This window comes from Marmota flaviventris, chromosome 10, assembly GCF_047511675.1.
Source record: "Marmota flaviventris isolate mMarFla1 chromosome 10, mMarFla1.hap1, whole genome shotgun sequence".
Lineage (NCBI taxonomy): Eukaryota > Metazoa > Chordata > Mammalia > Rodentia > Sciuridae > Marmota > Marmota flaviventris.
The window spans coordinates 2565282-2705936 of record NC_092507.1 but is presented as its reverse complement, the minus strand read 5'-3'; the positions used below and the strand labels follow the sequence as shown (position 1 = coordinate 2705936).

Below are 140655 nucleotides of genomic sequence, written 5' to 3'. Positions count from 1 at the left end.
ACTTTCAGGTTGTGGAATGTAACGTGCCACAAAGAAAGGGCATGACGCACAACTGCTTATACTGATGGACAGCTCCAGCGCACAGCCGGCGACCATCGCCTACGTGGAGATGAGCACGTCGCCCGCCCCGCAGAAGGACCTGGGAGCACTGGCCACTCGTGGTCTTTGTGGTGACTGTGTCCTTGCTTTGGATGCTCTTGCTGTAGATGTCCTACTTCAGCGGGCGTCCCCAGCCACCACACGCTAGCCGTGCCTGCTGGGGGCATAACACACACAGAATCGTGCCCGAGTCTGATTCCGAGTCTGGCTTTCTCCGTGCAGCGTCCCCTCTGTGACCCGTCAGCTGGTTCTGTGGGGTCCTCTTCCCATGGTGCCTCCTGGTGCTCCACAGGCTGCAGGTGCCCCGCAGGCTTCAGAGCCCTGTCATTCATTATTTTGCAGGGGAGTTTGGGGGATTGAACTCAGGGGCACTCAGTCACTGAGCCACATCCCCAGCCCTATTTTGTATTTTACTTAGACACAGGGTCTCACTGAGTTGCTCAGTGCCTCACCCTTACTGAGGCTGTTTTTGAACTCACGATCCTCCTGCCTCAGCCTCCCGAGCTGCTGGGATTATGGGCGTGGGCCACCACACCCGGCCTTGTCATTCATTTTTGATGCTTGTCCCTGGAACACTCTATGCACTTTGAAAAATCAACTTTGTTAAGGTATAATTTAGAAAGAATAAAAATCATCCATTTTAAGTACAGACTTTGATGCGTTTTGACAAAGGCGTAGACACGTGTCGCCGTCACCACAGAATGGAGAATGCTGCCGTCACCCAGGAGCCCCCCACCTGCTGCTGCACCGCCCACCCTGCGGGGGTTGGCAGGTCTGATAGGCTCTGTCCTTAGGGGCCACCTGAGCCTGCAGACCCCGGGGGTGAAGGGCTGGGCTCTGTGTGGCCAGCTCCCCAGGAGACGCCCAGGGCGTGTTCCAGGGTGATGGGCTGGGACCAGCAATGTGGGAATGGGCCAGACTCGCCCCACCCGGGCCTCCTGCCCCATGGCCACCCAGCGCCAGCGCCAGCGCCAGCCCGGTGCTTCCTGAGCTCACCCCAGAGCACCTTCCACGGCAGGAAGCCTCGACCTCTGTGAGTCAGTGGGAAGGGTTTTTTGGTTTTTTTAATTGAGTCATCTCCTAATTTTAAATGGTTAAAAACCGAGTTGGTCATAATGTGATTTCACAAATCACAGAGTTTATTGCCATATAAAAAATGTGTTGATCTTTTTGTTTTAAAAAACGGGATCTTCCATGTCAAATGCAGGCCCACGGAGAATGCTTGCTTTGTCTTCGGTTCTCGTAACCCAGGACTCCGGGCTTACCTGAGGCTGTGACGACCTCCACAGAGGTCAACTCGGTCTGTGGAGCGTTGGCTCCAGGACCCCTGGGCCCAGGGCTGCAGATGCTCTAGCCCCTTGTGTGGGCCGCCTCGGGGTTGACTTCATCCTGTTCACAGCCACCTCTGGATTGCTTATCCATGCTAACTGGTGGTCACAGAACCACGTTGCTTAAGGGATACAACAGGAAAAGAACCCTACGTGCTCAGCATGGACACTGCCACGTTGATTTGGGAACCTGTGGGTGTGGAGGGCCTGCCGCAGTTTATCCCAAGGCTCATACATATGAAGTCTGGGATCCCTCAAAAGTTAATTTTTTTTTTTTTTTTGTATCAGGGATGATTGAACCCAGCAGTGCTTAACCTCTGAGCCACATCCCCAGCCATTTTTTACATTTTATTTTGAGACAGGGTCTCGCTGAGTTGCTGAGGGCCTGACTGAGTTTCTGAGGCTGGCTGTGAATTTCTGATCCTCCTGCCTCAGCCTCCCGAGCCCCTGGGATTACAGGTGTGCTCCAGGGCACCCGGAGCTTACAAGTTAATTTTGATCTGTGGTGTCAGAGAAGAATAGGGGCTGGTTTTTGTATGTGATGCTCCTTGGTTCCAACACCATTTTTATTTTATTTTTAAAAATGTATTTATTGGAACTGAGGACTGAACCCAGGGGTACTCACTGAATTGCTGAGGCTGGCCCTGAACTTATGGTCCTCCTGCCTCAGCCTCTGGAGCCACGGGGACCACAGGCGTGCACCACCACACCGGGCCACCATTGCTATTTTTCAAAAGATTACCTCTCCCATTAAGTTGCTCCGGCATTATTAATGAAAATCAGTTACCGTGTGCATCTCTGCTGTGTTCCACCGACTTGGACATGTGTCCCTGTAACTGGGCCACGCTGTCCTGCCTTCCGTGGTTTTATGTAAAGTCTTGAAACCCCGAAGTGGTGAGTCTCCCACATTCTGCCCTTTCCCCGAATCCTTTTGTCTGGGACTTTTTGCTTTGTCTTGTTTTGCGTTCCCGGGCACATTTTAACATCACGTTGTCTTCCAAAGGAAAAGCCTCTGGGATCGTTATTCGGATCCCACTGAATCTAGAGACCCATTTGGAAAGAATTAATATCCTAAAACTGAGACTCTCAGCCTTCCAATGAAGATGTTTCTCTTCACTTACAGAGGTCTCTGGTTTCCTTTAGCAAGGTTTGGTACTTGTTCAGTGCCTGGTTCTCCTATGTATACACATGGCCCAACTGTGTGCACGCGCGCATACACACACACACACACACACACACACACACGATGCATACACAACTGTGCTGAGCAGACCCATTTCCATAGGTGCCACTGCTGAGATGCTTTCGTACACAATATTCTTCAAGTTCCGTTTTCTATTTGTTTCGTCGCTGGTACGAGGAGATGAACTGATCCTGGTCTTGGCTTTGTTGACCTGCCCTGGTCTGGAGGGTTTCTCTGGTCCTGCTGCACACATAGCAGGTCCCCTGTCCACGCAGCCCGCCTTGCCGCCTCCTGTCTGTGCCGCGTCCTTCCTGTGACCCTTGCCTTTTCCCCTCGAGGACCTCGTAGTCTGTGGGAAAGGAGGAATAAGGATGACCAGGATCCCGTCCCTGCTCTGTTCCTGAACAGGTTTTCATGGTTAAGAATGACTTCAGGGGCTGGGGCAGGGCTCAGTTGGTGGAGGGCTTCCCTCACATGCACAAGGCCGTGGGTTCAACCCTCAGCACCACCAAGAAAAAAATAAAAATACAGAGTGATTTCAGCAGTAGGCTTTGAGCTAGGGCCTCCTGTTTCTACTTTGCCAGGAGTTTTTAACATCATGGGGGTGAATTTTGTCAAATGCTCTTTCTGAATACATGAGTAGGACAGTATGGATTTCCCCTGCTGAAGACATGGAATATATTAAGAGGTTGTTTGAGCGTTAAACCTGCTTCCCTCCTGGATAAGACCCCTTTGGTGTGATCATCTTCCTGCATACCTGTTTTAAAGACTTGTATTAATGAGGATATCAGTCTATGGAGCATTTTCTTTCAAAAAGCCTGTTTCCTGTGTTCCCTGTCTTTCCGTTATTGTAAAAAAAAAAATATCTGAGATCATCAACTTAAGAGAAGGTCCATTCAGCTCACAGTTTGGGAGGTTTGCATGCATTTTCCTGTTGCTTTGGGCCTGTGGCGGGGCAGCTTGTTGAGGTGGGGACATGTGGGGGAGGAAGCTGTCGCCTCATGGCAGCCAGGATGTGGGAGGGAGGAAGAGACCAGCGTCCCCTTCAGGGGCACGGCCCTGTGACCTCACTGCCTCCCGCTAGGCCCCCCTCTGAATGTCCCACCACCTCCGTTAGCACCAGGCTGAGGACCAGCCGAGCCGCACCTGCTTATGCCCCTGCTGGGTGAGAAGGCTGCCCGGGACTGGCGTTGGGTCTTTAGAGCCAGTGCTGCCCACCGGCACGGTCGCCGGGTCTGCAGTGTGTGCTCCCAGGTTTCCCCTGCAAATCCCGGTGCTTTGACAGGCGCAGCGTCCTCCAAGGCCTTTATTTCTTCCTGGGCTCTTCTTGCAACACATCGGCTCCTTTCGTGTGGATTTCCGACCTCATCGGCCTGAGGTCACGTCGCACTGTTTTACCTCGGGGTGTGCCTTGACTCTGACCCGGTGCCAGACGGAGCAGGTGGCAGGAGCTGAGGTGAGTGGGCCTGCGGTGGGTGGTGGGCTCCTCTGCAGTGCTTGCTGTGGATTTCCCACGCCTGCTGCTCAGTCCCGCCCTCCCGGAACGGGGCGTTTTCCCTTGTGGGGTCATCCCTCCACTGGGCAGGGCAGTCTGGTCAGCTGGCTTCCCCTGTTGGCAGAGCCCTGAGGAGACGGAGTGCTCTGGACCTTTCCTCCTCCCTCTCCAGAGCACAAAGGGACTCTTCTCCAGTGTCCACTGTGAGAATGGGGTGGAGCTCCAGCAGCAAAGCCCACAGGACTGTCCCCGTGTCCCCTGGTGGGAGCGTGGCTTCCATCTCCCAGACTGGTCCGCGCTGAGCCCCCGGCAGTTCCCGGGAGATCCGGTTCTCCTGCCCGGCCCTGGTTCCTGGGCGGCCTCTGTCCGGCTGCTCTGAGTCCTGCGGGAGCAGCTGGCCGTGACCTCGCCTCTCCTGGGCCTCAGCAGAGCTGCATCTTCGGTCCTCAGCCTCCCGCTGTCCTCGGGACGCAGCAGGACTCCCAGGCTGGCCGCATGCTGGCCTGGGAGTCCCTGTCCTCTTTTCTGAATTCGGTTCCCTCCCTCCCTGTCCTACTTTGGGTTAATTTAGTATTTTTTTAGTATTCCACTTTATTTCCATCTTGGCCATCCCTCTTGAGTTTTCCGTTGTTTATTTAGGGCCTGCCATATGCATTTCAGCCCGGCCTGCTCTGACTTGGACTAATAGGATCCCGTCTTGTGGAGAATTTAGCAACTTCACAAAACGAGCTTTGCATCCCCCCTCCGTACTTTGTGTTAGCATTGTCGTAGGTTTTACTTCTATATTTACTGAAACTCCCCAGAAAATGACTTTTTTCTTCTTCTAAACGACGCATTATCATCTTTTAAAACGTGACGGCAGAAATACCCTCCTATTTACTGCTCGTCACCGTCTCTGGTGTTCGTCTCCGTTGTCCTTTGGCATCGCTCTCTTTCAGCCAGAAAAGTTTGAACATTTCTTTGCGGCTTATCGGCCAAACTCTCTAGGCTTCTGTTGTCTTTCAAAATATCTCCTACCCCTTTGGGTTATTTTTTTAAGTCTTTTTTGAGTACAGAATTTCAGAGGTGGCGTCCACGGTCCTGCGTCTCGCATGGCTCTGTGCCGAGCCTTCTCCTTACCCTGTGTGCAGGGGCTTCTCCTCCCTTAGGGGGCTGGATGGTGACAAGCCTCTGTGTGGCCTTGTGTGTGTTCATCCTGGAGGATATGTTAAGCTTCTTGGATTCATGTGAGACCCCTTTTATCAAATTGGGAAACCTCCCCCTTCATCTGTTCAAATCTATTTCAACACCTGTCCATCCGCGTTGGGGGTATCCAATCACAGATATGTTACATGGCCCCATTTTCCCCACAGATGACCCAGGGTGTATTTTTTTTTTCAGTCTTTTTTTCTGTGTTTCAGTTGGATAATTCGTATCTATCTTCAAATTTCCTGCCATTTTCTTCTGGGGCACTCCATTAAGCTGATCCAGGGAATGTGTATTTCAGACTCTCCTACTTCTCAGGTCTAGAAGTGCCATTTAGCACTTTTCAATGTATTCTATGTCTGTCATCATTTTCAATTTCCCTGTGAGTCCTGCACTGCAATCATTGTTCCTCTTTCCAAGAACCTTATTTGTTAGTTCCACCATCTCTGTAATTTCTGGTGTGCTTCTAGTAAATGAGTTTTCTCCATGAAGTTGACCACATCCTCCTTCTCCTTGTGTCTAGTGATTTTTTGTTCAATGCTGAACATCATCCTGCATATTGCACGGTTGACGTCCTGCATATTGCACGGTTGAGTCTCTGTGTTTTGTTGTCCATTACAGACACTGAGCTTCCTTCTGGGTGCAGCTAATGACTCACGGATCAGGTTGCTTATTGGGAGACCTGTTTTTCATATTTCTTGGGATAAGTCTAGAGTGGACTATAATCTATGAAAACTTAGCTCTATTAATAAGGTGTAGCCTCGTGGCATTGAACTGAACCGTGTGTCTACTCCGTATGATCAGAGCTCAGGATTCCAGGGGTCCCTCTTGGACTCCAGGAATGGCTCAGCCCCTGGCTCCCTGGAAGTTCTCTAACAACTGTCCTGGAGTTTTGCTCCCTGAGCTTGTGCTCAGCGTTTGGCTGTAGCGTTCAGAGAAACTTTAAGCAGGTTTCTAGAGCCCCTTGACAACACAGCCCTCTGCACCCCGGTCCTTGGCCCAGGACTTCCAGCGTCAGTCCCAACTCCATCTTCTCTCTCTCTGAGACACCGTGTTCCACGTGGCCTGCTCTCTGGTGCTCCGTGTTTCACCCAGGCTCCAGGTGACTGCGATGAAGCAGAAGCCGGGTGCCTTTTGCTCTGTCATGGAGGAAGCAGAGATCTGTCTGCCCAATGGCTCTCGAGTCGGGGAGCACAGCCAGCCTTTCACTCACTGTCTGGCCTCTCGTCTGCAATTACCTGGAGGACATTTCCTGCCCTGTTATTATCTCTGAGTCACCGTGTTCCCAGGCTCAGTCCTATCTTCCCTGCCATCAGCTCTTCCTTCCAGTCACCCTGCATCTGACAAGCTCAGAATCCTGGTCATCTTTAAACATGAACTTAATTGCCCGTCTCCTATTTTTAATCAATTCCAGTTTCAAGGCACACCAATTTTTCTTGAAGGTTTTTTAAAATCAGCTGCTGTCTCCCTATTTCTACTGGAACTTTGTGGGGATGAGTCTTCATCAACTCAATAACAGCTTTCAAAATGGGAGACCGAGGTGGAGGCTGGCGGATGGCACAGGCACAGAGGCAGGAGGGCACCTCTCATGACCAGGCTCCTCACGCTGCCAGTCTGCTCTACATCCTGTGTCCTGGGCACTGAGAGGGCTGCATTCATCCGCTCACCAACCCCTCTCCCTCTGACTCTCCCTAGGGGCCCTTCCTCTTCTGAGCTCTCTTCCCCACCCCCTGCCACTTCCCCTTCCCACCCATGGGGCTGGACGCTAGGGTCCACCAAGTTCTGACCAAGGTTCCTGCCCACATGCATCCCCGGGGGGGCCGCCAGCCTGTCACCCTGTCACCAGCGCCTCAGCCTGGGTGATGACAAGAGGTGGTGTGGCCTTGCATGTCTGTGGTCCTCTCAGTGGACGCCAAGCAGAATCAGAGGCTTACGGGAAGTCAGAGTCAGAGAAGACCCTCAGGGAGCTTGGACTGGTCTTCCCTGCCCTTTGCCGATCCCTGGTCAGCGGACAGCGGGACTGCGTTGGGTCCCCTCAGTAATCGGGGCCCCACTCCTTGCCTCGGCAGCCTGTCCCGCTCTGAGCTGTGCTGTGATCAGAGACTGTGCCAGAATCTTCCTCTTCACAGCCTGGACACCTGTGCAGACAGTGCTGCTGCGATCCCACCAGCAGCTCTGCAGGTCTGGAGTCTGTCTGCAGCAGAGGGTCTTTCTGTCCTGACAGTGGCTGTCACCACATGAGCCAGCGTGTGTCCGGCTATCTGAGCACGGGACTTCTACAGCAGTCCTGCGAGAGTGAGCTTGGGTTCCCATCACCCTCCTGGGCACCAGGAGGCTGAAAATCACAGGGCAACACGGGAACTGAGGGAGAGGCCCAAGGAGCCCCTGGTGGGCATGTCCCCAGCCCAAGGGTCCTGGCCACCTGCTGACTGCCAGCGCCCTGCTGAGGCCAGCCAACTCCTGGAGAGCTGGAGATGCACGTAAGATGACCAGTGGCCTGTAAGTCGCAGTTTACATCAAGGGGTAACGGGACCACCAACTCCTCTCTCTCTGACCGTTTAGGCTGAAGCTCGGGAAGCCGAGGGCTGGGCACGTGGGAGGGAGTTCCTCACCAGGTGCTGGCCCTGGTACCACCAGCCCTGGTGCAGCGGTCACCGTGACGGTGCTGTCACAGAGGTAACCACACACAGGGCAAGGCGAGAGGAACCCGAATGTCAGGACCCATGAGGAGCTGGAGGTGAGCGTGTTCTGGGAGGAGGGGAAGGAGAGCGTTGGGAGCACGTGCCTAGGGCAGGGCTGAGCAGGCTGAGCAGGCAGCTCAAGTGTGGGCCACAGAGCAAGTGGCGAGGGACCCAGGCCTTGGCCCCACCTTGAAGCATGGGACGTGTGGGGACGAGGGCCAGAGAGGGCGGGAAGGTGGGCAGAGCCCATCCCAGAGGGTGCCTCTGGGGGAGACGGTGGCTTCCCCGGTGGAAGACTCCTGGGCCCTGGAGGCTCCAGTCTTGCGACAGCCCAGCCCCTGTGGGCTATCTTGCCCAGGCGTCGAAAGCAAGAGTAATGGGCCCCCCTTATCTCAAGAGAGGACGGGGATTGATTAGATCTAACAGAAGGTCTACGGCCGCAGGAGATATGATCCCGACTGGGCCATTCGTTTTTCCAGAAGTCCAGGTCACGAGCTGTCCCTGGGCCGAAGCTCTCCAGCTCTGTGCCTTGCCAGCCCCCTGGCCGCGGTCGGATGCGTGAGCGGGTGTCCGGGAAGGGGCAGGGAGAGGCAGGCGGCCTTCCTGGGTGACCGCAGGGCCTCACACGGCCTCTGTTCAGCGTTCTGACACCGTCACCAGGCAGAGCCACGCCTCAGCAGAACAGGAAGGAGGACCCCTGTGGGTGGGCTTCCCCGAGTTTCCCAACTGCAGAGACAACAGGAGACACCCAGGGTACAGAGTCGGGAGATGGCCACTGGCCTGACCATCCCGGAGTGGCCCACAAGCCCCACGGCACTGCGGAGGAGGAGTCTCCCCGAGGGGAGGTGGGGACAGTCCTGTGGCGACTCTGCTCCCTCTGTCACTGGTGGTCCACTGTCCCTGCTGCTACCCAGGAGGCCGCTCTTTCCTTGGCAAAGTGACCAAAAGATCCATCCCTGTGCGCTGATGGCACTTGGCCAGCGCTCCCCAGCTTGTCAGCAGGACAGAAAGCAGAGGGTGGGGGCTCCATCACGCCCTCGGGCCAGAAGGGCCACTGAGTGGAAGTGGAGTTGTGTTGGGCGTGGGGAGACGAGGAGGGTGAGGAGGAACGCCAGTGGGCCAGGCGAGGGTCACAGGGGGGAGCGTGTCCTCGTCCACTGGTGCTGCCAGCACTAAAGGCCACGAGCTTGGCAGGCCTGATCTGCAGGCTGGAGCCCGCCATCAGGCGCCCACCTCGGGCCTCCGCTGAGGGTCTGCCTGCTGCGTGCCCACGTGGTGCGTGGTGGAGGGGCAAGCGGGGCGGACTGCGTCCCCACAGAAGAAGACCTCGCTCCCAGGGCCCTGTCCCCAGCTGCGTCAACCCCACAGGAGCGAGGTGCCCTGGGCCCGAGGAGCTCCTGAGGGCCACACCTGCTGCCACACTGGACACGGAGTTCCGAGGTGACGTTCGGGACAAGGCCCAGCTTTAAACCGAGGGATGAAGGGGTGGGTTTGGGGTGTGGGAGGACTGGCCCCACCGTGGCACCTCGATGCTGGTGGCCTCCCTTGGCCTGGGCTGCCCCCACCAGGGCCTCTGGCTCCTCGGTCTCCAGACACCAGAATCTCCCTCACTCATGGTCCCTTCTTCTCCTCTGGCCACCTTCCTGTCAGTGTGACAGGAGGACTGTGGGGTGCAGTCCAGGGCTGAGGGTGAGAGCTAAGCTGCCCTGGGAGCATCTGGGAGACCCACCCTCTTGGGCCTGGTGCTGGCTCCTGGGGTCTTGCCCCCAGCTCAGCCCCGACACCGTCCAGCGCAGACCTCGGCATCCTGGTGAGCTCCGCAGACACTTGGTGCTTGGTTCCTCCCGAGGGCCCAGCCTGATGCAGCTCTGCCTCCAGGGGTTTCTTCCCCTGGTAGCCCTTAGCCTGCTCTCTGGCCAGCTGCTCTGCCCATCCCTCCACTGCCCACTCTGCTTTGCTGGATTCTGCCCTCTCAATGACATCTCTGGGCTCCAAAGCATAAGGGCTCCTTAGCACCTAGTGGTGTGGTTCTGCCCCTGGGGGACACAGAGTGGTCACCTGGGAGTCCAGCAGCTTGTGGCATGCTCCCCTCTTATGACATGGGGCAGTGGCAGTGAGGGGCAGCTCCTGGGCAGCCTGACACTACAGTGTGCTGGGGCTGACTGGGTGTTAGGTCAGCTAGGTGCATGCACTTCTGACTTCCAACTTGCAATGGGTTTCTAAGGACAAGTCCCTTGGTAAGTGGAGCAGCACCTGTCCACAGCAAAGCCTGGCCTGGGTGCTCAAGAGGCAGCTCACCCTTGCCACAGGGGACCCAGCCTCCTCTGAGCCACGTGGCCAGGGCTGGAGCTGGGTGTCCTCTCTGGAATCGCAGCTCCGAGTGTCCTGGAGAGGCAGGCAGCCGGTGCAGCCCCTCAGTCCCCTGGGGACAGCTTGCTCCTGCCTCGGGCCTCCCAGGCTGCTCCCCTGTAGCTTTCCTGATGCTGCGTTGCTGAGCACCTGACTCAGTTTCCCTCCCTTCCCAACGGTGAGTCTTCTCACTCTCCAAGGACTGTTGGTTGAAAAAGGCTCTCCTCCAGGGGCTATACCAGAGTCCCCTCAGCTACCACTGGCACACAGCAGGCAGCAGGGCCTGCAGCCAGGTGGCTCGGCACAGTGGGGAGGCACACAGTTGCTGGAGTTGAGCCTTCTTGGTCCCAACAGGCTGTGTGACCTGGGGCATGTTACTCAGGCTCTCTGCCTCAGTTTCCTCATCTGTAAAGCAAAGAAGACACGAGCACCTGCTTGCACTCCCTGGAGGGCTTCAGGACATTTCTTCTCCCCTCCAGAAGGTGGCCCCAGGGGACATTTTGCCTTCTTCAGCTGGCAAAGGCAGACCCTTTATAACCAGGCAGGTGACACTCTAGCCACAAGGGCCATGGGAGAATGAGGAGGCGGGCATGGAGGACACCCAGCCCTGGGTTCGGATGCAAAAACGCATGGAGGAAACAGCCACGTGCCCGCGCAGGCTCCTGGTCCTGGCTGAGAGGAGCCGGCAGCTGTCCTTGGCCCCTCCGTCGGCCCTATCTGCAAGACAGGAGCTGAGCTGCTATCCCAGAGAATTAGCTGTGCTTCCAATCAACGTGAGTGTCCAGGAAAGTCATGATGATCACAGGACTGGGCTAGAGCAAAGCTCCTAGCCACCTTTCCAGAGAGTTCTGCGCTGAAGCCGTGCAGGCAGATGAGATGCGGCTGGTGTGTGAGCATCCGTCAGCAAGCAGGGAATTAGCCTGCACGGTGTGAGGATGCCGTCACGTCGGGAGCAGCCCCGGGTGGGGGCACTGGAGCACACCTGACTGAACCTGTCAGAAAAGCCCCCAGTAGACAGGACCCAGCACCGTCTCCTTCACAGAGCAAGCAGAGGATTCTGATTAGTAGATTATAGCATCTGGCACCTGGGATTGGACAGGCAGGAAGAGGGGTGGGTGAGAGGTGATGTCACCAAGGAGGGCCTGGGGGCACTGGGCCCCATCAGGGAAGGGTAAGGCTGAGTTGGGCTGGTGCCTCTCCTACCACCCTGTGCTTCACCTTCACCTCTGTCCCTGGCCACAGGCCCCACCCCGTGCCCATCGTGGGCAGTGATCATAGGAATTCACATTGACCACCCCACCAAGACCGAGGGTCCCCCTCCCCCACACACCCCTCCAGCCCTCCTTGAAGTGGAGTTTAAATATAGAGACAGCAGAACTCCTTGTAGCTTCCTGCCTGTCCCCAGTACCAGATCCTTCCAAGTTGGTTTCCTGTGTCATTGATTCCAGAATGAGATGTTCATTTTCTCTTTGAAAATAACATTCAGAACCATTGGAACAAGACTCTTCAGCTCAGATAAATCACAGAGGGTGCAACGGGCGCACAGGCTTCATTTCACTTAGAGGAGCCCTGCTCTCCTGGAAAGCACCCAGGGCTTCCCAATTGAAATACAGCTTCCTCCTTAATTTCATTCCGCAACCCCCTGCCCACTGTCAGTTTGATTTAAGTGGTAATTCAATCCCAAACTGAGCCACATCTTTCAATGGTTCTCATTATTTTTCTGCATAATGTTATCGGGCATAAGGACTTGGGCCAGGGGACACTCACGTCACGACCATTACTCAGCCACAGTGCATGGTCTCTGAGCCCGGCGAGGGTCTGGGTGAGGGAATCAGATGACTGCCTTGTTCTTGGAGTGGTTGGGAAATGATCTCTTTTCCAAGAGAAGAACAAAGCTCAGCCAGATGCCTACAAATAAAGTGTTGTCATTGTTTCTCCTCCTTGATCCAAAGAAACCCATCGTGAGGAGAGGTCCCCTGCTGAGCCGCCTTGGATACAAGAGAATTCTGAACGAGCTCAATGCAGGCCTCCAGTGTCCTTGTCACCTGGTGCTCTCACCACCCCTGTTACAAGTCCCCAGGAGCCTGTGGCTTCTAATGGGACTAGAGATCCCAAGTGGTTTGCGGTCCCAGGAAGGTAGAGCCTGTGCCATGGTCCATCCCAGGCCATCTAAACCCTCTTGCCTTGAGTTTCATGGGAGCTCGCGTTGGTGAGGAAGGGTCCTGGTCACTGTGCCCTGGGTGACCATTGTGGGACTATCAGAAGACATCTGTTCTTGGGTTCCCAGGACAGCGTGGGAACCGAGTCTCCCTTTTCAGCACCACGGACAGCTCCAGGCCTGCAGCCTTCGGGGCTGTCTTTGGGCAGGAGAGCAAGCAGCCAGGCAGAGGCTAGAGTTGCACACTGCAGCCTGCCTCCCCTCGCCCCCACCTGCAGCCCCTGCACCTCCTGCCTCACTCCCAGAAATGCGGAGAGTCCAGAGAACAGTGGCTCAGAGGCCAGAGATTCTGCTGCATCATTCCAGCCAAGTGCAAGTTCAAAGAGGCAGGAAACTTGGAGAGCTTTGGAGAGGAAGGAGCCTCAGGACCTGGTCAGGACAGAGGCCATGTGCAGGACGAGGTCGGGCCCTCAGGAGGCAGAGGAGCCTGGGTGGAGAAGCCCAGCAGACCCTTGGCAGGCTGCCCTGCGTCTCGCCTGCTGTGGGGCCTCCTTCCCCAAGTGCGGCAGCAGGGACTAGAGACAGCAGAACGGACAGCAGACAGAGAGCCCTGCACCTCTCCACGCTGCAGGAGCGGTGTGCAGGGGCCAGACAGGAAGTTCAGGAATTCAGGGAGGAAGGGCAACAGGAACGAGAAACCACCGATGTAAATAAAGAGAACAAATCAGAGCGAATGTGGCCTCACAGCTGCTGCCTGCGGGAGCCTGTGCTCGGCACCCCTCCCCCAGGCGGGGGCTCATCCCGGCTCTCAACCTCAGCTGCGTTCCCTGAATGTGACAACCAGAAGCCACACAGGGTGCTATGCCGGAGACGGTTTCTGTAAAGGAAGCTGCTTCCCCTTCCGAGGCCCAGCTGGGTCTCCACCTAGAAAGCCAGCTGCCTTGGGACGAAGGTGAGGCCGTCACTGCCCCCAGCTCTTCCTGGGATGGCCTCCAGCTTCGGGGAGTGGATAAAACTTGAACCTCTTTTCTGTCCCCCCCCACCAGTGACCTCACTTTTTCTTAGCATATAGAGGGAACAAAGAAAACTCAGCTGACTCCAGGACCATGTGACCTCTCACCCTGGCCCCAGTGTTAAGGACTGACTCCCCCGACCCCTATCTATGAAGAAGCCCTGAGCCCCAGTGCTCCGGAGCATGACCACCTTTGGAAGCTGGGTCGCTGCAGACACAAGTTGAGATGGGGTCATACTGGACCAGGTATGAGTGGTCCCTAATCCAGTAGGACGGTGTCCTTACAAAGAGGGGAAGTTCAGACACAGAGGCACCCAGGGAGAATGCCGTGTGCAGATTGGGGGGATGTTACCACGAGCCAAGGAACTTCCAGAAGGTGGGAGAGAGGCCAGGAACAGGCCCGAGCCTTCGGAGGGAGCACGGACACCCACTCCCTGACCCGATTTCCAGTCTCCCGAACTGTGAGCCTTACGTTAGTGTGGCTTTAAGCCACCTTATTTCTGACTCTTCGTTACATCGACCCTAGCAAATGAATAAACTCAGGCTAAAAAGATAAAGCGAATCTAGGAAAGGCGCTCTTTAAACACCTCATTCCCCAGAAGGGCTACTGGCTGGGGTCACTCGACGGTCCATCCCAAGAGTTGCAGCAGATGCAGTGTCTTTGACAGTGAGTGACCAGTCCATCCCCAGCTCCCTCTGGAGAAGGTGGACCAGCTGCTGGAGCAGGTTCCTGGTCCTCACTGCTGCAGCGTTTGTGGCCAGGGCGGTTCTGGGGTGCGCTGTCCTGCGCACTGTAGGAGGCCTAGCAGCACCTTGACCTTCTAGATGCGGAATTTACTCCCACAGCTGTGACAACAAAAAAGTCCCCAGACAGTGCCAAGTGTCCCTGTGGGAGGAGGGGGCTAGGGTGGAGTCCTCCTCAGGGGGCGACTGTCATAAGGGACCCTGCCGTTGTGTCACGGTGCATCTTAGAACCCAGAATCTCGGCTCCCAGGTTAATCCTGCAGGTGAAGCCCAGGCGACGCGTGGCCCTGGAAGGACCGAGGAATGCTGGGCACCAGCAGAACGGCAGACCACCTCCCCAGGTGGCTCCGGCTGGACCACAGGTCTTTACAGCAGACCCAACTTGCACCTCTTCAGCCCATTGAATCAGTTTTCTATCGAGGGAAGGGAAGTGGGAGTCCCTCTGGGCTTCCCCGCCTTCTTGGCCCTCCCTGGGGCAGGTAGGGACCCCAGCAGTGAAGACCTTCAACACACCCCACCCACGCTCAGCCCTCTTCCTGCTCTGTGGACCTCCCGGGGCCATGCTGTACGTTGTGTTTGGAAACCCATCGTGGTCATCTCTGCCTAATTTATTCAGCTGTATTGGGGCCCCCTGTTTATTTTTTTGGCTTCAATTCAAAGGCAAGAGCTGTATGCTCTAGAAAATGGATACTAGAAACCCAATTTCCCTCTCACTGCTGAGCAAATTGAGTTTATTTTAATGGCATCCAGACTGTCGATATGTTTAACTCAGTAAATGACCAAGTGGTGCTGTTCTTTCTGCTTGTTAAAGACAGTTCTGCACCCATGCAGCAGCGTGTCCAGAGTGCTAGCCCCTCACTGACTCAGGGGAGGTTTCCCTGGGGGCCCGGGGTCATCTCACCCATCTGCCAGCCCACAGCCTCACCAATAAGGCGCTCCTGGGCGTGTATGTCAAGACGGAGGCGCCCGGGGGGCTGGGGCAGCAGGGAGGGAAGTGGGGTTGTGGGGGCTTGTGAGGGGTACCAGATGAGGTACCTGGCCCGGCTCCATCTGTCCTGGGCCCGGAGGAGTGGCCCGGAGAGCTGCCTGGGAGCCAACGCCCTCCCCGTGTTGTGTCTGAGCTGCTTCCTTTGAAGAGAAGCGGGCGAGGCCTTGGTGCCCAGCGCAGCAGACCTTGGCTCTGGGGCGTCCTGAGGTGTGGCCCTGTCTGTTCTGCTTCTGACCTCCTTCTTCCCACTGTGCTGCTGCTGGTCCTCGGCCTCAGTGGTGGCTTTGCTAGGAAGGAAGAGCCAGCCGAGCAGCGACGGTTCTCGGGGTGCACAAGCACTCAGCGAGGTGCTGGTCCAGCTTGGTGCCCCTTCCTGGCTTACTGGGCCTTCGGAAGCTGGGTGCCCTCTTTGGGTCTTTTTCTATCCCATGTAGCAAATGGGACAATGGACACGTCTGTCTGGCCGTGGTGACGTGTTACATCAGCCACCTCGGAAGGCACTTAGTAGGCGTGGGGACACCTGGGCCAAGTGGAGGCTTCCCTGGATCAAGGCCTCCTTGTCCTCCTGCCCTTGTAGACTAGCCTCGATCCAGCTGGCCTGGGGGCAGGAAACCCTCCGCATCTCAGAAAAGTGCTTCCCTTCCACCCCTCTGGGGGTAAGAGCCCCCTCCCCACAGAGCAGGAGAAGTCTGCCGTCCCTCTAGGGTCCCGAGCAGTGTGTCTCAGCCTTGGCACCACTGACCTCTGGGACCAGAGAAGTCTTTGATGGGAGCTGTGCAGGAAGGGTCAAGCAGTATCCCTGGCCCCTCCACGCCCAGTCGTGACAACCAGAATCATCTCTGAAGATGCCGGATGCTCCCAGGGCGGGAGAAGCATCTCAGCCCCCCTGGGAACCCTGGGCTGGAGGGAACCTGAGCAGAGATGCTCACACCCCAGCCAACCAGAGGTGGCCTGTCTGGTGTGGTCAGAGCTCGCCCTGGCCTGTATAAGTGCTGCGTGTGTCCCCTGGTCCCTGACTCTGACAGCCCAGGCCCCAGGGCGCTTCTGGCCTGGGTGCAGATGCCCAGCCTGGACTCGGCCCGTCATTCTGGCATGGAGTGTCCCCTCAGCAGGACGCTGCAGATGCTACCTGGCTTCTCACTACCTGTCCAGGAGGCCTGGGCACTCCCTGACCTGGGGGATCTCCAGCACCACCTGAGGGACCTTGGGGTCAGCCTGGACTCCTAGAGCCAACACAGGGCCTGGACAGCATGTGGCGATGCTTCCTCGTGGTTTACCTGGCAGAGCACCGGCTCGGAAACCGTGGAGCCCCAGGGAGGACATCGCGGACTGTGACCCAGGGCCAGGAGCCCGGATGCCGTGGTCTCAGAGGAGGCCTCAGAGAGCAGCAGCAAAGAGTGAGTAAATAAATCCACTTAAGAAAAACCCTCTTGAGGCCATAGCCTGAACTCACGGAGATGCTTTTGTCTTTTTTTATATTATTTTTTAATAGCAATATCAGAGTACTAAATATACACAGGAAAGTTAATATATATGTGTCGCATTTACAATGTTTTCCAAATACATAGCTTTGAAATACAGAAACAACTTTTAAAAATCTGGAATAAATGCCCGCCCCCCCAATCCCGTAAGGAAATGACACCCACCCGAGCCCCCTCCCCCCACCTGAATATTTGCGTTGCTCCTGTTTATTGACATGATCATGGTTTGCATTAAAGGAAAAACACAGCATTAACACAATAATTGAACCCTTCCAAGAAGGAGGCGAAGACGTGTCCAGAGACAGCCACGGGGACGTGTGGTGAACATGTAAACTGGGACTTCTGTTTCCCTCCCAAAAAGAACACGTGATTCGTGTCCAAGTACAAATAGACAGCCAACGGTTCATTGTATCAGAAAATAATTCAGTAAAATCAAAATAAGCTCGGTTCTGCTGTCCAGGAGCGGAGGGAGGAGGGAAGGTCCACACATTCGGCTCAAGGCCTGGGGAGGCAGACCCTGGGCCCTGCTGCCCGGTGGTTCTGGCCCTGGTCTGTGTTTCCAGCTCCCTGGGTGAGCTGGGAGGGGCGGGGGACAACGGGCTTTGGCTGAGTTCACGTGACAAGACCTGGTGAGCTCAAGCCGGACTCCAACGCCCCGGGAGTGTGGCAGTGGGAAACGGAAGTGGCCCTCTGCTCCTCAGGTGTGTCTGTCCGCCATCTGGGTGTCCCCACCATCCTGTGTACCCACCCCCACGCCCAGATGGGCCCCGTGTCCACGGCTTGATGATGTGAAAGCCCAGCCCAGCGTCCCCTGGCTGGCTGCCCTCTCCACCTACTCACAGAGACGCCCTCAGGGTCGTGGCCAGTGCAGTCTGAGGCTAGTTCACCTGGCCAGCACGCACGGAGCGCTCCCTGGGCTTCCTCCTCACACAGTGAGTCTGGGGCCAGATCCAACTTGCACCCCTCCGTGTTAACCCAGCAGGGAGCGCGGAGCTCTCCCCACCAGGCAGCATTGAGGGAATGGTTTCCAGAAAATTAAACAATGAGTGAAGGATTTCAGATGTTCCCTTCTGTTTGGCTATTGGCATTTTCTAAGTGTTCTGCAGTAAACATGTATTCCTTTTTTGGGGAAAAAAATCATGAAAGACTTAAAAATGAATTATCAATGCACTGCCTTAAGCTTCCTCCAGCACCCAGTTTAACCCTTTCTGGGTCTCGCTTGGAGACTCCCCAGCAGTGAGTGGCACAGGGATGGAGTGACGTGTTTACAGACCCCTTCATCTTCATCCATCCATGGACTAACGGTGAATCAAATAAACGTAATCACTGAGGCCACTCAAGTTCCTTTTCAACTGGAGGGCAACCCTGCCCTGGACCCAATACCCGCCATCGTGTTTGTTGAGGAAAGTTAGAGAAATAAACGGTCCTAAGGGGACCACCAGAAAATGAGGAAAATCAAAAAGCAAAACTCTCTAGTTTTTTAAGAAAACAACTTTCAGATTTTCACCAAAACATAGTATTTTCTATCAAAATGTGTAAAATCTCCACCTTTCCCTTTCACGCCCCTCTTCCATGTGCCGCAGACTGAGTCCTCTGTCTTCACACTGACCACTGGGACATGTGACACTGAACCTATGTGTCACCCAGGTTGGAAGTTCAACTTTAAGGCTCAAAGTCATCAACACTCGGTAGAACTTTTCCAGAGCCTCTTACTCCCTGGCTTCACGGGAGGTCACCCAACTGTGACACCACAAATCCCAGAAAACACGTCTGCAGGTCCTGGGAGCCCAGCCCAAGGAGGGCGGGCCAAATGCCTGACCTGTCCTGCACGCCGGTGTCCAACCCAGCAGCCCTTCTTGTCTTCCAGGCTCCTGACTGGGAGGATCGTGCTTGCAGGTGGATGTGACACCACATCCAGGAGCACCACAGGGAGCCCACTCCCAGAACTTTCCAGGGTCATGTGGACTTGCACACCCAAGATAAAGCACCCCTGTTGCTTTGTGACCATACGTCGTAGGTGGCCCCATAACCTGATATTAGGCATCCACAGCACCCAAGAGAAATGACGCAGGGGAATCCCACCCAGCAGAGACTTTGGGGACAGAGGAAATGGGTTCCTTCTGGACGTGGTGGCTGCCAGGATCTAGAAACCCTGTCAAGCAATGCTCTTGGCTTGCCACTGTGTCGCACATGGCTTTCCAAAGACCAGAACGTCACCCCTTCTCCTTCCATCCCCAAATCATCCTCCAAAGGTTGGAGGTGGGGATGGCGAGCCACAGTGGGTTTGAGATCGCCCCTGTTGGTTTAGGATGAAGAATGGAGAAGGTGGGAGGATTCCATCAGGAGTGGGACTGTGGCCTCGGGATGGTGGAACGTGTTGGTGCCTTCAGTTCCCCACACGATGATTGGGGCCAATTATACACAGATCTCTCAAAATGCCACCTATTCTAGATTTCTAGTGGCTACAAGTCTTCACGGGACATAATGGTACCCAAACAGAACTCAGGACTGCAGAGTGTTCTTGCTTCTTTCGTGGCTAAAGCTATCCCTGAGTCTCTGGAAGCGATAATTTTCCCATTATCTGACATCTGCCAACTCAAAGCTATAAGCATCGCCACTACAGATTTTTATTGCAGAATTTCAAAAATCTGGCAAAAGCTAAGCAGCCAGGTGACCGGCTGGGTTTCACCTGCATCAGGACCGAGCTTCCAGGGAGTTGTCTTGGGTGTTCAGTTCAACACAGGAACGCTAGTCTCCAGGACATTCCATGTAAGAGAAAACCCACCGGAGACAAAACTCATTTACTTATAAAGGAGAATGTCCTACACCCCGATGCTGTTTGCATGCACGCCTGCTACGGAGCCGACGTTGGGCTGTGTGATTCAAGAGACTGGCTGACAAGAGCCACTGCAGCCCTCGGGGAGGCTCAGCCACTCCCCGGGCTCAGCACAGGAGCCCAGCTGATGGAATACAGTTCGTGGCCCGTGTGCCTTCTGATTCCAACCTACAGAGGAGACGCCACAGCTGCTGCCCCTGTGTCCCCTGCCCCACGTCTCGCTCTCTCCACCCCAAATGGCCTAGATGCACAAGCTGGCCGCACTTATACTGTGCCTTACGCCAGGGTGGCCCAGTAGGACTCAGTTATGGGTTCAGTCGAGAGGACTCTTGTCAGGAGGACAGGGCAGTGGAACTGCTGGGAGGATTGACGTCACACTCCCAGCACCAACACGGGCTGCATTAACATGAGCTGACCACTCTCCTGGGTTGTCTTCACAACTGGCTGCGGCCGTGTGCTCACAGCCAGACTGTGGATCTATCTCAGGTGCGTAGGGCAACCCATGGAGAGAAGCCCAGCCCTGTGTCCACCCGCCATTGCTCCGAAGAGCCCGGGGAGGCTCCCGGCTGGTTCCACACCTGGCTGCCAAGGTGCACCCAGCTTCCTCAGTTGGCTGTAGCCACCAGGTCTACACCCTGTGACAGACCGCAGCACTTTGGCCTGGCTGTTCTGGTCTCCGGGTAGGCAGAGGCTGCCCAGCCCCTGACAAAGTGACAATCACGACTTCCGTGAGCTGTGCAGAGATTCCTGGCTCGGGACCACCTGGCCACACAGTGACCGCCCTGAACTCTGCAGCCTGGCCCCTGCGTGCTGGCTGACTGGGATCAGGAAACGGCTGGAGGGCAGAAGCCTGCACTTCTGCTGGATGGCCAGGGACGGGGAACAGGGCCACACTCCCCCTAAACCTCTCTACTCGCTCCTTACACCCAAACCCGAGCTCTAAACCAGAAATCAGGAGAAACCGAGCACGACCAACTTCACACTCCTTGGAAGGAAAGGCTGGTGGTGTATTCTAAGTGCCAAACAATCACTCAAGGCCTCTCGGGGAGCCCCACAGATGATGTGGAGAGTAACTGACGCACTAACTTGGCTCAGAGTGAAGGAGCCTGTCTTCCTCACAGAGCATCAACGTGGAGATAGTGGGAAGAGTGCACAGAGAGTCTCCGACAACGAGAGCCTGGCTCATTTATGTGGGCTGTGCTGTTTACATTGGAAAACAAACAAACAATCAGAAAGCAGGAGGGCAGAACAAATTGACAAACTGCACCGAAGTAACCATTCCAAAATTACATGAATCACGGCCTGTTTTGGAATAACTGCTTACTTAAAAGCAGATGTTGTTTAAGAAGGATGAAGGGAGTGTGCTCTGTGTTGGGAGGAATTTTTGAAAAGGCAGCTGCTTTCCGGTACCAGAAAAGATGGCTGCCTCTGACTGGCCCAAAACCCCGTCCTCCTTGAGACCCGCTGACCTGACTTGGCAGGTGGAATGAGCATGAGGAGGGTCCAGGCAGACAGCACTCAGACGGGGCAAGTTCATCACCTGGACAGCCTCAGGGTCTGGCCCTGCCTGTTTCCCCTGGAGGACCACCTGGCTGCCTGGCTGCAAGGCGCGAGGGCCTTGGTGCAAAGCCAGGCAGAGCCGTGGTGATGATGGACGTCCTACCCTCAGCCGTGCACTATATTCTTATCCAAGAGGTAAGCATGGGCTCTCTTCTTGCCCCTCCAACCCCACACTGTCCTTCAGTGAGCTAGTGATGATTCCCCAGGGGACGGATGGCAGGAGGACGTACAGACACCTGCTCCCCTCTGGCTGCTCTGCTGTCCCTCTGCCTCTTTTCTTTCTCTCAAAACTATTTTGTGTGCTTCTTTGCTAAGTATCTGCTCCTCCCATGGTAGAATGCACCTCCAAGGGCAGGACTTTGCTCCTCTTGCTCCCAGCCATATGGCCACCATGGCGAACAAGGAGTTCTTGTGAATAAGCGGATGGACGCACCATGGGCCAATTATGGTGAGTGTGGAAGAGCCGCCTCCCTTCCATCTGCTGGTGTGAGCGGCGTCTTGTTAAAGAACTCACCAACTAAGCAAGAATGGCTCCAGGAGTCAGGAGTCTGGGCGCTTTTTCCATCATACTGGAGGGATGTGTTTGCGGAAAACGGGAGGAGAATAACCCAGTGGAGCATCAGGCTCCATGATGCTGAGATCTCCCCGATGAAAGAGGGGGATGATGGCGACCGAGGGAGAAGGGAAAGGTAGGTCCTGGCGCCATTTTGGAATGAACCACTGGGAAGATGCAGCCTGACTGATGCTACTGGGATCCCAGACTCAGGGCTGTTTCCCTACTTTGTCTTCCAAGACACTGGAGTCAGCTCAGCTTTCTCAGCTTTGGAAGATTCTGGACCATCTGGAAGAAGCTGAAAGGATGGAATCTCTCTCCATGGGCAAGAGAGTCAAAGCAGAGACAGTCCACAGTGATGTGCTCATTTTATGACCCTGCTGCCAGATCGGACATCTACGCACAAAATGCCTAAATATCAAAACCCGTAAGGAAGGTTCTGCCTGATGTCAGAACATGGCTGTGAGGAGAGAAGAAAGATGAACGCAAGATGGAGAAAGCACAGTGGCGATGGCTGGTTTCCTGATGGTGCAATTCAGAGTGGGAGAGGTTCTGGTGAGTCTCAGTTTGAGTGTGAAATGCTTCAGGAAGGACAGAGGTGCCTGGGCACTGAAGGCCGCAGGAGGAATCTGCTCAGACCCAAGCCTGGGGAGGGCCAGAAGCAGGAATCCGAGGGTGTGTCCTTTCTGTGCAACGCCACCCTGAGTGGGAACCCTTACAGCCCCTACCCCGGTCTCCACAAGTCCACACAGAGCCAGAGGGCTGAGTTGGAAGGGCGTGGGCAGGCACACAGCTTGGCCTTACCTTGGACTTTGCTGGAGCCAGGCCCAGTGAGGAAGGCTCAGGACGCTCCCCTTTCACACCCAAAGCTCAGAAACAAAAGCCATTACACTCATATCCCAGCCAGATAAAAGTGACATCAGGCGTGTAAAGTGACCAAGCCTTCAGGAAAGAGCAGATATCTCTCAAGAGCCAAACCGACTGTTTCAAAAACTTAAAGGGTCAACAGGTGGCCAATGGACACTGGCCAGCATGCTGTCTCGGGGACTTGTGACAGGGAAGCCAAAGGTACACAGGGGAATAGACAAAAATCTGGGGACCTCACCAAACTGTGTCACCCTCTCTTGGACACTTCTTATGAGGAAAAAAGTCACAGAAAAGGCAAGGCCTGGGGCTTGGGGTGTCCACTGGTGGACGAGTGCTGAGCCTGCGCCTGGCCTGATGCAGCGCACCCTGAGCTGCAGCTGAGCATCCCTCTCTGCGGTGGGCTGAGCCCTTTCCTGTGCCACCCCCAAGGCCACAGATGTTCCCGGCGTCAGAGGGGTGTGGCAAGCACCTAACAGTGGACATCTCTGCATTCCCCCCGTCCTGCACCGGGACACGGTGCCCAGGGAGTGTTGCTGGAGTAGCATGGACTCTCTAGACTGGTGTGCACTGGGCCACCTTTGCTTCCCTGGGCTCATCCCTGGGGGGAGCCCGCAGCCCTGCCCTGAGCCCACGCCAAGAGGCTGCTGCAGGGTGTGGGGAGGGTCAGCCTCCTGACTGGGCTCCCTGGCACTCAGAACACCCAAGTCCAGCTGGGCCGCCTCTGGCCAGCCGCCAGCCCCTGTGGTGTGCTCACACAGAGCTGCGTTCGCCTAGAGCAAGGGAGGCCCGGCGCCCACCTGCAGGGAGAGAGGGGCTCGAGGGTACAGGTGACACTACACAGATGCCATGCAGGCGAGTCTGAGTCTCAGGAACCCAGGACAGCCAAGGACCAGGGGCAGATGCTGGCCATGTCTTGGCAAGTGCCAAATCTTCAAGGAAAAGGACAAAACAAAGACCCAAAACCAAAAGAACCACTTCCCTGGTTCTGAGCCGTGCGTGGGTGCGGCCTGCGGGAGGACGTGGTGCAGGAGCCCTTTCCCTTTCCCTCCAGGGACAGCTTCCATATCCACATGCTTCAGGGTGTCTCAGAGGGAGACTGAGTCCCCTACTAGCTGGGGACGGGGTGGGGCACAAGCACTGCCGTCTCTCTGGCCTTTAAAGGTCCCTCAGTCTGGTCACACGGTCCCTCAGTCTGGTCACACATTCTACTAGTGAGATGGAGGTCACGCTGGCCACACAGGAAACTCATCCTTTGGAGAATGACCCTCAAATCTGATCTGGGCTTCTGCCTTTAAGGCAGGACGTGGGGCCAGGAGATGGATCCCCAGGTCCCTCACCAAGTGCCTACGAACAGCACGTGGGGCTCAGGGAGCCGTATTTCTAGGAGGGGGGCTTCTCTGTCACCAGGCCCCAGCCTGGACCCGTGTCCCTGGGAAGGGGCCTGCTGGGGTTGTTGACCAGGAAACTCAACACTGGCTGCGGCGACTTGCCCTAGTTCCCACTGACCTTCACAGTCACCCCGGGCCCAAGTAAAAGCGGCAGCGCCTGCCCACCAAGGCGTGGGGGGACACTCAGAACGTGCTGGGCACCCTCTGTCCACGCTGCTTTTCATCCCCAGACTGGGGCCCGAGCACTTGCGTGTGGCCCCGACGTGCGCGCGCACACCTGGAAGGATGTATGCTTCTGATGTTTGGAACTGGAAAATTTCTTTAATTCAGTCTATGCTGTATAACACAAATGTCCAGGAACCCACCGCCCACCCAGCCTGGGGCCAGGCCCCTTCTCGGGAGCCAGCCACGCATATGTGCGCGCAGCCGTTAGATCGCATCTTCCAACAACTGAATGCAGAGGGGAACATGGGTGCACAGGTGTGTACATATGTATAGAAAACCGTGGTGTTCTTAATTCTGGCCCAAGATGACAAATCACACGTTGGTGGCACTCAGCAAGTATCTATGTCACTAAGGGCCTCGTCGCCTGGGCCGAGGCTGTCCCCCAGGATGCATGAAATACCAGGTCACCAGGAAGAATGAAGACTATGCTCACCTGTGGAACTGTATTTCCAATATAGGCGTATATATGCGTGTGTGAGTGTGTGTGCAGGGGTGTGTGTGTGTGTGTGTGTGTGTGTACGCACTATGCCTGTGAGGTTGCCAGAGTAGAAAATACCAGTTTATTCTGTTCGTACTAAGCATGTTAAATAAATTGGATTTTGTAACCTATAACACAAATTTTTTTAAAAAGGAACATTGAAGGTCTTCAAAAATTGCTACAGTACAAAAAAAGTGTGTGTGTGTTTGTGCGTGTGTGTGTGTGTGTGTGTCTGTTGGTATTTATATATTTATATATGTATATTAACCAGAAATAGTGACTCTATCGGAAGAGAACCCCACCCCTGTTTTCTGTAAGATTTCGACACGTGATCTGCTCGGCTCCGGCTCTGGGCCGAGGCTCTCGGTCAGTACATGGCACATAATGGTATTATTGGCACAGGTTCAGAATCGTGGTACAAATCCCAGGCTTTGGTGGCCTCCTGTCCTTTCCTCTTGGCCTCCCTCTGTCTCCGGTCCCCCTTCTTGCATTTCTTCTTTCTGTTCTCCAAAGAAAACTCTGGAAGAAGGCAGTCACCCATAGGCGTGAGCAATTTTTACAAAAATAGATTTGGCCTAGAGCGTCCTGCTGCGGCTATTCCCACCGGCAAACAGAAGTGGGAGGTGCGGGGACCTCCCCCTCGGAGAGTTTAGTTTTAGGTTTTGTGTTTTTGTTTGTTTTGTTTTTACAGGTTCACCAACGGAATCCTGGGTGGGAAGAACACAGAAGAGGTTAAATGGCAGCAGGCCCAGGCACAGGAGGCCCAGGGGACCCCGCCACACACCCAGCCCAGGGGCTCTGGTCCGTCCACAGACACTCGGTGGCCACAGAACACCAAGGTTCTCTTGAAGTCAGCCACCAGGAATGGGAGCAAGTGCTGGGAGCCCCGGAGCTGTGACACGTGCCCAACGCTTGTGTTCGCTGCTGCCGTCCACACAGGCCTGCTTCCTAAGAGGGGCTGGGCCCACCTCCTCCACTGACCCACGGGCACTGCACCCAGGCGTGCCGTTAGTGGGCCTGGGTGCACCCACCCCGCGGTCACTCCCCGTCCAGCCCTGACCAGGGAGCCGAGGTGAATGGTGGCCCTTACCCAGCCTGCTACCTCCCAACCACATATGGGCAGCTCCATGCGGCCTACAGTGCAGAGGCCACTCAGCCCTGCGGACTGTCCCCCTGCAGTGGTCTGGTATCCCCTTTAGTCTAGCACTGGAGCCCTCTTGGAGGCTTGCTGTGCCTACCCTCTCCTTCGTATTTCCAAGATTTGGGAGAGGGAAGGGTTTCAAAAAAATGAAGTAATTTAACAGAGAGAGATATTCCTCTGGCAGGCCTACCTTCAACTGAATTTTTTTTGAAAGTTTAAAAAAAATATATATATTGCATGATTCCAGCTCATGTGAGGGACCTGGAATTGTCATATTCATAGAAGGTCAGCAGACCGGGTACCCAGGGCTGGGGAGGGGCCTGGGGAGATGGACATTGGTGATAGCCGCTCGGCAGCATCTCTCTCCACCCCAGTGTCTCCAGGTAAATTTAGAGAGAAGAGAGAGGCGGCTTCAACCCTGCATCTATAATGGCCATTTGAAGTCCAGTGTTGGCTCCTTGCAGATGTGGGGGGTCCCCTGCAAGGGCGGGCAGGTACTAGCATCAGGCCAAGGAAGGGGCGCCCAGGCTGCCAGGGCACCTGCAGGCATGCACTCAGTTCCTGACCAATCCTGCTGCTTCAACTTTGGCCCAGGGGGAGGGCTTTGATTTTTCTGTTCCAAAGTCTCAGTACAAAAGCCTCAGGGGCACTAAGCCTGGAGAAGGAGGCGGAGCCCAGGTTGGTGGAAAAGATGCAGGAGGTGGCCCTGGACCCCCAGGCTGGAAAAAGTTAGGCGAAGGCAGAGAAGCTGGTGCGTCACCATCCCCGGGATCAAGATCTGGGATGCCTTCTGCCCTCTGCTGCCTGGGAGGAGACTTGGGCTGTGAATGTCCCCGGGGGCTCCTGGGTTTGATGCTTAGCATCTGCTTTTGTAAAACAAAGAGAACAAGCTGTCTGCAGCCAGGTCCCCTCTGGGCCCAGTAGCCACTAGTCAGTTTCTTCCCCACCCCACAGGGTGTTCTTGGTGCCGGATTTCAGAAAGCACAGTGTCCAGAAGGCCCCGGTTCTTGCTTTAAAAGAAAGTGTTCCTTGGAATTACAAAAGCTAGATACTCTATCAATGCATTTAAAAAAAAGAAAAAGTAATAATGTGGGAAGGCTCAGGTGCATTTCTTACTTTTTTATTTGCAACGCCTTCAATGTATTTTTGAAAATAATAAAACAGTGATTTATTTCTCACTTGCTCCGGATTCAAGAGCCCTTATGGCTTTTGAGGCTACATTTAAGATGAAGTGGCTTTGGCAAATGGGAAGAGATGGAGGAACTCTAATGAGGTGTTGTCAAGTTTACCTGGTCTAGGAAAAATGGCAGGATAGAGCCCACGGGCCAATGACAGGTGTGGGTCTAAGGTCCCTTCCCTGGAACAAGGAAGACCAGGCACATTCCTCTGTGTCCAGAACTATCTGCCCCACTGCAGAAGAGGTATGAGGCAAGAGTCATCTAGAGCCTACCAGGGGATAAGCCCAGGGAAGTGGGCCACATCTGCCCACGAGCCTCGGTGCTGCAGACAACCTGCCTGGAGGGCACAGCTGGGTCCCCTGTGTGTGCGGGTGGGCGTGAGAAGGTGAGGACTGGGAAGGAGGATTGCAAACGGCCACCTCTCCACTAGAGATGCATTCGGAGTGTCTTAATGGCTACGCAAGAGGTGAATACCTCCACATTAAATTAAACCTAATTTAATGCTCTAGTATTAATTGCTACTTGTTTAAGGGACAGTAAGTAGCCCAGCAAATCTGAGAGGCCTCTCTGGCTGTTCTCTGCTCCATGCTCATGCCCAGGTACTCGTGGGTTTTTAGAATCTCAACACATTCATCCCAGCAAGAGATGAATGGTTCGTCACCAAATAGAGATGGGATCTGTCACCATGCAGAGATGGGACCTTTAGGCATTCATCGAGGACTAACAAGGTTGCCTGCCCAGCCCTCCCTGTCCACGTCCACAGAACGTCACCAGGAGCGAACGAGGCCTTTGTGTGGCTGACGTGGAGGCTGAGCTCAGCCAACTCGGATTGCGTCTCCAGGGCGCCTGGCTCTCCTCAACTCAATGATGTCCCCTCCAAGACCCACAGGGAGGGGCTCAAGATGCTTGTACAGGGACATCTTTCATGTCAGCGGGGGTGGTCCTGAAACAGCTCCTGGGGCAGAGTGGGGAAGCGGGTGCCCAGGGGCCCGTCTGGGGCACCCCATCTCATGCCCTCTGTGCCAAGAGAGCTCACCAGTGCTGTTGGTGGTGCTGGGAGGGGACAGCCAGGTTGGGGAGACAGCGGATCCCTGTGGAGGGGTTTCTAGAGTAGAGGAGTAAGTACAAGTCCGCTCCATCCCCTCAATTTCGTGTTTTTGTAAAAGTGGTGTGCTGTGGCTGCAGGCTCCTGGACCCAGGAAGTGCCCCAGGTCAGGCCTCTGGATGCTCAGGAGCTGGCCTCCGCCTGCAGAGCTGGGCCTATGGAGCCCCAGTCCCTGATCTAGCCAGCTGGGGCTGGCTGGGGAGAGCAGGCACAGAGGCCCATGCCAGTGGGAGGGCTTGGTCACCCTGCAGGGGCTTGGGAAGCAGGGCCTTTGGATGGGTGGGCAGGGTGCAGCCCTGGAACAGGCAGCTAGGGGTGATCCTGTCCCTGCACTGACAACCTGACTGACCCTGGCCAAGGCACTTAGCCTCCCTCTGCCTTGAGAGTGGGACTCCTGGGAGGAGCGAGGGAGTCCTTGTGCCCAGTAGTGGGCCGCCATCAGAGCACACAGATTAGGGAGCCTCCCCTGAGGAGGCCACCTGGAGCAGAGGTGTGCGGCCTGCAGTCTGAGGGCCACGGCTCCTGGGAGAGGGGAGCAGAGCATGTCCATCCAAGCCGCCTTCAAGCTGCGAGGGACGCTGGTGCCCATCTGGCCCTGGGACCTGCTGATACCTCACCAGGGTGCTGGGGCCTCCACTGCCAACAAGCAGCGCCCTGTTGCTAGCTCGGTCAGGTCACCAAAGGTGGCTGACTGCAGCCCCAACAAAGGGAGGCACGTTGAGCAGACAAAGGCCCACTGTTGCTTCAGAGGACGCGCGTGCCCGCGCTGCTGCCTGACGTGGGGCTGGGCGGCCGCCCGCCCCACGCAGGAGGCTTGTTTCAGTCTGATCTAATTACTCTGCTGGCCTGTGGGCAGAGCAGCCTGGCTTCAGGACAGGGAGTGAGGGCTGGAGATTTGATTTGGGCTTCATTAGCACTGGGATTAGGAACCCACCACTTCATTCCTGCTCTGCCTGCAGCCCGCCCCTCGGCCCCAGCCAAGTGCTGAAAGCCGAAGCCTGGGGGCCTGGTGGCTCTTGGCCTCACTCTGGCCACTGCCTTTCCCACTGGCTGTCTCATGGGAAAGGAGAGGGACAAGCACAGAGATTGCTGTCAAATGCGGGGCAGCGGCTCCTGGGAACAGGCTCCTCCTCTTGGAAGGCACTGAGGCCTGGTCTGGAGGAGCGTGTGCCGAGGGCGGGTGAGGGTCCCCAGCAAGCCTGACACCGCAGAGAACACAGTAGAACAAAGCAGACCCCCTGGCTGGGTGCACGCCTGCAGCCTGTGCTTGTGGACACTCTCTCCCCGGCAGCCGCACGCTCAGAGATCCAGACAGAAGAAAGCAATTTAACGTCAGCATCCACGTTAATATCGCTGAAAGCCAACGAAATGTCCCTACCCAGCAGAGCGTGGAAGACTCATCCTGGTTTGGTGCTGTCCCTGGCTTCAAATTAGTAGAGGCCTCAACTCTTCACTGTCTTGCTTTATCATGCTCTTTCTTATCTCTTATTTTTATATTTCGAAATTGTATTTTCATTCCGCCTCCCGCCCTCTCCCAGGTGAAGTCGTGTGCCGGGGGTGCCATGCCTGGCCACGCAGCGGTGGCCCTAATCTCTTCCTGTTGGGGAAAGCGAGAACCGGCAGAGCGGGTTTCCCTGCCACGCAGGCCTGCTTGGGTGGCCCTCTTAGGACGGCTGGAGGGACACAAGCCACCTTGCTCCTGGAGCCTGCCCGGGTCTGGGCTGCTCCTGGGGACCCAGGACCTACCTAACCAAGCACTTAGAGACCATCCTGTGGATTGCATTCAGGGAACCTGACAGCAGGTGGGTTTGCATTCATGGGAAAGCCACTCCGGGGAAAAGGACCCCCAATTATCCCAAAGTACAGACAGGGAGAGGGCAGGCGGTAGTGGGGAGCGGAGAGAGGAACAAACCTGAAACAGACACGTGGCGTCCGCCCTGCCCCCAGGAGGTAAAAAAGCCTTCCGCCAGTCAGCAGGAGATTTCAAACCATTTCTCAGACACAAAGGCCACAGGGATGAGATGCCGGTCAGCAGAGGAGGACCTGTGAGAGCAGAGGGATGGGTGTGAATGTCCTCTACAGGATTCTGTGTCCCCAGGTGGATCCTGAGAAGCCATGTGTAAGGGGCCTCTGGCCTTGCTCAGGAAGGGACGCCCCCGTCTCGGGGCAGGGAGAGTTCTACACTCACCGACGCTTCCTTCCGGCCTGGAGGGCTGCCGCACACAGGCCCCGGCGCGCAGACTCTGGCGTGGGCCTGGAAGGCTGGCGCCCTACACTCAGGCTCTCCCCAGATTTCAGTTCTGGAATTGCCAGGGTGAGCCTAGAGCTCGGGCCTGTGTCTCTGAGGCAGGGATTTGATGTGCTGCACTGACCAGGAGGGGGCCTGTGCAGTGGCTCCTTATTTCATCACCTTGGAGTCCAGGCCGCTGTGTCCCAAGGCCAGTGACATCCAGCAGAGAGCACCTTGGGCCAAACGCCAGAACCCATTCCAGCCAGGCCTCTACGCAGGGCGTGAGCGTGCCGCTGTGCTGACCCCGCCCTTGGACTCAAGCATGCTGGGGAACAGCAGGAAAAACAAGCTCCTGCCCAAAGTCCCCTCCCCAGAGGCCGGAGCATGGGTGCTGGGCCAGGACTCAGCCAAGCCAGTGGCTTGCGCTTTCGGTGGGACGTCCTGAAAACCCCTCTGCTGGTTCTTTGTGAGCACAGCCCCCTGGAAGGCCAGGGCGTCCCCAGCGAACTCCCCCGACGTCCACGGGTGAGAGCAAAGTGTTTCAGAGCAGCGGCTCTGAGTCCTCTGTGCAGGGCTGGGCTCCCTGGGTGGGAAGGAGGGAGCCTCAGGAGAGACGACCCGGGCGCCTCAGAGCTACTTCAGCAAGTCCCCACTGCAGCATCGGGAGCCCACGGAACCGCGGACACTAGAAATGGCCACAGTACCGCGGACACCAGAGGTGGCCCTGGCAGCCCTTGATTGCCAAGGCCCTGCCTCCCTGTGCCCAAGCAAATCAGAGACAGGGCAGGTGGCTTCTCCACCTTTCCCCAAGGCCACCCCAGGTGAGGCTCCTGGGTGAACTCTCAGGAGTGCTGGGGGCGGGTCCTGGCTGCCCTCCCTGTGGGGAGGGGACCCTCAGGGCAGCCTGGAGCCTGCCCCCTTCTCCCTGAAGTCTGTAAGTTGCTGGGTACTTTTCTTTTTGAATTTACAAAACGATGCACGAGGGCTGCTCACTTTAAAAAAATAGCTGATTGATATTTTAATTTAATTCTGGACAAACCTTGAGAAGCTGACTCAGGGTTTCTCCAACACCCCAGGGGTGGCCGGAGGAGGGTGTCTTCTCTGAGGGATTGCACGGGAATGATCAAAAGAGCATTTAATAAGCCGCGTCTGGACTCTGATTGGCCTCTGGTCTTTCTGCCCCACGTGCTGCTGATGTTTACTGCCGGGTGGCAGAGACCCTGACTCTGGGCAGGGCCAAGTCTAACGTGTCCATCCTCGGGAGGGACAGCTGCATGGCTGGCTGTGAACCCCGGGGTTACGGGCACTGCCTGCCCCATGTAGCAGAGAACGCAGGGGAGCCCGCGGCACCTTTCCCTGCCCACACCTGGGGATTCCCGCCACGCTGCCGTTCCCTGGGGGAGGCGACGTGCCCATGGGTACCTACCACCTTCCTCTTGTTTGGCCAAAGTGGCTGTCTGCGTTGCTGGCCCCTCAGTGGTCTGTAGGGCCACCTGACCTGTCCAGGGGCTGCAGCGGGGCCACAGCCAGCGCCAGGGTCCGACCCAGGAGCAGCGAGCATGTGGGACCTGCCCACACTGAGCTTACCGGTTCCCATTGAACGTGGACTTGTACTCCCCCGAGGGGTGCAGCGTCTCGTCGGTGTACACGGGCACGGACGCCCTGACACACTCGTGGGAGCACTGCAGCGTCTCGTTGTAGGCCGTGAAGATGTCCATGCTGCTGGGCACCCGGGCCGGGGTGAAGTCCGTCAGGTTCTGGCAGCTCTCCTCCTGCTGGTTGATCTTGCGCTGGTGGCTGTTCCTCCGGGTGTTCCCGCTTTGGGCGCAGCTAGGAGAGAGAGGGCTCGGGGTGGGGGGCAGGCAGGGCCCGACCCGCCGCTCGCCCGCTGCAGGTGGAAGCGTCCCTCAGGCACTAGGCAGACGCCATTTAATATTAGATGGTAATTCCCAGCCTCTTCAGAAAGATCAACCACAATCAAGCAATCAGCGCTTTTTTAAAATATAAAATTTGAATTTTAAATATGGCCATGAGCTCAGGGAGCGCTGTCGGCTGAGAGGTGGGGCTGCAGGCCTGGCTCGGCTGAAGGATGCCAACCGGACCACGGAGCTGACCCCGGGTCCCACAGGCACCTCTCAGCATGCAAACTGGTGGTGCTCGCTGCCCGGGGGGCCAGATGGCGGGGGACCCCTGGGGTCCAGTCGGGGGTGGACCATGTGACAGTCTCCAGGGAGAGTTGATAAGGAGGGGTTCCCCGTCCTCAGCCCAACCAATTCACAAGCCAGAGAGGAGCCTGGTGTGTCCTTCGTCCCTGACAGGGTCTGCAGGGGCTCCGCGGCTTGTCGTCCTCGGCCTCATCCCTCTCTCTGGATCTCAGGGGCTTGCAGAGGCCACTGAGGCTGAGCAGGGGACTCCTGCCCTTGTTCATGAAGGCATGCAATGGGCAGGCACTCGGTGGCCTCCTGGGTGCCCTTTAAGGACAAGTTTGCGAGGAGGTTGAGGGGGTGGCTGGGGGACCTCCCTGTAGCTTGGGGAGCCAAGGACACCCCCTGTGGAGTCTGTCTCCCCGTGTCCCCCTTTTATTCCCAGAGCCCGTGTGAAGTGAGGGACACGCTGGGTGGGTGGGGACCCTGTCTTCCGGAAGTCCCACTCACTCCCTGGCTCTGCCTCCTGCAGTGGCCTCCCCACCCCAAAGGAGAAGGTGAGCACCAGGCCGAGGCCACAGAGGTGGCCCCTGGTCATGGCCCTCGCCCCCTGGTCATGGCCCCTCGCCCCCGGGAGGTTTTCCCGGGACTCTGGCGTCTTCCTGCAGACCAGGTGTCTAAGAACCGAGAGGACGGCTGGGCCACCTGCCACAGAGAGGGCGCTATGCCCTGTCCCCTTTGAGGGCATGATGCCCTTCCCAAGAGGGCCCGAGGGGTTTGTCCTGCTAGACGTCCATCTGATCCAGGGGTTTTAACCCCGGCCTGGACCAGCCTGAGAAGCTCCACTGCTGCAGGACAACCGGTGCTGTCCTGTCTCCTGCCCCCAAGGACAGGTAGGGCCCCTGGGCTGGCTGCAGGAGGCGGCAGCCTGGAGACCCGGCATCTGGGGGGGGCTCCTGGGTTGTGCCCCACCCCCCTCTGTCAGACCCCACCAGTAGGTGCCTGGTCTCCTGCTCCAGTGCCTCCCTGTCTGTTTCACATGGTGTCTGCAGGCTGGCGGACCTGGGGCCAGCTGCCCCTCGGGGACCTGAAGCTCTTGAGCTAGCTGGAGGCACCGTGGCTGCGGGTGGCTGCAGGCGGCAGGGTCACCCAGCAGCTCCCTGGGTGGCTCAGGAGTGTGTCAGGTGTGCGTACCCAGTAAGGCTGGCCCCAAAGTAGGCCACTTTCCAGGAGGGACAGGTGAAGGCAGGCTGCCCGCGGCAAAGCGTGACCTGCTTCAGAAACAGTGGCCACGAGAGGGCAGGGGAGGGGCTGGGCAAGGCTGGCCAGCCACTGGCCACCCCAGACCGTGGGGCAGGTAGGGTGGTCCCTGCCTTTCCAGGGAAGGGCCTGGGGGTGATGAAGTAGAGATTGTGCTGGGGGCACCCCAAGGTGCACAGGGATCCAGGAGCAGAGCTGGGGACGGGGACAAAGGCGTCCTGGGAAGCTGAGCCCGCGGCTTCCTGCTGCAAAGGAAGCCACAGCAAGGCCACGTCATGGAGCAGACTCCGCCTAGCCGGCGGCCAAGGGGCCCAGGCCAGGCTGCGTGGACCGTCCTTCCCCAAACGGGAAAACGACACAGAGGCTGCACCTCCGAGCCGGAGTCGACAGGTCAGCGCCTCGCTGTGCACACCTCCCTGGGGACCCCGCAGCCCCCCATTTCCAGGCCTTACCAATTTTTTAAGACAAGAGTTGTGATGAGGGCAGCGATGACCATGATGAGGGAGACGGTGATGGTGATGATCTGATGCACAGCCAAACCTGGAGGAGGAGACAGCGTCAGGGCCGCGGCGGGACTCCCGCCCAGCTGCTCCCGCCTGGGTCAGGAAGGGACGCTCCTGGCCTGGGCTCGCAGGCCCTGAGCCAAGACTGGCCCCAGGCGGCTGTGTCCTTGGCCTGCTGCTCTTACTGGCTTCAGATGGGCCCCGAGGAGACCTTCCCAGAGGACCTCCTGCCCCGCCTTGCACCTGAGTTCTGCTCCTGAATTCTGCACCCATGAGCACGGTGGGCGTGAGGACAGGTTTGGTCTAACCCCGAAAAGGCCAGGGTGGCCCAGGACCTGAACACAGACGGTCTGCCCTCCCTGCCTGTCCCTCTCTCTGGTGGGGGAAGGAAGGCAGGTGGGCAGTGGGCTCAGCAGAACAGAAGAACAGGCTGCTTCAGCAGCAGGACAGCCAGAGCCTGGCCAGGAGCTGTCTGCTGACCATGCAGGCACATGCCTGAAGACAGGGCCTCCCCCTCCCTCCTCCCAGTGCCCCATCCACAGGAGCAAGGGGCAGGGGAGAGGGGCAGGCTGGCAGCAGCTCCTGCCTCTGGCCCCCACCCCAGGCCCATCCTTCCTAACCACATCTGTCATAGCCTTCCTGGGACATGGACACTAGGATCATTCCTGTCCAAGTGCTGGGCCAGGGCCATCTGAAGGTCCACCGCCCTGGCTCTGTCCTTCTGCTGTTGGTTAGACCTACATCTGGGGAGCTGGAGGACAAAGGCCTGCCCTCCTGCCCCGCTGATCAAACTTGTGGGTGCCCACCCTGCCTCCAGGGGGCACCCAATCTTAATGCCCACTCTGCAGAGAGCTGCCTGTCCCACCTGACCAAGCAGGTGGGCGCGGGCTGAGAGCACCTGTGCGTGTTCCTGTGGGGCAGATTGCAGAGTGTCGAGATCTCTCTGGTGGCCTCCCAGAGAGCCTCACAAACAGATGTTACCTCTCTGCCGAGAACCATCTCGTGGGGGAAATTGTTAATAAATAATTAAAAGTTGGCACAACCGGAAAACGAGCTCTGCCTACCCCCTCCCCCCTCTGTGGGGGCCACTGCCGTTTGTCAGGAGGGATTCCCATTCCCAGCCCACGGGACAAGCACCACCAGGGAACGAGCAGCTGACACTGGAGTGTCATGGCGCAGTTCATTCATCTGCCACGCACCCGCTCACCATCTGTTTGCTGTGCACCTTCTGTGTGTCACACGGTGCCAGTGGTGACCCTCTCAGCCATGATGCCCACTCCTAGGGAACAGCTGCTTGGGCACTTCTTGAAGTTGCAGGATTCTCTGCTAGTTCTGACCCACAGCCTTCCGTACACCTGTGCCCCATCTGTGGCACCTGCTGTGACCCTCCAGGTGAGTGAGTTTCCCTCCCTCCAGGGCTGCCAGGTCAGTGTGCCAGCGGGGCTGAAAGCTAAGGTACACTGCAGGCGCCACGCTCAGCAGCACCCAGGTGAGTGCTCCCCCACCGGGTTCCCTGAGACCCGACAAAGACCTGTGGGCAGAGGAAGTGTTGAAAGGACGCCGTTTAAGGGACAAGCATGGAGGGTGTTGCCTGCTCAGTGTCCACCTACCCTCCGTCCACACCCTCCCTCAGCCTCGTCAGGACACAGCCGTGCTGCCAGGAAGAGGACGAGCCGATCCTGTGTCTGTGCTTCCTGGGATGAGGAGGAGGCTGAGGTGTGGAAAGGGAAGGTGGGGATGGCAACTGAGGTCCTGCTGGTGACAGTGTGGATTATGGTGATGCTAGGATGATGATGGTGATGGTGTCAGCAATGGTGGTGGTGATGGTAATGATGATGTGATGGTGATGATAATGAGGATGGTATGATGATGATGGTGATGGTGGTGGTGATGGTGGTGGTGATGGTGATGATGATGTGATGGTGATGATAATGAGGATGGTATGATGATGATGGTGATGGTGGTGGTGATGGTGGTGGTGATGGTGATGATGATGTGATGGTGATGATAATGAGGATGGTATGATGATGATGGTGATGGTGGTGGTGATGGTGGTGGTGATGGTGATGATGATGGTGGTGCTGATGATGGTGGTGATGATAGTGATGATGATGGTGGTGGTGATGGTGATGATGGTGATGGTGATATGGTGATGGTGGTGGTGCTGATGATGGTGATGGTGGTGATGATGGTGATGGTGGTGATGCTGATGATGGTGATGGTGGTGATGATGGTGATGGTGGTGATGCTGATGATGGTGATGGTGGTGATGATGGTGATGGTGATGATGATAGTGATGATGATGGTGGTGATGATGGAGATGATGATGGTGATGATGATGGTGGTGCTGATGATGGTGATGGTGATGATGATAGTGATGATGATGGTGATAATGATGATGGTGATAATGGTGATGGTGATAGTGATGATGGTGGTGATGATGATGGTAATGATGATAGTGGTGATGATGGTGACAATGGTGATGGTGATGGTGGTGATGATGGTGATGATGATGGTGGTGATGATGGTGGTGATGGTGATGGTGATGATGATGATGATGATGGTGATGATGATAGTGGTGATGATGGTGATGATGGTGATGGTGATGGTATTGGTGGTGGTGATGATGATGGTGGTGATGAGGGTGATGATGGTGATGGTGATGGTGGTGATGATGATGGTGGTGATGATGGTGATGATGATGGTGGTGATGGTGGTGGTGGTAGTGGTGATGACAGCAATGGTGATATTGTTTGTGATGATGATGATGATGACGATAGCGATGATGATGGTGATGGTGGTGGTGATGAAGGTGATGTGAAAAGAAAGATGGTGATTTCACTAACATCATCATCATGCCTGTCCCCATCATCATCCCTATCATCTTCATCATCAGTGTCATCCTGTCACCAACATCATCAACGTTGTCATCGTCACCGTCATCGTGATGGTGATGGTAGTGATGTCGGTGGTGGTGATGTGGAAGGCAAAGGTACTGATGGTCACAGACATGCTCAATGAGCTGTAGCAACAGTCAAGTGTGTTCTTGTCCCATTTATTCCTGGCACGAGTCACAAAGGTAGACACCGTCATCACCACTATGGAAGGGAAAGCCATCTGGGAAGCTGGTGCGACTTCCTCCCATTCCGTGGGATCTGCTGCTTCGAGGCCGCACTGAGAGCAGAGGTGTCCCACCACCTTGACTCCCTTGCAGTTAGCCCAAGGGTCTGCTCACCCTGGTGGGCTCCCTCCTCTTGTCTGCATGTCAGAGGCCGCTCCTCTTCCTTCCCGGAGCTTCTACGTCGCGGAGGCAAATGCTAGCCCCACCCTCTCCTGCGAGGGAGGCCCTTGAGGAGAGCTTTCTCCAGGCCCGTGCCCGGGGTCTCTCAGCCGTTTTGTGTCAATTCCCACAACAAGAACTTGATCTTTCTTGGTCTAAAGCTGCCATGCTCTCGGCCAACACTGAACACGTGCAGAGCGCAGAGTGAAGAGGGCAGGGCGAGCCACAGGGAGCTGCAGGACCGACGGAGAGGCCAGGCCCTCAGAGGCACAGAGCGTCCCCTGGGAGAATGGCGTGCGTCACACGTTGTCTAACCTCTGCAGGGCCAGAGAGGGAACCTCGGTGTCTTGACCTCTGATTGCCAAGGGAGCTCTTGGTGGGTGGAGTCCCCGTGGGGCTGGAAGGCTCTGGAATTCTCAGAAAGGCAGCGGGACCCTCAGTGTTTAACGCCCTGCCATCTCCTGGGTGAGCTGGGAAGGCATCGGGTTTCCTCTTCTGAGGAATCAAAGAAACCGAGAGCAGGGGAGGGTGCAGCGGGCTCACGGACGCCTCGTGACCACTCACTCGGAACAGAAGCCCAGCTCTTTGCCTGAGGCCCTTGTGCACCTGGGGGCTCCTTATAAAGGACCAAATCTTCCTGATTTTTATACCTGCTCCCTTCCTTGGGCATGCACAATACCTAGCATAGGATCTCGCAGCGGCCGCTGAATGTCAGATTATTGAACTTACAACTGAGAAGTCCAAAAAGAAACCAGGGGAACAGGAGCAAAGACGATGATGGTATTTCCAACGTCGGCTTGTTCTGGAGGCCTTTCCCCCGCCTTCCACGTGAATTCTCCCCCTTGGACCTCCCAAATTAAAATCGAGAGGAAGCAATGTGTGGTTAATGGCCGGAGGAGAGGTCTGGACGACTAACAGGATGATGAACGGCTCTGCTTCGTGAGTGGATGCTTCTCCGCGCTGAGCTCCACGCAGTGGTGCACGGAGCCCAGCCTCCTCCTGTGCTGTTCATACCCGTCTGACTAACCAGGAGCCGAGGCCTGGAGAGGGAAGGGCACTTTCTCCTGGTCACCTGGCAGACCCAGGATGAAGGGCAGTTGCCTGCTCTGGAGTCACTGAGAAAATCAAATAGCTAAACCCCAGCCCAGCACATCGCAGCCAACCTTTGTCTGTGATTGGTATCGATAAAGGCTTTCCCACTCCTCATGTACTTTGCTTGCAAAAAACCCAGCTTTGTGTTTCTAAGTCTCACACCTGGGCTTTGACGGGCTCCTGGGTTCCTGCATAAAACGCCACCGCTATGAGAAGAACCTACAGACCCTACCTATGGTCAGGGAGGGCAGAGAAAGACCGGGTTTTTTGGAAACATGATCCTAATAATATTGGCAGGCAGCAGTTTGGAATATGGAAAACCCTAAAGGATTCATCATCCCTTTCCCTATCTGGAATGCTGGCTGCTAGTCAGAGAACTGAGCACGGTGTGAGAAGTTGTTTATTGTCTAAATCATCTGTCCAATCATTTGGTCCTCTCTAAATGCCAGGAGCCCCTTACTTATTAGTGTCGAGTCCCTTACTTCTTCACGTGGATCCCAGACAACTTTGTCGTAAAGGACCAGAGAGTAAGTATTTCAGACTTTACAGGAAATATGGTCTCTGTGTTAGTCAGCTTGGCGGTACTACAACCAAATACCTGAAACAGCTAACTGTAGAAAGAGAAAAGGGATTTTTTAGCTCACAGTTTGGGTTGTTCTTGGTTTGGATCTTTGAAAGAGTTTGAAAGTTTAGTTGAAACACCGCTGGGATTCAATTCCCTGATCTCCTGTTCTAGACCTTCTAAGGAAGGTGCCATCCCTTGGTTTAGATCTTAGGGTCTCATGTTGAGAAGGCTTAGTGCCCGGCTGTTGGTATATGGGGAGCTGGAGGAACCTTCAGAGGTGGAGACCGAGTGGAAGGAGATTAGTGGGCTGGGCTGTGCCCTTGAACGAGCCGTTGGGACCTCAGCTCACACTCTCTGCGCCTCCAGCTGCCACGAGGGGAGGAGGTGGCTCTGCCCACGCCCCTCACGTGACCTTGTGCCTCACCACCTTCCCACAGCGAGGGGGACAGGCAGCCGGGAAGGAAACCTCCAAGACGGTGGCCAAAGTAAGGCTTCCCTCCTGTCACACGCCAGGTTCATCTCACGCCCTTTCACAGAGGCAGAGAGCTGACCAGCCCAGAGGTCCCAGGTCATGGCCCCCGCCCGAGCTCAGGTCTGGGAGGCTGGGTCACACGGCAGATGGTGACGGGAGGTGCACACGCGTGCTAGCAGACGGCTTTGGGAGCCAGGGCAGAGAGGCTAGGGCCCCACAGGCCCCAGGTCCCCAGTGAACCAGGACCTCCCATGGGCCACCTCTTAGAGTTTCACGCCACCACCCTGGGGGGACCTCCCTGGGAGGACCTCCAATACCACGACTTATACACACCACGCCCAGCCCAGCAGGCTGTCACAGCTACTCAGCTGCTGTCCTGGTGCCAAAGCAGGCCACCGACAACATGTCAGCCAACGGGTGTGGCTGTGTCCAGTAAAACTGTGTGAACAAGAACAGACCCCAGCCACGTCAGCCCACAGACCCCAGTGTCAGACCCCAGGTCAGACGAATAGCCCAAGTGGCCTTGCTTATAAATCAAATAGAACTACAAATCTGCTTTGCATGATCAATTAACACTGAGACTCAAATTGCCGTCTTTTGGTTTGAAAGATTAGCACCTTCCTGGTCATCTCCACCCGCCCACTGTCTGCTGGGATTTCCACTGGCCGCTGTCAAGACGATTGCAAAGACAGCCTTTAACTTAGGCCCAGCCCACAGCATGGGGCAGTGGCGGCCTCACCCCGCTGAGCTGGACCTTATGAAGCAGCCTGAGAGCAGACGGCTTCGCATGATGGCCCCCGGCAGAAATCAGACAGACAGGATTCCTGATTTGGGGCAACTCAGGAAGAAACTGGCCAGTCTGATCCCTTCACTGACCCTCCAAATATTACAGCCATACCTCCCCCTCAGTGTTTTCCATTTGCGTTAAAAAGAACTGCATCTTGGAAAGGTGTTTCACTCGTGAATCCTTAGCTGGGAGAGGACCCCACCCCACTGACCCTCCACAGGACTTTTCCAGCTCTGCACATGCCTGTCCTCAGGAGGAAGTGCCCAGGGCTGCCCTTTCCCACGGCGTCTCTATCCACACCTTGAACACTCTGGTGAGTCTCTGGAGGCGGCTAGATAACACAGGCAGGAACATGTGTCCACCAAGCCCACTGACCCTGGCCAGGCAGCTCGGGAGCCATCTTCCTGCCAGCTGTCAGGAGGGCTGATCAGGCCGACAGGGATGTCACCTAAAGGGCACGTGCTCGCCACGGTCCCAAGAGAGGAGAAGCACCCAGCTCTCCCCTCTCCACTTCCAAGGTCGACACACTGAATCCCATCGAGAAGCTCTTTGCAATGCAGACCTGGTCCTGGAGCCGGGAGCCCGCTGTGTGTGGATCTCGCTCCCCTTCCTGACAGGTGTTATTGCTCCTGCTAATTTAGGGGCTCTTTCTGCTCCTGGTAATTGCCACTGTATACTAATGTGCTGGGAATCAGCTGCCATCCTGATAATGAAAAATTATACCCAGAATAATGGATGGGGACAGATGGATTACCAAGCTCTGCATCAATCAATAGGGCTTTTATGGTTATATTTGTGGTGGATTGTAATAAGATCAGGCCCTGAAGATTGATGTGGAAGTTCGTAATCCATCTCTGGGTCTGAATGAGGTCTTATTAAAAGGAGCCGGCTCAAACACGGGCCACCGTCCACTGCAAAAACAAAGCCACCGCGAGCTTTCCCTTCCAGCCCGTGAGGAGGTAGGTGGCACATTTGGCCGTCACGCTTGGATGGAGGCGGGAGCAATGGCTCTGGAATTTGCCAAGGTAAATGGATGACAGTTCTGTGCTTCTGGCAGCCTATTTTACAACACAGGGTCTCACTTGCCTGAGTGATGGGAACAAAGATCTCCAGTCACTCAGTGCAAGGCTCTCCATCTTGCAAGGTTGAGTCTGATAGGCGAGAGGTGACGCTGTGTACCCCCAAATGCCAATTTCGAAGTTTTCAAGGAAAAATAAGGCCACTGGCTTCTATGGCAGGAACACCAAAAAGTGTGCTGGTTTGAGTTACCTGGCAGAGGCTTCCAAGGGCTCAGTATAATAGTCACAGTTCTCCAGGGAAGCCCAACAAGCAGGAGATACATCATATCATATTATGTCAGATATGCATATTCATATTTCAAAGGAGATCTACTAAGGACATTAGCTCTTGGGGTTCCAGGAGCCAAGAAGTCCCTTAGGGGCCATCGGCAAGCTAGACAGCCAGGAAAGCCAGTGGTGTGGTTTGGTCCAGTCACAAGAGCTAAGAAGGAGACATCTGATGGTGTGAAGCCCAGGCCCAGGAGGAGAGTGGACACTGCTGTGAGTCCCAGAGTCTGAAGACCCAGGAACCAAGACCTTTGAAGTCCAAAGGCAGGAGAATGTGGGCGTCCCAGCTCAGGCAGAGAACGTCCCTTCCTCCTCTGCCTGAGTCTTCAACTGACTGAACGATGCCCGCCCGGCCTGGGGAGGGGGGGTCTGTGCTCAGTCCACTGGTCCAAGGGCCGATCTCTCCCAGAAATACTGTTTTACCAGTGATCTCAGAGTTTTTCAGCCCAGCCAGGTGGACTCACAGAACTGACCACCGAGGGTGACCCCAGCTAGGGGGTGCATCAAGCCTAGACTAGCCTCCACTCCTCAGAGGTCCCTCCAGCTGAGGACAGGGTCCCTCACAGGGAGGAGGCACCGCTGAGGGAAGGCTGTGCTGACATCTCATGGGGCGGTCTGCCCAGCGAGAGGGGACCTTGGGGGACCACCCACCAAGAACCAGGGCCAGCTGGAGCCCTGGCCTCACTGGGGGCTCATGTGGCAGTGCCTGGAGACACTTGGTATTCAGAACTGGGGCTGGGGTGGTTCTGCCGGCATCCCGTGGGTGGAGGCCAAAGAGGCTGGTGAGCAGGCTTCAGAGCGCCGCCGTCAACAAGCTGAGGCCGAGCAGCCTCCGGTGACAGGGTCAGGGGTGTCCCTTGTTCACACCTTCTGTGGCCTCAACCTGCCAAATCTGAGCGCTCTCTTGCCCCCTCCCCTTCACACCCCTTTCTGCTCCAGGCCTTCCTTTCTGAGCAGGGTGGAAAGGCCACAGGAGAGTGGCTTCCTGCAGCTAAAGTGACCCTGACTTCAGGGCACAGGGCCAGGTGTCACCGCCACCAGGGGCTGCAGACCACAGGGAGGGCCACAGGGATCTCCTCAAGGTGGCCCAGCGCAGAACGCAGGCCAGACATTGCTGGAGGCGCGTGTAGAGCTTAGAAAAGCCATGGAGCCCGGAATTCTAGCTTCTTGCAGCTGGAGCACACCGGCGAGATTCAGCCGTGGGAAGAAGAGCATGGGGCTGGGTCCAAGAGAGAGCAGGGGGTGAGCTCTGATGGCCCTCCAGAGGGCTGTGGGCAGCGCTGACAACCCGCATGGGGTGTTGCTAATGACCGATGCTCACCTGAGCCTCGGTGGCCACAGCTGTTGGGGATTAACATGCAGAGATGGTTGGGACCTGCACGGCTGACCTAGGTGTCCAGCCCTCCACAGCCCACCTGGATATAACGAGGCCTAAGGCCTTTATCTGGCCTGGCCCAAGGCTCCCAGGTAAACAGAGACTCTTACCATGCAGGACAGCCTCCCCGGAGCCTGGAGCAAGGACATTTTAGGGCAGATTGATCTTTTTCTGCACATAAGACACAGCTCGTGGGAGACTCAAACCCAAGCAGGCCCCTCCAGAGCCCGGCTCCTCACCACCTCCCTGCACAGTCCCTTGGAGAGGGTGGTCCTTTCTCCCCGAGGCCATGGTAGCCTGTCCGAGGAGACCTGGGGATCACGTAGGCCTGGTGCTGGCCACGGACACTCACAGTCCCGACACCAGGCTCAGCTAGGACTGTCGTCTGTGGGTTGGCCACGTCAGGAGTGCTCTAACAGGGGAACGGCCTCTGCTTTTGGAGACGTCTCTGAGCAGCGTCACAGACAGGAACACAGAGAGCTGGGACCGTCTTGGCAGAAAGACCACATGGCAGCCAGCTCCCGAGCCGGGAGAAGCCACCGAGCCACTTCCACTCCCCAGCACCGTCCCTGGGGGCCAAACTGCAGCTGGAGCTGCCGCTCCGCCTGAGGGAGGGGCTCGGCCTGGGTGCACAGTGAGGGGAGGGACGTGGCGGGCAAGAGGACCTTGGGGACCTGTTGACTGATGGAAGGCTCTGCCCTCCAGGCTGAGAAGCTCTCCCAAGGCACCTCAGGAGACCCTCCCAGGAGGCCAGAGCCCTCACCTGTTTGCAAAGTCATGACCCCCGAGAGCCAAGGCCGGAGCCCGGCTCTGAACACACACACTTCTCTGGCACCTGGGGGTCGAGCCCGTGGACAAGTGGCTGAGCCTTGCTGTGGTGGATTGATTGGATGGTGCACCCCAGAACCCACGTCCACCTAGAACCTTCCAAATGCGCCTTACTTGGCAGACTTAATTACTTAAGGATCTCGAGATGAGGTCATCCTGGATTTAGAGTGGGTCTGAGATCCAACGGCTGGTGTCCTTACAAGGGACAAAAGAGGAGAGGACAGAGAGACACAGAGGAAAAGAACACACGAGGATGGAGGTCACCTCCGGGGTCCTGCGGCCACAAGCCAAGGAAAGCCAGAGGCCGCCCGAATCTGGTCGAGGCTGGAAGGATCCTCCCCTGGCGCCTCCAGAGGGAGGCTGGCCCCGTGACACCTTGTGAGAAGATAACGCCTGGTGTCTTCAGTCCCCCGTTAGTGGTCATTGGTCCCTACAGCCCTGGGAAGATGGCGCATCTGCTGGGCTGGGCTTTCTCATTTGCACATAAAGGACAGGGCGGGCATCTGCTCAGGAGGTACGTGTTGACTTTCAGCTCTGCACCCCCTGATGCATGGGGGTCCTCATTGGGCAGCTGTGTCCCCCAGGGTGGCTCTGGGACTGGTTTTTAGAGCCACACCCCCATGTCCTCCAAGGAGGTGATGAAATGCCCATTCTGACGGTGGCCCTGTGAGGCCTGAGGGCTGGCCCACTACCTGAGGTTGTTAATAAAGTTTTATTGGAACTCGGCCCTGCTCTTTCATTTCCGTGCTATTCCTGCAGCCCCTGCGGCAGGGTGGAGCTCAGCAGTTTCACAGACCACTCGGCTACCAGCCTAGAACACTCATCTGACCCCTGAAGAAAAAGTTTGTGACCCTGCCCTAGAGGACCCCAGAATTCAGGTGGGCACTGTGATGTGGGGTGACTGTAGGGGCCGGGAAACCTTTATCCTGGGCCTCTCCCTCTGCATGACCACAGGCCTCCCGGGGGTGCAGCTGGCCAGGCCACCCTTCGTGGGACACGGTGAAATGCTTGGCATTTCTGAGCTCAAAGAAATGGACTTGAAAGTGGGTCACCAGCAGAAGCTAGCCCTTGCACTGCTCCTCTGACTCCCACGGGTCAGCTGGTGCCTGGCAGCTGGTGGGGTTCAGGGAGACACTCCCCTGGTCTTGGCCCTGCTTCCCAAGACCGGGTAGAGGGGGGATCAGGAAGGTCCTTGACAGGCAGCTTCTTCCTGGAACAGAAAGGTCAGCAGGTCCCAAGGGAACCCCAGAGGCCCTCAGAGAGAGGATTAGATTCTAAACTTCTGGGCACTTTCCAGTCCTGAGCACACAGGGGCTGGACGTATCGCTCATCTGGTTTAAGAGCAGAGCGGCCGGGCTTGGATCTGCATCCAGCAGCCACGGGGGGATGACCCACTTCTCTCACTTAAGCCCCAGCAGCACTTGAACGTGCTCTGAAGGTGTGTGCAGGAAAGCCAGCCTCACCCCGTGCCAGAGAGGGCAGGGCAAGAGCGTCCAGCGCTTGGACAGCAGAGGACCTCCTGTGGTCATGGCACCTCTGCTTGAGGGCCTGGGCCTGGCAGGAGAGCTCTGGGTCCACCTGTCAGCTGCAGAGCCAGCACCTGTCCAGCACCTGTCCAGCAGAGCCAGCACCCTGTCCCAAGGGGCTACATTTAGCCCATAAATAGCAAATCAGTGCCTGAAAAGCGGTGAGGCTCAGCCTCCCACGCCAGGCTATCCCTCCCTCTCAGACACGTGGAGTGTGATCTCACTGGTCCCCTTGTGCAGACAGTGCACGGTGCCAGCTCTGGTGGGCAGGAGATGCCCTGGTGGGAAGCTGTCCAGAGTGGAAGCCCACACTAAGTGTGTGCTCAGAGTGGCTCCGGCCTTGGCTGTGATCTTGGTGGGGTCTCCACAGAGGCTAGAGGCTGGGTGGACGTGATTGTCCTGGTGGAGGCCCAGAGCAGACCCTTCAAACTGGGTCTAAACAAACAGAAGGCCTCAGGCCTCAGGCCTTGGAAGCCCAAGGCACTCAGTGTCCACAGTCAGGGGCTGTCTCCTCTTTTTGTTTGGGGCTCTTTCTAAAATCTTGCTGTTTCCTTGACACCAATGACACAGGGGAACCCAGAACACAGGACATTGCCTCCCTGTGGCTTAAGACTGTCACCAACTTTTGATCCTCGTGCAGGATGGACAGGCTGCCCAGCAGCCCCCTCTGAGAGGAGCAGATTGAAGCATGACCCTCTCGGTCAGCACATACAAAGGGAGGGACAAGGGATTCCCAGACCTGGCCAAGTGCCAGGAGCCTTGGCAACGGCAGTGAGAAGACCCCTCCTCTCACCTCCTGGGGGTGACAGGTAGAGTCTTGGGACAGTGACTTCCATGGTGAACTGTGTCCCCAAAGTCCATGTGTTGGAGGCTTAATCTCCGGATTCACATGCTGGTGGCATTTGGGGGGGGCCTCTGGGAGGTCACTAGGTGTAGATGAGGTCATAAGGTTGGGACTCCCCTGATGGCATCAGTGGCTTTGTAAGGACAAGACCTGAGCTATAGGACACTCGCTCCCCCTTCCACAGGACACCCTCACCTGCTAGGGGGCAGTGGGAGGCCCTGGCCAGATGCAGCCCCTGCACTTGGACTTCCAGCCCCCAGAATCCTGAGCTAAATGCACCGGTGTCCTTCCCAATTCACCTGGCTTCGGGTAAGTTTGTAACAGACATGGAACATGGTTAAGACAGCAATCAATGAGATAATGAGCTCCAGGCCTCCCTGGGCTGCCTCTCCTGGTGTGAGGCCCAGGCAGGAATTAGAAGCCACGTTCTGACTCCATCTTCAGGGACACCAGGCCTCGGATGCAGCTACCCAATCCATCAGTGACAGGGTCTCTGACCAAACATGAGTCAGGCTCCGAGCCTCCTCCTAGGCCCATCTGTGCACCCAAAAATCCAGACTTGCCAAGAACCGTGCCAGGTAGGCGAGACCCACCCCCAAATCGGATCAGGTTCCCCACCCTCCAGTCCCCCTGGGTGGTGTCTGGGCACCCTGTCCAGGCTTTAGCAAGAGCCCTGCACTTCAGCTTCCCCAGAGCCCCCGCCCACAACACCTCCTCTTTGATCCTGTCCACCCACTGAATCCCCTGCTCCTGGGGAAGCCCCAGCTGTCCATGCCATATTCAGAGTGGACCACAACCTCTTCCCCACCACAAAAACCCCACCTCGGGGTTCCAGACCTATCACCATCCGCCCGAGTCCTGAACCAAGGCCCTACCCAGGGTTCAACGAGTGTCCTCCATGTCACCACACTCCTCCTCCAGAGCCAGAGGCAAACCTGGAGGGTGGACAGTCCAGTTGCCCTGCGCACACCCAGAGCGGCCAGCAGGCCAGCTGCAGGGCCTCGGCCTTGAGCCCACAGGCAATGCCAGCAGAGCACAGGAGGGACACGTCCACCCAAACTGCAGCCACCAGAGATCTGGGGCGGGGTGGGCCACACTGAGCCAGCACAGCTTCCCGCGGGTTCCCTGAGGGCTCCGTGAGGGCTTCCAGGCGGGGCCGAGCGAACCGGCAACAGCCATTGTACAGAAACCAGCAAACAGATAAATAGGCCTTTGAAAGGCCCCAGAACCCCTCCCTTCCCATTGTCCCTGGGTGCCCTCTGATGGCCCTTTGCCCACCTGGTAGCAGTGGGCAGTGTGTCCAGCTGTGCTCAGGGCCTCAGGGAGGGGCATGTGGTGAGAATCGCTGTGCCCCCACTGCCCACTCCCAGGCCAGCTCCCGCACCAGGCCAGCTGCGGCAAGTCCTGACGTGAAAGGCCCAGGACGTGGCGGCCATGGGCAGTGTCCCCAGGATGGCAGGCTCCAGGATGGGACGGGGTGGTGGCAGCAGGGAGGAGGATGGAGGGGTGGGACGCCCGAGGAGGGGCAACCATGACGGAGAAAGAACCAAACAGGAAACACCCCGTGAAGCTCAGCCCCCGCCCCCCCCCCCCCATGACACCCTGACCCTCGTTTCCAAGGAGGCCTTTCAAGACCCAAGACTGGGACCCGACAGAGGACAGACTGAAACACAAAAGTGATTCACGCTCAGGCTGGAAGATCAGAGGCCAGCAATTCCTGTGAGTTTGGAATACAGAAAAGGGTCCTCCTCGCTACAAATGACAACCGCCTAGAGCCCAGGAAGCATCCATGGGCCAGGGAGCGTAGAAAAAACTCTCCCGGGAGGACAGCCAGCCAGAAAAGGGCAGCCGCCTCACTGCCCTCCAGCCCAGTCTGGCTACTCCGACAGAAAAAGTGGGCCCTCTGCTCCCAAGGGTGGGCCCTGGAGAAAGAGTCGGCACCTCCCCTGCAAAGGGCCGGACACTGTCTCTGTGGCAGCTGCCCCCATCCACCTCTGAGGCTCAGAAGTAGCCAGCAACAACTCTGCAAGAGTGGGTGTGGCGGAGCATCCCTAAGATGGGCTTCCGAGCCGAAACTAAGATTTCAAATAATTCTCATCTGCTATGAAATATTACCCTTTAAAAAAACATTTAAATATATGTCATTCTTAGCTCTTGAGATAGACAGCATTTGGCCCTTGGGCTCCTTTGCTGAGCTCTGATTTAGAGCCTTGAGCTTTCTCTATGGCTCGTCACACACCACGCCCTGCAGCCGGCACACGATCACCAGGCATACTAGAGGACAGGACCCAATGAGCGAAAACCAAGGAGAAAACAACAGCAGACCAAGGAATAGCCTCACAGAATATTACAGTTAACAGACACCAACTTTAAAATAACTGATTAATATATTAAAGGAAACAGATTACAAGATGAAGAATTTCAAGAGAGAACAGGGATGCATATACATACTGATATGGCATAGATAAATAATGTATATGAATGACATATTGAATAATACATATGAATATTTTTTTTAAGAAAATGGAGTTTATTCCTGCTAATCCCTGTGTTTCTGGCCTTGGGCAGTTCTTGCTTCCTTTCCCCACCTGTGTAATGGAACCAGGTGTAGATCAGTAACCCCCAAACTTCTCTTGAGCCTTAAGGTTGTAACTTCCAGGGGCTGGAGAGGAACCAGGGAGAGAGCTTCAGGGCACCTACTCTCTGCGCACAGCACTGTTTTCCATATGGAAGAGGCGAGCTCTAGCTTTGAACGTCCTCTGACCAGCACACCAGGGCTCTTCCAGGGGCAGTGGTACAGGAGGCCATCAAGGGGAGGTGACTCATGATGAGCTCCAGCCAGCATCAAAGAGGCAAGGCTAGGGCTGGTGAAGAGAGGGCCAGGGGAGGGAACACGTGGGGTGGCCCAGAACAAGAGCACTGTGGCCAGGGAGCCCAGGGCTGGGCTGGCAGGAAGTCTGGGGAGAGCATGAAGAGGCTCTGCAAGGCCTTCCCTCCTTGGAGGACCCAGCCTTGGCCTCCTGCCTCGAGTTCCACCCTTGGGTCCTGGCACAACGTCTTTCTTTGGGAAGCAAATTCTGCTTGGAAGAGTCAGTCACACGGGTGACAGTGCAACTGAGGGTCGGGCGGGAGTGCGTGGGAGCCCACGAGCGTCTCTTGGTGGCTGTGGGGATGCAGAGACATGAAGGTCCTGGAGCTCTATTCCAGTGGTGGCATCAAGAAGTGAGGGAAGGACAGAGCCAACCCTGCCGACATGGCTGGGAACTTCCTGGTTATCTAATGCAAACTGCACCGCACAGCCAGACTGCTCCGCACCCGCCACGTGCCAGGTGGGCCCTGGGCCTCGGAGCGCTCTCTGTAAGAGGGGAACACCAAGCCCCGGAGGGCAACGGCATTCCTCTTGCCTGATCCAGTCTGCACTACTGCTACCAGTCTGCACCCACCAGGCTGCCGTGACCTCGCTTCTTCCCCAAGCACCTCGGCCCTGCGTGTCCACATCACCACAACTTTCCTCGTGTGACTGGGATGGAGCTTTCCTCATCCTCTTGAGTATTTTGCTTTGCACTGGGCTCCCCGCTAACCCGCCGTGTCTTTGCAGGCTCCATTGCCACACAGCAAGGTGGCTGGTGCACGGCGCGGGGGGGACTGGTTGCATTAGGACCAAGGGGTGGGCAGGTGCCCACTGTCCAGTTCCTCAGCTGCTGTGTCCCCCATGGACGTGTTGAGTGCTCCAGTGCCTGTGACACACCCTCACTGTGCAGGGAGGGGGATGTGTCTCCCCTCTGCTGGGCCATCATCCTGACTGCTCATCAGGACTCTGTCCTTGGGATAAGGTGGCCGGGTCCTAGATATGGAGACCCCAGTCAGAATGGGTACAGCCATGAGGCGGGCGGTGCTGGACCCTGAGCTCCTGGAGGGGGCTCTGCATCTGTCCTGTCTGCTGAGTCCCAAGCATCAGTCACACAATAGTCATTTGGAAAGTGATCCACCCACTTGGGGATGAGTGAGGATAGCTCTGGCCTCCTGTCCTTCCTGGGCCTCCCTGAGGCACAGCTTGCTGCAGGCTGGGTGCCTCCCTCAGCTCCTGTGTCCTGTGTCGGGGACCCAGCAGCTATGTTCCTCATACCAGTGACACATGAAGTGAGCAGTTAGGGAACTCAGTGGTGGTCTCCATGTGCAGCGGTTGGCAGGCTGGATGAAGCTGACCACTGGCCAACACTGTGCCCCTCTCCAGAGGTCTGCAGGGTGTGGTAACGATGCCAGGGAGACAGGGTGGTCTACAGGATGGGCACCTGTTGGACAGGCTCCATGGGTATCCATTGGCATGGGAGGCCCAAGGGAAGGAGGACACTGTGCTGGAGCGCAGACAGTCACTGCCAGCCGGGTGACCTGCTGTAGGAGACTGACCGCTCAGAGGTGGGTCCCATGCTGGGGAGCCTCGGAAGCCGGCCTCCTCCCTCCCTCCAGGCCCAGGTCGGAGCTGCGGTCTTGGCTCTGCTTCCTGGCAGCTCTACCGGATCTGTCCCCGTCGCAGGGACAGTGAGAGTGGCCATTTCCCTGGCTCTCTTCTCTCTCTCTGCAGGTCAGATCCCGTCTCTAGTTTCTTCAGACTGAATCAGGGCCACCTGGCCTTCCTCTGCGGGGACAGTGGCACTCTCTCACGGTGGTGGGGGAGGAGGGGTTCCTGGCGTCCTCTCGGGCTGCCTGTGCCCTCCTGCTGGTCCTGACCCGCAGGCTCAGGGTTCTGTCACAAGGGCAGAAGCATGTGCACTCTCTCTCCAGGTTCAAAACCCGTTTTCAAATCCATGGTGAGGACGGCAAGGCGCCAGGGCCTGTGGCCACTTCCTGTCCTGTCCCTTGCTCAGCATGTGGGTCTCCAGGGGCATGGGGAGAGCAGTTGAGTGCATCCACACCCCCACACACGTGTCCATGAAGCCCACGGCCTTCCGTGTCTGGAAGGCAGGTCCGTCTGCCTCGGGCTGCGCAGGTGGAGGGAGGGCAGATGCACCCCGGGAGCCCACCCCGCTGGGCTTGTGACTACCCTGTCCTGGCTCTGTGGCCAGCCGCCAGGTGGCTCTCGACACTGCAGATAAGGAGACTGAGGTTCCACGGAGGGGTCTATGCACACGGGGGCTCTGAAGGTCAGCAGAGAGGGCAAAGGAGGACACACTTCTGGTTTGTCTGTGGTGCTGGGAAGGTAGGAGGGCATCCTGGGCCACTCCTGGGGCATGGCCATCTCCCCCGGGGCCAGCAACTGAGGACTTGGACAGTACCACTGGATAAGGGTCAGACTGCTGCTGGAGAGCGGCTGAGCAAGAGGCCTGGGAAGGAGGGGCACGGCCAGCAGAGGTGATGCGGGGATCAGTGGTGGAGATGGCCTGGAGAGACCTGGCCTCTGGGGATGAGGTGGCCCAGAAGCTGGGAGGCCATGGTCTCCTGGCCACTGGCATGACATGGACGGTGTCAGGGGTGGTGGTGTAAGATTGCGAGCTGGGAGCCAAAGAACCAGCAAAGGACAGCTGGTGGTGCCCAGGAGGGGAGGTGGCCAGCCACACACACACCTGGAGGAGGGGAGGTGGCCAGCCCCACATACACCTGGCAGTGTCCAGGAGGGGAGGTGGCCAGCCCCACACACACCTGGCGGTGCCCAGGAGGGGAGGTGGCCAGCCCACACACACCTGGAGGAGGGAGGCTACAAGGAAAGCGAAGAGCTGAGTCCCTGGAAGACGAAGCCCCAGGCAGCCTGGCCCTGTGATGGCCTGAGAGGAGCCCCAGGGGCACAGGAGAGGGCAAAGGCGCCAGGCCTGGCCGAGGGGAGGGAGGGGCCTGGACCAGCGAGATCCAGAGCTAAGGAAGACAGTGGAGGGGTCAGGCCACCTTGGGACGTGCACAGTCACCAAGCAGTGAGCACAGGCTGGTAACCATGACCTGGGGAACACTCACTGCCACAGGGTGCCGCCCTCCCTCCCTGCCCAGACTCCCTGTGGACACCTGGGACTTCACACTGTCCTCTCGGGCTCAGTAGCATTGGTTTCCGGTCACGAGGAAGGCTAAGTGAGAGTCTCTACTGTGGACCCAGCATGGCCGGCCTCGTCCTGCTCACACTTCAGGGAAATCTCTCCTGTGTAGAAGGACCTGGGACCATCCCACTGGCCCACAGCACAGGGCCTTCCCTGACCTGGTGGGCAGGGGTGGTCCCTGGAGTGCCAGGCTTCCCTCTGGGACACCAATGGTCACCAGCCGCCCTGAAGGAAACCCTGCCTCCAGGGAGGCCCCTCCAGGCCGTGTGTGGCGGCCGCAGGAACAGCAGCAGGGGAGGCTGCCCCCCCCACGGGCCCAGCCTGGCCCAGGCCGCTGCCCCCACCCCCGCTGGAAAAGAACGGAATCCGGCAGGAATGACTTGTCCCAAATAGGCCACTTTTCACTCTGAGCCATGACATCATGTGGGTCCTGGTGGGAGTGGACCTTGGAGTGGACTGGGAGAGGCTGAGGGTCAGCTGGTATTGTCCCTTCCTCGGGTCCCAACCACAAATTGCCATTTGCTGGGTCTGAGGCATGCCAGGGGCTCTGCCGGCCCCACACTACTACCGCCTATCTTAGGGTGACAATCTTAGGCGGTAGGTGTAGGGGCCCAAACGGTGCCCCACCCGCCAAACACTTCCCGGTCTTAACTCTGCGCACCGTCCCTGTGACCCTGTTTGCTAGTAGGGTCTCTGCAGATGTGATCTGATAAGGTCTCAGTCACCCTGGATTCAGTGGGGGCCCTAAAGTGAAGGTGTCCTTATGCAGACAGTGTGACCATACCCATGGTCCCTGCTGCTGCTCGGGAGGCTGAGGCAGGCGGATCACAAGTTTGAGGCCAGCCTCAGCCACTGAGACCCTGTCTCAAAATAAAATAAGAGAAAAAGCACGTGATGGAAAGTCCCAAGACCACCCCCACCTATGCGCCGCAGTCTGGGGCTTCTTTCTGGGGAGTTTAGTTTTCTTACCTAACACAGACTGAGGGACACTGCAACAGAGGGCAGGGGCCACCACCTGACCTGGCTGAAACTAGAATAAAGCAGGGTGGTGTCTAAAAAGCCACCTCCCCAAGGTGATGCCAACGTCCAGCCCTCCTGTCCTAGGCTGAAATCTCCTGGAAACAGAGCACGAGGCAAGCCCCGCCCCAGGGCCTGCCCCTTGCTCCGCCCTCGGGGCGCCCACTCTCCTGGGCCACCTCAGGCTGCATGCGGGCCAGCACCCCTGTGTGCTGGAGGAACATGGTCACTCTGGGGCATGGACAGCCCAGATTTCTTCCTGCTTAAGTCCCAGTTGCCTAGGTCCAAGGCCAGGACCTTGCAGTTTTGGGCTAACAAGGGGTGGGAGACTCAAGACACCTGGAGGCAGGCAGAGAGGTCATGTGAGGACAGAGGCCACCAGCCAAGGGACACCTGCAGCCCTCGGAAGCTAAAAGAGGCAGGAAGGGCCTCCCTAGCACCTGTGGAGGGAGCTCAGTCCTGTCACCTCTTCCTGTCAGTCTTCTGGCCTCCGGTAGTGGAAGAGGACAGCGTTCCCAGCCTTGGCCTCCTGTTGTGCTGTGTTGCTACGCAGCCATGGGAGACCTAGGCACGTGGCTTCTCCATCTTGAGCTCACAAGGAGAGAAGTGAGGCTGAGAGGCTGAGGTGCCCGTACAAGTCACGAGGGGTCCAGTGAGTGTCAGAGCCTGATCCGCAAGCCCAGGCCGTCTCATGGGTCCTGGAGTCCCAAACACCAAAGAAAACGATTTGCCCCAGGACTGGCGTCGGCTCCACCTGTGGCCTCACCCAACCCGCTCACCCTGGAGGAGGCCTTTCATCTCTGCTCCCCGCAGAGCGCCCTGGGAATCCAAGGCATGCATAATTCAGTCCTGAGCATCTGTCAGCCTCAGGAGCACTGCTGAAGGTGGAGAGCTCCGGCCGCTTAGCAGCCCGGTCCATTCTGCAGTCCATACTGGGCTCCGTCACTTCCTAATGAAAGCAGAGCTGGGCCTGTGTCGAGGCTGGAGTGGGACGGCCTGGCTCCCACGGGTGTACAGAGAAGCTGAGGCCTGCCCCAGGGGCAGGAAGACAAGCCCTGGGTACTCCAGTCCTCCCTCGGGAAGGGAGCCAGACAGAGGGAGCGTGATCGGGCTCCCAGGGCCCCCAGCTGCTGCTCCCAGCACAGGCTGAGGCCAGGGGCCCCAGAAACCATTAATTTAGGAAATTGCTTTGTAGATTCTTCGACAAATCCTGGCCTTGGAGGGTGTCTCTGAGACCATGGTTACTGTTACATGCTATTTAGCAGGTTATTGTCACATTGTTATTTAGCATGATCCCATGGGATTAGTTTGATTCTTTCTGTTGTAGCTGCAGAAGGGACAGCCCCTGGAGGGTCTGCGTGGGTCCACCCAGGAGAGTTTCTCTAAAGAGCTCTTTCCCTGGCGCAGTGGAGCCTGGGGAGGCACAGGGAGTTGTGGACCTCTTGGCCCCTGGAGGGCCCTGCAGCCCCCTGAGGTCTGCAGCTCCCAGCCCAGTGGGCCCGTTTCCTCTGCCTGCCCAACATACTCGCTGATGCACCATGCATGTGCAAAGCGTCACGCTCAGCCCGATCCAAAAACCACCTCCTGGGCATGTGTGTGTCCACGTCTTGTGCTGGCATGTGTGTTAGCACACGTGTGAGTGTGCATTCAGCATGCACGTGCTGAGCGTGCATGGGTGCTTGCACGGGTGCCCTGTGTGTACACCGGCTGTGCACCTGTGCCTGTGACCCTGCCGGCCCCCTTCTTTCTCTCTCCCTGCCAAAGCCCAGCTGAGCCTATTCCTACACCACAGGCCTCCTCGGTCCTCGGCTGTGCACTCTGCAGAGCTCAGCAGTGGCTCTGCTGGTGGACTCTGCCTTGGGCCAACCCTTAGGCTCTCCCTGCTCGCCTGCCAGGGGAAAACAGCAGGAGTCCCTCAAAAGACACCCGACATTATACAAACAGGGCATGCCCGGGAGACCTCAGCAGGCAGCTGCAGGCCACGTGGGTCTGACGGGCACCTTCTGGAGCATGCTGCCTTGAGTCCTTTGCAGGCACTGGAACCTGAAATCACGAAGCCACACTGCATCTGAGCACCCCCCCTGGCAGCACAGGGCCAAGTGTCCCCACCTGGTGAGGCAGCTGTGGGTGGGGCACTCCCGCAGGGGGGCCCGTTCCACTGCCCGGGGAGGCTCCATATTTACTCACCGGGGGGTTCCCACTCCATGCAATGGCTTGGGCCATGGATTCTTGTTTTCCACCAGAAACCGCCTTGGATTTGGCCACAGGAGCCCCTTCCAGCCAGCCTCAGCCTCTGACCTGTCCCCACCACTTCCTGAGCACTTCTCTACTTTGAGGGGCACAAACACTCCAGGCTTAACTTGCTTTTCCTGCCCCAGACCTGAAACCAACCATTTGTGTGAGAGCCGGGATTCCTTTGAAGGACAGTCCTGGACCCCAAGGCCTGGGCGTGGATGAGCTCATGGCTGCAGGGGCCTCCTCTCTGTGGGGCCGGGTGGTGTGTCTCTGAGCACATGGAAACCCATGGTGGGCACCCACGCCTCTGGCCAGGTTGAAGAGCATCCCCCATTCAGGTCAGCCAGGAGCTGCTGGAGGCGGCCTCTGAAGACGTGCTGAGACCAGGCCCGGCGGGGCTGGGGCGGATCCTAGCTCCAGTGACCGGCTCGTCACAAGGAGAGGAGCTGTCACAAGAGGCCCAGGGGAAAGGTCACATGAGGACGGGGCAGAGACCCAGCCCTGAAGGTGCGGCCACCAGAGCTGGAGGAGGCCAGAGGAGCCTCCCCAGCCTGGCTCCAGAGGGAGTCTGCAGACACCTCTTTTGGGGCTTTTGGTGTTGAGACCCATGAGAGGAAACACTTCTCTAGTTTCCAGGCACCCACGGGACTTGGTCACAGCAGCCACAGGAGACCTGGACTTGCCCAGGCCGATGTGACAGTGCTGGGCTCCCTCCTGCGCCCCTCCTGCTGCGGCTCTCTCCTCCCGCCAGGAACCTGCTCCCAGCACCTGCTCCCTGTGCATTCAGTTCCCTGCGCAAGGCTGACCTCAGCCTCCCCACTGGCCACCCGCTGCCCCTTGAGACGTCACAGTCCAGGGCCCAAGAGCTGGGGCACCAGGAGGCTTCTCCGGCTCAGGTGCTTGCTGAGGGTGAAGTCCAGGCCAGAGCAGGACACCTGGTCCTCACAAGGAGAGAAGTGAGGCTGAGAGGCCAAGAAGCTGTCAGATCCATTTGCAAAAGTTGTGACGGGGCACACACGGCACTCAAGTCACCATAGTCACTGTCTCGAGTGGACAGTGCATCCAGCAGTCACGGTGTACCGCCGTCCCCACTGGGCCTCTCCAGAACCTTCTCACCTGCTCCAGCCGAGACTCTGTTCCCACTGAACACTGAGTCCCCGTCTCCCTCCTCCCCGCCCCAGTACCCTCCATCCTACTTCCTGTCTCTAGGAGTCCGACCACTCTGGGTCCCTGTACTAGGAGAGAACCGTACGGCATTTGTCCTTTGGTGTTGGGCTCACGTCACTGAACACAACGCCCTCTCCCTTATCCACCCGAGGCTTGGGTCGGACTCTCCTCCCTCTCAGGCTGGAGGACAGGCCTTGCAGATGGCCGGCCTCCTGCTCAGCCCTCACAGCTGACGGACACGGCTGCTCCCCTTGGGCTGAGCGGCAGGGCCGAGGATGTGGTGTGTGAGCTCGGCCGAGACTCTGCTTTCGATTCCGTGACACAAGAGGCCCCGAGCCCCTGCACCTGCCCAGGGGACAACTTCTCCAGCCGGGCGTGGAAGCCCCCGGGAGGGAGCCATCCTGGACGTCCCCTCAGGAGACAGTGGGCAGCGCAGGACCCTGCAGGGACACCGATGCCACGGGCATGAGAAGAGACCTTGGGCTGCAGGTGGGGAGCGCAAAAGGAGTATGCGTGGGGTCAGGTTCCCAGTTCAGTGCCGAGGGGAGGGACACGGTGACCCCCTCAGCCGCGAGGCCCCAAGTTCACAGGTGCAGGGGAAAAGGGAGAAAACCTCAAACCAGAACTGCTGCCTCCCCTCCCCGACGGCTTTCTTTTTAAAAAAGAAATACGCTGCAAGGGTCAGTTCTGTGCCGTCAGAGAACGCGAAAAACACCAACAGCTCAGTGAAGCGCCGGCCAAGGTGACTGAGAGAGGAGACGGATGCAGATCGACCTCCGCCTCCTGGGAGCCGACTTAAGAATCTGTTCAAAGTCAAATTAGCTTTTCCACTTGTTTCCCCAGAAAGCTCTGAAGGCAGCAAGGAGACCTGCAGTTAGCACCCAGTGGGGACCCGGAGGTCGGGTGCTATGTCACCAGTGCACTTCCAGCACAGGGCCAGCAGCAGGACCTGTCTGTGCAGGCTCGGGCGGGTGGCTCTGCTGCAGACCCCAGGCCTGGGATGGACCAGGTCTGTCTGCCGACCAGAACCTCAGCCAGCTCTCTGTGCCCTTAGGAACCAGGTACCAGGAGTGTCCCTGGTGCCCCTGGAGAATCCCTGCTCCTGGGGTGAGGAGGATGAAAACAGCCCTGGCCCCACCTCCCAGTCCTCGCCCAGAGCAAGCCCACACCCAGGGGTGCCCTCCAACCCTCTCCATCACAGCTAGTGGTAACAACGTCTGCCGTGTCACCAGGCCCAGCTTCCACACACCCTCTCCTTGCCCTGTGGGGCTTCCTCACCACAGATCAGTCGAGTCACAGCCCCACACTTCCTCCGTGAGGGGCCTGGCCGCCTGCCCACCCACACTTCCTCCATGAGGGGCCTGGCCACCTGTGTTTCTCCCTGGACCAGGATCCCCCCAGGCCTTTGCTCCCCACAGGGAACCTTGGGGAACAGAGCGCAGGTCCTGTTGCTCCCCGGCTCAAACCCTCCAGGCTGCCCTGTTCTTGGTGCCCCTGAGTGCTGCCCACAGCTGCCAGGCCTGTGCTGGCTCTGGCCCTCGGGTCTGCCCTTCCTCTGAGCCAGGCCTACTCAGCTGCCACAGCTGCCTCCTGCTGTACCCACACCCCGGCCCAAGGCTGCTCCTCCTGCAGCCTGGACCCTCGGCCCTCAACTCCTACCTGCCCTCCGCTTCCGAGGCAGCCCCCCGTGCTAGCTCCCCAAGCCAAACCGCGGTCCTCGTGGGAAGACTCCCCAGGGGTCCCGTGGAATGGGCTTGCTCCCTGTGGATTTCCAGGTCATCCCCCTGTGGGCCTGCCATCCCCACCATGGCTGGGCCTCGCTGTGTCATGAGGCACATCCAGGGTTAGGGGTGAGGGTAGGGGTGGGGCTGGGGTGGGGCTAGGGTGGGGCTGGGGTGGAGGTAGGGGTGAGGGTAGGGGTGGGGCTGGGGTGGGGCTCGGGTGGGGGTAGGGGTGAGGGTAGGGGTTGGGGTAGGGGTGGGGGTAGGGGTGGGGTAGGGTGAGCAGCATGCCTGCTCTGTGCGTTGAACTGTCAGACTTGGGGGCCTGTGTCCCTGCAGGCCCCTCGGACAGGGCAGGTTCAACCCACTTCATAACCCGTAGGTGCCCCGAGGGAGTGGCCACACACGCTCACTGGGCAGTTGTGATTTCTCCATTTCTGCCCAAACCCATGAGCGCAGTGGAGACCCCAACTCCACCACCCTGACTGTGCATGGGAAGGGGAAGACAGGCTCTCCCTCACGCGCTCCCTCGCCAGGTACCGTGCTCTGTGCCAGCTCCAAGCAGGAGTGGAGGTGCCAGGGTGGCGGGGGCTGGTGCAGTGCTCTGCAGAGCCCAGGGCCTCCTCAGCCCACCTCTCATGGGGCTTCTGAGCTGCCTGCCTGCCGGGGTCTGCTGAGGGCCTTCCAGGCCCAATGCTCCGTCCGCCACCCCGGCTGTAAGTGGTGGGCGGGGAGGACAGAGGTACAGCCAGCGGCTCCGCACCTCTCCTGAGGGCAATCCCACAGCCCTCGGTACCCACAGGCTCCACACCCACAGGCTCAACCAACCATGGGCCAAATGTTTAGGAACAAACACATCTGAGCTGACGGCGGACAGGGCAGTTCTCTCCCTCGCCCTTGTCCCCAACACAGCGGTGCATGGACTGTCACCCAGTGCGTGTGGCAGCAGGCGCTGTGAGCCACCTCATGGGTTCAATCATAAGGAAGGGCACACAGTGCCCGTGGCGTTCTGCATCCTTGGGGGTCCAGGAGCTGCAGACCCCGTCCTGCCCCAGGCAGTGAGGAGGCCTAGGGTGTGTCCAGGACCTGCTCTGGTCTTCCCCGTCCCTCCCAGCACAGCTGGACTCTGTAAGGCCCGCGCCTGACCAGAGCGCACAAACGGGCCCTCCCAGGATGCCCCACAGGCTTCGTGAGCACCAGGAGCCGGCCAGAGACCCACATCCCTGCACCGGGGCTTCACACCCAGGGCGCCCCACAGCCTGTCCAACTTTGGAGGGGCCGCTGCGCCCGCTCCTCCCCACAGGAGCTGTGTGGCAGGCCTCCCTGCCCCCTCTTCACTCACTTATTCAATCAACACTCCCTGGGCGCCACACGTGTGCACACCCCTCTGCAGTGGGCTACGTGGAGGATTAACAATAAATAAATGAGCCCACCAAGGCTCTGGCCTGAAGGAGCTTATGGGTTAATCGGGAGTCAGAGCCTCACTTTTAATCTTATTTTGCAGTTATTTGTGTATATAAGTGGAACCGGGGAGGCATCATGAGCATTTAAGGAAGGAACAGATTACTTCTGGCCACAGAGGATTAGCGGGAGATTGTGTGAGGGGAAGCGTTTGTGGTCGGTAGCTCTGGAGAGCATGAGGGGTACACGGCAGGCGGAACACGGCTGCGGAGCAGGGGCCAAGGGGCTTCCTGGGGCCACGTGCAAAGGTGACCACAGCCTTAAGCCACGTGAGGGAGTTTGGAGTGTCTCGGGCGGGCAGTGGGGAGCCATTGACAATTCCTGGGCAGAGGAGAGGCCACATCAGAGCTGCTGCTTGGGAGGAGCAAGTGGCAGCTGCTGTGGACACCGCGGACACCTTTGTAGCTGGTGCCACGCGACAGGCACGTTCTGAGCACGTAACAGGGGTCAGCTCCTCCCTCTCCCAGCCCCAGGGGCAGGCGCTTCTGTCACCCCCGTTTCGCAGATGAGCAAAGCGGGGCCAGGAGAGGCCCTGGCGGGAAGTTGGGCTGGGCTGCTTGGATGGGCAGGTTCTCCACGGCTCCCTGGAAGGGAGGGGGGGAGGGGACAGGGGCTCCGATTTGGGAGCCCACAGACTGTGACTCGCCAGGAGCCACGGCCCCTGTTGTCCTGAGAGCAGGGCTGGGGTTGACAGGGAGAGCTGTTCTCACGTCACGGAAAGGCTCAGGTGACTCACCCTGGTCCCCTGGGAGGGCCAGCCGTCACTCCTGTGCTCTCCAAACCGCTCTGCACCTGCAGCGTGTCCCAGGATGTTGGGGACAATCTGTTGACACCAGCTTGTAGAATTGAGAGGCGGTCAGTCAGCAGAGCACAATTCTGGGGCCTCTCATAGGAGCCCAGGCTGAGGGGTCCTTTCCTGGACCCTGAACTCAGGGGGCTGAAGGGACAGCTGGCAGACCATGTGGAGGAGGGTGGGGACAGGACCACAGGGGCCCAATGTGGATGCCACCTCTCCAGCCCCTGTGCATGTCTCCCCTCCCTCCCCTCCAGCAGCAGAAGGTCCCGGGAAGACAGTGTTGTTAGGGTCCCAGAACCTGCAGGGCCTGCCCAGACCTGAGTCCCACCACCAGCCTTGCTCAGGGGGGAGGGAGGAGAAGGTGCCACCCCCGTCCCCTCGTGGCATGGGGCCCTCTGAGCAGGAGGGGCTGGCAGACTCGGTGTGAGAAGCCGCCCCGCCTGCTCCCTGGAGAGGCCCCAGGACACGGGGCAGGGCGGCGCTCACCACCTCCGTGTCCTGAACCTCGCCCCGACTGTGGAGGGCAGCGTGGAGAAGAGAGATGCTGGCGAGGACGTCCCAGGCGCCCCTGGATGGTGGAAGGCACAGTCTCAGCCTCCCAGGACAATCAGAGTGGGGACGGGGCGAGGGCAGGAGCAATTCTTCGAGAGCCTTTTGGCTGCGACGTCTCTCTAGACTCTGGGGACAAAAGCGGCTGTGCCGTGTGCACCTCCAGCCTGGTGACGTGACCGGCACCCCGTGCTGCGAGCCTGGAGCTCTGCGGCACAGCATCCTGCTCCCGAAGAGCTGGCCTCCGTGGGCCTCCTGTCACAGGCTGAGCTTTGGGGCCACCCCCTGAAACCACCAGCTTTCCTCTGCCAGACCCCCACCCGACGTTTCTGCCTCGGAGCAAGCGAACCACGGACCGAGACCTCTGAGCACTGGCCAAAATAAAGTCTTCCTCCTCTTTTTTCTGGAAAGTACCTTGGTCACAGCACAGAAAGCTGACCAACACGCACAGTCAAGAGCCTCTCTGCTGTGTCCAAGCCAGGGAACGGACGCCTGAGTGAGACCAGGGGGGGTTGCCAAAGAGAGCAGGGACGTGCTTGAGCACAAGGGAAGGGAAGCTGCAGGCCAAGTCTGATCCAGCCAGACAGGGGGTAAGAAAGCTCCAGCACAGAGTGTCGGGAAGCTGGGGCCGAGGGCTGCTCGGTTGATTCTTCTTCCCACGAGCCTCTGGGCACCCAAGTCCCGGCTGCACCAGGCAGGCATCCGGGAATGCTGGTCTGGAAAGAAAGCCGGAGCTCCTCGGTCAGCAGATTCGGTGCCCACGGGCAGACAAAGCTTTCGTTCTCTCAGGGAGGTGCATCCTCTGGTGGGAAGGTGGGCACGGCCCTTGCAGGGTGCAGAGGGCAGCCTCTGGGGGCTGCTGTGGCCCGGGGAGTGGAGAGGCTGCGTGCTGACCAGGAAGTGGTCAGCACAGACCCAGTGCCGCAGGAGGAGCAGAGGCTGGGGTTTGGCTTGAACATTTGTAGAAACAGAGACGCAGCGGACGGCAGGGGCCCTCCTGCTGCTGGCCACCTACCCCCGCGCCAGCCGGTGAGCTGCGGGTCAGTCCTGGCGCCCGCAGCTGCCCAGCCGCTCTGCCCAGGGTTCTGTGTCCACGTCCTGTGAACCGTTTTTACCCAGAAGCCAAAGGCTGACCAGCGCGGCCCGTTCCGCGGCTCCCCGTCTGCCCCAATGGGCTGAGAGCCACCTGCGGTCCAGAAAAACCCCAGGGATCTCCATTGCCATAGGTGAGGGCCTGCAGGTGACCTCCTCCCCAGCACGTGTCTCCTCAAGGCTTCTCCTGCTCCGGCCACCCGGGGTCAGTCACTCAGCAGTGGGGTGCAGAGTGCAGGCAGGAACCCCCTAAGGGACCCCAATCCTGACCCCACCTGTGCAGGCCGCCTGGTCTGGACAAAGAGCCTGCAGATGTGATTAAGTTAGGGCCTGAGCTGGGCCATCCAGGACCATGAGGGGGTCCCCAAATCCGTCCTCACCCCCAGTGCCTGTGAATGTGACCTTGGACAAGGCTTCCACAGAGGTCGGCAAGTTAAAATGTGGTCATTAGAGTGTCCCCAACGACCGGGCACAGAAATACGCATGGGAAGAGGAGGTGAAGGCAGAATCTACACGCCCCGGAGACCCAAGGCCACGGGAGCTGCAGAGGCCAGCAGGGCGTCCTCCCTCAGCCTCAGAAGGAGCTGACCGCCCACCGTGACCTCGGACCACGGGCCTCCAGCCTGTTGTTCAGGGCATTCAGGCTGTCAGGGTGCTCTGGGGTGACCCCAGCAGCCCTCGGGGTGCCCACTTCCCTCGGCAGAGGCACCACTTCCGCCCTGTCCCCCATGAGGACTTTATGTGCCTCCACAGCGAGTCAGGCCCTGGACAGCTCTCGCAGGCCATCCTGCCGGCCACACTCGGAGCCTTGGAGCTGAAAAGTGCAGTTGGGCCAGAAGGGCTGGCGGGGGAGCTGCAGGGTGACGGTCCCCAGCTCTGAGCTCGACTCTGCGCCCACTGGGGGGGCGGGTGAAGTGGGGCCCACACACAGCGGTCCAGGAAGTGCCCTCTCCCCACAGGAGGAGGAGGACTGTCCGCGGCCTGGTCTGAGAAGCAGGCTGGCTAGTTCATTCTCCGCGGATGCCACTTAGGGTGCAAGAAGGCCAGCCGGCTGGATTTGTCACCTAACAACCCGCCTCAGCTTTGCCGTGTGACTTGTCCTGGGAAGTCCCAGGACACGTCAGGCCTGCCAGCTGCGTGCCAGCCAGCGCTGCAGGGACCACAGGGGAGTGGCAGCGTCCTCAGGACCTAGGGCACACTGGGGGCCCACCAGGGGCTAATGGGAAGACAGACACAGGGTCTGCGGCCAAGGCCATCCACCAGTGGGCACACCTGAAAGCTATGGGTCAACATTCCTCCTGGAGCCAGGGGCCGGTGACAGTGAGCCTGTCAGCAGGACCACAGGTGACCCAGTTCCAGGCCTGGGCGGGACGGGGACCTGAGGACCCGAGCAGGCCGAGGCCACTCTCTGAGGAGCCTGGACGCAGCTGTCTGCAGCACAGGACAGGAGCTCCCAGCAGCCTCAGAGTGACCTTCAGCCCCAGAGGACCCGTGCTCCCCGGCTGTGCCCTGCTGTGCCCCACTGGGCCTGCCTCCTTCCCCTTCCCCTGAGCAGGCTGTGGGGTCATGGACGGCTGTCTGCACCCACAGCCCACCGATCACCGGCCACGTCCCTCATGTTCTAACTAGCAGGAGGCCCCTCTGGCCATGGAGGGACCCCTTGGGGAGAAGGGAGCCCAGATAAGTCACCCCCTGTACTTGAGAAGGGCCGGCTTCTCAGCCAGGGTTCTTCTGGATCTGGGCCTCCTCCCTGACTGGACACTGTGTCACCAGCCAGCTGCAGGACCTCTCAGGCCACCCAGGCCAGCAACCATGGCCTTCATGGACCCAAGCACGCACCTGCTTAAAGCCACCTGCCAGCCCCTGCCAGGCTCCAAGTGTGGGGTGCCGCAGGTTCTCCCCATCTGAACACGCCCTCCCACCTGCCACCTAGGGTCCCCGGCCAGGAACCGTCTCTGGTACAGCGGCAGCCCCTGCTCAGGGCTCAGGGGTGGGGACAGGCCCAGGTCCCAAGGCTCAGCCCTGGGAGGGCAGCTGTCCTGGGAGGCCCCTCCAGCCCACTGCAGGCCTCAGGCTCACTTCCGCCCAGTCGTCAGCAGGGAGCCCCAGGTGGCTGTCGGGGCCCAGAGGCTGCAGACCCCACCCCAGGGGCCCTCACTGACCCCTGCACAGAAGACAGTGAGATAGGGTCTCCCCTGAGGGACAAGGGAACCTGGGCCATAAGCCCTGGGGGGAGCAGACCACGGCTCCCTGTCCCCAGGCAAGCAGCAGCCGGCGGGGACCAGGGCCAGGCTGCCCCCAGGCCTGTGACACCAGGCCTGTGACAGTGCAGGGGACGAGCCCCAGAGCACGGCGGCCTTTCTGTTGCCCAGGGCTGAGGACCTGGCTGTAGACAAGACGCGTAGGCCGATGACAGCTGTGACCGAGGGCTATGAGGAGGGCAGGCAGGGTGGCCAGAGGGCACTGTACTGGGCAGGAAGCACTGCTCCTGGGAGAGGAGCTTTCTCAGCGTCACCGGGTGAAGCGGGGAGACAGGGGCGACACGGAGTGACCCAGAGCCATCACCTCTGGTCCAAGGTTGCCGGGGCTCTTCCCCAGCCTTTCTGCGGCAGTCTAGGGACAGCTGCCCGCCAGGCTGCCCAGGGAGCCCAGTCTCATGACATTTACCCACCAGGGCCTGGGAAAGGCCACCTGGTGTGCTGAGAGCCGAGTGCGCCCCAGCTGAGCAGATGACTCACTGAGGAACAGATGTAGCCGCGTGTCGGGAGCCACCAGCTGCCACCGGCAGGGCTCTGCAACATGCTGGCCCAGGACCCCCCTCAGAGTCTCCACGCAGGAGTGGCCGCGGGGAAGCAGACCATGAGCCCTGCGCGTGGCTGCCGTCTGGGTCGCCACGCCCTGCCTTTGGAAGCTCTTCCTTGCCGGGTCCTACTTATTTCACAAGTCAAGGGGCAGTCATCACCAGAGACCCTGGGAGGCCCTGGGGAGGCCGAGGCCAGGCTCAGCTCTGCGCTGGGGACCAGTTCTGCAGTACAGGCCCCCTCGGGCCCCTGTTTGCCTGCCTCCCAGACCCTTGGATGGTGGACAGGGCTTCTGAATGCAGCTTCCTGGGCCCCATCTAATCAGGCTTCGCCGAGGGAGGGCACCAGCACTGAGCCTTTGAAACCAATTCCCGGGACTCTCCACCAGAGGAGGAGGAGGAGGCCTTAGAGCCCTCTGCAGAGGACGGAGCCGCAGTCTCCTGCTCAGACCCCCTCAGGCCTCTTGCTGGCCATTCCAGCATCCCCGAGACCCACCAAAAGCCCGGCATGGCTTCGGGAAGTCACTCTGTAGCCCCCCCAGCCAGGGGTCATCCCCCTACGTCGAGCCATCAGTAAGGCACTCCCACCCAATGTAAAGCGGCGGCACCTTGACACGCACCACCCAGCTCACCGAGTGGAGCTCTCCACCACATTCCTACGGGCCAGTCACCCCTCACGGCCTCTTAGGGCTCCGGGTGGCCCCCGAGGCTGTGGGAGGGGTGGTGGAGCTCCACCTGCCGCCCGCCCCCTCGGCTCCGGGAGTGTTCTGCTTCACATACAGGGAGACCCCCGTGCCAAGATGCCCCAGGCGCTTGGCAGGGAGGTGCTGGGGCCTGAACCAAGTGTCCCCCGCTTGTGAGCTGAAGTCCGAAGGGCCGAAGTGAGCACAGCTGGGGCGCGAGCCCGGCAGGAGGTAGCGGGCTAAATGAGGTCACAGGCGGGGCCCTGTCCTAGTGGCCCGGTGTCCTCATAGAAGAGGGGGAGAAACCACAGGCTGCACAGAGAGAGCCGGGCAACGACACAGCCAGAGGTGGGGACCCGCCAGCCGGGGACAGGCCTCGGGGAGGCTGACCTGTCCACCTCTTCACCTTGGGCTTCCAGCCTCCAAAATGGGGAGACAACAAATTTCTGATGTTGAAGCCACCGCTCTGGAGCACCTTGCCAACAGCCAACGGTCCCGGAGACGTCTGCTTGGAGGCTCAGCAAGCCAGCACCCAGGAAACGGCTGGTGGCCCGGGGCGAGGCCCTGGCCCCCAGGTAGAGACCTCCGAGGTCTGGCTTCTCCCTGGGACACCGTGGCTGCCGCAGAATGGACAGGGCTTCTTGGCAAGTCCTGGCCCCTCCTCCCTGTTAGCCTGTCTCTTCCTCAGCCGCGTCCCACCCCCAGGGACCCACCCTCAGGACCACGCCCTTCTCTGAGGCAGACTCCTTAGGCTTCCAGGAGGGTGGCTGGGGCCAGGCTACAGCGACTGCCCACGACGGGAAGCTCTGTGACAGGGCCCTGGTCTCCACTGTACTCCACGCTGTCCCCAGGCCAACCCCAGGGTAGCTCACAGCTCAGGACTGGGCCAGGCCCGTCACGCTCTGCCATCAGGAAGGCAGAAAGGGCTGGTGGCTGGCACACGGCAGCCCTTCACTGTCCGGCCTGCTCCTGGGCCTCTGCCTACCCCACCCCCCAGGCCCCGCACTTCCTGTCCCACACAGCCTCTGGGGACCAGCCTCGCCCCCGCCTCCCTACCTGGGGTAGGGTGCGCCCGTGAGGCCACCCCGGGAGACAGCGCTCTCTTCCACGGGGCCTCCTCTTCTCATCGCGGCTGTCGGGTCTGCGTTGTGACTCCGCACCTCTGTCACTGAAGCCCCAGAGGCACCACGTGTCCAATAAAACTTCATTTACAAAAGCCAGCGGAGGGCCACTTTGGCCCGGGGCCACCACTTGCTAAGCTGCTGTGACAGAATCTGAGGAAGCCCTGTTGCGGACGCCCTGAGGTCCACTGGGGACTGGCTGGGTGTGGTGACGGCCATGTCCACCAAAGCCTTCCCCGGACCCCAGAGCCACTGGAAGGCTTCCTAAAGGGCAGCGGTGGGACACCATCCAGCACACCCGCACTCAGGGCCCAGCCGCCAGACAAGCTGGACACACTGGGCTCTGCCCGCGAGGAGGCGCCTGCCGGCCCTCGGCACACAGCACCCCAGCTGTGACGCGCATGTCCCCATGGCTGCTCCGGGAGTCCAGCACTAGGAGAGCTCGCCCACCTTGTCCAGGCTCATCCCAGACCCTTCTGTCCTAATACAAAAGTTTTAACCTGGAATCGGCACGTGCGGGGCGAGCCCACGGGGACTGCGCCTCGACGCAGCTGGGGCTGACCTGGATCGAAGCCAGGGTCAGCTAGGAACACGCAGGGGACCGGCAGAGAGCACAAGCCCGTTCTGAGCTTCGTGACACTCTGGAGGGAGGTTGGTGTCCCACAGAGAGAAAGCCTGGTGCTTAGATGTCTTCTGGTTGGGATTTCTCACATGGCCACGGGCCAGGCAGGGCACCATGAACAGGCAGGACATTGCCCATCCAGGGAGCTTACAGGCCCCGTGTGTCTGGCGAGGAATGGGAGGGGACAGTGGACTCTGCCCAGGATCTGAGACCTTCCAGGGACCAGTCTTGAAGTGGCCTCCCACCTGCTGCTCATCACAGCAGTCCCCCCTGGACAGCCCAGCCTTCCTCCACCCTGCGGGTCAGGACACCCGGCCACCTGGGTTCACAAGTCCTCCCAGCTTGGGGCAGAATCCCCCGAGGCCTGGGACGGCGAGCCAGGGCTGAGTTGTGGGCCCCCGGCCTTCTCTGCCTCCTTCAGCCTGAGGGGTGGCACAGTGTCACTGATCACCTGGACCTGAGCGGGAGGACAGGGCCAGGAGTGGATGGCAGTCCTGGGCCACAAGCACACCCAGCCCTGCGCCGGGCCCAGAGCAGGAGGGCAGGGTCCTTTGGAGCCTTCTGTAAGCACAGAACCTATTACCAGAGCTCTCCCCTTCATTTCCTCTTCCTGTCACCTCAGGCCTAGAGACCCCAGGCATTGGGGCACTTAGGAACCCCTCGTGGGGGTTGCAGGTGGGAGCTGGCCATGGCCCAGACACAGTGCAGGAGTCGGGGCCTGAGGGGTTGCAGGACCTGGGGGTGGAGGTCTGTGACTGCCCCTCCAGGAGTCCCCCATGAGGGGACACCCCTGGAAAATACCATGCACCCAGGGCATCCGGGGCGGGGGCAGCCGGGCCACACAGCTGAGCCAGTGTGTGAGACGTTCCAGCAAGTTCCAGATGACGGACATCAATTCCCTGGGGGCCCAGAGGTGGGGACCTCAAGGGGAAGTGGGTGGAGCTGGGGGGGTGGGCCAGCACTTCACCCAGGAGGAGCAGAGGACCCAGGATCACTGCCCATGGAATGACACAGGCCCAGGGACAGGGACATGGGGCGTGAATCTGCAGGACATCTTGGGAATGTGAGACTTCTGGACCTGTCCCTGCCCCAGTCTCAGCTCAGCCTCCTGTGTCCACTCCATGAAGCTCCCGGCAACAGCGGGACAGGGAGAGCGCCTGCCCCTGCAGTGGCAGCCCGCGTGGACAAGGCCAAGGGAGGCCTCTATTCCCTGGTCATCCCCAGGAGGGACTGGACGGTCCAGGCCTCCAGTGAGACAGCAAGCAAGCAGCACTGCCCTTGGCCTTGCCCCTTGAAAGCTGGCTGGGGACGCTGTCCCATCCAAAAGCAGGCCTGGGAGGCCTGAGTGGCCCTGGTGTGTCCTCCCTCCGGGGCCTGAAGGGGCCTGAGCCGGCTAAGGTCTGACACCCAACATCAACCAGGATTTGGGGGGCTTATGCCCCGCTCTCGTACTAAGCCAACCCTGTGTCTGGGGTCCACTCATCCTAAATGTCCACCCAGGTCCCATGCGGGGCTGGTGGAACATGGATTCCTAACCAGGGCTTCAGAAGGCAGAGTGTGGGGCTGTTGAGGTCACCTCCCGGGCAGCCTGAGTGTCGCCAGGAGCAAGGCCAGTCCTGGTTGTGCATCAGAGGAGGCCGGGACAGGGTGAGGGTCCTCCGCCTGCTGGGCAGAGGCTCCGACAGAGTAAGGGAACCAGACTACATGAAGGACAGGCCCAGAGGACGAGGCCACGGGAGTGGAGCACTTTGGTCCTGTTTGTGACGCACAGCAAGGCAGGCCCTGCTGTCTCCAGGCCCAGGGCTCCCTGGCCTGTGGGCAGCTCGGCCCTGGACTGTGCCCTCCCTGGAGCTGCCTTCCTCTCCAGCAAAGCCCAGATTGCAGCAGGGTGAATGGGGGGCTTTGCAGGAGAAACCCCCACACTCCCCACCCCAGCCAGAGCTGCTGAGAGCCCCTCCAATTGTAGAGGGCTCAGCAGGGCCCCCTAAACACGTGATGTCCATCCCCTAACACCTGGACCCTGTGCATGTGACTCTCCTAGACAAAGGGTCTTCACAGGCGTGATTAAGATAAGAATGTCAAGACAATGTCATCTATTTTCCAGGGGTTCCCTAAAATCCAATGGCAGGTGTCCTTATGAGGGGCAGACCCTGAGACATGGGGACCAGGGTCACGGGAATCAGAGCTGAGACCATGGAAGAGATGCAGCCACAAGCCAAGGGCTGCTTGGGGCCACCAGGAGCTGGCAGAGGAGGAAGGACCCTCCCCAGAGCCTTCGAGGGAGCACAGCCCTGTGGCACCTGGATTTCAGGCTTCTGCCCAGGAGCTGTGCAGAGGAATTGGTACTGTTTCAACCTCTGCCACCAGGGTGCCTTGGAGGGCAGCCCAGGGCACTGGGACACAGAGGGAGGCTGGGCCTTCAAAGTCCAGGATGTGGGCCAGACCACAGGCTGAGGCTGGTCCTGGGTAGCAGGCTGCCTCTGGAGCTTAGGACTAGACTAGAGGCTCTCGGGAGGCTGGGTGTTCAGAACTGAGGGGACACACGTGGCTGTCACATGACCAATTCATTGAGTAGGACGGGGACTCTGTGTGCTGCCGTATACAGGACAGATGTGCAGACCACAGGGCCCGGTTCTCACGGAAACTGCGCATGGGGGCAGCCGAGGGCAGGCCCTTGATGGTTTCCTGGGCAGCTTGGATGCCACAGAAGAGAGGGCTGTGATGGGGCGGAACAGTCCTGAGCAGTGGGTAGCCATTCACCTAGGGTGACTCCCCGAGGGTATGAAGGACACAGAAACCTAGTGGCACATCCCCTGCTCAGGCACCATCTCCCCCAACGCAGTCCAGGCCAGGTGGCTGCAGGTGACCTTGGGCCTTTGACTCCATTAGCATCTCCTGATGCTCGCGATGGCATCAGCCCTTCCCAAGGTCGACCTGATCCAGGCTCAGAACAACCCCCGAGAGAAACCACCTCCCAACCGTGCAGTCCAGGAGGCCGAGGCCCCACGAGGTCACAGCACAGCCAAGGACGCGCGCTGGCCAGCCACGGTGGGGAGCCTGGGTGCAGTGGGCCGGGCAGGCGCTCTCACCTGCCCAGGCGTCCCCCCTGCAGGATCTCCATGGCTGAGTCTGAGGGAAAACTGCAGCTTCCCCTGCAGAGAGAAACTTCTGGAAAGAAAAGCTTCCCCCTCTGTTACGCTGATCCTCACAGCCTTGCAGCAGGCTGCAGGACAGAGACTCACTGACCCACGTCCAGAGGCCTCGCACCTGCCCAGGGCGCCTCCGTCCACCACCCGAGTGTCCGATGTGACTTTGGTGGAGTCTTGGACCTGGACGGCTGCAGCTGGCGGGGAGGCCCCCAGTGTCACCGGGAGCTCACCTGCTGCAAGGTGAGGGCGGTGCGTCTTCTGCAGGAGCGTGCCCGTTGGCCCCTTTCCAACTGCACGTCACTAGGCAGGCCACTCCTGGGGGCTTGGGACAGGGTTGACCCCTAAGGAAAGATTACTCATCACCCCCAAATGGCAGCTCTAAAGTCCAGTCCAGAGCATTTCCTGTCAACCACTGAGCTCACTGTCAGGCCCCCAGGACGGCCTGCCCTGGACATTAGGAGGGCCACCCTGGGAGGGCCACCCTGGGAGGGCCACCCTGCCCCCTGGCATTCACCTTGTAATGAAAAGAGAATCTGGAGGGGCCTGTGCAGGCCACTGCCCTAGCTGTCCACAGGTGGCATCCAGGGGCCACCCAGCCTTACAATAGTTCAGGGCTGGGAAAGGGGCTTCCAGGTGGTCTTCTCCAGCCTCTGGGGCCAGGACACTGGGTTCCAGGGCTGAAGCCCAACTCAGCTCCTCGCGTGGTCCAGGATTGTGGAGGCTCTGCCCACTCTGCCCACCTGCCTGCCACCTCTGCACGGCGTCTCTCCCTGGGCCACCCACCCCTTCTTCCATCAGAACTTGGTCCCTGGAGGCCTGGTCTGGCCCCTCCCACCCACAGCAGACCCTTCTTCCTCTGACTGCCGCTGCCAGAAAAATTGGACAATTGATGAGGCTGGTTCCGTGACATTTCCTGCACTGTCCTTGCCCGCCGGCTCTCTCTGTAGGGATGCATCCTCATCTATCTTGCTTGGCCAAATAAGCGTCTAAACCCCTTGAAGAGATGGAGAGGCTCCATGCCCCCAGCAGCTCGCCCTCCTACCCGGGCGGGCACTTTAACAGCGACTAAGTATAAAGTTGGCGGTTCATTGCATAATTGATCAAGAAGCCAGAAATTCTAAAACTGGTCCTTTTCACACAGTCAAATAAAAATTCTAAAAATGGTGTTCTGTCTAATATTCAATCTCAGCGCTCAGGATTGTTCCCCTGCACGCAGACGAAATCATAAATTCAATCCACAGAACGTCAGACGGCTCTGTCATCCTTCCGGCACTGCGTGTCCCACACAAGGCAAGGGAAGACATGTTCCACAGGAGCACTGGCACGGCCCCTCCCCACCTGCTCGGCCAGTGACCCCACAGTCCCTTAGAGGAGACCAGAGCCTAGAGGGGGTGTCACAGAGGCCCCTCCCTGCCACATACCCAAGGCAGCAGCAGCGTTTGAGAACCTGGCAAGGGAAAGGAGCACTGGAGAGTGGCCTTCCCGGGCCCTGAAGAACTGGCCCTGTCTCTGCCGCTCTGCCAAGGAGGACGAGGCCCTGGGGGATCAAAGACGCTTAAGAGGCACTAACTGCATTAAGCCAGAGCGGCGCGTGGGGAACGGGAATGAAAGGAAGCGGAGTCTCCGGGCAGAGTCAGGGCGGACACTTCACGTGTCCACTTGGTGTGAACCCGGCTCCGCTCAGCAGAAGCACAGGGAGTTCTCTAAGGGCCACACAGCCCCAAGGGCTGGCGGCTGGCACCCGTCTCCACCTGTGATTGTGCTCAGTGTGTCCTTGGTCACCAGCCAGAACTGTGGCTCTCAGGATGTGCCAGGCCACCCCTGCCACTGAGACAGTCCCAATTAAGACTCTAAAGACCAGCCTCGGTGTCTGCAAAGTCCAGGGTGCTCCAGGACCTCCAGCCGCTCATTTGTTCTGTGACGCTCTTATCCCAATTAAGCGACTCAAAACTTTTGAAGTTCATGAGTCATTTGCTTCAAACATCTTTAAATTAAGGAGAGATTCACTTTCCTGGTAGCAAACACCCAGCAACTTAATTAAAAGGGGTTCAGCATTTAAACTGCCACCATGGCTTTCCACGGAAGGGGAAGGAGCTCGCTTCTCCCTGCTGCCTCTGCGCGGATTCCCTTCCACTCCGACTCTGGCATTTAGGAGGTATTTCACTGTCACAGGACTCGCTCCCGGGGTTGGCCGGCCCACACGCTGCTCGGGTCAGCTGGCCATCAAGGTGCAGAGGAAGTCATGCCGGCATCCCTGCTTACATGCCTAAAGGACACTGAAGGCCCCCTGGTGACTCGGACAAAGCAACTTTCCAACTAGCCTTGGGAAAACGCATGAGTGAATCCCGATGTAAGAATCACCAGGCAGGGCTCAGCGACATCTGAGCCGCGGCGACCTTGAGCTGGATGTCACGGACACATGACAGATTAAATGGAGACACTCCCTGAATGACGCTGGGGACCTGCAGGGCTGCATGGCCCCTCGTGGGTGGTGCACCCCCCGAGAGACCCAAGCTTGCTCAGCTGGGGAAGTCTAGATTCATCTGAGCAGGCCAGGGAGTCCCAGGGCAGGTGCCAGCAGGCAGGGTCTGAGATCCTTCCCGAGCACTGACCTTGTTAAGCACAGGCCGGGGCCAGGCTTCCTTGCAGTGGCCTGTCCAGTAACACACACACTCGCCATGAGCTTTAAGACCAGCACTCAAGGAACTACCCTCTGGCTCTCTCCTGCGAGACACTGTGACTCCAAACTCAGCGCATGACAGGCAAGAGGCTGACACAGGCAGACGAGTCACACTGGGGGCCTCCTGACAGAGCCTCAGGCGAACTTCTGACCCATCTGACGTCCATCCTCTGCCAGCACTTGAGAGAGGCTGAGCTGCGTGCCTCTGCGAATCCACGCCAGGTGATTTTCCATCCCAAGCAGCTCCCAGCTAGAGGTCTAGCTACACCTCTGCAGAAAGCACCAAGGTCAGAGACAGGCCCTGGGACCTGTGAAATGATCTGTCAAAGCTGGTAGCACCAGATCAGCACATTAATAGCAACTGACATTATCGTTACCATCACCACCACCCTCACCACCACCATCACCTCCATCATTATCACCATCACTACCAACACCACCACCATCACTGCCAACACCACCACCATCACCACCAACATCACCATCACCACCACCATCACCACCAACATCATCATCACCAACATCACCACCATCACTACCACCATCACCACCACCATCACCGCCAACACTACCACCATCACCACCAACATCACCATCACCACCACCATCACCACCACCATCATCACCACCACCCTCACCACCACCCTCACCACCACCATCACTACCATCACCACCAACATCAACATCACTACCACCATCACCACCATCATCACCACCATCATCACCACCACCCTCACCACCACTATCACCACCACCATCACTACCACCACCATCACCACCATCATTATCACCATCACCACCATTGTCACCATCACTACCACCATCACCACCATCATCACCACCACCCTCACCACCACCCTCACCACCATTATCACCACCACTATCACCACCACCATCACTACCACCACCATCACCACCACCATCACTACCACTATCATTGTATTTTCTAGAATTATAGCATTATCATCACCACCACAAGCACCACTACCAACACTACCACCATCATCATCACCATCAGTGCCACCACCACCATCACCACCAACATCATCACCATCACTACCACCATCACCACCAACATCACCAACATCACCACCATCATTATGTGACATCACCACCACCATCATCATAATTACTAGTATTATAGCATTACCATCACCACCACCACCACCACCACCACCACCATCATCATCATCACCACCACCATCACTGCCACCGTGACGTCATCATCACCATTACTAGTATTATAGCATTATCATCACCACCACCAACACCACTACCAACACCACACCATCACCACCACCATCACCGCCATCATAATCACTGTGGTCACCATCATTGCCATCATTGCCATCATCACCATCACCACCACCATCACCATCCTTCTGCTCATATTAACAGTGGCCAACACTTATTGAGCGGGCCCCCGTGCGCCAGAAGGTCAGCACATGACGTGCACTGTCTCCTTTAACCTTTGATGACAATGTTAGGAGAGGTCAATGCTACTGTCCAACTGCGGCACAGAGCAGACAAGCAGGTTGCCCAGGTCACACAGCTAATATGAGGACTATGAAGCCAGGCAGCGAGGGGCTTAACCATTATCCTAAAATTCAGAGAAATGTCCCAGTTATTTCACCTGCAGGGTGATTCCCGAGGGAGGGGCTTTCCGACAACCGTAGCGGCTATTCCTTGGAGCCTTAGTTCTGTGGGATCTCACAGTGCCCTAGATCACCCTCCCCCACCCCATCTGTCCCCAGGAATGCCTGTGCTCCAGGCAGCAGGAGTGGGACCTGCCGGTCCCTCTACATCTCCCCACAGAAGCAGGAGTAGACCCCACGGATCCCCAGCCCTGATCCCAGACACCTGTCCTGGACAGTGGACCATCTTAGGGGATGCTGGTAGCATGTCCTAGGCCAAATTCTGGGTTCAAGGTGTCCCCAGGAGCGAGTGGCAAGGCTGGGTGTGACTCAGGTGACAAGACTCTCAGTCCCTGGTGGCCGGTTCTGCCTTTGACAGCTGTGGCACTGTCCTCCGAGCCTCTCTTGCTGCGTGAAAGCAGCTGACGTGTGGGGCCATCCTGGGCACCGGGGGCCACTTTCCACGCTCAGCAGTGACCTGCTGAATCCTCACAGCCACTGTCCAGAGGAGAGCCTTGCAGGCTCTGGGTTTGATGGTGAGGACAAGGACATCGAGACCCTGCCCAGGGTCACAGAGTGACATGCTGTGGAGCCCAGACTCCTCCCCAGATGCCGCAGCCACCAAGCAGGGGCCATGCAGCTTCCCAGACCGCAGCCCGGGAGCCCACAGGTGCTCCTGCTGCGCAGCTCCCGAGAAGTGTGAGCAGCGGCCAAGCGCCACCCAGCGTAGGGCCAGGCCAACCCTGATGACTGCTGAGGCAGGAGGGGTCTGAAGGGGTCTGCAGGGGTCTTTCCTGCCACCCTCCCACTCAGAAGCTCATACAGAGCAGGAGATTACACCGCCTGCCTTCAGGAGCCCAAGAAAATAGCTCACTTGAGAGTCATTAGCCAGTCCTTCCCAGGGTCTAACTTGAATTACTCCTGCTTGGATCTAATTCAGTTAGGTAGGGCCAGCTGGACTGTGATGAGCCCAGTTAGGAGATCATCTCAGCCTTGCCTCTTCACCCTCTTCCCTTTGCCTTGACTTGGTGAAGCTGCTCAGCCCCTGATGAGGGCCCGTTCCCTTCTCTGCCGGCCGGCAGCGTTTTCCAGAATCAACATTTCTCTACATTAGAAGCAAACACACACATTTCCCCCCTTTTACGTTTGCTTTGCTAAACAAATTAATCTAGCACCAGATTATATTATGAAGAAGCACAAATCTTTCCTGAGATAAGCATCTGTCGCTGGATCAGCAGCAGCCAGTGGACTGTGGATAGGTTTGCTGAGCCCTGTGAGGCCGTCCTGGGCGTTAACTTTAGTAATAACGGATGTAATTAGGAGTAAAGGGAACCTGATTCCTCTTCCACGGCTACACAGCAAGTGGGTCTTCAGAGGAGGTGACGGGGGGCACCTCCTGCGTCTACTGAGGTCAGACTCTCAGAGCCTCTGACCAGAGCTACGGGCGCCACGCTGGGGTGGCTGAGGCGGCCCCCGGGCCCTCCAGGGAGCTGCCGGCTCCGGGCCTTGCCCTGGCATGGGGCTCCGGCTCCCTGGACAAGCTGCTGTCCAGGGGTGACACAAAGGCACAGACCGTCTTGTCCAGTGAAGGGAGGAAGAAAATGGTGAGCTGAAGGGCCAACACCGGCCACCCCACAAAAACCTGTCCACGGCTGCCGGCTGCCTGCCTGGCCAAGGTCAGGGAACCTCGCAGGACCCGTCCCAGGCCCTCGGCCCCTCCGCACCGGGTTGGGGGGAGCTCTCCGCAGCACTTCTCCTGCCCTGGATCCCCAGGAGCCCCAGGCGGGGTGGGTGGCGCCCAGACCTGGGTGTGCAGGGAGCCCTTCCCCCACGGCGCCTCCCGCAGCTGCTGCAGGAAGTGAGGGAGGCTGCTGCTGGTGGACACCGGGTGCCAGGTCACCTGGGCCACAGCCTGTCGTCAGAGGCCCAGGAGTGGGGCATCAGCTGCTGGGGCAGGGACAGGCACCAGCCGTCCCTGGAAGCCTCCACCCGCGCCTGTCCGCAGAGCTTCAGCTGCCAGCCCTGGGCTCTTCCTGCCACTCCTGGTCCTGGACCAGCTCCCCTGCGGGGCCTCGCCCCAGCCTTGGCGGTTTCTCAGGACTCCGCCAGGCCTCGCCCTGGCAGCACCAGTGTCCGCGTCCACTCTCAGGTGGATGGGAAGGAGGGAGGCCCCCTTTTCACGTCCACCTGCTTCCCCCATCCTGCAGACTGCCCGGGCGTCCCCGACACCGGACACCATCTCTCCCTGCGGTCCTGCGCCTGACCCCTGGCCTCTTCCTTTTCAGTCTGGCCCCCGTGAACCGCCCTGCACACCTCGGGGGTCCCTCCCTCCCAAGCCGCACACACCCCAGCCCCCGGACAGACCCAAAGCTCCGTGGTGGCCGCCTACCTGAGGTCTCCCCCAGAATCCGGGGGGGCTTGCTGTCTTTCCCGTTGTTGCTGGGCCTGGGGGAAGGCTCCGTTGTGCTAGCCCCAGCGGGGACCCTTCTCCGGGGATCCGGGGAGGCAGTGACCCCCTTGGTCTGCAGCGTAATGGAGGTGGCCGTGGTGGCAGCGATGGTGGTGGTGGCCACAGTCGTCTTCCGTGTTTGTGAGATGGGGACCGTGGTGAGGCCATGCACGCCCGGGAAAGTGTTGGCCTCCGGGGCCTCCTCGTCCCCCGTGGGCCCCCAGGCGATGAACTCTGTCTCTGTCGTGGGCCTGCTGCCCCTGAAGTCGAAGCTACTGAGACCAGTGTCCTGCACGTGCCTCTTCCCCCGCCGCAGGAGACTCTGGTGCTCGGGGGCCCCTCCGGCCACCGCGGAGGATGAGGACGAGGAGGAGGAAGTGAGGGACGGGCTGGATTTGGCAGCAGCTGGGGGCTTGGCGAGCCCCCCTTTGGGCACGAGGGAGGCCACCTGGTCTCTGGGCCTATGGGCTCTCCTGGCACGGGGCATCTGCCCATGGGCCCGCTCCGCCCGGGGCGCCCGAGGGCTCCACACAGGGGCAGGGAGCCGGGACGGCTGTCCACTCCTCAGGCTCCACAGCCGCGGGGGCCTCTGCGGTGGTCGTGGCAGGAGCCGGAACTCGGGGCCTGGGCCCAGGGACTCACAGGACGGGAAATCCACAGCAAGCTGCAGCATGGCTATCAGGATCCAAGCATGGCTTCCAAGGGAGCGGCCCGGCCAGCGGATGGACATGGAGCTGCGAAGGAGAGAGAGGAGAGTGGTCAGCAGGGCGGGCAGGGCTCTGGCGGGGCCAGGTGGTCATCCTCCATCAGGACAAGGTCGTCTTGCAGGAGAAGCTCAGCCTCAAGGGCAAACCCCTCCCTCTGAAGGTCACTGGAGCACCTCCCTCTCCACCTTGAGAAGACAATGCCCTCCAGGTCCCCAGGAGCTGCACCCAGCCAGCTGACAACCACAGGGCCCATCTCATGGGGGGAGGACCAAGACCCAGTGGACCCCCATCATCCCCGATGTGATGACCTGATGACCTGCCAGTCCCCCTCCTTTTGCCCGTAATGACAGGAGGCACCAAGAGGATACAGACTGAGAACCACAGGACTGGCCAGCCTCCGGCCGGACTCCAGGCCAGGTGCTCTCCTCTAGGAAGCACAAGAGGCTCACTGCCATTGGCCATCGGCTCTCCCAAGGCCTGGGTGGGACGAGGTCTGACTCGGGGACACTCAGCCAGGCAGATGCCGGGCAAGGAGCAAACAGTCGGTGGCCCCTGAGCACCACCTGCATGCACTCTGCAAGGCCCCTGGCCCCTGCCCTGGCCCCTGCCGTGGCCCCTGAGGTGAATGTGACTGTCTTAGAGCTGCCAGGGCCTTCCTCCCTGGACGCCAGCCGCCCGGGCTGGGCCTCTGCCGAGGTCACAAGGGACCTGAGACCTGTTCCAGATAAGCTGGGGGTTTACTGATGCCGAAATGCTGGTCCTGCTGACATTTCCACCCCTGTATGTCCCGGGTGCAGGTGGCCTCTGAAGCCCTCTGTCCACCTCCTCAGCCCCGGGAGCTGCAGAAAGCCCAAGCCCTGCAGAGCCTGGGGGAGGCCGAGCTGGGGAGGCCGGAGCTCCGGGGAAGCGTGGTGTCCACGGCCCGTGGAGCAGTCCCCAGAGAGCCCAGGCCTGAAGCCACCTCCAGGAAGGTGGACGCTGGAGCGTCACAGGAACATCCAGAGCACAGCACAGAACCACGTGGCAGGCTGGGGGACGCGGGCCCACGTGCCCTGTCCCACTGCATGGATAACTGAGGACTGATTACAGGTGCCATTCAAACTCAGCTCTTGTCACACCCTCAGGTCTGAAAGTTAAAATGAATCCCCAAAACTCCACGCTGCTGTGGTGGGGGTGGGCGGGGCGGCGAGCCTCCGGGACACGCAGGACACTTTTCCTTATAGGTGTCATGTGACTTTAAAAAGGACGGGATTGGGGTGAGTGTGAGCACCCTGTCGAGTGTGCACACACATACCAGTGTGCAGCAGCGTGTTCATGCGTGTGTCAGTGTGTGTGCTGGGTGTGACTTTGACAATCCTGTATGTGCCTGTCACAAGGAAGAGACCATGTGCAGTGTGTGTGTCAGCATGTGTGGGTGTGAAGATGCGTGTGACTGTGTGTCTGCAGATGTGAGTCAGCCTCACGCACACCATGCCTGTGTGTCGGTGTGAGAGGGGAGTGCGCTGCTGTGCCCCGTGTGCCCCTGCATCTGCCCATGTGCACCCGCACGTGCCCACGTGTGAGACTGCCTTGTGCCTGCATGCCAGTGAGTGTGCAAGGCGTGTCTGGGAGTGTGCCAGTGTGTGCAAGTGTAACTGGGTCCCAGTGTGTGCACAACCCTCCAGGGCCGAGGCCTCCTGGCACTTGGGAATGAGCTGGTCCCCAGGGGTCACTGAGATGTTGAGAGAAAGAACCTCACATTAATGAGCATTAATTATCAAAAAGGGCTAATCCCCAAATAATAAGGCCCTGGTTTTTTAATCAGAATCAAAGTGCTTTGCTCCAGAAATTAGGAAGTGTTCATTATGCTAATGCCTCTGCTCTGGGTTGCCGCGTTGTGCAATTTCCCTGCACAAGCAGCCGAGCTTGGTGCAGGGACCTGGGCCATCAGCACTGCACGGGGACAGGGGACATCTAGGTCAGTGTGAAAGACCCCGCACGTGCTAAAGGCAGCTCCTCTGGGGCTGCTGGTGACCTAGCGAGGGTGGGAGATGGTTGACAACACAGCTGGGTGGGAGTCTGCCCCAGGGCAATGAGATTCTGCTTGGAGTAGGTGCTGGCCCCTCCAGGCGCCTCCAGGCGCCTCCAGGCCCCACCAGGCCCCACAGGAAGCCATGAGACCCTCCTCCCAGGCCCCACTAGGACTCACGAGGTCTTACCAGGCCCCAGGCCCCCAGGCCCCCAGGCCCTACCCAGCAAACTGCACTAAGAGCAAGCAAGGGCACAACTGCCACCATCCAGACTTGTAGAAATATCGCCCCAGGAAATTAAAACCACAGCACCTAAGCCTGGGCCTGCCTCCCCGGCATAACTTCACACACAGGATATTTCTGTGATTTTTCACCAATCACGGGCTGTAATTGGTTACCATAGAAACCCCTCATTTCCTAGACACCCAGCTGTTATGCAGAAAACCAGCCATGGCCACGTGGCAGGGGAGGTGGATTCGCTTCTCCCCAAGTCCAGCTTCTTCTTTTTAAAGTGACGCATTTGTTCAGAGGGAAAATAGAGAGCTGGTGGGCGAGTCAGGACCAAGCCTCCCCCCTCCCCGGCATCCAGGAAGCCCTGCGGGGACCTTCTCCCCCAGGAAGGCCCAGGCTGATGGCGTGGCCTGCACAAGGGCACCAGGGGCCCTGTACAGGGGCCAAAGGCCCCGGACTGTGCTTGGCCCCGGGCCCAGCCTGGCCCTGAGTGCTATCAGGAATTTCTTGGTCTGGAGAGCAGCACCTCCAAGGACCCTGAGCAGCCACGCCACTTCCCTGTGGCCCCAGCCAGCTCTGAACCAGGCGGAAGCCCAGGATGCTCTCTGACCTGTGCAGGGCTGGACGCCCCCAGCTGCTCTCACTTCATGAGGAAGCCATCTTGGAGGGGCTCACCCAGGGAGGGACCCTGGTGCTGTCAGCCATGCACCAAGAGGTGGGGGACCCCCACACCCGAGGAGGGAGGCCCCGCAGCACGGCTGCCCTCCGTAGTGGCCCCGGAGGCAGGCAGAGGTGGGGTCAGCTTCCCCAAACTCCGGACCATCCACAGACCCCTTAAGAACATGTCACGGCCTCACACCCACAAGGACAGCACCCAGCAGAAGGTGGAGAGTGGTCAGTGCTGCAGGGGGCGAGCCCGTCACAGCGGTGGGAATGCACACAGGTGGCAGGAAGCAGCTGGGTGAGTCCTGGCGCTGCCCAGCAGCTCCACTCCCAGAGGCCCACGGATGTCCAAGGCAGCACCTCAGTGACCCAGAGAGAAAACTGCCCCAGCGCCCATCCAAGCGCACAGCTAGGCACAACAGAACATTGTTCAGCCATGGTTAGGGCAGGAAGACTTGGCCAGGGACAAGGATGGACCCTGAAAATACTGCCCTCGGTGAACCCAGCAAGTCACATTGCTGCGCATCGGCTGGTTGCTCCGTGCAGAACGTTCAGAACAGGCAAATCCAGACAGGAAGTAGGCTGTGGCTGAGGGTGGGGAGGACAGGAGCTACTGGGATTGATGCGGTGGCTGCATAGCCCTAAGAGCATCCTCAGACGGCTGGCCTGACTGCTTCCTAGGGTCCACGTGACACATGTCCATCAAAACTCAATACCAAGAAAGGCAACGGGCAGAGGAGGGGTGTGTGCAAGGGTGCTGAGGGGCCAAGGTGGGCACGTGCCGACCCTGGACCCTGACCTGCAGACACTGCCACCACGGGCAGCCTGGACCTGCAGGTTCCTTCCCGCAGTGCTCACTGGGACACCAGGAAGGAGCAAGACGCCCTCTCTGCTCAAGGGCAGCACCAGGCCACGCCCTGCAGGGCCCGGCCAGGGTGGGCTCGCCTGGCAGCCTCTGATGGACACTTTTCTAATGAAGAATGACACCGGCAAGCACCCCGTGCCCAGGGGGAGCTGCCCGTCTCCCCGTACTTTCCAGTGTGCCACAGTCCTGCTCTCCTTCCTTCTAAATTCTTACTGAAATTTCCTTTCCCCAAGAATCGTTTAAGAAGACCCAGAGAACTGAGATTCAATTTGCTGCCTCCGTATGTTCTATTCACAGAAGAAAATCACTGTCAATCAAGGGAGACAAGGTCAGCTCTTCACCCAGGGTCACACCTTACGGAGACCTGTGGCTAGCAGCGAGCATGGGCCTTCTGGAGGCTGCTGGTCCCTCGCATGCTGGGGCACCAGCGCAGGGAGGACCCAGCCTGGGCGAGCCCTGGGATTGTGCAGCCAGGGGCCACCTCAGAATCTGCAAGGTGGGACGAGACCTCAGAGCCCTGCAGCAGGTGGCCGGTCCACCCAGTTCTCTGTGGATTCCCTCTCCCCTGCCTCTTCACGCCCTGGCCCTGAGTCCCTGCGAGGTCAGAGCTGTGTGTTGGGGAGTCAGCCAAGCCTGGGCCTTCTGCTTCACTCCGCCACCCCCAGTGTGTTGGTCCTGCCCAGGGGACAGCTACAACAGGTGTCTGCTCTCCTTCCCTTCTAAGAAGACCAGGTGCCTGGGATCGACAGTTCTCAGGGCAGAGCTAGGAACAACCCGAGGTGCGCTCAAGGACTCGGTGCGCAGCACAGACAAGTGTTGGTCAGTCCGTCTTCCTCTGTGGAGTCCCCACGTCTGGCAAGGAGGACCCTCACCTGGTGCACAGGACTCACCTGGGAAACTTGCTGGTCCTACTACCCAGTCCCCAGGACCCTGTACCCAACGCATCTGGACTGCCCCCCACCCATTTCATGGAGCTTGCTAAACAAATTTTTCATCTTAGAATAATTTTTACACAAAAATAAGAAGAGTGCAGAGAGTTCCTGGGACTCAGCTCCCAGTCCCACTGTGGGTCATCTGGGTCCCTGTGTACCTGTCACAGCTCAGGGGCCAACATCAGGACAGCTGGCCGCGTGCTCAACCACACAGCTTGCCCAGATCTTGCTAGTCCACCACGCATCCTGTGCCTGGCCCAGGTCCCCACCCAGGACACGTCACCTCTGTCTTAGGGCTCCTTGGGATGCTCTCGGCCATGACAGTTCCTCAGACTTTTCTGCAGTTGGATCTTGGTGACTGTGGAGTCCTGGGGAGCTGCTCCCTGGGGCCTGGCCCTCTTGGGGTTCACCTAGCACTTTTCCCACATCAGACTGGGGTGACGGGCTTGGCAGGTGGCCACGGGGGAGGCACCCTCCGTACCCCTTCCCATGCAGGGCATCTGCCCACTACAGGCCCCTTCCTGTTGAGGCCACCTTGACCACCACATGGAGGTCACTCTGTGGGCACCTCTGGAAAGCACCCCTGGCTCTCATCTTGGGGACAGGCCCCTGGCACAGTGCACACAGGGGTTTCCTGCCTCTTCACGATTCCCCACTGAGAGCCAGGCCAGGCAGGAGGGCAGGATGGGAACTGACTGTCCCCACAGCAGGTTCCTGTGCCTTGGGAAGTCCCCAGGTAGTCAGCAAGGAGAAGCCCAAGCCCCAGGGCACCTCACTGACCCGGACTTGGCCAGGGAAGTGGCGGAGGCCTGGGAGGGGCGAGGCCCGTGCAGAGCCCTTCTCCTGGAGGTGGCAGTGGACTGTGCTCTCTGCAAAGACGAGACGGAAAGGGGTGTAGGATGCAGTCCAGGGGCTGGAGGAAGAAGTGACTATTGATGTCCAGGGAACAGTGGCCACCATGCCCAATGCTAACCTTTGGGAGAGTGAAGCTTCAAGGTAGGCGGGCCTTCCTACGGTTGGAACCTTAATGACCCCAGAGGCCCACGTGGGAGAGGCTGAGCCCCAGCTTGGTGCTGCTAGGAGCGGGTGGGACCCTTAAGAGGTGGGGCCTGGTGGGAGGTCTTTGGGTCACGGGGGGTGTGCCTGAGGGGGACTGCAGGACCCCAGTCTCTTCCTCTCTCTTTTCCTTCCCGGCCATGACCTGAGTGGTCTTGCTCCACCCCATGCTCTCACCATGATGTCCTGCCACAGGCCCGTCCACCATGGACTGACCCCAGCGCCATGAGCCAACAAGCTCCAGTGTCTGGGTGGGGAGCTGGGTCCTCCCGGCCTCTTCCCTCCACGCTGACCTCTGAGAGAGGTGTGTTCCACGAGGACGAGAATCTATGCCTGAGGGGAAGCGAGGCCTCGGTGATTGGTGGGAAGTGGACCCACCACCCCTAACCTCTCCCTAGAGCCCACGTTGCCCAGTCCCCAGAACTTCTGTGCCCGAGAGCAGGATGCCATCTCCCCAGCACCTTCCTTAGGGTCCCCCAGGCTGCCGGTCCAGGAGGGTGCAGGTGGCCGCCCTGCTCAGGGACGCCGCCCTGCAGCTGGCTCAGAGGGGAACACACTTTCCTCAGGAGGCAGCGTGTGGCTGCTCCTCCCTGCGCCCTGATTCATCCTGACGTCATTCCGATGTCCCGTCAGCGCCGCGCCTCTCTGCCTCCCATCTAACATGATTGAAAACATCCCTCCCTTCCAGGAGGGAGCCACAGCAGCCCCACACGCCAGACGCGCACGCCATGTGTGACTCCCGGGGAGGCAGCGGCACAGGGTGACACGGTGGCCGCAGATGGGAAGCTCCGGAGTGGCAAGAGGCCTTCCGAGGCCCCTCCCGAGGGTCTGCCTTCTTCCCCCTCCTCGCCCCGAGTCCTGGGGTCATCTCAGCGCCCACCCCCGTGATGGCTGGGCCCAGTCCTGCTCCAAGGTCAAGGCCCAGGACTTCCCCTGCTCCAGAGGTAGCTCAGAGGCAGGGGTCATGGGGCAGGGATGGGGCACACACTGAGGCAGCACGGGCCTCCCCCGACTCCAGCAGCTGAGCCAGCACCTGTGGGGAGGGTGTGCGGCCGTGGCTTGTCACCTCCCCTGGCAATCACAGGATGTTCCAGCTGAAAGGGACAAGGACAGGGTCCCATCCGGCCTGCTCCAAGACGAGCTCCTCACCCTGGGGCCCTGCTCCCAGGGGGCTTGTGAGCCTCGGCCAAGGGCTCCACAGCCACACTCGGGGCGCCGTGGGCCAGGCACGGGCTCTTAGTTCTGCATGTGAAGCCGCCACATTCTGCCGAGCACGAGGCGGGAAACAGCTGCAGGCCAAACCCTCAGAGCCAGAGGAGGCCCCTGTGAGACCCACAGATGGACGGCCTGGCTGAGACCACAGCATGGTGGCCTCAGATCTGGGCCCGGAGTCCAGGACCCAGGAACCCTAAGGTCTCTGTGCTCAGGAGCTAGATCCCAGGCACCTCTACCTGCAGGACGAGGGACCTACTAGAGAAACCAGAACCAAAACCTTAACCTGGAAGTGAACCACTCCTGGGCAGTCTGCGTGATGGCATGGTACCCGGGAGGTGCCCAGGGCGTGCACAGCACCCAGGGGCCACCCCCATCCTGTGGCACAGCAGGCCTCAGCAAACTACCCCATAGCCTCGTGCAGGCCATAATGCGGGGCGTCCTGTGGCCACGTAGACCATGTGGACACACCGCTGGTTCTCACCTAGGAATGACCCTGACCCTCCATAGCACATGCGGAAACGTCTGCAGACACGGTTGTCACTGTCCGGGGGTCTGTGGCATTCTGTGGTGCAAGCCAGGAGTCGAACCCCTGCAGAGCAGAAAGCCCTACCTCAGAGACTTCTCCCACCCCAAACGTCCCCAGGGCCAAGGCTGTGGAATCTGTTGCAAGATGTCTCCTGTCCCTCTCATGCCTGACCAGCCAGAGTGGTCAGATGACCCAGCTCTAAAGCCACGTGGCGTGGGGTCTTGGCATCTTGGCGCTGAAGACTACCAGCTGTGTGAGCTCGGGTGCTCCTGTGACCATTCTGTGCCTCTGTTTCCCCACCTGAAAGGCAGCCTCAATGCCTGTGCCCTGGTGGCAGGGTGTCTTGGGGACAATGCAGCCTGGCTCTTTATAAGAGAGCCCGCGGGACCCTATGGAGCCCTTCTGAGGAGCCGCACATGTGGAGGAGCCCCTCCCTTTCCTGGGTGCTGGAGCAGGGAGCCTGCAGGGTGCTGGGCCGGAGGCTGCTCCACAGCCTTCGCAGGGGCTCGAAGGAGAGAAGGATAGCAACGCGCTGGCGTTCTGGTTGCCTGGGCAACGTGCCCGCAAGCACTCCGGAGGAGTGAAGTGGTGACAAGCTGTGGGTGGGCAGGACAGTGGGTGGCAATGTTCTGAGGCCCAAGTCGGGAGTCGGCTTCTGTGTCTAGCTGAGCCCCCGCCACGGTGACTCCACCATGGCCCCTACGGAATGCCACGGCGGTCAGCGGGCAGGCCACCAGCTCCTCGTGCGGGTCTCCGGGCCTGCTGCACCTCCCACATCCTCTCGCGTCTGCGCTCTTGGGGCAGCTGCCCAGCTCCCCCTGGGCCTCCCCGCCAGGAACCCTGGGCCACGCCTCCTGGGCTCCCGGCAGTGAGGACAAAGGTCCAGGACCGGCCCCTGCACAAGCTGGCCCATCCCAGGGTCGGGCCCTGTCCCTTCTCCATCTTACCCTAAGCGACAGGCTTGGATCAGGGCTGCACCGTCCCTGCTGATCGGTACTTCGCTCCGGGAAGTCAGCTTGGAACAGGAATCTCGGAGCCCTCCTGAGTCGACGTGGGTTCTGCACAACCCCTCAGAGTTCTGGTCTGGGGCTTCCCGGGGACCCTGGGGAGGGGAGGGCCCTGTTCAGCAGACGCAGGACCCTTGTCCCAGGAAGGCCCATGCAGCAGCTCCGGGGGGAGCCCAGCACGAGGGTGTCTGAGGCTCCCTGGGGGCACTGGGGGAGAGCTGGGCACCATGAGACCCGGCCCCTCCCAGAGCCTGGGTCCCCTGGCCAGGGCTGTCTGGCCAGGAGGACGCTCAGCGGAAGGTTCTGAGCCATCGCGCAAAGACCCAAGAGCCACCGCAAGGATGCATATTTAACTACAAGAAAGCAAACCCAGGACCGAGGGTGGAGGGAGAGACGGTGGGGAGCAAAAATACACCCCAGGGACGGATGCAGCCTCGCCCGGCACGGAGCCCGCGCCTCGCGGGAGCGGCTCCTGAGGTTCTCTCAGGAAAAGCGGCTGCTACTCTCCCCCGGCAGAGAAAATAAACACACCAAAATAGTAGCCGCGCCTCTCTGCAAGGACGCCTCTCAAAAATACGCAGAAAGAGGGCGGTGCCCGGAGGACCCAGCTAGCCACAGAAGTCCTCCCGCAGGGACGTAGGACGCCTCCCGGCCTCGGGTCCCGGGGTGGTGCCCTCCTAGTGGACAGCGTTCTGTGCCTCACTGAGGCTGGCCCTGGGGACAGCCTTGTCGCTCAGCACTGAGAATCTGTCCCTGAAGAGGGGACTGAGAGGGAGTAGATGTCAGGGTTTCGCCGACTTCCAAAGCACCCGCTGCAAGCCCCACATCTTCACGGGAAATGTCTACTTTGGGTTTGGGGCCATTGTCCTGCTGGTATTTACGAAACTGCATCTGCTTGCCAGGCCCCCGTGAAGCCAACCACGGAGGCTGCAGGGAGAAGTGTCCCTCAGAGCTCACGGCTGGCCGGGGCCTTCAGGATCTGCAGAGACAGGAAAGGGGCAGTACTGACCGAGGCGGGGTGTTGGCGAGGGGACCATGAGCGAGAGGCTCCAGGGAGACACTCAGGGCCAGGTGGGTTTGAGCCGACAGCCCCGGCCACAGAGAGTGCCCTGACCACTTGCCTGGGGTGCGTCCCTTGGCCTCTCCTGGCACCTGGTGGGTGTGACCGTGCCCAGACGCTGGCAGAGCCCTGGCCGAGGCCCAGCTTCACGTGTTAGGAAGGGAGGCGAGGTTCCGGACTCTGGCCACAGGAGGCTGCGGTTCCCAGAGCAGCTGCGTGCCCAGTGCTGGAGGGACAGTGGCCGAGGCAGCAGCAGTAAGCCAAGGCCGGGCACCCTCGGTCCTCTCCTCTGCTCTCCAGCCAGCCCTGCCCAAGCTGCTCCTGGGGCCTCCACGGTGTCCCAGGGACCATGGTGGGAAAAGCCGGGAGGGAGGGGGGCTTCATTCTGGGTGCCGCTGCGCCAGGCCCCCAGGTGGGGAGGCAGGTCTGTGCTTTAAGATCTCAGGCAGGGCCAGGAGCGGCTGGAAAGGGGGCTGAAACCTCAGAGGGACGCTGGAGGGACTCAGGACCTCTGGGACTGTGACGCTGAGCACCATGCGGGGGAATGAGCCCGCCCGTCCAGCTGGGGCAGCCGAGGGCGGACAACCCACAGGTCCTGCCAGTCGGTGGTGCCAGAGGGGACGGCGAGTCAGGCCCTAAACGCCCAGCACAGTGCAGCCCACCCTCAGGGGTGCTGGCTGCCCCCGGGCACCGCACCTCGGGGACCACGCGGTCCTCACACCTCAGGAGGCCTTTGCAGGGAGCCAGGCGCCTAACGACTCCACTGGCGGCACCTGTAGCCACTGAGGAAAAGCACAGCCCCACAGAGGTGCCGAGGCCACGTGTCTGTAGCCCCAGGACCCCTCGTGCCCCACCTGTACCCACTGAGCAGGGTGGGGAACCGGTGGCGGGCAGCGGCTGGAAGGGCCGGTCAGGGCCCATCTTGGCAAACCACGCACTGTGGGCCGCTCCGCCTCATACTCAGCTGGAAGGTCGCGTTCCCACCAGGAGACCGCGTGGGAAGGAAGGAAGCCCTGCTGCTTCCCAGCTGTTGGGGCGCTGGCCCGTCCCCGGGGTCTGCTCCTCCAGCCTGCCTGACACCCCACACTGGGGCACAGCAGGGGCCCACAGGGCCCAGTGGGTCCTGGGCTCCTGCTTCTCCTCTGGCCACTGGCATGCTGCCCTGAGGAGCTGCCCCTGGCAAGGCAGGTGCAGGCTGAGCCCATCTGGTCTGGTCACCAGGACGGGCCCCAGGCTTTTCCAGTTGCTCCCAGGGCCGCTCAGACCCCCTGGGAGGAGCCCCAGCCTCCAGACAGGAGCGGTTTCTTCTCCTCCGCTATGTTCCCTTCCGAGAGGCAGCACCCTGAGGGCCCTGTCTCCTGCCTGAGGGCCCCAGCCGTCAGGGGCAGGACAGGGAGGAGCCACCTGGGCAGCCACACCCACTGTCACCACCAGCAACGGCTTCTCAGTCTCTGCTTGAACACACACGATGGCCCGGGGCTCCCCACCTCCACAGACACCCTGTGACGAAAGGCGGCCCCTCAAAAAGGCCCTCCTGTGACGCCGACTTCGCTTCCTGTGACTCCTGCCCCAGTTCAGGCATCCAAGGTTCAACTAGCCTCGCTGCCCTGTTCAGCGCCCCGTGTCCACGTGACCCACGTGTGTGCACACAGAGCACAGGCCAACGGTCACTGCACACAGACACGCCACCACGCGCACACACAGAACACAGCCGCCCTTCTCCACTTCTCCCAGTGTCCCCTCCCGTGGCCAGCTGTGAAGGCCCTCCATGCTGGCCACCATCACCCAGCACAGGCCGCCCTCACACCAGTGAACACGGCTTCTCGGGGACCTGCTGTGCGGGCGCCCGCTGGCATGGGAACTGGAAGCTGCAGGTTGGGGAGTTTCTCCCCAAAGGAACATGGCGAAGCTGGCCCAGGTGGCCAGGCACAGTCACTCCCCAGACTGGAACTTGCAAGGCTTCCTGATGACACAGCCACGTGTTCCTGGGATGTGGGTGTCAGGGTCCCTCACAGCAGTTCCACTCGGCCCTGGGGCTTCTGGGCTGAGACTTGAAGGGGAAGCACCAGCTGACCTCTGGCCCCCTCTGCTTTCCGCTGACCAGGGGCCACGCCGCCCGCCCTGGAGGCCTCCTCGCCCACCTACACCCAGGCACCTGAGCGCCAGGCCATTGGCTCTGAGGAAGGGCCCCTCCATGACCCCCCGAGCACTCCCACGGATTGAGTGCTGCGCTCTGACCCTGCTCTCTGGGGAGTTCTAGAGCAGGAGGGTCTGACCGTGGCTCATGTCCCTCCTATGTGTGAGTTCCAAGCTCCAAACAGAATTTCCAGCAGGTGGAAATGGCTGCTCCCGTGTTCAGATGGGATGTGGGGCTGGAAGGTGACAAGGGGTCATGTGCAGGGAGCTCTCCGGACAGAATGGGAATCTGTCACCTGGACCACCTTCACCTGTCACCTGGACCACCTGCCGGCGAGGTAGTCGCCTCCCAAGGTGCTGGGGGCCTCTCATTGTGCCCTTAGCATCACAATCACAATCAGGAACTGCAGGACACAGGGCCTCGACAAGGCCACCCATCCAAAGCAGACCCTGGGCAGGACGGGAATGAGTGACCTCCTGAGGACCAGTGGCCTGGCCGATTTACCCAAGAGGAGGGGGAGGGTCGCTGTCCACTGAGAGTGTCCCTTCCAGGCACAGGTGGGGCGCTGAGCCCCCTCTTCATGGGGACGACACCTAGTGCTGTGGCACAGTGACATTTGCCACTTGCTGCTTGGGCCACAGGACCAGCTCTCCCGGGCTCACGGCCACCCTGCACCCGACTTGCTCCAGCTCGCTCTGACCAGCCCCCTTGCCCACCATATGGGAAGAGTCGAGGTCACTCACAACTGCCACACCTCCAAGCCCCATGACGGGCCTCACCGAGGTGACCTCTGTACTGACCTCCCCTGGCCAGCCCTGGCCTAATGACCCTCAGGGCTAGCTCAGAGCAGAAACCCAACAGAGCCCTCAAGACCCTTGTCAGCTTCAAGGTGTCACAACATGGGTGTGCCCAGGGGACACAGCCATCACTAGGCAGCACAGCCAGACATCTGCAGCCACGCGACCCAGGCTGTCCTCCCCACCCCAGAGCACACCGCCTTCCCTCCTCTGTGGGCGCTCTGGGGTCTGCACTGTTGGGGTTTGGGCAGGACTGCTCTTGGCTTGTCATGGTTTAGAGGTCCGTGTCCCCACAAGCTCATAGGTGAGACAATGCAGGACACCCTGGAGGGGAATGGCTGGGTAGGAGAGCCTGATGCAGGCAGGTGGGGTGTGGCCGGAGGAGGCGGGTCATTGGGCTGTGCCTTTGGGTCTAGATTCTGTCTGCGGTGGGTTCTTGGCGGCCATGTCCTGAGCTGCTCTCCTCCTCCACACTCTCCCACCATGAGGCTCTGCCTCACCTGGGCCCTGGGGGTGGGCGCGGCCATCTGTGGACAACCCCTGAAACCCTGAACGCCAAATCACCTTTCCCTCCTCTAACTGTTCTTGTCAGGCCTTTGGTGACATCGATGAGGAAGTTGCCTACCCACGGTGGAGGTGTGTCCCAGGCGCTGGACGCTGCAGGCCCTCTGGCGCTCTTTCTGCACCCCCGAGATGATGCAGCAGCCCTTCCCCGAGCCCCCGAGCCAAGGGCACCTGTCCCTCGACTGGGAGAAACGTGTCCCGGTGATGGCTCCCCCGACAGGTCGTGACGCAGCCGACTCCCCCGTGAGCCTGGGAACGGGAGTGAGCTCCAGGGCTGGAAAAGCGACTGTTTTCTTTACAAATCAGCAGTCTGAGGAGCTCTGCTGGGCAGCAGGAAATGGGCAGAGCAGGCTCCCGAGGACGGGGACGTGCGGCAGGGAGGCCGGCAGCTGCTCCAAGGGCTCTGTCCTCAGAGCAGGAGGTCACCCGAGTGGCTGGACAGCTCTCTGTCTGCAAGCCCTGCTCAGCCCCGGGGGCCTCTGGGTGGCATGGGGGTGGCACGGGGGTGGCCGGCAGCTCTGCTGAGGGGACAGTGAGGGACGGCAGGGTTGACCTCAGACTGGGAAACCCTCCTGTGTGGGCCCACGGGCAGCCCCTGCTCAGCTGCCCAGGGGAAGTCCTGAGCTTCCCTGGTGGTGGGCAGTGAGGTGGTCCTCCCCAGCCTCTGTGTCCCTCCAGGGAGGGGACAGATGCACCTTTGTGAGAGTGTGGGAAATAGACCCGCAATGGCCAGGTGGGTGCCAAGTCCCCCACATTTGCCAGGGACTAGGGGACGTTTCAGGGTCACGGGGGGGGGGGGCAGCAATGGAACCCAGATGCTGCCCCAAGCCCGGCAGCCTGGCTGAGGGACAGGTGCACTTTTTCTTGTCTGAAGGAACATCTCCTGCTTGACCTGGGCAGGTGTGGACCCAGAAGGGGCAGCGCCGCCTTCACCTCCCTCTGGATCCTCCGGGGCTCGCAGGGTACAAGGGTCCTTCACCTGTGCCGGCTGCTTCCCAGCTGGGAGAGACACGGCCTTCACACTCCTGTCCGACGTGACCGCCCGGGAGCAGGGTCGGCCCTGCAGTCCACATTTCAAGTTGAGCAAACTGAGGCTCAAGTCCCCCCACCGACAGGTGACACCACCCAGGGACTGAAGCCACACAAGGTCCTCCTCCCCATTCTGCTTCCTGTCCCCACGCCACCTGCCCCCACATCCAGCCTGGAGTCCAGGGGAGGGAGCTGGAGACCAGGGCCATGGTTGCCCTCTGTCCTGCGACATTCCCGGGACTCTGTCCACCCTTGGCCTCTCCTGGGTGGGCTGCTGGAGGCTCCGTCCTCCTTGACATTAATCAGAAAGTAGGTATTTCAGGTGCCACCAATTGGTTCTCAGTGGTGACCGGGCAACCCTTCAGCAGGGAAAAACGACAGAACCACCCCAGTCAGCTGAATTCCGACCAGCGCGTCCTTCTGACTGTCAGTAACAGTTTCTGAAGCCTCTTTGGCGACAGGGATGTCCCTGTGCTTCTCTTCCGTCTGTCAGGGACTGTTCTAGACCTCCCTTCCCTGTACCTGACCTCAGGGACATTCTGAGGACACAGCCCCTGGGCTGTGCTCAGTCGGCAGCCCTGCCCACCCGGAAGAGGGATGGGCAGGAGAGGACCTGACTCTGGCCTGAGCCCACTTCCTGTGGCGCCTGCTGACCCGGCGCTGGCCCATCTGTGGAAGGGGGACTGGGGAGGAAGATGAGGGACCTCCCTCATACCTACGAATCTCTAGGAGGAATCTCTGCAGGAGGAACGGCCAATCAGGGTCCTTGTTTCCCCGAGAATCCCATTCTCATGCTGATCACTTGCTTGTTTTCAAGTATGAAGCTGCACCTTAAATGTTCTCACTAGATAAGGCCGCGCTCTGTGTCGGCCAGGCGGTCTGGACAGTGTTGGTCAGGCTGTCTGGACTCCTCACAGGCTGCAGTCCCCCAGGATGTCCGTCTCCTCTCCCTCCCCATCTCTGCCATCCCCTCGCGCTCCTCCCCTTCTCCCTCTGTGCTTTCTGGTCACCAGGCTCTACGTCACCTACGGCGTACTAGTTGAGCCTGGGCCTGCCAAGACCCTGGACAGACCCCGAGAGCCCCCAGGATGATGTGGGGTACAGGGAGGGCAATGACCTCGGCCAGGACGCTGCTGGAGCCTCCACAGCCTGCAGCCCACTTTTGCACCCCAGGCACGGGTGGAAATACCCTTTCCTCTAAAGCCATAGCATCGCCCTGGGGAGCCCAGGATTGCTGAGGGATCTTGTGTCCCTCCTCAACAGCCACTCAGAGCCACAGACCCTGCCTTAGCCGCAGCCAGCATTTGTCCTCAGCCTCCTCCTGGCTCAGGGTCTCTGTTCACCTCAGTGTCCCCCAAACCAGCACACAGATGGGTCGACAAAGGGGGGTTGGGGTGCACAGAGCCGTGAAACTCAGAGGGCAGCCTGAGTCCATGCCTCACGGGAAGGCCTGCAGCATGCTGCCGGCATGGACGCCCCAAAGGGGAGCACATGGTCCTGCAGGGACTTGGCGCAGCATCTGGGGGCCATGTAGGAATGTCCCATTTACCTGACGAAGCCAGGCTACCGGGAGACTCCTTGAATGGCACTGCCCAGCCGCAGACACACCAGGCACCACAGGAACGTCAGCGTCCCCAGGAAAAGACAGCTGTTCCCAGACCACGGGGAGTGGACCCTCAACCCAACACATGTCCAAACCGAAACTCTAAACCTAAGCCCCACGTAGGAACTGCCCAGAACTAACAGACCATGGAATTAATCAAACCAAATTTCTCCCTAACCACACCCCAGCACTACCACTGACCCTAAGACTGGAACTCCCCCAAACCCAACTCTAAATAGATCCCTAAAAAAATGGTACATCTCAAATGCCCCGTCTTTAAAGTAAAGCTGGCCTGAAACCTAATGGTAAAGCGAGTAATAACACTACCCTCCGAGAACTGAAGATAACAGGTTAAAAAAATAGCATAAAACTAAACTTCAAACGAGTCCTAAATGTACGAATAACCCTCACCCTAGGATTACTCCTGCAAAAACAAAAACCTGAGATGAACTTAAGACTGAACACACACACACACACACACACACACACACAACTAGGCCTAGAACTAGCCCCAGGCCTAACCATAAACCTGACCCTAACCGTAAACCTAACCCTAGAACTCGCCCTAGCCATGCACCTAGACCTAGCCCTAACCCTGGCCCTAACTCTAACCCTAGGAGCCCTCCTTCGCTCCAGCCCAGCCCTCTCCACCCCAGCCCTCACCCCAGCCCCAGCCCTGCTCCACCCCAGCCCTCACCCCACCAGGCCGCCCCACACCCTTCCTGCCTCTATCCGCGAGGAGAACCACAGCTGACTCAGCACGCGGTGGCCGAGGAGCCGCGTCAGGCATTTTCTGCTTTCTCCCGCTGCTCCTCCCGGGGACACTTATCTCCACACATCAGCTGAGACAACAGAGAGTTCTGGAGACCGCAAATTGATCCACAGCTTCCCAAAATAAACCCCCCTGGTGTTCCACTAAACGGTGGCGGTGCCCACGCGGGCTCCGAGGCGTTTTCGGGTCCTCAAGCCTAGACTCTCCCCGTGATCTCGATCGTAAACGTGAAATAATTCCCATGCTGCTGGAATGTTCTGCAAAGAGCAGAAGAAAGCAGACGGGGTGCAAAGATGCTTCAGGGTGGCCAAGACAGAGGTCCCGGGGGACCAGCAGCACCCACCACCATCTGGTATCCCGCCACCATCTGGCTTGCGGGGAGGACCCAGCCCTGAGGGGTTGGCTGTGTCCAGCGGCTGAAGGGGCAGCCATGGTCGACTCAGGACAGAAGTCGGAGAGGGCCCTCTGCGTGGCAGGTGACATCTGAAAGAAGAGCTCAAGGCCAGGACATTGAGAACCAGAGTCCTGACCCTGAGACCAGAGGGCATGTGACATCCACAGGGGGGAGGAGGACAAACGGACAAGGGGGAGCCTACCCTGAAGCCCATGGCTGGGGCGAGGTGGTGACCAGAGCCACAGAACGGGGGGACATTCTTGCACAACGGTACTGTCCACCTGAGCCCCTTCCTTCCTCACCTTAAGGCACCGTGATCGCTTGGCCAGCAGAGGGGACACATTCCTAACCAGCCCTCCTGCTAAGAGAGGTGCAGAGGCCCGGGGTGAGCTCAGCCCCAAGGACAGGGTCGTCACTGCATCCACTCGAGGGAGCCCAGCATGGAGATGGGCTTCCTGAGGCCCAAGGAAACTGGCCAGAATGAGCACCTGAACACCGCTCCCGGAGCCCAGTCCAGCAGGGGGAAGGACAGGGCGACCAAGGTCAGGACCTGGACCCTGTCGCCCGGCGGTCCTGGGCTCCCTGGTTTATGGTAGGCCGTCTGCCCCTTGTGACCCTCGGCAGCGGCACCTGAGTATACACGTGAGGGGTGCTGCCCCGGGGGCTTCAGAAACAGTGGGAACGATGGGTGCCAAGTCTCTGGCCGTCGCAGGTTCTCCATGTGACGATGCCATCGTCCATCAGACTGAACGGGGGTCCCCAGAAGATATACCCACTTCCTAGACCCCTGATCCTGTGAAAGTGATGTTATTTGGAGGAAAAAAAAGGGTCTTTGCATACATAATGAAGTTTATGGAGGGGTCTTGAGATGACACCCACCTGTTATCCAGGTGCACCCCAAGCCCGAGGACAAGTGTCAGGGAAAGACAGGGGAGTTCTGGGATGCAGGGGAGGCCGTGGGAGGACGGAGGCAGCGCTGGGAGCCAAGGAGCGCCTGGTGTCTGCGGGGGCCGGGAGACACAGGAAGGCCCCTCCCAGGGCCCTCAGGGAGACCCGGGCCCTGCCACGTCTTGCTCTAGACTCTGGCCTCTGGGACCGCTGCTGCTGCGAGCCACTTGATTTGGGTTAATTTAGCAGGAGGCCCAGCTCCTAACTCCGTTGTGATCACTTATGAGCAGCAGCCAGTGCAGGGGACCCGCAGGCCTCGTGGAAGGAGGAGGACGCGGCCAGCGCCTCTCCTCAGTTCAGCTGCTGGGGCCTGGCCCAGGCTAAAGCTTGGGGTGTCCCAGAGAATGAAGTCCCTGCCACGAAGACCTCAGCCCACACTGACCCAAAGAAAGCCCCGGGGGGCGCCCAGAGGGAGGGGATGTGGGTGCCGATGGCTGCAGGGTTCCCTTCGCCTGGCACTTCCTGCCCCCCAGTCTGGGTCAGGGGCTGCAACCGCCAGTCAAACAGACCCCAGCCATCATCTCGGGTTGATCAGGGGTGGACCGGAGGCCTCTGGTGGCAGCTGCACCCCGGGGGAGTGGACACCAGGGCAGGGAGGGCCACAGTGTATCTAAGGGGGTGACAGAACATTCTCTGTGGCACTTGCCTGTCCCCTGCTCGGGAGGGCAGCAGCCAGAGGGGTCTTGGTCCTGGGCCCTAGGAAGAGGCTCCAGCCACAGAGGCTGACTAGGCCCTGCTGGGAGATCCATGACGCCACCAGCAGAGACCGCGGCTGCCACCAGACTCCAACAAATGGTGAAATTCAGGTGGTCAGCAGCTTGCAGAACATTTGCAAATAAAGGAGGCCGTCAGGGACCCCCGGAGTGAGCACCCCAGGAGGTGGGCCTGGGCTCCTCCGTCCCCTTCTGCTTGACACTGGCTCTGTCCAAGTGGAGCCGCACCCCTCCCAGGTGATCTGCTGATTCTCACAGGGAATCATTCAAATGGCGCCACCCTCCCGTTTTCTGACTGAGTTAGGTAATGCACTGACAGTGCAGCGGGAACCCAGGTCGCGTCCTTGTCTTCCATGATTCATGGGCTTGGAGCATTTCATAGCTGCAGGTACTGGACATGCTCCTGCTAGTGACACTGTACCATGCTGGACACTGGATGGCTCAGATGGTTGCTGGGCCACTGTCCCAGCCTCCAGGGAAGCCCTGCTGAAGGGGACACTGGCAGCCATGGGCTGGCCGGGTGGTTTTGTCCTTTTCCCTCCTGCCACAGTGACTTAGGTGACAAAGCAGAAGGAAACTGCCCAGGATTAGGTCTGTGACTCCATTCACCACAGCCACCGACGGGCCCCGTGGTCCCAAGGAAGATGGCGGCTGCTCTTCCCTCCCCGGGTCTGTGGCCCCTCTGACATTCTGGTGGAGAGGCTGGCACCTCCTGGAGGCCTGGCCAGGAGACTTGAACAGAAGATCTATTCAGTCTCCATGTCTGCCCTGGACCAGAGGACAGCTCCGGCCTCGGCAGCTCCCTCTGTGAGATGGGGAGAGGCCGTCTGTCTGGGAGGGCGCAGTCGCCTGGAGGCGGACAAGCCGCGGAGGCACCTAAACCTCACCCAGGCACTTGCAGAAGACTCCCGGGGACCAGGCCTGGCTAGTAGCGGGCTCCAGGCTCCCATCCCACCCAGGGCAGCCGGGCTCCCCGAGCCTGCCCCCAACCTGTCCCGGCAGTTCATTAGGCACAGGCCCCAAAGCCAGCTCATCCCCCACCCAGGCACCTGGACTCCCAAACCTGCTGCGGTGAGTCCCAGGAGTCCTCCAGGCTGAGTGCCCTGGGAGGCGGGGACCGCGCACCAAGCTGCTTCCGAGCCCAGGACCAGCCCTGCCGCAGCTCCCTGCTCTCCTGACGCAAGGCCACGTCTGCCTTTGCCACAGTATCACCGAGGCCTTGGCTCCAGGGTCCTCAAGAGTAGGGACCCCAGCCTGGAGGGGCATCACCTGGCAAGAAAGGCGAACTGATGAGCCACCACTGAGTCAGACAGCAGGTGTGGGCCCTGGGAACCCCCTCAGCAGACTCCAGAGCTCTGAGGGCCAGGTGAGGACACCGGCCCGTCCAGCTGAACACTGAGCACCTCCGGCATTAAAGAGCGCAACAACCTTCCTGCACCCTGAAGGACAGATGCTGCCATGAATCCTGATCTACAGATGAGATCGTGACACACAGAGAGGGTGAGAAATTCACCCAGGACCACACAGCAGGTAAGAGGCAAATCTGAACCCTGGCTGTTCAATGCTCACCACTGAGAGAGTCGGATCTCCGTCAAGCAGTGAAGGATGCACCCCACCTTGCCACTGGACACTGAGGGGCAGAAGGAGCACTGGGGGCCTGGGCCAACATGGGGGGCTGGACAAGGAAACAGTCCTACTATGTGTAGCACCGCATTATTTTCATCTTCGTCCTCCTCCTCCTCATCATCATCATGACTACGTCCTAAAACCCCAGGCAGGGCTCAGCATGGCTCTGGACGCCCCTGAGGAGAGGGCTCAGGGACACACAGCAGGCTTGGGCTGAAAGCCAGGCCAGCTCTGAGGGGGCCACCACGCTCAGACGGGGCCAGGAGACCAGGGTCAGCAGGGAATCCAGCTGACCCGGAAGCACCAAGAGAACGGCCGAGGCTGGGCTGAGAAAAGGCGTCCTGGACACAGACACAGAGAAGGGGCCGGGGGGCAGCTCGACAGGTGCCAGGCTCCACTGGGAGAGGACATGGTGTCTCTAAGGGTCAAGGGCAGGGAGGTGCTATTCCAGCAGCAGCCGGTGACCACCTGTGGCACTCTGCACTTGCTGCCTCTCACAGGGGCCTGAGAGGCTCACTGTGCCCACACGGAGGAGCCACGCAGCAGGGGAGCCGGGATGGGTGTCCAGCCCATGGCATCCCAGCCTCAACAGGTGACAGGACATGGGTGGCCGGAGCCACACTCTCCAGGTGGATCCCAGCCCTGGTGTGTCCCAGCTGTGTGGCCCTGTGGCTCCTTGCCCTGTGAGCCTCAGCACCCCCAGCTGTACACGCAGGTCATCACGGAGTTGCAGTGAGGATTGACGGGACCTCAGAGCTGCACCTGGAACAGCAGCTGAGAGGAGCTGTCACTGGCTGTGGTCACAGCCAGCGCTTTGCAGGTGGGAGACTGAGGCCCAGGACCCGAGCGAGGTGCCCAAGATCAGCAGGACCACTGCGCCACACTCAGGCCCACCTGACGCGGAGCACAGCCTCGCTCAGCCCTGCCTGTCCTGGAGCACACTGGAGATGGGGGTGTGAACCGGGGGCTACTTCCAGAGAGGCCTTGCTCTGTGCAGTGCTGGTGGGGCTCAGAGCTCTGTTGGAACGGGCAGGACAATTCTGCCCCCAGGTGTGCCTTTAAGCACAGGCTCCTGCCCCAGCTGGACTGGCCGGGTGAGCGGGGCAGAAGAGTCTGGGACACAGACAGGACTCCACCCTTCCGCAAACCAGAGGCAGGAAAAACGCCGCCCGCATCCGAGCTTCTCCCCAGAGCCCCCGTCTGCCTCGCGGGTCTTCCCAGAGGCCTGCCCTGCGGACGGGCGTGCCCAGCACCCGGCCTCCTCTGCTTGGCCTGGGGCTGGTGGCAGGGAGGTGGACAGTGTGGCCCGTTGGCGCTCCTCTCCGCTGCAGTCTGTGGCAATTCTGCACACTGTCCGTGCTGCTGAAAACACGGGCTTCCCGAGGCCGGGGCGAACACTGCGGGCATTCAGCAGGCTGCGGGTTAACAGTGGGGCGTTTCATCAAACTGTCTGAAATAACACTTGATGTTTGTCCAGTCTAGACAAAGGGATTTTGTATGAGTCTGGCTGTTTAATCTAAAAACTGCACCTGTCTCTTTGATTTATTTAACTCTTCCCCCCAGGATTTTAAACCAAGAACGGGTGCGAGGGAACACTCCATTTCAAACAGAACTTGCTCAGAAGTTTATCTTTGCTATATTTCCAAATCCTCCCGAATTCTAATGCCAAAGACCTATTATTTAGCTCATATACTGCACAGGTTATAAGACACTAAAATGTAATCCTGCAGAGAAATGGGCCGTTTTGTCTCCCCTTCAGCCGAAAGTCCATATAAAAACCTGCCAGAAAGATGCTCGTGATGGAATCAAAGATCCTAAGTAGCAATGCTACATTGAACTTCACCATTTTTATGGGGATGGAAACAAATTTTACACGTCTATAGAAAACCCCCAGTGCACCTGAACACGCAGCTGTTGATTCTCCTGATCTGGAAAGTCTCTGGGCCCAGCGTTGCTGCCAGACACGAGCGGGGCTTTGCAAGAGACAGGCATGGACACTGGTGGCCTGGACAGTGGCCAGAGGGTCCTCAGTGGTCATGCATCTGTGAAACTCCCCTGAGGAGAGCCACTGAGCCAATAGCGAGGGATGGAGAAAGGCCCCCCAGGGGCCCTGCCCAAATCCTGCCCACCTCCTTCCCCCTGGAGGCAGTGCTGGTTGATTAGTGCCCCAAACTCACATCCTCTGGGACCTCAGATTGACCCTATTTGGAAGTTGGGTCTGTGGCGATGGCTTAAGATGAGGTCATACCATCGGGGGGCCCAGGCCCGAGGACTAGCGTGAGGGTAACTGTGTCAACTGGACTCGGCTTCCGTGCCCAGACACTGGGTGGAACACGACTCTCGTGTCTGGGGTGCCTCTGGACGAGACGAGTCCAACGCAGTGGACTCGCCCAGTCCTCTGAAGGCTTGACCAGCAAAGAGGACCCGGAAATCCTCTCTGCCTGAGCTCTGGGCTGGGACCTCGGTCTTCGCCTGTCTTCTGTGGAGTGGAGCCCTGGCTCTCCTGCTGGCCGACTGCAGATCACCGGCCTCTCAGCCTCCACAGTGCTGTGAGCCAGTTCCCATGATAGACCTCTCTCCGTCCCTGCACACACGTGCACGCACGCACACACGCACAGGACGGTCCTGGACTTAACAGTGGGGCTGCAACCCAACAATCCTGCCCGAGCTGAAAGCCCCACTGTGGACGGCTGAAGTCCAGCCCGAGCACACCCAGGGTCCCGGGCAGACGTGGGACTGCATCTTGAGGCTGTTGCCTGCACTGTGAGCAGGTCACACCACATGTCACTAGTCCAGAAAATGGTCACACTCCAAGTGTGCTTGCTACAAAAGACACACACTTTCACACCACTGAGAAGGTAACAGGTGCTAAGGGGAAGCCTCTCAAGCCAAGGACCATCTGTGAGCACACAGGTGTGTGCACGTGCGTGCGCACACACACATATGCACACACACACACACATGCACGGTCTGTGGGCTCCGTTTCTCAAGAGAGCCCTGACCAGTACGTCTGTCTTCATCAGCAGAGGAGAGGATGTGCGGACAGGAGGCCACCTGAAGACAGGCAGGGCGGGGGGCGTGGCCATGTGCCAAGGAGAGGAGCACTCAGCCTGAGCCCGGGCAGCAGGAGGCCCTCCCTGTGGCCCCCAGGGAGCGCTGCTCTGTGCTCCCCTTGATCCTGACTCCTGGCCCCAGCACTGGACAGAATGAACCCTCAGGGCAGCACTTTGCCGGCAGCCCAGAGTCTCACTGGGAAAGCCTGAGGTCAGCAAGGCCCATCCTAACGGGGCCCTGGAGAGGGAGGAGGGCGTGCGCATCACTCACGCACCTCAGTCCATCCATGCTGCCGAGGGCCTGCTCACCAGGATGCACCTGCCACCTCATGGAGTCCAGGCCACAGGGAAAAGGCACAGAAGGGCACAGAGCCACAGGAACTGGAGGCTGAGCACCAGGAGGCTGCTCTGTGGGTCCCGGGTCAGCCGAGGACATGTGGCATGGAGCAGTGTTCTGAGCCAGGTCTTAGTACCCATGTCTCCAGGGTGGACCACTTCAGGGTGTGGGTGGCCAGCTGTGTGCTCCAAATACTTGCTGGGTAGCCCTGGGCAAGTCATTTAACCTCTCTGTGAGTGGGAAAAGGACAAGAGTGAGCCCCTGGGGTTATTCTGAGGGCTGCAGGAGGTGTCCAGTGAGGTGCATGGACTTCGGGTCCAGCTGACGCCAGGAGCATTGCGGAGTGCGTGTGGCCTCCTGAGAAAACAACTGACCTCTGCGGAGGCAGACTCAGGAGGGGCTCAAGGCCCCGCCAGTGGTGTCCACACGGGGTACAGTCCACTCTTGAGGGTGGGCAGGACCATGACTGGCCCGTGACCCCTAGCAGGCTGCGAAGGTGATGAGGCCACGTCCATCTTGCTGGGGGCCGGCGCCCACCCCTGCTGGCCTGAAGACGTGCTGCCCGCGTGAGCTCCCACTTGGGGAGCAAGGAGCAGACGGTCAGCAAGAAACAGGTCCCAGCCGGCAGCCTCCGAGGGACTGCAGGCCACCACCAGCCTTGAGAGTATGGCTGCTGTCCCCCTGCTGAGCTGCAGATGAGACCACAGCCAGAGGCACTCCAGGGGGCCTGGCAGGACCCCGCCCAGACTCCCGGCCTGGAGCGCACGGGTGTTAGGTGTGTGTCCTTTTAAGCCACCAAGTTTTCAGACATTCGTGACAGTGACAGACATTCAGTGTGGGGCACAACCTGGGGCTGGAGCCCGGGGTTCGGTGCCGCCAGTGCGCCCAGGCTGCCAGGCTGTTCTCTACTAGGGCTGTCCTGCTGGGCCGTGCCCGAGAGCCCACGGACTCCGGGCCCCGGGCAAGGTGCCCAGGAGAGCTGGAGGAAGGGCACCCACAACCGTCCTGCCGGCAGGTGGTCCCCCACGCGTGGTCTGCGCATCAGCCTGTACCCGGGCCACAAAGCCCTGCGCCTGGCCCCCGCCTCACCCACGCCTGGCCAGTCTCCGAGACAGCGAGCTTCTCATGCCAACGCGGGCACTCACCCACCCGACACTTGGATTTCTGATGCTGACCATGGCCTGGCACTCCCACTGAGAGCAGTGGGCGGCCCAGCACCAGGGGTGGAGAGCAGGGGCCATTTCACCATTCATAGGACGGCGTGGCTCCTGATGCCCTGAACACACGCCTTGCCGTCTGCACGCGGGTGGGTCATCTGCCCCCCGGGCATTCGCTGGAGTCTCTTCTGCCCCGTGACATCCTCCAAGTGACTTCAGGGGTTTCTCCCCCTCCACAGCTTCCGTCCACTGCAGGGCAAGCTTTGGTTCCAACCCAGGACGTTTTCAACCCTCCCTCCTCAGTGTGTCCTCCACTGGGCCTAGCAGAGTGGGCCAGGAGGGGCGGATCCCCTGTGGGAAGAGGAGGGAAAGACCCTGGCCAGTTCCCGGGGAGGCCTCCTCGGTTGAAGAATCCATTTACTATAAAGAAAAGCTCGGCGGCATGCGTGACAGCGCCCTGCTCACACAGGGGGCCTCTCCATTAGTGAAGGCAGGTGCCAGGTCAGGGGCCCCACCTCCCCTCCCGAGCCCTGTGAGCTGGATCTGGCCTGAGATCACAGCCGTGACTGTCCCCTGGGGCTGCCTTGGCACCACCCCTGCCACTGGCCCTCGGCCTGGACCTGCTCGCCTGCTCGGTGGAGCTCACTCTCCTGGAGGCTCCTGCCCCTGTCCCTGCAGCAGCAACCTCGCTGCCCACTGGAAGGTCCTGCCCAGGCCATCCTGTCCTGGGGGCTGCACACACTGCTGACTGCCCTCCTGACCTGTGAGCCCGCTCTCATGGCCCTGGCCTCTCCCGAGCTGCCCCTCCTGGACAATCTCCTGGATGGACACACAGCTCCAAGGTGTGCACCTTCTGTCACCCCTCCTGCACCCATGGGGCCAGCAGACCTTGTCTGGGTACCCAGGGGCATAAGCCAGGCCTGGGCCAGGTGAGGGACCCAGGAGGCATGGGCTGACAAGGACCCCTTCTCCTGGAGCATCTGTCCCCAGGGAGGGAACCAGGCAGCAAGCAGGTCCTCGAGTACCCACAAGGCGACACCATAGGGTCCCGAGAGCCCTGCAGACAGAGGGGTGTGACAGGGAGCCGAGACAGGCCCTCTGCATGGCCTGGCCAGAGACAGCCATTGCAGCAGGGGCCTGCGGGCAGGAGTGGGCCAGCCGCGAACAGCCACCGTGTCAGGCACGCCACACAGCGGCCCCTGCCTCCGGAACGTTCCCTTCCTATTCTTGGCATCACCAGCCTGGCCCGGTCCTCTGCCAGGGAACAGGAAGGAGCGTGGCAGGTGGGGTCAGGATCTCTGTCCTCCTCCGCCCTTCCCCTGTGGGCACTTCACTTCCTGGACACGGTCCATCTCTGCCACCTCTCCCCTGGGCCGGCTGCACTCCCTGTTCGTGGGGGGCCAGGGGCGTGCGGGAGTCCTCCCGAGCTGGCCCTGGGCCTCCACAGAGCTCTTCGCTGCACACTCCCGCTCCTCCCCAGCAGGGCGCAAGCCCCTGCAGCAACGTCCCACCCCTCCTGGCCAGGGGACAGCAGCCCTTAGTGGCATTTCTGTTCATGGCTTTTATTTTTTTCTGACTGGAGCCGACACGTTGCGTTGGGTTTTCCTGCTTCTGGCACCTTGAAGAAGGCACACGACACACCCCTCCGTGTCGGGACCAATCCCACACGCCACGTGCCACTCGGGCCTGGGTGTGCACGCAGAAGACCGTTGGAGGCACGCTGGGGCCCTGAGGTCCTCTGTCTCCCTCAGGCCCTCCCCCACCAGCGGTCTCTGGGCTGGACTCCCCAGAGCGCAGCACTCTTCTGCCCTGTTCTCACGCGGCGTGGACACCGACGTGGCGGAGTCCCTAACGTGGCACTGGTGTGAACGTGGGCATCTGGGACCCAGGGGGACAGAGCAGGGTCAGCGTCTCCCCAGCAGCTGGGCCGGAAGCGAGTGCAGTGACGCAGCCCAGCGGCTTCGCAGCCGCGGCCGCCCCTGGGCTTCTTTGCCAAAGTTTGGATTCTACTGATTTGTCGTAAATAAACTCAATTTTCACTCCCTTCACACAAATTATCTTTTTTTGGAACTGGTTTAAAAAAAAAAAAAGCAGCCAGCAAATGCACAGGAGACGAGGAGCAGCAGGAGTGTGACCAGCGCCAGCCGGAGGGGGACGAGGCGGCCGCTGACCTGCCATCTCTGCAGCGCCCAGGGTGCACCTGGCTGGGCGGCTCCCTGACACGGAGGGTCCAGCGGCCAGCAGGAGGGGGAGGCGCAGACCGGCCACAGGAGACCCGGGCAGGCTCTGCACCGAGGCGCGAAGCTGGCCCACGCAGGGCTTCCTCCCTCAGTGTCTGAGCCCTGAGGACACGTGGCCCCTTGGACCTGGCTCTGCAGCGGGGCAAATGTGCCTGTTGATGGCGGAGGACCCCCAGGGTCTCCTGGCCGGCTCGTCTGCCTACACGGCCTCCGGGGAACTTTGGCTTGGGCTACCCCACCATCAACTGTGTGGTGGGGAACTTGGCTTCTTCACCCAGCAGAGTGGCCTCTTGGCCCCTGGTAGGCTGGCCCTCAAGGGACATTCAACCCTTGAGGACCGGAGTCCAAGGTCCGCCCTGTGACCATCAACCGCACTCATATGTCGGAGCCCGGTGTCTACTCTGGACACACAGGCTCCTGGGAGGCCCTGGCTGGCTGTGGCCTGGGCACTGCCACCCATTGGTGCCAGGAAAGCAGTGAGTCCCACTACAGAGGAGGTGCACGGGAAGAGCCCAGCCTCCTGGGCTCCATTCTGCACCCTCCCTCGACGAGCTGCACCCCTGAGAGGGATGGCCCTCGGCGCCCCTGGGTGAGCTCTGCAGATCTGGCAGGGAGCTGTTAAGCCCGGGCTGCCCCGGGGCTCGGCTGGTGTCCAGGTGGGTCTGGCCCTGGGGCGGCTCCCTCTCCTTCCCGCGGGCCTCTCCCATGGCAGCCCGGGTGCAGGGCAGGGGCCAGGCTGTGCTCCAGGTTGCAGCCCACCCTTGAGCCCTGACGGCCAGGCTGCCCCCGGGCCCAGGCACAGTGTGTTCCAGGCTCCAGGAAGAGGCTGGGGCCAGGGCCCAGGACGACTTCTCCATGGCCACACGCTCCGTGACTCACGTGGAATCTGTGTTTGAAAACGCTGAATGTCAAAAAGGAAGCGCAGCAGCAGCAGCGAGACAGAAATAGGCGCAGCCCCGTTGGCACGGAACTTTCTGCCAGAGCTCCCTAAACACACGGGCGGAGGCAGAGCAGGGCCAGGCCTGCTCACGGTGCCCCGTCCTCCCTCCAGAGGAGAAGGGGCGCGGGACCCTGGGGGCAGCTGCCCGACATGTGGGCCTCGGGCCTCCGGAGCACGGTGTCGGGTGCATCATGCAGCGGTTTCCGGTCCGGCTCGTACTTCCAGGATGGAGTGGCCTCTGCATGGATCTACGGTTCTGCTACATGAGTCACAAACCGGGGCCGCACCTCTGGGAAGCCAGCGGCACCCCAGTCACAGCCCCATTCCCTGGAACTGACTTTGGAGAGAGCTTGCGTCTGCCACGGAAGTGCCTCTACCCTGGATCAGGGGGTGTCTGTGAGTGGCTGCCGCGGTGCTCCCTGGGACTTCAGGCAGGTGGTCTGCTCCTGAGACCCCAGGCTGAGAGGTCCCCAGTCCATCTTGAAGCAAATATGAGGTCCTGGTGCCCACCTCACGTGAGCAAAGCTTGTGCCAGGGCGAGGTCTTCCAGGGGTGCCGTGCGCCCAGCCTGGCACACCGAGTGTGTCTGGGCCTGTCACTGGTGTGTGTGGGCTCCCGGGCTCCAGGCTCCAGGGGGTACGGTGGCTCCTCTCTTGGCAGGGGTGCCCTTTCATGTTGCATGACTTGCCTCCATCGCGTCTGTGGCAAGAAAGCCCAACTGGGCAAGGCCTGGGTGACCCGGCCGCTCCCTCCACCTGCCCGAGCAGGAGTGCCCTGGACAATCCCATAAGGACTGCTCGCTGGGGAGGCCCCTGGAGGCTTCAATTCAATGCAAGAATTTCAACAGGATCCACCAGCAGCTCTGGAGACCTAAGAGCATCAGGGTGCGGCTGACAGGAGCCCAGGGACAGGGCTTGGGGTCGGCAGGATGCTGCCAAATGCGAAGGAGCAGTGCCTGCTAGAGCGCTGGCTTTAGAAGGTCTGTTCTTATCAGGCCCCTGAGCACGGGTGGAAGATTCGAACTCAGGTCCCAGTTAGACCATAATGGAAGAAAAGGCAGACTCTCACCAGCTTCCCCAAGAAACACTGTGTTCCTGTTAATTACGTTTCCTGGTTACCCAGGGATTCGATTCGCCTCCATCTCTGGATTTACAAAGCAGGAAAAAGAATGGGCTAATATCTTTTAGATTAGGAGCAGGGCTAACAAGGTTTCCATGTCATCGTGCCAACATCCTTTGATGAATGGGGACGTGATGGGGACACAGAATTGGGAGGAGCACTGGGGAAGAACTGAAGGACCTGGGCTTGTCCACCAGCCTCCTCCTGGGAGCACCACACTCACCATCCCTCACCCGCTGGGAAGGCTGTGGTCCTGACGTGCTAGGTGGGCACAGGCTAAGGACGCCGGTGGGCATGCACACAGTGCCCACAGCGGCACAATGTCCTCCCCGCTCTGCTGCCATTCCTATCTTAAGGATCACTGTCCCCATGTCAGTGTGGTCACCATCACTGCACCCGGGGCTCAGGTTCTAGATACGACGAGCAGGGGCAGCTGCCCAACCCACCTGAGCTGCACGGGGAGTGGACGGCGCAGACCCTGAGACCAGCCTGTGCTCCGGACAGCATCGTCCGGTGCCGGAGTAAGGGGCAGGACCTGGGGACACCCTACGAAGGCGTTTTCTACAAACTCAAATCCCCAGGAGCAACTTAGTTGTCTGTCGCTTTCTTCTCCTCTCTCCTTGCAGAAAGGGGAGGGTGAGACATTCCAGAACCTTCTGGAACACCCCAAAAAGCTGCGCCCTGGTTATGTGGGTTGGCTCCTGTGTCTGGGTGTTTTCCTCGGCTCGTCCTCTGGTGGGGCCTCGCAGTAGGGAGCTGTAGGTGGCGGAGGCTGTGGGCCTCCACCTTGTGGCTGCTCAGTGACAGGGCTGAGCGGCGGGGGGCAGGGAGACAAGGGGAGCCCCCCCACGGATGGGGCCGACACTCTGGGCCAGGAGATGCTGCTCCTGAATAAGCAGGCCGGCCCCACCAGGGAGGCTCGCATCCGGAACGTGTTGAGCTGCGGGTCCTGCTCCTGTGGGTTAGGCCGTGTCGGGCTCAGAGGATAAACGGCAGCTTAGGTACTTTTCAACAGACTGCACAGCTCAGCTCAGCTCCGAGGTCCTGGAAGAGGGGAAAGTGAACGTCCCCAGAATAAGATTCATCCCAGGGGCAGCTGCTCTAATCCACTCCCCAAAGGGCTCAATATCCCTCTTTAGAGCAGAGCTTAGGAGAGGGCGGCTCCCTCACCCGAGCCTCCTCCCTGGGGATGTGGGGGAGTGACAGGAGCAATGCTTTGTGCCCAGGGCCCGTCCGTCCTCTGTGATGGTGGCTCAGGAGCTCTGTCACCAAGCAGCTGACCATGTACCAGAGAGCCACCACCACCCGCAGCCCAGTGTGGGGGTGAGTGAAGACCTCATCCCTTGGGCGGGGAGGGCACCCGAGGCTCACAGAGACCCTGGGAATATCCCAAGACTGCACAAGCGCTCCGGAGCCCCCGCCAGGCAGCAGCCAGAAAAGCATGTCTGAGAAGTGCTGGCCCTCGGTACCCCCGGGACCGAGAGAAGGCCAGATCATGGCCGTGCACAGGCATTCAGGGCAGCCCAGCTCACGGTGGCCAAGGGACAGCAGCGTGCAACACACGTCCACATATGGCATAGCTGTCACCGGGGAGGGACCACTATGGATTCCTGCCACAGTGTGAGTGAGGCTCAGGAGCACCATGTCAAGGAAACGCAGCCCGGTCCAAAAGGCCACAGGAAGATTCCGTTAATACCCAGTGTCCAAAGTGGGCCGTCCACAGAGTCGGAAAGCAGGTGAGCAATTACCAGGGATGAAAGTGGACTCCACCAGGGTACGGAGCTTCTTTTTGGGGTAATGAAATGGTTTTGGAAATAGAGTGTTCATGTCTGGGAATGAATTAAATGCCACCGCAGTATACTCTTTAATACAGTTAACCCGATGTCAGGTGAACTTCACCTCAATTAAAAAAATCAACAAAAAGGAAATGCTGAGCCTGAGTCCCTCCTGTTAGCTGAGCCTGAGTCTCCCTCCTGTTGGCTGAGCCTGAATCTTCCTCTGGTTGGCTGAGCCTGAGTCCCTTATGTGAAGTCTACCCTGTGGACCCTGACATAAATTCTGCCTGCTGTGACACAGTAGGAGCTCTGGAATTCCCATATAGAAGGAGGTCTTAGAAGAGTGGAAGGGCTGTGGGATCATGGAGGGACAGAGTCATGAAGCAATCCCTTTGTCTCAGAGCTTCAGGGACTTCAGACTCTCTCTGAAGTAAGTGAGGACTGTTGAAGGCAGCAGGGCCAGCAGGCCTGCCCAGTGCAGGACGTGTGCCTCGGACATGCAGGGCATGCATGGAGAGCCCGCTGGCCCTCGCCTCCTTCTCCCAGGACGGAGGCTGGACGGTGCTGGGGAAGAGTTAGGGGCACGTTCTGTTGGTGTCCAGGTGCTGCCCTGCTGACTTCCGTGACCTCAGGACAACGGCAGATGCCCCTCTGCCTCAGTTTACCATAAGTGAAAGAAAGCCAAGGCTAAGTCCTGACCTTGACCTCGGCTGTGAGATTTTAACTAAAGTACGTGAGCTGCTTGGCAGCTGATGAGGAGGAGGGCAGACCTGCAGTGGGTGGTGACATCCCAGGTCACAGACACTGAGCAGGCAGACACACGGACACACACTTGCCACACACCCACCCTGCACATGCCCCTCACACCACTTCCCCCTGGTGATGGAGGAGCCCCAGCCTCACTGACACACAGGTTCAGCCCCCACAGGGGCTATGGAACCCACCACTCTGTTGACATTGGGGGAGGAGCCAAGTGCCCTACATCTTCTCTTGATGGGACGTCGGTACTGACCAGGGCTGCTGGCCCCACCTGGCGCGCTCCCGGGCACCTGCCTCCTCCTGGGGGTGGGCGGGGCATCCTGGGCAAGGTGTGCAAGTGCCTGCTCCCACACTCACAGCCAAGTGTGCAAAGATGCACTGAAGCCACCCTGCCCGCTGCCTGGGTGTCCCTCCCTTCCTCTTGGGCCACCTGGCTTCCCTCCACCCGTCCCCTGAGCCTTGGGTCCAGGGCCTCTCCCTCCAGGAAGTCTCCAGTGCTCCGGGGGTCTCCTCCCAGCTCCTGCGAGTCCATCTGCACCTCCCCGCCCACTCCCCTGGGGACTCCGGAGACACCAGGAGACGGGTCCTCCTCCTGCCCAGCACAGTGCGGAGCTCAGCCGGACTCACCTGCATCTGCTGGGTGTACGTGCCAGGCCCACAGCCAGCTCCTCCCTCGACAAAGTTGCCTGCGGCCTGCCTGGCTCTTGTCGGGGACAGCAGGCCCTCAGAGCCCCCTGGGTGGCTGGTGCTACAGAACCACAGCCCTGCCCTCTAGGTGAGACCCCCAGGGACACATGACGGGGGGAGCATAACAGGTTGGGTTTGCCGGGAGTAGCTGGCTTCTGTGGAAAGAATCAAACTGCAGCCAAGTGCTGGGGGAGGGAGGAGCTGCAGCCTGGGACTCCCGGAGCCCCTCTGGGTGGTGCTGGGCAGGGACCAGCCCATTTCCAGGGCTTCAGCAACAGCCCAGGGCCCTGGCAGCCTGTGGGGGCAATGCCACAGCACCGGGGGACTAATGGGGCCAGTCCATCAACATTTTCTGGGATTTTGAAATGCAGTGTCATAAAAATAAACATGCTTACTCTTGTCTTGCATAATTGGCTCCCTAAAGAATCCTTGCGCCCGGGAAGCCGCTGTCCTCGCAGGAAGCGCGGCTCTTGTCAGCATCTGGGTAGAGTCCTGAATCTTCGCTGTGAAGACGAGGGGTGGGGCCTGGCTGAGCACTGCCCCCCCGGGGTCCGTCCCCCTCCTGTTGACAGCTCCTTCCCTCGGCCTCTCCAGAGGTGAAGCCTCCTGCACAGGAAACCATCTCCCACCCGTGCCCAGCCTGGACAGGACCACAGTCCACAGCATGTCTCCCACTCCACGCCCCAAGACCTCAGGGTCCTTCTCAACCTGGGGCTGCCCAGCAGTCCACAAGGGGCAGCAGGGTTAAGATGTCCTCTAGCCCCAGGCCTAGAGTCCCTGTCCACACCCGCTGACAATCCACAGCCAGGGCCCTAGGGCAGCTGGACCCTGACTCACATCCACTCATGAGGGGCCAGCCCAGGAAGGACACCAGGAGCCCACCGCCACCCCAAAGCCTGAAAGCCAACGTGGTCAGAGCCGGGGCCTTGTCCTCCCCTCCCAAGATGCTGGTATCCGCTTCCGCTTCCCGGTCTAAGAAAACAGGCTCCACGTATCGGCGGCCACTGGACCCACCGGGCATGCGCGTGAGGGAGCCTCCCCACCTGCTGCAGGACAGGACAGCGAGGCCGGAGCTCTGAACTAGCCTGTGACCCACCATTGCCTCTTCCCCAGACACGTGCCTAGAGCCCTCAAAGAGGACAGAGTCCCCAGTGGCTTCCTCTGAGGACATCCGGCCTGGGTCCCAGGGCCCCACCACCCGTGTTGGGGGAGAAGGCCTGGTGTGTGTCCTTTAAGACTGGCCAGCAAGAAGCCCTTCTTCCCATGAGTCCCAGTGTCCCCACCGCAGCGTCTCTGTACCAAGGCAGAATGGAAAGTTTTGTCCTTGTCTTTGTGTCACCGGGACGCTGCACCGTGGAGCTCACACTTGACACCCAATAATGTTTACTGAATGAGAAATGAAGACTGGGGGGGGGGGGGCTCGGCCCGTGCGCGCACGGGGAAGGGGCGGATCTGGCACAGAGGCGCGACCCGGCCCCAGGAGCGCGGTGGCGGCAGGGTCCCCAGCGTCCACACCCAGGGCAGGGAGCGCGCAGGTGGCAGGAGAAGCCCACCAGACCTGAAGGGGACGCAACCGCAGGGTCCACAGTGTCCACAGTGGAGCCTGCCCAGGGCAGGGAGGAGTGACGTCACGCGCCCCAGGGACCTCAGGCCCCGGAGGAGGAGGCCAGGCGGAAGGACCGCAGGTGCCCGCTCCACCCCCGACGGGACGGTGGTGCAGACAGGCAGGTGAGCGGCTCGGAGGCCGGGAGGGACGGAGGGGAGTGGGGAGAGGCCAGGCCAGGGCTGCGGATGCGCCACAGGGACAGCGCCCAGCACCGGGCACACTCACCCGCGGCCGGCGCCGTGTCCCAGGAGCCCCCGGTGCAGCCCGCGCCCCGCAGCCGACCACTCCCCACCTTGCCGTGGAGCGTCTGGAGCGCTTTCCCGAGCCCTCGTGGATTCGGCGACATATTTATTTTTAATTATTAAGTAGACTGAGCAGGAGTATCTGTGTCACGGAAGTGTCTTCATCTCCCCTCGGCATTTCCTTAACTCCTCGCCATGAAATCAGCTCTCATCTTGAGAAGCCTCTGACTGACACCTGGGGGGCAGGGAGACTGGCCGGTGGGCTGGGCGCCTGGGCCAGACCCAGGTGCTGACTCGGCTCCAGAGCAGCAGCTGTTGCTTTTATCTTTTATTATTTTTTTTAAACTTTTGTTTTCTTTTCCCCAAAAGGACAATGTGTAACTTAATAAACAGTTTATATAAAACAGAAATAGAAATGGATTTTATCTAAAACATGAGTGCCACAGGGGATGGAAGAAAGTGCATAAATGGAGTTTGGAGTCCCTGAAATCTGGATTCAAATTCCAGCCCTCCCTCCAGTTAGCTGTGTGACCTGGGGCAAACTACTCTACCTCTCTGAGCTTCAGTTTCATGCTGTGCAGAACGAGAGCAACAATTTGAGCCTCACAAGGATCTCGGTGCATGGACGGAGACCACTTAGGTGGGGTGGACAGCTCAGTGCGTTTTGGCCACCTGCCACAAAGCCTTGGTTATGGAAAGTCCTGGAAACATCGCTGGTTTGGGCACCTCCAAGCTGGGTGGGAAGACAGGAGGAGGAGTGATAGGTACTCCTGGTAAGAGCTAGAGGCTCACGGCTGGATGGGTGGTGCCACCGGGCTCTGCCCATTGCTCACAGGGCCCCGCCCCAGTTCTTATCCTTCAGACCCCAGTGAAGTGAGGAGAGCAGAGCCGCAAACCAGCGCCCGCCTCTGACAAACCCGCAGCCCCGGCTTCACTGAACCAGAAAGAAGAGGCCCGCGGTCCCTGCCTTTGGCTCGGGATCCTCCAGCCTGGTCTCGAAGCACCCACCCTGCGCGCCAGCCGTGGAAAGTGGGACTGACCCCGAGCAGCCTGCTCTATTTTCGGAGCTGACCTGATTTACGTAAGGATCTGGACAGCTCCTCTTATCCCGTAATTATGCACCGGGTCATTTATTACTGTCACTGATGATGGATCTCATAACAGCAGCAACGTGCACACACTGCACCCTGTCCCCAGAGCTGTGCAGACGCCGCCCCGCCTCCTGCGAAGGCTTTGCAGTGCGCTGCCGGGGAAGCCGTGCCCACTCCCACATCACCGCTGACCGAGTTCCCGAAGAGGGAAGCACTGCGCACCTGTACACGCCCAGCTCCCCGCCAGACGGCAGAGAAGGCTGCTTCCTCATCACGCTTGCCTCGTCTGCCAACTGTCGACTCAGGGACCCACAGATGAGCACTCAGCCATGCCTGCACCCCTGACCCCGGCTCCCCTAGTGGGAACATCTTGCAAAACCACAGTGAATGATACAATCAGGTCATTGACAGGCAGGCGGTAAAGGTGACATTTCCACAGCCACAAAAGTCCCTCCTGTTGCCCCACCCTTGTATCCCTAGAAACAACTGTTCTATTCTCATTCCTAGGACTTTGCCACTCCAGTGCTGTGGGATCACCACGCCGTCTGCCCTCTTTGGGAATGGCTCCTTTCTCACTGGGCATGGTCCCTGGAGGTCCGTGCAGACAGACTGTTGGGTGCACCAGTGACCCTCGTTCTTACTGTGGAGCACTCCTGGGGCAGGGCACCAGGGGGGCTGCCGCAGACTCTGTCTTCCATGTCTGTCTGTGTACACACCCAGCGGGAGCACGTGACTGCACGGCAGGTGTGGCTTGCTCTGGTGAGAAGCTGCTCTTCCGGGCAGCCGGAGCAGCTTCCTTCCCCACCAGCACCCTGAGCACCATCTAGTTCCTCTGTTCCCTGCCGGAACTTGGTGATCAGGCGGGTTTTGCTCCTGCCTTCCAATTCCTTTCACTAGTGGCCACTGGAGCCCAGCATCTTCCCAGCACTCTTTGCAATCTGAGTGCCCTCCTCTGTGGAACATCCTTCTGATTTCTCTCCTCCCACGAAGAGCCCTTCATCCATCCCCCCCGATGCTACTCTGCATCAGATGTGCAGTTCAGAAATATCTCCTGCTCCGTACGTTGTCTTCTCAACTGAAGAGTCTTCCATGAGGTGCATTTCATTCTGAGGAGGTCCAATTTATCAATTTTTCCATCAATGGATGTTGTTTGGGGTGTCAAGTCTAAAAACTCTTTTCCTGAAGTATTTTTCCTGTTTTCTGAAAGTCTATAGCTGTATGTTTTGCACTGGATTCTAGGATCCGTTCTGAGTTAATTTCTGAAAAAAGCATGGGACTCGAGGTGCATTTGATTTTCTTTTTGGTGACGGATGTCTGGTAGCTCCGGTGCCCTTCGTTGAAAAGGACACCTCTTCCCCGCTGATCTGGCAAAGTCTAGTTGGGCACACTTGCAGGGTCCCCTTCTGCCTGCTCTAGTTCACAGATCTCTGCTCCTTCACGGCTGAACGCCGTCCCACCTCCTGCTGCTCCACAAGTCTCACAATCCGCTGTTCTTGTCCCTTTGCCTCTACCTATGAGCTTTAGAATAATCTTTCTTATGTGTATGAAGTTCTTGCTGAGATGTTGCTGTAAGAATGGCATTGAATTCTCCTGCAGTTAGACAAGTAACATCCTGGGTGTGACGCATCCTCCAATCCATGAACATGGTATGTCTTTTCGTCTACTTACAATCTTAGACTTCTTTTATCAACTCTGTGTCATTTTCAGCATAAAAAAAAAAAAAAACTCAGGGTAGCTTTTGTTGGTTTATTGCTACAACCAAGCATTTCATCTGGGCAAGTATAAATGACGTTTGTTACAGGTTGCATCTGGCATGTCTGCCAAAGGCCCCCAGGTTGGCGCTGTCGGGAGGAGGTGGAGCCTTTAGACGGTGGGGCCTGCTGGGAGGAAGTGAGGTCCCTGAGGGCATGGCCTTGAAGGGGACCCAGGGACTCTGCCTCTCCTTGCTCTGTGGCTTCCCAGCTGCCATGCCGGGAGCAGCTCCTCTGCCACACCATCTGCCGTGGTGCATGGTGCTTCCCAGACCCCAGCAGCACTGGGAATAATGTCCTCCGTTCAGGCTGATTTGTCCCAGGTTTTTGCTACAATAAAGGAAAGCTGGGTCTTTGGTGGTGTTAGTTTCTGATCTTCCTGCTCGTTGACAGAAACACAACTGATTTTGTACAATTAGCTTGTGCTCCGTGACCTGTGGAACTGCTGGTCAGGGTTTTGCTGAGACATGGTGCTCCTAAGTAGACGATCCTACCATTGCCTTGTGGGCAGCTGTATTTTTCCTGTTGGCCCTCGTCCCTCAGTGTTCCTGTATCACACTGGTTAGGAAGTCGTCCTGGTCTCCTGGTAAATGAGCCGTTTCTCACGATGAAGAACAGAGTGTGAGCAACAGGTCTGACAGGTGTCCCCCATGGGGTTGAGGAAGCGCCTGTTCCTACTGCACTCAGGGGTGCCATCGCGAGCACAGGTAGGCCATTGTCAGTGCCTTCTCTGGGTCAACCGATGTGGCTCCATAACTCTCTCTGTAGATTTTTGACATGGCAGATAGCACTGACTGATTTCCCAGCATCAAACCATCCTTGTATTCATGGAATGAACCCCACTTGGCCATGGCATGGACATCTCTTGACATATCACTGAGTTCTATGAACTAATATTTTATTAAAAACTCTTTGCCTGTTTTCACAAACAATATTGCTGTGCTGCTCTGTGGTTTGATGTTTCTTGTGCTTTGGTTGGGCTTTGATTTCAAAGTGATGCCAGTTTCATCAAATGAGTTGAGGGCATTAATGTTTAATGGCATCTCCTGGTGCAGGGCTCTACCCATGGGGATTTTCCCCTCCTTCAGTCTAAACATCTTCCAAAACCAGGCCTTCCAGGAAACAGCGTGAATGCACCCCACAGCCCCCGCACACCATGGCTCCTCAGCCAGCACAGAGCTCTTTCTCTGGAGACCCTGCTACTGGAGCAGCTGGTACCTGAAGCCTTCTTGGCCCTTCAGGATGACAGACAGCAGGATCCATGTGTCATTCAGAGAAGGTCTTCGCATCAGCCCTTGCTGTAAGAAGCGGCTTAGTTTGATGCTGTCACAAGGTTCCATAAGTTCAAATCCCAGGGTCTCAGCGGGAATCTGCCCTGCTTAACCCAGTTGGTGCATTCAAAATAATGTGAATCAGATCAATATGGAAGCTATCTCAGACCTTAGAGAGCTTATGTTTAAATCAGATACAGCTCCAAATGGGGGATTTCCTTCAATACAAATTACTGGTACCTAAGGAAGGGCGACCATGGGGGATCACATGGTCACCACAGCAAAGGCCCCTGGGAACCCATGCTCACTCAGCCCACCATTCAAACGCCACCTCCTGGGGGCTGTGTCTGGCAGCAAGCTACCCATCTGGGGGCCTCACCCAGGTGGGCCTCACCCCTGGTGGGCAATACCAACTCACCATGACAGCCCACTGTCCTACCCAGCCCTGGCCAGCCTTGCGGGACCAGGTGCCCCTCTGGCCCAAGACACAGCAAAGTCCTAGCCACGCCTCCTGCCACGATTCTTGGCTCAGATTCACAGAAGGAGCACTGCAAGTTTGCACACGCAACCCTGTGAGGGCCGGAAGATTTGAAGAACTGGTTGTTCACTTGGTGACAGAGTCCCTGATCATGTCTGCGCCGATACCTAGGACCCCAGCTCCTCACACGATGTGCTCACCTGCACCCCACACACTCACACACAACACACGGGCACACTCACATGTACATAAATGGGCACAACCAAGTTCCTGGCGCAGGCTCTCAGGAGCTGACATTCAAACCAGGCCTCTGTGCCCCTTTGCCATGTCTCCTCCTCCCTGAGGCCCAACACGGGAGTCTCTGGGCCTCTGTTACGTGCTGGTGCCCAACACGGGAGTCTCTGGGCCTCTGTGCAGATGAAGCTCAAGGGGCCCTGGGACGTCTGACCCCTGGGGCGTCCACTCAGGAACTGCGTGGTACAGGCCCAGTGCTGCCTGGGATGTCCAGGGGAGGACACGTGTCCTCTGAGAGGCCAGCTCTCCTTTGGCAGCCAGCCCAGCCTCTGACCCACCTTTGCACCTGCTTGTCTCACCATCAGTCACCTGACCCCTCCTCCCTGACTTTGGGAAGCCTATTACACTGAGCACTCGTCCACCCCCACCCCCCCAGGATCCTGCGGCTATGCTCGTTACTCACTGGTGTGAGAGGTGCCCAGAGGGTGCAAATGCTCAGCTGGCACAGCTCTCTGGGCCACAGGCCACAAAGATAGCAGCCACAGCTCCCCTTGCTGTGCTGCTCTGGTGCTGGCACATCCTGGATAGCACGGGTGCTCACAGACACCCCAGCGGGTAAGGAAGGAAGTTACCCTGGTGGCCTCCAGCGCCCATGCTGGACAGGGACAGTGCTGAAGGCAGACACTCGGGGGTGTCTAAAGAAATCACTGGTCCTAAAGACACTGCTTCTGGGTTTCCCTGGGAAATGTCTAAACTGACCCGACAGTCACCAGTCCCACGTGGCAATCAGGAAACTGGAAACGCAGATGTATTCTAAGAATAAGTCACACACCTGATCCCAAGGAGTGAGGGACAGGGTACCCTCAAGCCCATTAACACCGTTTCTCCTGGGTTCACATTGAAATGACAACCGTTGGGTTGGATTGGGTTAAATTAAATCCATCTCCAATTTTTTCCATCTATTTTTTAATGCAGCTCCTGAGAGTCTGGAAACACCGACGTGGCTTGTATCCCTATCTGCAGGGCAGCGCTGGTCTCTCCCCGAGGAAGACTGTTCCCTCCCTGAGGGCAGAGACCGGCTGGCCCGTGGGTCTGCCGTGCCTCTGCTGAGGATGGTGGGTGCCCCCACCCGAGCACTGAGGAAGAACAAAGGGGAGGATGAGGCTGAGAGCAGAGGCCAGTCCCCAGGACGGGGGACACTGAGAGCAGCCGCTTATCTAAAGTGACTTCTGAGGCTCCTGCGGGGCCCGGGAGGGGGCAGTTCAGAGTAAGACCCGATGTGCTCACCCAGACACACACACCCAGCGCTCCCTGCCCAGGACGCAGACCGGGGCCTCCCTCCATCCCCCTTTCCCAGTGGAGCAACTGCTGAGTCCCCACCAGGGCTGCAGGCAGGGTCTTCAGCCCCATCTGCCACGGCCTCAGGGCTGCGTCCCCACCAGCAGCAGCTCTTCTCCCTCACCCACAGCCAGGCCTGCACCGCCCCCCGTTCCCGCCCCCGGCACCCCCTCCCTCCAGGCAGCTGAAGGTCTGACACTGTCACTCCTACTGAACTGATAGTGACGGCAGGCAGAGCTGATGGCATGGTTTCTCCTGAGCATCTCTGTACTCTAATCGTGACAAAATCCTCGAGCCCAAGGAGCCGTCGCTGTTGGTAGGATTGAGAGCACCAGGGAGCCAGGCTGAAGAGCGAGCCTCTATCTGGGGCAGGAGAGCACCCAAGCCTGAGGCTGCGAGCGCGTTCCTGGATCTCGGTGCACAGCCGGGCACAACCCGTGACTCGATGAAACAGGGGCACCGTGCCACGGCGACACACTTTCCGTCCACAGACACCCCAGCGTCTCCTAGTGCCAGACCCTCCACGGCACTGCCCACAGGGACGCTCAGCCGGGACCCTGCGCTCCGCTCCAGGGCAGAACAGGAGCCTGGCACACGAGGTCCTGCGCGTTCCCAACCAACACAGCCCCTGCTCCTCACAGCCAGGTTCACGTTCCTGCTGTTGCTGCTGCTGCTGCTGCTGCTGCAGTGGCGGCCCCTTCGAGCTGCCCCAGAGGTCACAGGCCAGCAGAGTCAGGGAGCAGCGTGACATCCCTAGGACAATGGGCAGCAGAGCCCCAGGAGCCACACGGCTCAGGGAACTGCCCAGAGGGCTGGCAAAGACGGGAAGGCAGACAGGTGGGGCCCCAGCCTGGCCCGCCCTCCTGGGCCTGTACCAAGGGAAAGCACCATGAACGGTCGAAGTCCAGTGAGCAGACCACACAGGCGCAGTCTAGGGTGAGCTCAGAAGGCGCAGGCCACAGGATTTGAAGCACAGGAGAATTCAGCTTTGAGCCACCAAACTTTTGGGGGATGGATAAAGAAACAAAGTTGGTCTGGAGATGCAGCTCGTAGTAGAGAGCTTGCTGCAAACGTGCAAGGCCCCAGATTCCATCCCCAGACCACAGGGGAAAAAAGAAAAAAGAAGGTGCAAAAAAAAACAACAAAAAACCGAAGAGCTCCCGCCCTGGACACGGACGCAGACGGCCCTGACTCCTCCCTCTGGGCCTCCTGTCCAGCTGTAGGAACTCCTAGGTCCTCTGCAGACACATGACTTGGGACACACTGTCCTCCCCTGGGGCTCCTCTGGTTCTACTGTAAATATTTACCAACTTCAAGATCCCAGGGACCAATGGTAGGATCCTGGTCTCTGTCATCGGAGGAGCTCTTGGCAAGGAGGTGGGGGAGGGGGTGGCACAGCGCTCAGGCCACTTCTCTGTGCCTGCCTGTCCCAGTTAACTCGGGCCATCCACAGTCAGGCAGCTGCCAAGCTCCCCAGCAGCAGGACAAGCCCCGTCTTCCCCTCAGTCCTGGAGGGGCCTTGGGGACCTGGCACTGAAGCAGCACCCACCACCCCTGGTTGGTTATTGTGGGGTTCAGGTCGTGGCCCTGACGAGGGGTAGCAGCTGCCCTCCTCCGCCTGGGTCTTGCCCCAGCCCCGACAGGGATGGAAGCCAGAGGGCCCAGGGCACCCTGAGGGCCTGGCTCTGCCATGGGCACACTCCGGCCCGACTTGCTGCTCGAAGCAGATTAACTGAGAGTTAATCTGAGTTATGTAACCACCGTTCCCCACTCGGTGGCCTCATGAGTCACCAGCCCCTTTGAATTCCTGGAAGGGGTCTCCGAGGAACAAAAAGCAGGGTCAGATGCACCCTGTTTGTCTGCTCTGGCCCCAGCGAGCCCCTGCTCCCGCCTCCCCCTTCTGTCTGACTGGCACTGGGCAGGAGCAGCCCTCTCAAGCCAGACTTCAAACGTGGAAATCTAGATCAAGGATATTCTTGGCTTTCCAAGCTAATCTTTACATCAATTTGGTCTCTACTGACTTGTAACCCTTTGAAGAAAACTTGGCAGCTCCGTATTTAAAGCAGATGACTCCAACGCCACCCCCGGGAGGAGCCCTGGCGCTCCGGGCTCCGTGCAGACTGCAGTTGAGCTCTGTGCCCACCCACCTCATGGGGACCCAGGGAGCAGCCTTCTTCAACACACTCCAGGTGTCCTGTGGGCTCCCGCCAAGTCTCAGGGACACAGGACGCAGGGGGCACAGAGCCACATCTTCCAAATGCCTTGTTTGTGTCAGAGACAGAGGCTGGGATCAGGATGATGTGTCTGGGATGGGACACGGCCATCCCCAGAGCGACCCCTGCCAGAAGGCTGAGGCACACAGAGGGGAAAGCAAGCTGATCCCTCTCCAGGGACCCACAGACAGACGCCCCAGGGAGGCGCAGAGCTGTCTCAGCTCAGCTCCTGTGCTGCCTGGCCTGCTTCACTCTCCAATGCACAGAGGCAAAGGAAGAGGTGATTAAAATAAACAGACAACAGAGACGGCTGGGAGGGGTCCAACCCGGCTCCCCAGCAGGACGGCGGATCCCCAACAAGGGCCGAGCTTAAGGGGGACGGACTCATGTTGCTGAAGATTTGAGCTGCCTCCTAAATTTGTGATTTATTCCAGCATTATTGTCCCTGATGGGTATCACAGAGGCTGACACTACACAGATTCCAGTTGCAATCAATTTAGTAGCAGCAGCTGGAAGTCGGCACCAGCCAGGATTCACCGGGAGCGTGGCGCTGTGGACAGAGCGTTGGACTCCATCCGCCGGGCTGTTCAGCTCCAGCTGCTGGGGGACTTCAGTCAGGGACAGTGTGAGCCAGCTCCGCGGGTCCCTGTGGGAGGCCCGGGCACATGACAGCATGCACACTGAGGACTTGAGGAACTGAATGATATGGTTAGACATGCCCGGGGCCCAGAGAGAAGGGGCAGTGGAGCCTCGGGGGTGAGAAGAGACGAGTAACCCCGAGGCACACAGCCTGGGAGTGAGCACGGGGCCCTCTGCAAGGGATCGCAGTCCTGAGCAGGCTGGGATGGACGTGGGAAGCCCCACTTGCCACCAGGCAGCCAAACTCGGAACTCGGAACTCGGGGCAGCCTGCTGAGTAAGCACACCCTCCGGGCTACTGCTCCAGGGTCTCCTTCAAGGGCTGCCCTTCCCTGTGCTGGGAAGTAGCTTTGCATTTGGATACAATCAGCACCACCACCACCAAAAAAAAAAAAAAAAAAAAAAAAAAACCAGAAAAGTAGATCGATTAGACTCCATCTGCTCTCTCTCCTAAAAAGTCAAGGCTCCAAGTACAGCTCAGCTCCAACACAAAAGGAAATAACCCAGCCCAGACTTCGCCTTGGAGCTGAGAAGCCCCTCCCCCAGGTTAAAGGAGACTCTTCCTGGCAGAGGTTGCACTCAGCCTCTACCTGTCCGAACCAGCCTCCAAGCTCGGTGGCAAGATGCCCAGTGCTCACCTGGGGAGCCAGGCAGCAAACTTGCAAGCAGAGGCCCAGGGCTTTCTGGAAAGGAAAAGTGCACCCCCTGATCGTGAGCAAGAAACCCCTCTGTTCCCAGCCCCTGTGCCTCCAGAGTGATGTGCAGCCACCAGACCCCCTGGCTCAGGCCTCTCACCCTAGCCAGGAGTCGGCACTAGCAAATATGACCGAGGGCTCTGCCATCAAGATCGCGGAGAGGTGACAGCTCATCCGTAGAGGCACATTTACAGAATATCTCCCGTGCTAACATGGATGGGGAGAAAAACAAAAGGTCATACTTCAAAATCACCAACAGAACTATTTCTGAAAGCAAAATCTCAGGAAGCTCTTATGTGGGGATGCTGTAAAGGAATTGTTTTAGAGAATTTTGAATCAAAAGAGAGGTTTCTGTGCATAATATTTGTTCTCCTCTTCCCTTATCAAAATGTATTCATCTTTCAATCTAGTAACTTAGCAATAAAAAAGAAAAAAAGCCTGAGCCTGTTCAAGTAAGTTGCCATCAGCAACCTAGTGGCAGGAGGCAGCTCCGGAAGCATTCAGGAGCTAAAGGCAACTGCCGGGCAGGGTGGAGAACTGTTTGGTCATTCACCAGGCCCATGGGGTCTGGCTGAGACCCGGGACAATCCAGAGCTGAAGCGCATACTGCAGGCTGGCAGGGCACCTGGATCCGGGTCATCTGGGCAAAGCTGTCCTTGCTCCCTTTTGCCGACACCCCAAGCCCAAACCTTATCTAGCCCAAGCACACCAATCAGTTGATCCAGGCCCAGCAACAACCAACACCCCACAGGATCAGCTTCATGATTAACCTCTTAAATCCCACAGCCACAGTCAAGTCCCGTGGACAGGCAAAGGGATGCCAATGAGAACATTCGACAATTTTCATAAGATGTGTTAAGCAGCATTTACCCCTCCGTGCCAAATCCACTCATAAATCAAGGGTAGCTAGAAAACCCTTGGCAGGCTAGTCCCCTTTCCATTTCTCAAAATCAGGACGCGCACTCTTCCTCCCTCCCTTTGCCCCACTCCCCCCAGCTTCACGCCAGGTGGGGGCGGCGGAGGCAGCCTGTTCTAGCAACTGCTGACCCCCTTCAGCCCCAGCGCGGGAGCGCAGTGCATCCCAGTGGACAAACTCGGGAACCGCAAGCAGGGTTTCTCCGCCTCCACCTTAAGTCCTCTTGGCTCTGGGCTCCAGCCCCGACCCAAAGGCACCAGCTCTGCGGGAGACCCTGGCCGGAGCGAGAGGGGTAGAAGGTAGCTCTAAAGGGGACAAGTGCGTTCTGGTTGGCCCTGGGGCCCCCAGTGCAGGGGCCGGTGGAGTCAGAGTACCCGGGTGGGTGGGCAAAGTTTGCTGAGAAGGGTCCTTCTGAAAGCTCCCGCCACAGTGGCTGGGCTAGAACCCTGTTTGAGCGGGCCCTGGAGTCGGGGACACAGACCAGCACCCTGGCTCACCCATGCCGAGTGTGTGCATGTGAGTGGCTCGGAAGGCTGCCTGCTGTTGCTCCCCCAGAGCCCGGGCTCTCCAGTCTCAGTTGCCCGCCAGCTGTGCGCGACAGTCCGCCCGGAGGTCACCCAAACACAGCTGGGTCGTCAGCTGGGATCCTAGGAGGCTCCTGTTCAGTCCCGGGCCCAGAGGAAGAGATAGAAGGGCGGGTGGAGCGGCTGGTTCAGCTTTCCTCCGACTCCGCCTGCAGCGCTCTCCCGGGGAGCCAGGAGCGCTGGCTTTCCCTAGAAGCCCCGATTCCTGCGCCCGCCGCCGCGCCCAGCGGTCCGTGCCTCGCCCTGGGCTCCGGAGAGGAGGCGCGCTGGGGCGGCCGGCCAGGACACTGCGCTGCTGGCGCCGGCAACTGCGGGCGCGCCCGGCCAGCTCCGCTGCCCAGGTTGTTGGGGCGAACGCCGCTGCCCCGACCCCGGGACACAAGGGACCTAGGAAAACCGGCCGCTCCCTGCGGGGCCGTGGGGCTCTGGTCTCCAAGCGGCCGCCCTACCGGCCCCCGGTGCGCCCAGCTGGCCGCTTTCGGGAAGCGCGGGGGGGGGGGTCTCTTTATTTGCAACATTGAGGAAAGCGCCGCTTCAGGCCAGCCCGTCACCCACGCACCCACACGCACCGTGTTGTCAGCCGGGTCGCTCACCTGAGTCCTAAAAGCTGTTGAATCCACATGGTCACGTTTCGGGGAGCGGAGCCTCAGACCTTGCTCGCCCCGGCCATCTGCGCGGCGCCCGCGCCCGCTCGCTTCAGTCCCGGTCCCGTGGCGCCGGTCTCCGGCTCTCGGTCCGCCGCCGCCCGCCGCCCGCCGGCCGCGGGGCGCACAGCGAGTCAGAGCGCGGCCGCGCGGGGCTCCATGCCGGCCGGCGCGCCGCCGCCGTTGGGGCGCATGGCTCAAGCGGGCCGGCCCGCGGGGACGCACATCCTCCGGCCGGGGCGCGGGGCTGTGGCCCCCTCCAGGGGCGACACAGCGAAGGTGGCGGCGAGGCGGGGCGCGTTCCGGTGCTGTAGCTGCGAAGCGAGAGTCTGAAAAGGCGCGGCTTCGCCCTCCCGGGCGGCGGGGAAGAGGCCGGCGGCCCCGCCGAGAGCGGTACGAGTCTCGCGGCGCGGCTTTGCCTCCAGCCGGAGCCCGGCGCCGAAGAGTCGGCGTTGCCCGCTGATTTGGACGACTGTCACTCCGGCGGACGCGAGTCCGCTCACTCGCCGCAGGATCAGGGGGCTCGGTCCAGGGCTCCGCCGCCGACCGGCGCTGCTCAAGTTGCCCGGGAGCTCCGTCTGAGCGCTCGCTCTGCAGACGGCCGCGGCCCGGAGGCTGGCAAGAGGCGGGCAAGGGAGGCGCGCGGAGCGAGGGCGCCGTGGAGCGCGGGGCGTGAGGACGCGCGGCGGCGGCGCCGCGCGGAGGAGGCGCGCGGGGATCCCGGGCCCCGCCGCCCGCGCCCACCGCGCCCTCCGCAGAGCCGCCTGCGCCGCTCGGCCGCCTCCCTCGCGCGTCTGCCTCTCCGCGCGCTCGCCCCCGCCTCTTCGAGCCGGTCCCAACTCCGCCCGCCCGGCCGGGCTCACGTCACCCGCCTTCCCCGCCCCTCGAACGGGAGCCCGAGCCCCTGGCCGGGCCCCGGCTCCAGTTCACCACCACGCCTCACTGTAGCCCTGCTCGCCGCGGGGGTCTGTGCCCAGCCTGGGCGACTCTGGCGGGGGGCCTGGGTCTCCCCTGTTCCCATCCCCGGCCTTGTCCTGGTCCCCACCTAGGAAAGGCTCCAGAGAGGCCGCAGGCTCCGATTGGACCGCCTGGCGCCGCCGGATGGTGTTGCCACGGTAACCGGATGGCATGCGAAGCAGTTAGAGGTTCCGACCCGGTTACGAGTACGCCCAGTGGACTCAGAGCGCTGATTTGGGGAGGGGGCGTCCTCGAGGGAGGACTAACAGGGCGCGTGGAGCGGGGCTGTGCGAAAAGTTTCCTCCCGCGGGAGCTGACCGAGCGAGTGCTGCGCAGAAGGCTGCCGGAGGCTGGGTTGGGTCCTGCTAGCGATTCGTTCTAGGGCTGCATGTGCCGCGGACTGGCTGAGTTCCTGGTTGGAGCTTTAGTGTTTCTGACCCGATTATCCAACAGCCCCTGGGCAGCCCTCCTGGCTTTCTAGCAGCTGCTGCCTGGCCAGGCCCCAACTCTGGAGCCACCAAGAGTTCCAGGGAACCTGGGCCGCGTTGACTCTCCACCAGTTCCTTCCCCACCCCAGGGCTTTCTCGGTGTCTACCCCAGGGAGCTGTATTTGCAAGAGTGTGAGAAGAGGCTGACCTCTTCTGAGGGCCCCTTCTCTCAGAGATAACCGTCCATGGAAGGCCGGATCTGCCAGCTCCTTGAACTGTTTGGACAGAGCCCTACTTCCAACTCTCCATGTTGCTGGGGGAAATACAAAATCAGGAGCCTCAGAAATCAAGGCTGAGCACCGTCACATGCAGTAGATGAGAAGCCAGGCCAGGACCATAAGGAGAGTCTAGCTAGGGCCTCACCCTGCGCTCCCGCACCCAGGAGGGATCGGTCAGCATAGCCTGCTTTGCAGGTGAGGCCTCCCTGGGAGGGGCAGCTGGTGGTCCAGGCAGGGCCAGGCAAGCTGGGCTGGGACTTGCCATATCCCAGGAGGCCTCTCACCCAGAGGCTTCCAGCCTGCACCCAGGGGGAAGGAGGGACCCACCTGCTGCCCCACCAAGATTTCAAGAAAGTGGCCGGTGACATTGAAGCAGGCTGGGAGGAGCCTGGACATGGGTAGACCAGGTGCACATTTACTGACTGGAGTCCTGGGTCCATTATCTTAACCTCCCAGACCCTCAGTCTCCTCGTCTGTAAGATGGTTTCCTATTTCCTTCCACATAGGGATTTTTGCAAGGACTGAAGGAGTTGACCTCCCACACAGTGTGACTGTTGTGGTCTATGTGCCAGTCACCCCAGACAGACAGCGGTGAGTCAGCACTTTGTGTGCCCAGATCTCCCGGGTCTTCTTCCCCCAGAACCCTCATCTGAAGGGATTCTATTAAGCGGCCAGGGAGACAAGGAGGTCCTGCCAAGAACAAGCTGGACCCAGGGGCACCAGCAAAGGCTCAGTGCCCGCACTGCTGCCACCTAGCGGTGGCAGAAGCCGGGTGCTGCACTGACAGGCCTTTCCTGCAGCTGGAATATGGTCCCGGAAGAGCCCGGCTTGACAGTCTGGGGCCAGCTGGGCTGGGGGAGGGCAGTCTGGGCTGGGTCTGTGCTGGGGACCCCGTCCACAGCCTCATGGAAGCTGCTAGCCTGTTTCAGAACATTCTAAGTGCACAGATTACAACACACAAGATCATAGACACTGACATCAAAATGCATTATCAAAAGATCAGCGTAGCGGGTGGGGTGCAGCTCAGGGGTGGTGTGTGCACAGCATGCGAGAGAAGCCCTGGGTTCCATCCCCAGCAGGGCCCAGGAAGATTAAGGGCACACACTTGTGGAGGGCAGTGAGCTTTCCTCTTTATTAATGCATTAAATAAGCAATTGGCAGATCCCAAAATACCACAGTTTTGATGCCAAGATGAGTGGAGATACCTGCAGGTCCTGTAGTATCATGTGGAGATGGCTGCAGTTGCTAGGTCAGACTGTCACGGGTACTTTCCTGCCACTGTCATCTGTCACTCACACTTAGGGAAGGACATGATCGAGTTCACTGAGGTTAGCAAAAATAAAGATGCTGTTTTCCTCCAAACAAGCTCAAACAGGCCCCCTGAATTCCACGCACATGTCCTGGGGGTCCCCGGAATAAGAAGATAACAGATGAAGTGTTTTTCTGGGACCAACAACAGGGACAAGTGGTGGCAGGAGTCACCAGGGGATGGCAGCGAGGAAGGACCGCACCGTGGCTGGCGGCTCCTCCACTGCCGGGCAGTCGGGGAGGACTGGCTGGACCTTCCCGAGGTGGCTCTCGGCCAGCTGTCCTTGAGGCAGTGCCCACCGACTCTCTCGTTTGTTTATATTTTCCCTCTCGATGACAACATTTGTTTTACATATTGTGAAACGAAAAACACAACCTGGGGAGATGCGTCCCCCGTGCGCGCACACATACACACACGCATGCTCCCTCTCAGCGCACATGCACACCACACGCCTTCACACGCACGCATGCACACTTGATCACACCCACCAGCTTCCGCGTGCACAAAGGCCAGCTGCTCAGAGGACCCGGCCTGCAGCTCCGCTGGCCCGTCTGGCTGGCCGTGCCCACCTGGGAGACATCACGCCAGGCCGACCGTGGCAGGGCGGGCTGGTCGCCTCATCTCTGGCCTTCCTATTTTCTCGACAAAGGAGCTGGCCGGCCCCGCGGGAGGCCCTCCCCGAGGCTCTCCGAGGCCATTTACCTAATGGCCTTCACAGACTCGACTATTTTTAAAACCCATCCAAAGCCAAATTGAGCTGCCATTGTTCATTTTTCTCCCAAGGAGGTAAATGTGGCTTAAGCATGACGTTTGATTAAGTAGCAGAGTTTGGGGTTTTAAATGAGAGGGAAGTGCTGATTAAAATTATTACAAGTTTCTTTAAAGCCTCCGCGCTGACGTCTCCCCGGCCTCTCCTGCTTGCTTTCCCTCCCAGGGGAGGCTGCTGCTGGGGGCTTGGGGGCCTGCCCTTGGCTGGGCCAGAGGTGAGAGCCAGGAGCTGAGAGCCCACCAGGACGACCACCCCACAGCCCAGGGCCACCCGAGGGGGCCACTCCAGGCCCTGCTGCCTGCCGGAGTCCATCTGGGGGAGAGGGAGGCCAAGGGGCCGCTGCTGGCTCTGGGTGGTGGTGGACTCCCGCGCAGCAGGTAGGAGGGCTGCCTGAGGACTCCATCTGGCCCTGGACGGAGGAAGGTTCTCCTTTCGAGGCTTTCCCAGGTCTGGGTTGAGGGGCGAAGAGGAAGAGGACCCATCCATCCACCTTGCGAAGTCGGGGGCCCAATTTGAAAGTGGTTCTCTGGCCCCAGGTTGCCTGCTCGGGAGGTGCCAGGCAGGAAGCTGGAGGGAGAGGGGACCGTCCCAGCAGAGGCCGGGCAGAGGAGGGCAGGGAAGCCCAGTCGGAGGCTGGGGAAACCCAAGGAGGGGCCACAGCGACTTTCTCATACCTGTGACAAGGACCAGATCTAGGGCTCCTGCTGGAGTTACAGGTCTGTCCACTTCGCCAGTCTTCCAGGACTTCAACTTCCCTGTGCTACAGCGGTGGGGGGGGGGGGTGTCTCGGCCATGGACAGCCGGAGGGGACAACAGCAGTGGTAGAAGGCTCCAAGAGGGACTAGGATATGTGACCAGGCAGGAAGGCTGAGGAGGGAAGGACCCCCTAGAGCAGGGGACAGTAGGGAGGTGGACTTCACAGTTCTCGGTTGGGCTCTGGGCAGATTATTAGGCTGTAAGGAGGGAGGTGGGCATGAAGTTTCTTGGGCACCCTTAGGAATGGAGTGGCGGTGAGTGTCCATGGCCTTCACTCCACTGTGACGTCCACTGGGAGTGGAGGGGGGACATAGGCACTCTGGCACTGACCCAGATGAGGGCCTGGAGAAAGACCCCTAAGAGGGGCCCCCTGGGAACAAGCGTGACCTGTCAGAAAAGGGCGGAGAGGGAGGCCAAGGGCCACTGCTTGCTCTCAGCAGAGGGGTGGCGTGTGCCAGGCTCCCAGGGAGCAGCCCACAGGGGTCCGGAGACCCTCGGCTCCAGGCAGAAAAGGCAGAGTGTGACCAGAGTCTACACTATCGATCTCTCCTGGATCAGCTCATAAACCACACGGGTCAGCAAGGACCAGATTATGTTGTATCAACAAACACGCCCAGAGCCGGGCGGCGTCACTCAGCAAGGTCCGTGGCGTGTGCATGGCAACAGCCATCAACAGCCCGTCAGCCTTGCCCCTCGGTGTCTTCATCTGAGCCCGACCTCGAGGAGCTTCCTCGCTGGGACACTGGGTCACACAGCCAAGGACAGGCGTCAGGAGATGGGCCCTGCTGGGAGGGGCGTGTCACTGCTGCACATCTCGGTGGCCAAAGCAAGTCACTTGGCAAAGCAGTGCTGGTGGGTGAGGAAGGAAACCTTGCCCCAGGTGGGACAGGCAGCTCTGGGGACAGCCGCGCTGGCTTCATGCTCCCCAACGCCAGCAACTCGCAGCAGAATTTGTGTCTTCTCCCTGAGCCACTCAGCATGGAATCTGTGGGAGGGAGGTTTTCCTCAGGGGCTGAGCTGAGACCTTCTTCTGCCTGCAGCCCCGACAGAGACCCTCAGAACCCAAAGCTGGGGGATTCCAGAGCAGAGCTCCCCTCTGCCAGGTGCCTGTCTCCCATGCAGGAGAGCAGAGGCAGACAGTCAGGACAGTGGGCATGGGGTGAGTGGTCCACCTCTGGCTCCAAGATGGCCAGCTAATGCGTCTTGAGCACTGTGCTTCTATCTAGGGAGGAAGCTGAGACCAGTCAAGAGAAAACCATCACCATCCTCATCTCCACCACCATTGTCCTCGTCTCCTTCTCCATCATCACCACCACCATCACCTCCATCACCTCCATCACCACCACCATCACCCTCACCTCCATCAATACTCTCACCTCCATCACCACCACTATCAATTATCCTCACCCCCCAATCTCCATCACCATCACTATTGTCACCTTCATCACCACCGCCATCACTACCACTATCCATCATTATCACCATCACCATCATCACCATCCTCACCTGCATCACCACCGCCATCACTACCACTATCCATCATTATCACCAGCACCAGCATCACCATCCTCACCTCCATCACCACCTCCATCACTACCACTATCCATCATTATCACCATCACCATCATCACCATCCTCACCTCCATCACTACCACTATCCATCATTATCACCAGCACCAGCATCACCATCCTCACCTCCATCACCACCTCCATCACTACCACTATCCATCATTATCACCAGCACCAGCATCACCATCCTCACCTCCATCACCACTGCCATCACTACCACTATCCATCATTATCACCATCACCATCATCACCATCCTCACCTCCATCACTACCACTATCCATCATTATCACCAGCACCAGCATCACCATCCTCACCTCCATCACCACCTCCATCACTACCACTATCCATCATTATCACCATCACCATCATCACCATCCTCACCTCCATCACCACCTCCATCACTACCACTATCCATCATTATCACCAGCACCAGCATCACCACCAGCATCACCCCCATTACCCTCATGCCCATCACCATTATCGTCCTCACCTCCATCACTACCAGTGTCCATTACCACCACCAACATCCCCATTACCCTCACCTCCATCAACACTACCATCCTCACCTCTATCATGTCCATTACTACCACCACATCCTCACCTCCCTCACCACCACCATCATCACCACCACCTTCATCTCCATCACCACCACAATTACCACTATCCTCACCTCCATCACCACCTTCATCACCACCACCACCACCCCCATTAGCCTCACCTCCATCAACACTACTATCCTCACTTCTATCATGTCCATCACTACCACCACATCCTCACCTCCATCAGCTCCATTATCACCATCACCACTACCCTTACCTCCATCACCACCACCATCACCCTCACCTCCATTATCACTTTCACGTCCATCACCAGCACTGTCAATTATCCTCACCACCCTCATCTCTGTTACCATCACCATCCTCACCTCCATCACCACTTTCATCACTACCACTATCCATCACTATCACCCACACCACTATCACCACCACCATCACCCCCATTACCCTCACCTCCACCAACACTATCACCCTCACCTCTATCACATCCATCACTACCACCACATCCTCACCTCCATCACCACCACCATCACCACCACCCTCACCTCCATCACCACCACATCCTCACCTCCACCCTCACCTCCATCACCACTACCATCATCCTTACCCACATCATCATTATCATCACCATCATCATTTTCTCACTTTCCCCCGGAGCCCAGACCATGTGGAGAGGACTGTTCTCAACACACCAGAAAGCAGCTGCCCTTCCACAGCCGCCTTCTAGGCCAGTAATTCTCAAACCCCATCTTCCCAAGCAGTGGCACTGGTGGCATCTGGGCTTTTGCTGCCAATCTAGAGAGTAATGGAGTGGAAAAGCCACTTCCTCTAACGATGCCTTGTCTGCGCCTCTATCCTCAGGCTGGAAGAGGCTTCTGGAACATGCTGAGGAGGAGGGGGATGTGTCACTTACTGAACAGCCTGATGCGGGACAGACATCGCCCAGTGCCTGGTGAGGTCTGCGGTTCAGCCCAGTCCCTGAGCCTGTCTTCGGGGCGAGGTGTGCATGTAGGGTCTTGCTCAGCCTCCGCAGGGGCCAGAGGGCTTTGTAGTGACATCCCCACTGGGTCTAATGTTCCAGATGTTTGTCACCAATACAGTGGGCTCTGGAGCGGAGGGTGGCCATGCCCACAGGGCCAGCAACAGTCGCTTTTCCTGGACTGAGAGGCCATCCCAGGGGTCAGAGCGGAACCGTGTGTTGGGGTGGGTGGATCTAGGCGGGAACTGGCTGCCTGCCAACGATTGGTGTGGCTGAAGGACCGCCTGCTGATGTGCAAGAGGAGCCACGCTCCCAAGAGGACTGTCCAGGTCTCTTGGTGGGAAAGAGACTGTGGTGGGGTCAACTGTGGCCTGGCCGGGGCCATGGCCTTTTTAGGTGCACCGTGGAGGACACCCCAGGGACAAGCATCTCCCACCCCACTTCACACCCTGCTCCCTGACTCTGTCACAGAGCAGGACCCCTGATGATGGCAGGGTGTGCCCAGGGCAGGGCCAGCCACTCTGCCAGCTGCTGGGTGGGGGCTCCCCGATGCTCGGTTCAGCTGGCCCAGTTTCACCTTGGACGTGGGCTCATTCACCCCTCCACAGCACACACTGCCACCGCAGTGCGACACCTCCTCCTTGCCAACAAGACTGGTGGGGGACAGGTGCATGGTAAATGTGACCCACGGAAGGAAGGCTCTGCTTCTCAGGAGCAGTTATGGCCAACGAGCGGTAAGCTGAAGTGGCTTGAAGGGACATCTGGCAAACTCTGAAGGAGGGGCTGAACCTCTGGCACACACTTTTACCTTCTTTACCCTCCCAAGCCCCACCTGGGAGGCAGAGGGGAGGCAGGAGACGGAGCAACGAGACCATCACCATGAGGTGGCAAGTCGGCCAGGGAAGTGGTGTGTCGAGAGAGCCTGAGCCGAAGGACAGGAGGTCAGGGCCCTGTGACGTCGTGGGTGTCCGCATGGCCCCGGGGCCTCCCCGGACTGCCTCGGACAAGAAAAGCACACCTCTCCCTGGGTCCAGTGCCATCCCTTCCAGGTTCCCGTGACTTTGGGCAAATGACATCCCTACTTGACAGGCGCCGTGAGGCCGGCCTCAAAGACGGTCAGAACCTGGACGCCGCCCTGAGCTTCGTAAGGCCTCGGAGTGTTCTGGGCAGGGCTGTCCCCACTCCCACAGGTGTTATGGTCCCAGGGAAGACGGGCAGGTTGGGATCAAAGGTCTGAACGGGAGATGCCCCGTGGCGCTGCGCTGTCCCCACGGTCCCCCGCCTGCCTCTCCGGGCTCCATGCCCACTCCTGGTGGTTTCCGTGTCGGGAGGCCCGTGGGGGCGCAGGAATTCCCGGTCCCCCCCCCCCCCGGTCTTCAGGGATACGTCACTGAAGGAGGAGTCAATGCTGAGTCCTGAGGGACTGTGGCACCTGGCCCGGGGGCACCTGAGGCCGGGGAGTGTCCTGGTGACAGGCCAGCGGAGGCCCTTGAGAGGGCAGGGGAGCCCCCAGGTCTGAGCAGATTGTGGAAACTGACTCAGGCCACGGCTCCCTGAAGGAGTGGGCGTCCCCCTTATTCAGGGGACACGAAGCAAGGAGAGCGGTGGGGACACTCTCTGAGGAGGAGGGTCACCCGGACACTCCCCTCTGCCTCCCCTCCCCTCCCCCAGGACAGCCGAGCTGAAGGACAGCAGAAGTCCGCACAGGTGTTTGTCCCCAGCAAAAAGCAGCTCACAGCACCGGGGAGAAGTCGGTGCCACTTTCGGGTTGGGGGTGGGGAATGAAGCAAGTCCCCCAGTCCTGTCCCACTGCCTACCAGCTGCCACCTCCGACAGTCACCTCACCGGCCACGATTCCCCCCGGGAAGTGGGAGGTCAGGGCAAGCCTCCCGTGTCGTCGCCCCCCGGGGAGGGTCCAGGACACCCTGGATCGCCAGTCCCTTGCCTAGAACCCCACCCACGTCTCTGCAGACTTGAGATCCTCTCCAGGTGACTCTCAGGCCTCACGCAAGGTAGAGGTCTCCTAAGGAGCTGGCAGCCATATTGTCGGGAAATAGCGGCCAGTTCAGCAGGTATTGAATGTTCTCAGTCCACAGCTGGGCGAGTCTGAGAAGGGCAAGCCTTGGTGGGGAAGGCCACCATAAAGGAACTGTGGCCCTCTCCTGTCACCATGGCTGACAGGCAGCACCCAGGGACACACCCACAGGGGACAGTGCTTGGCATCCTGTGCCTGGACGCCGGTTCTGACCGCTGCTGGAGCAGGCCAGGATCAGGCAGCTTCAAGCGAACAGTGCCTCAGGTGATTGCCCGTCTGGGGACGGACACCGGGGGAGGCTCCGGTCACCCTGGACACGCTGCCTGGGGCTGCTGCCTCCCTCGACTCTCAGAACATCCCTCCATGGCCCGTAGGGTCTGCAGTGACCCTGTGTTTTGGATGTGGTCCGTGTTGGGAGCTTGGTCCTCGGGCGGCTCTGTGGCCCCTGGAACCCAAGAAGCAGAGCCTGGTGAGAGGTCACTGGGGAGGCCTGCTTGGAGGGGTCAGGGAGCCCTGGCAGGCCCCCCGTTCTCTGGCTTCCTTTCTCACCATGTGCTGTCCCCACACACAAGTTCCAGCCATGATACTGTCCACTGCAGGTGGACAGAGCTGGCCCCCTGCTGCTTGGACATTTGGCCTCTGAACCTTGAGCAGCGTAACCCTCGGGCGTTGCACGTGGTGATGCAGAACAGATGGACATGGGGCCACCTTGGTTCTCTGTGGCCACTGTAACTCAGTCCCCTGGGGCGGCTCGACCAGCGGCTGCTTATCTTCTCACAGACCTGGAGGCTGGGAGCCCAGGAGCAGCCTGGCAGGTGGGCTCCTCCACAGCCCGGTCCTTGGCATCCAGATGGCCTCTTCTCAGGGGTCCTCGGTGGTCTGGTCTCTGCAGGGGATCCCAGTGTGTCCTCCTCTGGTGACGAGGCCACGGCCCTATCCATGAGGGCCCCACCCTGCCTTCAGCCTTGGTCATCTCCTCGGGGACCCTGTCTCCAGATGCAGTGCACAGCCCAGGGCGTCACAGACGGAAGTCAGGGAGGGTGGAGTGCGGTCCAGAGCCCTGACCCCGTCCACCACGCTCTCCTGCAGCGAAGCCTCAGCCCACAGAAATTCCGACCACAGGGGTTTGAAGCCGAGTGAGAGCCACACAGAGACTTGCACTCCTGTTGACCAGAGCCGAGAGGTGGACACCACCAGAGTGTCCACAGGTGGGTGGCCGGGTAGGCTGCACGTGGTCCCTGCCTGTGGTGGAGTGTGACCCAACCCAGGCTGCGGCGTGGATAGACTTGAAGACTCACTGAGCGACCGAAACCAGACAGAAGCTGCAGGTGATGACGTGGTCACGGCCACCCGATCCCGGGGGGGGGGGGGTTGGCAGGGACGGGGGAGGTGGCTGGGGGACAGCGGGGGATGGTAGGTGCAACTTCTCTTGGTGGTGATTTCCACAGTTGACTTTGGTGACGGCCACACCTAACTGTGGATGGAAAGTCTGCTCCATGTGTTGAATTGCGTGTCTAACGGGGAAACCAGAGAGTGGGGGTCAGACTCAATGAGGCTGCAGGGAATCACGCAGGTGTGGAGACCCCCACGCCTCGGGAGACGAGCCCGGATTCCAGTGCAGCACCATGGGGACGCAAGGCACCACTCCACTGTGGCCGACCTGGAGGAGGGCCACGCGGTCCTGAGACGCAGAGCCAGGCAGGGCACGGCCATCGTCCCAAAGCCACCACGCCACTCAGCCGCTCCCAGCCACGTGCACGAGGGAGGCCGGGTGTTCTCCACGTCCTTCCACCGAAATGACACGTGGCAGAAGGTTGGAGGAAGCAGTAGAGAGGAGCCCAGAGCCCCGCACGGCCTCTTTCCAATTTGGAAATGTTATTTTCCATAAAAACTGTCATTTGAGAACATGGATAAAAAAAAGAAGAAGAACAAGGAACAAGTGGGGCCTCCCAGGCTGGGCACGGGCTGGGGCCAAGTGGGCAGGCCTCGGGCCCCGGGCCAGCTGCAGAAGGCAGGCGAGCACTTGGGTGACGGTGACGGCGGTGGTGTTAACACAAGATAATCCCATCCAACTAGCCACTGTGTGGGGCCACCCACCCCCCGCACCGGGTGAAGCGGGAATATCACCATCCTGGGAGCCAGAGCCGGTCACTGCTGTCCGGACTCTGCCCTTGAGAGGCCTGGGCAGGAGGCACAGCCTCTTGCCTCCATGGCTCTGTCCTGTGTCCTCCTCGGGGGCAGGTCCTGGGCAGGATGTGGAGCCGGTGCCAAGGCATTTGCGGGGACATCCGCCCCATCCTCAGGCTTCCCGATGGGCGCCCAGGGCTGAGGCGTAGGTCTCGGGGCTGGTTAGGGAATGCGCCTGCCCCTCCCGAGGACACCCGGAGCACCTCTGAGGGTGGTCAAAGGCACGGCAGGGCACGCGGCAGCCGAGGGCCCCGTCAGTGGGGTCAGATCTGGACCCTGACACTCAGGAGCAGTGGCCTTGGGCCAGGGACGCCTCCTCTTCTGACCCAGGTCGGGCAGGATGCATCCTCGTGGGGTGGGGGTTATAGCCCCCGCGGCCTCCATGCCCTGCCGCTTAGGAGGAGGCAGCGTTGGCCTGTCAGGGCCTCGGAACCCTGTACGGCCACAGGGTGGGCCCCGAGGGACTGAGGGTCCCCAGCACTGCGAGCGCACCATGCTTGGGGAGGCTGTTACCCGGGGGTTCACCTGCCAACACTTGAACACTGAGGGCTGAAGTTCATCACCGTCACAGCAGTGCTGGGGACCGAGGGAAGGTCAGGGTGACCCATAAGCAAAGCTGGAAAAACAGTGATCCCCGGAGGAGAGTGTGAAGTGGGACCCCTCCTCGCACCGCCAGCAGCCGCCGCGGGGCGCCCTCCGACCGCAGGCCCTGCCCGGGGGACAGGTCCTGAACTAACCACACTGGGCACTTACAGAAGAGGAAAGCCGATATGTCGGCCACAGTAAGATTGATTATCAGAGTCCCTTCCAGAAAGGGAAGACAGGCCACAACTCGGAGGTGGCCCCAACACAGAATGGAGGAACAGCGGCCCCGAGGGCCAGGAGACCCCCAAGGAGCAGCCCACAGAACCTCAGGAGCAGGCACTGCACGGGGGGACCCCAGGCCCGCACGTCTTAGGAGAGTCCAGCCCGGTGATCAGGTCGAGTGGAACACAGCCGGATCGCAGGCACTGAGACAGACTACCTGCAGCACGAGATTCCTTACCTAATAGAAGCTGCACAGGAGACAAGATCCAGCGTGTGCTTGGGCATCCCAGGGACACCATGCAGCCATTTTTAAGGAAGGAGAGATAAGCACAGAATCCCGGGAAGTGTGGAGGGGCCTGCAAGTGGCCGCTCTGGGCGTGGAGTGCTCCGACTCCTGGGAGGGCCCTGTGCCTCACAGCAGCAGTGATGGCAGTCACAAAGAGGGACAGGCATGGGTGGCGGGTCCCCCAAGCAGAGGAAAGGTTAATGACACTGAGCAACCAAGGTTGGCAGAAGGAGGAACTCGGAAGGAGGGGTGCGGGGCTGCAGGGCGCGCAGGGCTGCCGGGCACCAGTCCCCTCATCTGCATTCTCTCCGCGCCCTGAGCCGAGGCAGCACCGTGTTGAGAGCCCCCGGCTGCAGGTAAAGGTCACGCTCTCCTCCCGTGTGGATGTGGAGACTCCGTGTGAGGATTTTCTGAAGCTCAGGAACCCCGGTGTGCTGCAGTGCACCCCATGCTAACCAGAGCCCAAGCCAGGCCCTCCGGCAGCCGTGGCCTGCTCAGCGAGGGCCCCTGTGGCTGTGGGGGGCGGAGGAAGGGGCTTCTCCAGGGCAAGGACGCCAGCAGACAGCTGCCCACGCAGCCATGGCACCCGGTCAGGGGTTCGCAGAGCTTCCTGAAGGTCCGTCTTTTCGCCTTTGTTCAGCACCCAAACTCCTGGGAAACCCAGGGTCATTTTCTCATGGGCCCCTGGGACGCTCCCACCCTGAGCCTGCCCCAGACAGGAAGGGGCGGAGGCAGGGGATTGAGTCCCAAGGCTCCAGGAGAGCAGAGCCCTGGGCCCCTCCGCGGCTCTCCCTGGTGAGCGCACAGGAGGGCGCGGAGAGCACAGCCCGATTCCACCCGCTCCTCCGGGCCTTTCCTGGCTCTGGGATCCCCCTTATTTCCTGCAGCCCGGCCAGGACGGTCCTCTGAGGTGAGCATCTTGCGATCCTCTCCCCGGCCAGCCTGCCCAGCAGCTTCCCGTGCCCAGCGAGAAGTGGAAGCTGACCTTCAGCAGCGGGAGGAGGGAGGGTAGGAGGCAGCCGCGGTGAGGAGGACGCAGCCCGGGGCCTGGGGGGTCGCCTGGTGGGGAGGGAGCCCACGGCTCTTTCCACACACACCACAGCCGAGGCCCTGCCTGCCCTCCAAGGAGGGGCCCCCGCAGTGGGGCCGACAGGGTGACGGCCTCCTGAGACCAGCAGCGTGGAATGGACACGTGGCCCAGCCCCAGGATTGTCCTGGGCATCCTGGGTCCCAGGGCCACTGCTGCTGGGACCCTGCAGAGCTCCGGTCAGGCCTGCAGAAGGCCCCGGACGGAGGTGAGAGGCAGGAGAAGGCTCCTCCGCACCAGGCCTCAGGTCCCCCGAGGTCACGGTCACTGTTGTCATCACTGCCATCAGCCCCCTCATGGGCAGCAGCCCTGCACCCAGGGTTTCAAGAGGGCTTCTCCAGGGGGACACGCTGCTCCCTGGGATCAAGACGCCGCCTTTGAAATGGAGCTCGCAGACTCCGCGTGGAAGAGACTGGTTTCTGCCCAGTGGTTAATGGGCCCTGGACGCCCTGGAGCATGGACGTGTCGTTAAGTGGGGGCCAGACACTGAGGCCAGAGGCTCAGCAGGAGGGGACCTTGGGTGTCCACACCTCTGAGATCCGGGGGCCACTCTGCCCCTCTCATGCCCACCCTCTGCACAGGGCAGCAGGATCAGCCGAAAGTCCCAGGCCCAGTGGCTCTGCTGAAGCAAAGAAGGGACGACTGAGGCGCAGCTTTGCCAGACGCTGGGCCCAGACCTTGCTGGCTCCTGAGACTGCAGCTGTGTGTCCTTGGGCAAATTACTTAACGTTTCTGAGCCTCGATTTCCCCTCCATAAAAGGGCGTCACTATAGTTTTCAGCTCTTGTGTGCTCTACCGTGCGGATTGTCACAGGCCTGCCCTGGAACAGCGTTGGCACCCAGCGGTCACTTGATGACTTGACGACGGCCAGGCACAGTGTGGTGATGTCATTCCTTGGTGAAAATCTGACCTGGCACGGGTCCTCTCTGGGGCCTGGCCCTTCTCTGCCGCCCTCACTCCCTCCCCATGGACCTGCGCTCGGTGCACCTCGTCCCCAACTCCACCATTGCCCTGCACACTTGTCATGGGTCCTGCACGTCCCAAGGTCCCTGCCCTCTCTTGCTCTGGGCCCTGCGCTGGCCAGGTCCCCCTCCGCTGGCCAGGTCCCTCTCGGGGAGCTCTCCCTCCTTGCTCTCACGTCCTCGGCCAGCTTGGCCTGGTCCTCCGGGACTCCTGCCCATGCCACCCCCCCAGAAGTCTTGCCTTCCCTGCCGCTGTCCTCGCTGGGTCTCCCCGGCCCCCTCCTCCCCCGCCCCCCTTGCTCTCCATCCCCCTCCTCCCCCTCCTCCCTCGCCCCCTCCTCCCCTCCCCCTCCTCCCCCTTCCCCTCCTCCCCCTCCCCCCTTGCTCTCCATCCCCCTCCCCCACCTTGCTCCCCCTCCCCCTGCTCTTCCTCTTTCTTCCTGGTCCCCCTGGGCCACCATTTCCTCCAGGGCAGGACTTGCAACTGTCCTCTGGCGTCAGGTCCTTGCTGATGCCCAGGCACCTTCCTGGGGACCGTCCCCTGGCCCTGGGGGATGACCCAGCCTGAAGATGTGGCTGGGCATCGTGCGCCATGCTTCAGAGGTCACTGCAGGCCCAGCATCGGGGCGCCTGAGCAGCTGTCCACAGAATGGACAGTGGGCGAGGGAGGAGATGGACGGTGCTCGGGCAGCGGGCAGTGGGCAGCCTGGCTCATTCCCGCCAAGGCTACAGCCCCCCTTTGTCCTACAGGTAAGTCCCCGGGGCCACCTGGTGGATTCACTGGCCCACGGCACCCTGAAGCCCTGGCCACGGGCTGGGCCCCTCTGGGCGAGCCCCAGGGCCTACACGGTGCCCGTCCTGTGGTCAAGTCCTTCGCCAGAACCCTGGCTCTGCTGGGCGGCCTGGCTGAGAGCAGGGTGGTCACACCAGAGGACACCCGGCAGCTGCCCACGGGCATGTGTTTCCCAGACCTGCAGCAGGGTGCCCGGGTCCCCCTCGCGCGGCCTGACCCTGGACGTAGGAATTGGTTTATTTAATAGAGTCACTGGGCGTCAGCTCTGCTGGGGGCTCCCCGTTGTATGAAAACAGACTAAATGAAAGACAAGCAGCAGCACATGGGAAGCTGTGAGATGACCCATGGTCCAGGGCCGGACCGTCCTCCGGGGACCACTTAATTCTGCCCACAGTTTTCAAGTTCGTGAATATTAAGTTGAGGCCTCGAGGCACAGAGAAGCAGACACACTCGCCTGAGGCCACACAGCATCTGGGTGTAATCATGCTGGGTTTCAGCGGGGCCCTACCCATTTGCAACCTGGTCATTTTTTCACTGATCAACGCAAGGCCCTCATGGAGTCAGGAAGGTGCCCTGCACTGGCCCTCCTGATAACCTGGCTTGTGCAAATGAGCAGAGGACTGTGGGTAAGATCCAGCCGGCTCCCTTGGCGCTCCAGCCCTAGCGGGCGCCTGGGGTCTGTGAACAGGGAGGTCCCAAGGCTCGGGCTTTCTTCTGACCTTCATGTTGGGGGTCGCAGCCTTGGCCAGCTGGTCTGGAGAGGGGAGAAGCTCCGTGCTGACAACCCCAGG

General features: G+C 59.5%; 1 protein-coding gene across 1 annotated transcript; it reads right to left on the bottom strand.

Annotated features, from left to right (window-relative positions):
* Positions 1–30004: 30004 nt before the first annotated feature.
* Ajap1 (adherens junctions associated protein 1) lies at positions 30005–121344 on the bottom strand. The gene is made up of 6 exons (XM_071618538.1): positions 121151–121344; positions 119032–119226; positions 77423–78216; positions 34121–34208; positions 31852–32094; positions 30005–30077 (listed from the first exon to the last, which is right to left on the bottom strand). The coding sequence occupies exons 1-6, from the start codon at positions 121342–121344 to the stop codon at positions 30005–30007; spliced, it is 1587 nt and encodes a 528-aa protein (XP_071474639.1).
* Between the last annotated feature and the right edge of the window lie 19311 nt (positions 121345–140655).

Coding starts and splice junctions, on each gene's coding strand:
- Ajap1 (XM_071618538.1), bottom strand. CDS start 121,344: ATGTCTAACCATATCATTCAGTTCCTCAAGTCCTCAGTGTGCATGCTG. Junction 78,217..119,031: donor GAGGAGCAGGGGCTGTGTTG/GTTGGGAACGCG, acceptor TCTCCTTCGCAG/CTCCATGTCCATCCGCTGGC. Junction 30,078..31,851: donor TCCACGTTCAATGGGAACCG/GTAAGCTCAGTG, acceptor CTGCTCTCACAG/GTCCTCCTCTGCTGACCGGC.